We start from the raw sequence: 144,179 nt of genomic DNA, 5'->3' as shown, positions 1-144,179 counted from the left end.
CAGGCCCTCTGGGGTCAGGGGGGGACAACTCATCAGAGTCAGCAGTCCACTCAGATCAGTCTCAATGAAGTCAGGTTCAGTTCAATCGGCCCAGGGCTCAACCTCTCTCAAGCAACAGTCCTCACAGGTTCCCAGGGGCACCACAGTCAGGGCAGGCCAGCCAGCAGCACATCATAAACCCGGCAGCCTCTGAGGGGAGGGGCCCACACAGCAAGGCAAGGACAGCCACAGCAGTCTGGGGGGAGGGCAGGCACAGGCCAGCACAGGGGCCTGGGACAAGGGGCTGAGGGGAGGGGGGGCTGCAACACAACAGGGCCACAGGCCCCTGGCCCAGGGCCAGGGGAGCCAAGGCCAGGGGGCTGGAGGCAGGCAGGGCTGGGAGCAGGGGGCATGGAGCAGGGGCTGGGCAGGGGCAGGGTTCAGGGTTCAGGTCAGGCAGGCCGGTTCAGGCAGCCAGGCACACAGTCCACACCAGGCACACAGGCCTCAGGGGCACAACGGCAGCAACACAGGCAAGCCTATAGGCCCAGGCAGCTGGAGGCAGGGGCAGGGTTAACAGTTTATATACGCCCCAGGCCAGGCCAGGCCCAGGCAGGCCAGCACAACAGGGGCAACGCCAAGGCCCATGGAGCAGGGGCAGGGGGCTGAGCAGCAGCCAGGGTAGGGCTCAGTCAAGGGTCAGGGTCACCACAACAGCAACTCAGCTTGGTCTCAGGTGCCAGTGTCTGCGCCTGGTGGGGGGGGTGGGTGAGGGTGGGGTGGGGGGTGGGGTGGGGTGGTGGTCACACCCACTGGGGTGTCCCACCCTGGGGGCCCCCACTGCGCCAGGGCTGGCCACTGGTCAGTGTGGCCACCACACCCGCTGGTCACTGGGGTCCACACCTCGCACCACCTCAGCTACCACAGGCTACAGACAGGGTCCCCTGCCCCTCACCTCCTCTCACTTCTCTTTCCCCTCCCCGACTAATCAATCCATCGGCAGTCTGGTCTTCAGGACCAGGGACCAGCAGGTAGGGGGGGGCAGGCCTGCAGGTCCTGCCGCTGTCTCCGCAGGCTCCTCGGGCTCCAACGCGGTCTCTCAGGCAGGTGGCGGCGGGGTGCGGTGCGGCGCGCGGGCTCTCGGAGGCGGGGCGGCCGGGTTCCGTCCCCGGGTCCGTCCCCCGGGAGTTCGTTGCGTTCGTCGCCGGCGGGCGCGCAGGCAGGCCGCGCCCGATCGCCGCCTCGCGGGTCCTGGGGTTCTCAGTCCGCCCCCCCGCCGCCACGCTGCGGCGGGCAGTGGCTGGCTGGCTTTCTGAGCTTTCTTTTTCTTTTTTTTCCGCCCCTGTCCTCCCCCGGCGGGGGAGGGGGTGTGGACAGTCAGTGGCTGGGCAGCTGGGCTTCTGGGAGGGAGCGCCCTCTGCTGGGCGGGAGGGGAGCCACACCGACTTGCTACATACCTCATTCCATATTTAATAAAAGGAAATCAGTACAAAACTTCTGGAAGATTTTTAAAAACTCATCTGATCAGAAAGGATCTTTATGCTAAAACCATGGCAATCACTAAAGCAGCTATTAGACATTAACTGATCCATTGCTAATTAGTAAAACACATTTTCTTCAAATCATTGGGTGCCGCTGTTAAGACCCTAATGGACATTTGTTAGTGATTATCTGCCTTTGCATCGTACTATTACTTTCTTTGTTTTGTAATTGTGTGTTTTATGATGAATAATTAAACAGGAACACTATGAAGAAAATATTAGGAGCATTTTTAATAAGCAGAGCTGTGATGTTAATGTTCAGTACAGCTGCACTGTTTGAGTGTTGCGGGTATGTTTCAGGAGACAGGGTATGTTTCATGGGTGACTTACTGTGACCCAAATTGTCCGAGTGTGAGCTGGAGAAAATCAGTAAAAGGAGGCAGTTGTTTTAAAGGAGAACTTCTGGAGTATGTAGCTGGCTGAAGGCTTCTTTCTACAGATAAGTTTCATGAGGTTTTAGTTGGTCATATGGCTAAATCTGTATTAGCATATATCAGTATTGCCCTAAGTGTTCAAAAATCATGAGTCAGGCCTCAGTCATTAATTTGACCTAAAAATAATGAAATTTAAAATAATCATTGATTTTATTTGTCTTGTTTTTTAGTCTTTAGAGAGTGCACTTAGCTCATGTTTTCAAGCACTCCTCTCCAAATAGGAGGACTAGCAGTTTATTTTTTTTAAATGAAAACTGAGATTTTCATGTAATAACATGATTCCAGGAATTAGGTCTTTAAGACAAACACGAGAGTTGGCAATAATGTACTTCAAATATAATTGCCAAAATACTTTGTTATTCTAGGGAATAGGCATACAGCGTATTTGTTAATTTCAATGTTTCACATAAAAGCAGCAAAGAGTCCTGTGGTACCTTATAGACTAACAGACGTATTGGAGCGTGAGCTTTCGTGGGTGAATACCCACTTCGAATGCTTCATTGCAGTTTTGTGAAAATAATAATTTGCTGAGTGATTATATAAATAGATGGCAGAAAATAACAATCCTCTTTGAAAATGTATATATTAATAAATAGAAGAAAGGGGCAAGTTAATACTAATTAATACAAATCAGAAGCTAGGAATTATAGAAATTTGTTAAGGGAAGCCAAGAAGAGCTCCTTGGCTAGCAGAATTAAGGACATAAAAAGGATTTTTAAAAATATATTAGAAACTAAAAGAATCCTGACAATGTCATTGGATCATTACAAGATAGAAATGGTAGAATGATCACAAATAATGCACAAAAGGCAGAAGTGTTCAATAAATATTTCTGTTGGGTTTTTTGGTGGGGGAAGAGATGAAGCAGTCTCGTCATATGTTGATAACACTCTTTCCATTCCACTACTATCTCTGGCGGATATTAAACAAAAACTACTAAAGTTTTTAAATCAGTAGGTCCAGACAACTTACATCCAAGAATTTTAAAAGATCTGGCTGAGGAGCTGGACCATTAATGTTGGTTCTCAATGAGTCTTGGGACACGGGGGAAGTTCAGGAAGACTGGAAGAAAGCTTATGATGTTGTGCCAATTTTTATACAGGATAAATGGGATGACGCAGGCAATTACAGGCCTGTCTGCCTGAAATCACTCCTGGACAAGGTAAAAGAGCAACTTATATGAGTCTCTATTAATAAAGAATTAAAAGAGGGTAAAGGAATTAATGCAGATGAACATGGGCTTATGAAAAATAGATTCTGTCAAACTACCTTGATATCTTTTTTTGCTGAGATTGAGTTTGGTCAATAAAGGTAATAGTATTGATATAATTACTTAGACTACTATAAGGCATTTGACTTGGTACTGCACAACATTTTGATTAAAAAATTAGAAAGATATAAAATTAATATGGCACATGTTAAATGGATTATAAACTGTTGAATAGGTTTTAAAATGTAATTGTAAACAGGGAATCATTACTGAACAAATGTGTTTCTAGTGGGATCCCACAGACATCAGTTCTTGGCCCTACGCTATTTAACATTTTTATCAGTGACCTTGAAGAAAACAGAAAATCATCACTAGTGAAATTGGGGGAGTGGTAAATGAAGAGGGCAGGTCACTGATTCAGAGTAATCTGGGTCACCTGGTAAACTGGGAGCAAGCAATGTTCATTTTAATATGGCATAATATAAAGGTGTACATCTAAGAACAAAGAATATAAGCCATTCAGGATGGAGGAGTCTATCCTGGGAAAGTGTGACTCTGTCCACCATGACCCACAGATCTTTTTCAAGTAGCTGAACATGAGCTTAATGTGACACTGCGGCCAAAACAGCTAATGCGATCCTGGGATGCATAAACAGGGTAATCTTGAGTAGGAGTACAGAGATTGTTATATCTCTTTATTTGACACTGGTGCAACCATTGCGGGAATACTGTGTCCAGTTTGGGTGCCCACAATTCAAGAAGGATGTTGATAAATTGGAGAGGGTTCAAAGAAGTCTTGAGAATGATTCAAGAATTAGAAAATATGCCTTGTAGTGATAGACTCGAAGAGCTCAATCTATTTAGCTTTACAAAGAGAAGATTAATAGGTGACGATTACAGTCTATAAGTACCTATGCAGGAAAAATATTTAATAATGGGATCTACAATCTAGCAGAGAAAATATCACTATCCATTTTCTGATCTCAAAGTGCTGCAACCTGGGTTTGCAATCCCTGTAAGGTCCCCACTAAGTCTGCAACAATGAGCTGAGCTCCCGCTACGGTCATTCCAGGAGGGAATTCCATGTTGCAGTTTGGAGTAATGGTCAGTGTAAACCCAGGAGTCAGGAACCAGGCTGAGTATGAAGCTAGAATCAGGGTCAAGAAGGCAAACCAATGGTCAGATGTGGCATCAGAATCAGGAGCAGAGAGGCAAGGACTCGACTGGAGCAGACAGGAGTGAAGGCTGGAATGAGAACAAGGCAGGATGGAGCAGGGCTGGAACAAGGACTAGAAACAGGAGCAGAGCAAGGCAGCTTAAGGGAGAAGACATCAAAACTATTCAATATATGGAGGCAGTACTTTAGTCAACTACTTGAATGGCAAGCCAGTGGCCAATCCCCCAGATATAGAAGAAAGAGAAGATCTGGACATCGAACTAGGACCTTTCACCAGAGTAAAAGTAGAGAGTGTAGTCAAACTATTAAAAAAAGAGGCCAATGTGTTTTAATTTAATTTTACTCTCTGTATAAAGCAACTTGGCTTGTATTTCACTCAATATATTGCTTAATCTCATGTGTTACCTCTAAATTCTTTACAGCAGACCATCTATCAGACTATATTCATATTCTTTTTGTCATTTTTCTTCTCCACCTCATGTGTCAGATGTTTACTGCCAAAAAACAACAATGAAGTGGAGAATAATGTCTAACATTATTATGAATCATGCTACTGGAGCAAGGAGACAATGCTTTGTCCTGAAATTGTAATCAAATTACACAAGGGTTAATTTGGTGGCACTGTGGATATTTTAAAATTTCCACTCTAATCAGGCTGGCACTAACCTCCCCCCGCCTCCCCCAGACTATATGAACAAGTGATACTGGAATTTGGAAACATCATACCTGCTAAATTGTTCCGCATAAATTCTAATGAATGATGCAATCAAAATATTTATACATCTCTTTCACAGTGAATGTAAACTGTATAGACTTCCTTAATGCAAATAGACTATTATCAGTGTCCTCACCACAGCATTTACTCCATTGCAATTTCTTGGAAATCATTTATTCTTGGTCTCAGTTCCTTCTAGATTGGAGGTCAAATTTTCAGGACTCCCTTGCTTTTATAATAAATTTAAAGGGGGTGGGGGAGTTATCCACAATAACCTTATATAGTTGATTTGTGTCTGTTTCAAGAAGTTGACAGAGAATACCTGACCTTGAAACGTCAAGGGTGTGTAGAGGTTTTGGGAGTGAGATTTCTTTTGTTTCAGGTAGAAATCAACTTTTCAATGCCTCAGGATCCTCTGACTGCCTGTTGTGGCCCTGTGGAGGTCACAGCCTACTCTAGAACATTCATCTGCCTTCATCAGTTCAACACTAGCTCATACTTTCTTAAAGTCAGAACATCCTGAATGAAACTTAACAGAAAAATGAAAGATAATAAAACCTTCCCAGTGATAAATAGTCATTGGACTACAAAACTTTTCTTCATGGGACATCAGCATGTAATGTGAGTCAATGTGGCTTTGTAGAATTTGGACATTTTTAGGAAATTATGTATAAGCATTTTTACTCCTATTTCTGTGATCTTTAAAATAGCAAGTATTACAATCTAGGCAGACTATAGATAGGTCATGTGATAAGTTGATCAGCTGCTGTTGGGGGTGATTTATTATAAGAACAGAAGAACAGCCGTACCGGGTCAGACCAAAGGTCCATCTAGCCCAGTATCTGTCTACCGACAGTGGCCAATGCCAGGTGCCCCAGAGGGAGTGAACCTAACAGGCAATGATCAAGTGATCTCTCTCCTGCCATCCTTCTCCATTCTCTGACAAACAGAGTCTAGGGACACCATTCTTACCCATCCTGGCTAATAGCCATTTATGGACTTAGCCACCATGAATTTATCCAGTTCCCTTTTAAACATTGTTATAGTCCTAGCCTTCACAACCTCCTCAGGCAAGGAGTTCCACAAGTTGACTGTGCGCTGCGTGAAGAAGAACTTCCTTTTATTTGTTTTAAACCTGCTGCCTATTAATTTCATGTGGTGACCCCTAGTTCTTGTATTATGGGAATAAGTAAATAACTTTTCCTTATCCACTTTCTCAACATCACTCATGATTTTATATACCTCTATCATATCCCCCCTTAGTCTTCTCTTTTCCAAGCTGAAGAGTCCTCGCATCTTTAATCTTTCCTCGTATGGGACCCTCTCCAAACCCCTAATTATTTTAGTTGCCCTTTTCTGAACCTTTTCTAGTGCTAGAATATCTTTTTTGAGGTGAGGAGACCACATCTGTACACAGTATTCGAGATGTGGGCATACCATGGATTTATATAAGAGCAATACTATATTCTCAGTCTTATTCTCTATCCCCTTTTTAATGATTCCTAACATTCTGTTTGCTTTTTTGACCGCCTCTGCACACTGCGTGGACATCTTCAGAGAACTATCCATGATGACTCCAAGATCTTTTTCCTGACTCGTTGTAGTTAAATTAGCCCCCATCATGTTGTATGTATAGTTGGGGGTTATTTTTTCCAATATGCATTACTTTACATTTATTCACATTAAATTTCATTTGCCATTTTGTTGTCCAATCATAGTTTTGTGAGATCTTTTTGAAGTTCTTCACAATCTGTTTTGGTCTTAACTATCTTGAGTAGTTTAGTATCATCTGCAAACTTTGCCACCTCACTGTTTACCCCTTTCTCCAGATCATTTATGAATAAATTAAATAGGATTGGTCCTAGGACTGACCCTTGGGGAACACCACTAGTTACCCCTGTCCAAAATAACATGTAAATAGCAACGGCAATAACATTGCAAATCCATCTTTCTCAAAGCATTGACATTGCTTCAGAGCAAAAAAAAAAAAGGTAAAGATTAAGTACAGATTTACTTGCATTCTGAGAGCTACAATAGCAATAATGAACAAAGCACAAGGCATTTCCTAGGGAATTAATCACTTGACTGGGGTTAATGGCCCAAGGCTTTGTTTCAGGCCATCAGTTCTCCTAGCCATTCATTAAGCCCCAGAAAATGCTCTTTGTTCTGATAGCTATTGCTTAACTATTTCCTTGGTCCATTATAAGTGTTGTGGTAGATGCATGATTTTAAAATGTCACTTCATCCCAGATTTGACAGAGAATCATGAATGCATGCTTTGTAAACATGCATTTATTTAGTCTCTGTTGGCTAGACACTGAAGTCAAAGAAGGCAGGGGGCAGCTAATGTTGAATGATTAGCTAATGTTGGATGTTTGTTCAGTTAGCAGAGTTATGGGTTCATCACTACATGTTAACAAACCTCGCACTTTTCCTCAGTACACAGCTGAAAGGAGACAAAACAAAACATGGCAGTATTTCCCACCCCCACCATCGGCATTGAAGAAATTTTAGTTTTTTGGAAAAATTCCAACTAGTTCTAGTCACTAAAGATAAATTTTTTGAAAAGTGCCTAAGTCCCAGATTTTTAAAGGTATTTAGGTGTTGCAGTGTTCAGCATTGCAATGTCTAGCTGATGTAGGTGCCTGAATCTCATTTTCAGAAGTTATTTAGGCACTTTGGAGCCTCAATCCAATGGACAACTATATGCATTTTTAAAATTAACTAATGAGATGACAATTTAGGGACTCTGTATACAATTTTGAATTTGGTGTGAGATTATAAACGTTTCTGTATGTATCTTTATCAAGCTGCAAACTCCATTTTGAATGTGACGTCCTTAGCCTTCTCTCTTGTCCTTCTGCCTCCATGTTGCACTGAAATTCCTGGAGGTAGTGGTACAGGGCTGACAAGAGAGGCTTGTTACATTTGGATAGTCCCCTCTTCAAATACAAGAATCCAAGACAAAAGGCTGGCTCCTACTCAGGGGAAAAGGCACCTGGCAACATAGTCAGCTGGGAAGTCTGTGGTCACCTGAGGAAGCTGCTCATGAAGTCAGATGGGACTGAAAGGTTATAAAAGAAAAGGAGCTGCTCTACTCAGGGTCTTCACCCATTTTCACCAGCTCAAGCTAAAGGGAGCTGCTGCAGGATCCTGATGAAGTGGTGGGAACCCTGCTTATCTAATGGGCAATCAAAGATTCACAAGGGAAGGGCAAGTTAGAGTGAGGGGCATTGTGGTCAGGGTGTCTGTTTCCTAGATGATCAGTATTCTCTTGTGCTTTATCCTGCAAGTAAAGAGCAGAGTGGTGTTTTAGGATCATGTGCAAAGTCTGTTTCTATGTGTCTGTTACATGCTACACCTATCCCACCCACCCAGCTAGAGTTCAGGGAGAGGGAGAGTATAAGCCACCGGGGAATCTAAGGGGTCAACACTAGTCTTAGGGGCTAGGTAGTTAGACTATGAGGTTTTGACTGTCAGGAGAGGAAGGCTAGACAGGATCAGCACCCCAAGAGCGTGCCTAGTGTCCAGGAGGGGCAGCTCAATGAGATCTGTGACAACCTGCCTACTAGAGCTGCTTGGAAAAACAGTAAAATATTTCACTGGGATTTTCATAATTTTATATTGGCATTTAAAAAAATATTGAAATTCTGATTATTTTTTTCCAAAAACGTGACCAACTATACAGATGGCTAAACCATCCTCTCACTCCACCCCATCCCCAGTTTTTTCTATTAAAAATAAAAAAATAACAATTTGTCAAACTCAAAATGCCTGTGTGTTTCACCTTTCTCCCACCTTTCTGGAGGAAGGGCTTTCTGCAGCAGCTGGTTTGCACTCAACAGCTCCAGGAAGCTATCTCCTATGAGCTTGATTCAGGGCATTCCATAGCTTTATTAGTGCAGCTCTCATGGGGTGGTGGGGAGCCAGAAGAGAGTTTCTGAGATAGATAGACATCAGCACATTGATGTCTCAACAGATCAAGAGTAGGGTCTCCAGTAGGATCCTATACTAGAGAGGGGACCAGTGTGGTGAACAGGGAACCAAAGTGCTCTTTCAAGTTTGACAGGTATTCGAATACCTAGATCAGTGGTTCCCAACCTTTTTTGTCTGGCGGGCGCCAGGCCAAGGAGCGTGGCGGCGGTCGAGCATCTGCCGAAATACTGCCAAATTTCGATGAGGCAAGCAGAGTCATTGAGAGGCGGCATTTCGGTGGATGCTCGACCGCCGGCCAGGATGCAGGCACATTTAGATGCCCCCGCGGGCGCCATGGTGGGGACCCATGACCTAGATAATACCATGCAACTTGCTCACTGTAGTGTAACTTCTGATTGTGGTCTCCTTTAAAGAACTTCTGAAAAGCCAGCCATTGTTCACTTCTCCATGCTCACTGAAAAGTATGTCCTCTGCAGAGCTGGCATGATGACCTTCTCTTCACTACACTGTGAGACAGGGGGCCAGCATACAACCTTCTCAAAATCTACTGGTCACTTCCCCATTTGCTCTCAAATCCCATTTATCTAAAGGCCTCAAGGGAAGCAAACCAACATATAGGAGATTTTATATATATTGTATACAATTTTTATATAATATAAAATCTCCTATGTGTTGGTTTGCTTCCCTTGAGGCCTTTAGATAAATATATTTATATAATAAATATTTCAAGTACATCAAAAGTTGTTACAAGGAGGAGAGAGAAAAATTGTTCTCCTTAACCTCTAAGGAGAGGACAAGAAGCAAAGGGCTTAAATTGCAGCAAGGAAGGTTTAGGTTGGACATTAGGAAATAATTCCTGTCAAAGGTAGTTAGGCAATGGAAAAAACTGCCTAGGGTTGGGGTGACCAGACGGCAAGTGTGAAAAATCGAGACGGGGGTGAGGGGTAATAGGTGCCTATATAAGAAAATGCCCCAAAAATTGGGATTGTCCCTATAAAACTGGGACCACTGGTCACCCTACCTAGAGAGGTTGTAGAATCTCCATGACTGGAAATTTTTAAAAGCAGGTTAGACAAACACCTCTCAGGGATGGTCTAGATCAGGGGTAGGCAACCTATGGCATGCGCGCCGAAGGTGGCACGCGAGCTGATTTTCAGTGGCACTCACATACCTGGCCACCAGTCCGGGGGACTCTGCATTTTAATTTAATTTTAAATGAAGTTTCTTAAACATTTTAAAAACCTTATTTACTTTACATACAACAATAGTTTAGTTATATAGTATAGACTTATAGAAAGAGATCGTCTAAAAACATTAAAATGTATTATTGGTACACAAAACCTTAAATTAGAGTGAATAAATGAAGACTCGGCACAGCACTTCTGAAAGGTTGCTGACCCCTGGTCTAGATAATACTCCTGCCATGAGTGTCGGGGACTGGACTAGATGATTCTCAAGGTCCCTTCCAGGTCTATGATTCTATATAACAGCTAATCTAATGGGAATAAGCTAATCACAAATATGGACCATACTGGGCTCAGTATTTAACATTTCATACTAATTAACCTCACAGGCATGTTCTGAGGGTAAATATGTCAACATTTCCAAAATGGTATGAAGATGTGAAATTCTACATATAGTAAGTCATAAGTATTGTTTAGTGTAGCATAACTAATATTCTAAAACACTGCAAGGGGTTTTTAAAGGCCTTCTATCCCATTTAAATTAAGGACCAGATTTTTTTAAATGTGCCCATGACTGTAGCTTTAAAAATCTGGTCTTAAGCATGTGTTTTCTTATACTTTCAGCTTGCATAATGACAGATTTTTCTTTAGAAGAGTCCCTGCAGCAGTCTAAAGTCCACATGATGCCCTTGATAAGCCTGTCAAAGAGCTTTCAGCAGCTAATCAGCAACAACAGCCCCACATCTTATGATGACTGGTTGTGTAAGACATTGTAACACTAGCTATAGAGTGATGGTGAATCATAAAAATGACATCCAAATAATTGTTAATTAAAAGGAGAATATAAACAGGATTTTGCAGCAAACAGAAAAAGTGGATTTTTTTCTTTTCCTCCCCTTTTTCCCCCTAGCAATGAGCACCATCTGCTGGACAATGTGGGCATTTACTAACAGTAACAAAGAGAAATTGATCTCAAAGACTGAAAAGCAGGCTGTGCCCACAAGTACACGCACAATGTTTTGTATAAATATCCACATAAATTCTCATTTTATTCCCAAATATGCAGCTGAAATGCATTTTGCCACCTGCTTCCAAACACATTATATACTATTAAGCACTTGCATGTCACTACATTACGTATTGTAGCTGAAGTGTTAGAATGAAAAGTAATCAAATTAAGGTATAATACTCTTTGTGTGTCAGATTCTTAGCAGCCTCTCTGTAGCATGCAGAGAGGATGGGGGAAGGTAAAAGACTTTTCTCCAATCTCTTCCAACCTTCTGCAGAAGGTGGCCAGACTCTAAAGTGGGAAGGCATAGCTCCTGCTCCTAGTTAGCATCCCCTGAGTGCTAGCTACTGAAAGGGGAATGGGTTGAAAATGGGGTCATTACTTTCCATGTGTACTTGCCAGTGGAGCTGGCTTGGCACAGCATGCTGGACTGTCTGATGTGGTAGAGCTCCAGGTGTGGTAGTGGCTCCCTCAGAGTTCCCAAGAGAAAATCTGGCTGTCCCAATTGTGAAACCAGCAAAGATTTCAAAATTTCCCATGAAACAAAAGAGTTGGGTTCAGGTAGATTGAAACACTCTTCTGCTTTTGACAGATTTTTAAAATTCATATTTCTAATGTAGAATAAATAAATGAAACAAAAAGCCATTTTGAAATGGAAAAATGGAAATTTTCTGAAACAAAATGCTCTGTTCTTTGATTTTTTGAGGGTTTTGTCCAAAATACAATTTGATTGAAATCTACGTGTCTGTGAAATGTGATGGAAAGACAGGCTATCAGAAAATTACCACCAGCTCTAGTAACTACCAATACAGAAACCAAAAACTCCTGTCTCAAAATGTTGTGAGGTATCACTACAAAAGTTTTTTTTTCTCCTGCTGACAACAGTTCATCTTAATTAATTAGCCTTTTAGAGTTGGTTGGGCAACTCCCACCTTTTCATTTTCTCTGTATGTGTATATATATCTCCTCACTATATGTTCCATTCTATGCACCATGAAATGGGCTGTACCCACGAAAGCTTATGCTCAAATAAATTTGTTAGTCTCTAAGGTGCCACAAGTACTCCTGTTCTTTTTGTGGATACAGAGTAACACAGCTGCTACTTTGAAACCATTTTTAATACAATGGGCACCAAATGTACTAAACCTAATTTAATAAGGTTTAGGTCAATTCAGTGAAGTTTATCTTAATTTCACATGATTTGTCCAGGATAGTATCAGTCTGTCACAATGACAGTCCCACCCTAGCCCATCAGTTCACCAAACAGGGGCTGTTTTCAATACACACAGTAAAGACAGTGCTAGGTTTGAGAAAAGATGTGCAAATAGGACACAGGGAGATAGTGCAACTATACTGTATCGCAGTCCCAATTAATGCTTCAGACTGACAGCTCCTATCCCATGCCCAGCAAAAATAGAGGCATCACAGGGAAGAAGGCCAAAAAGGGAAATTGCAGGACAGTAGTCTCACAACACCAGCAACAATGAGCTCAAAGGACAGAGCCCCCCCAACAGCAAGAAGGACTGTGATAAGAATCCTGCAGACTCAACTCAGAGATAAGGAGGCTACTGGAAATGGCAGCTTATTTCAAATTAATAAAGGTCATAGGATTTGGGAACATTAAACTAGAAATTTCCCTGAGGGGGGAAAAAAATCAGTCATGACTATCCACTTCCAGACCTCATCTGACTGTGTCTTCTGCCCTTGTCTTCTCACAGTGTAAAGCCTTCAACTTGCACTTCAGGTCCTACAGATTTAATTCAATCCTCCTTTTAAATTTAATGGATATTCCAGAGGAGAATTTCCTTTCCCTCTGTAAATTATTTATATTTGTTCTTAATCAAGTATTGCCTTTCTGATTAGTTGTACCAAGACAGGATAATCAATCTCATTTTATCATATGGAAGAACTGAAAGACTTCATATGGGACAGGAATAAATTCAGACTTACTCTGAAAAAGTCAAGGTTCCTGCTCTTAGAAAGCTCTCAATCTCCATTTATTCAGTTTTACTTCCTGTCTAAGAGGTCATGGTATGGCAGTCAAGTACTCTATTGATCTTATGGCTACCAGAAGTAAAATATTCAGAATCTATACATCCTAAATTGATTTTGGACTCATTTCTCCTCAAAAATAAAAGATGATAACCTTTGATGGGTTCAATAAGAATTGTTATGACTCAGCCCTCCTCTCTCTAATTTTCTTTTTTGTATCAGTGGTACTGTTGAAGTATTCTAGATATCAAACTGCATTTATTTTAAATAACCATTCAACAACAAAAAATCACCTTCCTCCAAATTTGGAAATGACTACCACTAGAAGAGTGATTTCTGAATACTAAAGTCCAGATCCACAAAGGGTCTTATGTTCCTAAAGCCCAGATTTAGGCACCTAAAGCCCAGATTTAGATGCTCCTGCAATTCACAAAACTCTTGCTTGACTGCCACCTAACTCTATAAGCTGCCTAAACTCATGCAGCACCTAAATTTTCACTCTGAAAGTCTACTAGATGCCTAAGTTTCTGCCTCTGGGCACTTGCACTGCTCCCTCATTCTAGGACTCCTATCTCACTAGTGCAATCCTCAAACAAGGTGAAGATAGGCAGTGCCTCAACTATCATGTTTGCAGGGCCTGATCTGGTTGGTATGCTCGGAGTGTGTCTAATTCCACACACAAGGGCCAGGAGAAGGAAGCAGTGCCATCCTTTTAGTCCAATGGTTAGGGTACTAGCCTAGGATGAGAAACACCTGACTTCAATTGCCTGCTGAGGAGAAGGGATGTGAAGTGGGGTTTCCCATCCCTGATACACTGATAGAAGGTTCTCTCAATCTCTCTTTTTTATTAATGTTGTTCCACTGTGTATTAAATTATTAACTATGCATTTTGCCAAAGCGAGAGCAACTTTGTAGTGCAGGTATTAGAGCAGCCACTTGAGAAGTGGGAAACCCCTACTCCTTATCAGGCAGAGGCAGGAGTAGAACTGGGATCTCCCACATCCCAATAAGTGTTCTAACAACTAGGATAAATGTAATCTTCTGTCTTCATTTTGTGTGGAGTTATGGGTGCTGGGAGAATGTCTACCAGCTTGGGCTCCATAGGTCAGCGAGGTGAAGCAAGGCCTATCTTCATGTGGTTTGAGGATCATACCAGGGTTTAGGTGCAAGATAGCCATCCAGGTACCTGCCTCAAGGCAGAAACTTAAGTGTGTAGGGGACTTTTACTGCAAAAACGTAGGCAGGGGTTCTATGGATCGTAGTAGCACCTAAATCTGAGGGTTAGGCACCTAAGAAAATGGCTACACAACCTGCAGCAGCAAGGCTCCAAGTCTGGGTTGACAGACTTGGGCTTTGGGAAATTGCACTAATAGCATTAAAAATAGCTGTGTAGATGTTAGACTGGAGTTTGGGCTTTGAAGCATGGTGGGGGAAGCACTTCAGAGCCCGTGGTGCAACTTAAAAACACTGTCTCCACCACTATTTTTAAGCACAGTAGCACAAGCCCCATGAGTCCAAGAATATTGACCCAAGTGACTTATATAAGATCACACTGGAAATCCATGTAAGAACGGGGAATTTGTTCCAGGTCTATGCATAGCACCCTAACCTCTATACCATCCTTCCACTCTTATTGTGAACTATATGCAGCCATGTGGAATTCAAATGGCACTGTCTTGGAGCATGAAGTTGCAACCCTCCTATGGTCATATATGCAACTTGCCAGCATTTCCTATTTAATGTTAAGCAGACCCACTTCACTCGATCTGCTGGCAGTGCTCCTACTAATGCAGCCCAATATGCCATTAGCCTTCTTGGCAACACATTGCTGACTCATGTCCAGCTTCTCATCCACTGTAATCCCCAGGTCCTTTTCTGCAGAACTGCTGCATAGCCAGTCGGTCCCCAGCCTGTAGTGGTGCATGGGATTCTTCCATCCTAAGTTCAGGACTCTGCACTTGTCCTTGTTGAACCTCATCAGCTTTCTTTTGGCCCAATCTTCCAATTTGTTTAGGTCACCCTGGACCCTATCCCTATCCTCCAGCATATCTACCTCTCCCCCATCTTAGTGTCATCTGCGAACTTGCTGAGGGTGCAATCCATCCCATCATCCAGATCATTGATAAAGATGTTGAACAAAACCAGCCCCAGGACCGACCCCTGGGGCACTCTGCTAGATACCAGCTGCCAACTAGACATCGAGCCGTTGATCACTACCCGTTGAGCCCAACGATCTAGCCAGCTATCTATCCGCTTCATAGTCCATTCATCCAATCCATACTTTTTTAACCTGCTGGGAAGAATACTGTGGGAGACTGTATCAAAAGCTTTGCTAAAGTCGAGGAACAATCTCCCACTAATCACACCGAACAGTGTCAATCTGCTTCTCTGTGGGGTGTAACTGTCAGGGACAATTAGATAGATAATCTAATTGTCTATCAGCACTTTTTAGTTTGAGTACCTAGATGAAGTTAAATAAGAAACACTGGTGCAGTCCTAATAAAGGCTACACTGGCAACATCACATTCAATGTTGCATAATGATTTACAAAGCAGAATCTGTACTTGCACTTAAACTGCGATAAAATAAAAGTATGCAAGTAGCCTTTTGCACTATGGAAGACCCTGAAAGGAAACCGAAGATGTAAAAACAGATTTTTTGAAAGGTTCACATAATTCAGGAATTTATGTTTAATGGAGGTTGTGGAAAGGCTACAAGGTTTAAGTGCATTGAATTTTTTTTTCTTCTTCCAGCGTGTTGTTGGGAACTTTCATTTAAATTCTGTTCCCCCCAAATACAGAAGACAAATTGCTTTTTGTATGATTCATCATAAATAGCAGCAAAACCTTTATTATCCCAAGTATTTCTCTTGTCCCTTTCAGAAGCTACTGCTGTTTTGACCTTCATTATTCACTTAGCCAGATGCTTCTCTTGCACCTTTAATTTTCTTTGACCTTTTATAAAATGAAAAAAACATAATAATGAGTCTTGAAAGAGCAATTTTGACATTAGAACATTCTCCAAGATTCATAAGTCTCTTTTTTACTCCCACTCAGAACAGCTTCATTTATGGCTAAGTTGTGAATCCCTTACTCATTCTGGTGAGGCATTAGTCACATGAGTAGTGACTTTAATGGAACTACTTGTGGGAGTAACTGCTCATCGGTGTGAGCAAGAGATTCGCAATCTGACTGGAATTTTTCTAGTTGTGTTCTCAGCCAGCAAGGGAAGATATCTTCCCATAGAGACAAATGCTACTCCCGCTGCCATCAGTGGGATCTCATAGCAGAACAGGGCCTTATCTGTAGAAGGAACTTCAGCTAAGAACAACTGCACCAGACTATTCTACATATTTTACAAAATATTTTCAGATGCTCCAGACCAGTCAGATTGCAGTTTTCATAAACTCCATTTTGTTCTGTTTCTCTCCAAGTTATTTGGGGTACCTGAGGAATCTCTGCAGCTATTTAGTTTTAAAAGAAAGCTTGTTTTGGTGTGTTTTTTCTATGTAATTTTATTCCAATGTCCAGTAATTATTCATTTTTATTAAATACAGATTCATTTACCAAAGTAGGCAGAGATCAACTTGATGTGGGGGAGCAGGCATAGCTTGGGAGCCAATAGCCATAAGGGATGTCTAAGGAAGAGAAAATCCTAGGGAGTAGCTCCATGTGGATAGTCCGAGATCTGTAGGATTTCCCTATGGACTTTGGAATGTCTTTGAAATGCTGAAAACTAACACACCTGCCCCATCTATATACCCACAAAACATACCTCAGGCTGATCCCTCTGGATTACAGCAAATATTAACCAAAAATTTCCCTAGTAACCTTCCCTCTTCCATAGGATTTACATTGGAGGGGATCAGTAGCACACACATTTTATTTATGAATGAATTTATGAATAAATTATTTCTGTTTGGAGTTTTATTGTGAGCACACCAAAAAAGTGCATATCTGAATGTAACATAGAATTGTTAGAAAACTGTGTAATGAATTGTGTTAGTCAAATATATACTAAATAGTATTGTTGAAGAAATGAATATTGTATATAGTATTTTAAGAAAATAGAAAGGAATTCTTGCATTTGTATGTGTGTCTGCTGATGCAGCATTTTGGAACTCAGCTGAAAAAGCTTCAGGGTTATGTGAACCTGAAACCTGGGTTGTGTATCTTATTTGTAAAATCTTTGGTCTGTGTATATAGCAGGCAGCAACAGAGTGCTAGCAAGCAATTATTAGGTATGCACTGTCCTTCAACAAGACAAGCTAATAAGCAAAACTCCAAGGCCACAAAAATAGACTAGTACAATTAAAAACAACTGGATGAAACCAACTGGCCTGACAGCAGAGAATAAATGACAGGAATGACCTGAATCAGATAAAAGTAAGTTTTACCATGATAAGCAAAAATGTATTCATTTTGATTAGTTATTGTGATTTATGCATGAGAATGTTTTAATTAGGGGTGATGACTAGAATAGATGGTTTATCAAGTTTCCTCATCTGTGTAGCTAAGTCTGCAAAGTTACAAGGGATAAAAGATAGGTGATTGACAACATGAGAATGGAGAAGACTCAGGGAAGAACATAGCAGAGACCAAAGATTTGAAAAGAGTTGCACTGTCCCCAGGAGAGATAATTTGATCAATTATTTCTCTTAATTTATCTGGTTTTGCATGTAATTCAGAAGTGATAATAACATTGTCTTAAAATGACAAAATAAAGGCGCAAAAAAACCTCCCCACCTGTTTACACTTAAATGGATAGAAATCTCTGGCTAGGAAGGACCTCAGGACATCATCTTGTCCAGCCCCCTGTGCTGAAGCAGGACCAAGTAAACTTAGACAGTCTCTGACAGGTGTTCATCCAACCTGTTCTTAAAATCCTCCAATAAGGTGGATTCCACCACTTCCATTAGAAGCTGATGCTAGAGCTTAACTATCCTTATAGTTAGAAAGACTTTTTTCCTAATGTCTAACCTAAATCTCCCTTGCTACAGATTAAGCTGATTTCTTCTTGTCCTACCTTCACTGGACATGGAAAACAATTGATCACTGTCCTCAACTGGTTTTGGACTATAAGAAATCTTATAGTAGTTTCATATGAACCACATTTCCCTACGTTGCTTATGAGAATGTTTTATGTGGATCTGTATCAAAAGCCTCACTAAAATCAAGATATATCACATCTACAACTTCTCCCATACACTAGACCAGTAATTCTGTGGGAAAAAGGAAGTGATGTTGGTTTGGCATGATTTATTCTTGACAAATAGCCATGTTGGCTATTATTTATAACCCTGTTATCCTTTAGGTGCTTACAAATGGTAGTTTAATAACTTGTGTCAGTATTTTTTCAAGGTATCAAAGTTAGGCTGATTGGTATATAGTTCCCTGGGTCCTCCTTTTTTACAGATGCGTACTGTTTGCCCTTCTCCAGTCCTCTGGGACCTCACCCATCCTCCATGAGTTCTCAAAGAATGGTTCTGAAATTGCTTCAGCTAGTTCCTTAATTACCTAAGTGTGAATTTCATCAGGCCCTGATGACTTGAATACATCTAACTTATATAAATATTCTTTAATCCTTTTCCTTATTTTGGCTTGCATTCCTTTCCCTTTGTTGTTTATATTGTGTTAAGTATCTGGTTACAATTTACCTTTTTAGTGAAAACTGAAGGTATTAAATAATAGGTATACATGCTAAAAAGAAAAAAGGTTGTCAAAGTGCAGGACATACAAATTGTTGAAATAACAGGCATTAAAGACTTCAGCCTTCTTATTTTATGTGGAATGTGTAGCAATACCTATAGCTACAGATGCATAAATGTTTTCATTCTAAAGGGTTCTTTTCAGTTTCTTATAACTTTTACCTATTGGGCTAAAAATTGGAACGCTTTTTTCTCAGATTGGGGGTGATATTTTTCTGAACGCTTGAGTAAAAATATTCAATCATTTTCAAGCACAGAAATGTAGCTTATGCTTGAAGACCAATTGGCCTAGTAAGCAATAATGTATGGATGGCTGGAGTATACAGTACAAGCATCTCTTGTATCACCAGTACCTGAAGCATTAAATTGGTAGCACTGGAGTCATTTACTTTTACTATACACCAGATAGCCGCATGTAATTGCTACTGTGCTCCAGGAGAAATGACTTTGAAAATGTTAAGATACAGAAAAAGATGCAAGAAGCTGATCATCTTCCTGTGCGAGCAACTGGCTTCTGTAATTCCATTGATGGTAATGGGGCAATAGACATGGAACAATACACTACACTTACATATTGAGAGGAAATATAAACCACACCGTGGTGTTGTCTGTGCTGCTACAAGCATGGGTGTGATAATGAAAGGTACACTCTGCTTTTATTATCATCTATGTTATCTATGTAATATAGTTGTGGTTGAAGCAATTATACCTCCAGAGATGAGATGCAAAAATAGTAACTATTTAGTTACTACTTACTACTGTGTAGAGTTTATTTTAAGCTAGTATTATTTATTAATATTATAACAGCTTCAACAGACTACACATGGTAGAGATATCTGTTTTCTACCTCAGAACTCCCACCCCAAAACCTCTCCAGTTGAACAGTAACTGACCAGACATTCAGCAATTAAAATAAGACATTGGAAGCATAATATTTGCATCTCTCTAACATCTTTTATCAAATACTTTACAAGAATTAATGAATGTTTATGGAAACCCATGAAGCAGGTAAGTGGTACACCCATTTTGCAGATCAGGGGAATGGAGGCACAAATAGGCAGTGGTGGGATTTTCAAGACACTCAGCATTGGCCTAACTGTGCTCTCATTGAAATGAATGGGAGTTTCAGCAGTGATTGTATTGGGGCAGAATAAGGCCAAAGCTGAATGCTTTTGAAACCCCCAATTTATGTGTCTTTCCCAAGCTCATGAGGAGCTGAGAACTGATCCCAGATTACCAGTCACTTGTTTTAAACTTTGCTATCATTATTATGAGTGTCCATTACATTTACAAACAGTAGGATAAGTCATTCTCTCGTTCTCATTAGGATAGTTACAGAACAATAAAGAAATACATTTACAAATAGTAGGATAAGTCTGCCCTCGTTCTCATTAGGATAGTTACAGAACAATAAAGAAATAGAAAGGCCATATAGTTCCACATCTCTGAAATAAATGATATGCAAAAGGGTATTTCAACAATTTGTTTGTTATCATATGTGAAGTATTTTGACAACCTGTCCTTCCTTTTTAACATGTATTCCTTACGTTTGATCTATATGGAGAGTTTATTTTCCTTGCATCCTATTTTTATCATGGTAGATTGTTAGATTCAATGGGTAACATAACACACTTCCATGGCATTCTTACAAATAACTTTAAAAAAAATAGTTATAAAAGCTCTTTGATAATTTATATCTTCATTTTATTGAACTGTGGTAAATGAAAGAAAAGGAAATCTCTTAACATATCTATGGTAAGCAGGGAAGCTGCAATTTATTGTTTTCTTGGGCTAAAATTTTCAGGAGCGGCCTTTCAGTTTTGGGCCTCAATTTTTGGATGCCTAAATTGAAATACCAAAAAAATTAGTGACAGGTTTCAGAGTAGCAGCTGTGTTAGTCTGTATCAGCAAAAAGAACAGGAGTCCTTGTGGCACCTTAGAAACTAACAAATTTATTTGAGCATAAGCTTTTGTGGGCTACAGCCCACTTCATCGGATGCATATAAATGTGTTAGTCTCTAAGGTGCCACAAGTACTCCAGTTCTTTTTAAAAAATTAGTGGATGATCTTTAAAATTTTGTCCTTTTGGCCAACAGAAAAGTGAGGAAATATTTATAAAACTAATCATCACCACAAGATGGCACTACTTTACAGCACCTGAGTTACACCAAGTAGTATACCTAAGTCAATAACAATTAACACAATTCTTGTAAAAACAATCTTACATGGATATGAAACATGCAGGTCTATAAAAAGAAAATGAATAGAGATGGTTCAATGGGGATGAGAACAGGATTTAATATATAAAACTAGCTAAACTGGAGAATGAAGTAGACCAAGGGAAACAAGGGAACAGAAGCAGTTCAGCAGTGCAACATCTGGGCCTGTGCTACCAAACAGAAAGTCAGAGGTTAGAAGTAAGGACTGATGAACTGGTTCAGATTAAAGAAGAACTAATTCAAATTATCACTGAAAATTTAAATTGAGGTTGTTGTTTTGCAGCTTCAAAAATGTTAACTTCCCACTCCTGATCCAAAATCTTTGTCATTCTAGCCCTTTTCCGTGTGAAGATGGGCTTGATGTAAACTGATTGCTAGGACTGAATGGATCTTTCTGAAGCAGAAAGGGATCTTTCTGAACATGCACACATACACGTTTTACATCTTTTATGTAAAATGAGTCAATTAAATTTGGGTGTATTCCAAAGAATCATCTCACTAAAACTCCTCAGAACCTCCATGTGATGCTACGAGTAATGATGTGATCCTGGGGAACAGGATATTGCTATGTTGGGGATGGGGAGTATCGGAAGAGTTTTCGGAGGCATACCCAAAAATGCTAAGGTAGTTTCTGCTGTAGAAACTTCCCATCTTTTCTGACACTGACACTTAGACAGCTGCTGCTTACTCCAAGCTAAAATATCCCTGGCCTTTCCAGAAGTGGGAAGGATTTGGGAGTGCAGGAAATCTTCACCTCTGTGCTCCTGAATAAGGAGCTGGGACAATTATAACTTAATAATCCTCACTTAAGGACTGTATAGTACTTCTGTGAATCCCCCAGGAAGCCACCTTCTTCCAAAAATGGTGGGGAGAAAGCCATGTATCATGCATTCCCATTGACTTCAGTAGGAATGCAGGAGCTCAGCACCTCTGGAAAATTCCTGTTTAGGTGTTTAAATGGATGTAGAGGAATAACTTCAGGCTCCCAATTTTGAAAATCTTGGCCTAAATTTATAGTATTTTGTTTGGGAAACATGATGTCACTTTTGCAATTGATTGCCTGGAATATTAGAGATGGGAGTAACTTTCTTATTGGCTGGGAGAATATCTAAGTACAAGGTTTTCTCAGGTGTTTCACTGAAGACTGTCTTTGGTCTGTCTATCGACCTGTCTTGGATTTTATACTCCCACCCATCACACAGTATCTGACCATTTTCATGTAAAATTGATAGCAAAAGAGAAGTTCCCAGATGATTTCAAGGGTTGTCTGGCACTTTTCTCCTTTTTGGTCTTTGCCAAAACATTATTTCTTTTAATAGTTTTTGTGGTTAACTTTTTTTAAGGTGCTGTGCACTTGGGGCTAGACTGGTTATGTCCCTATCTGAGTGCATGCAGGAGCCTATACATTCTCATCTGGGCATATAACAATGCAAAGGGGCTGGGTCATGCCTGTGGAACTGGTTGGGCTTGGAGAAGGGCAGAATACTAAGGCATTCTAAGAGATGGTAATTTGGGGCAGTGTGACTTTCCTCCATCCACAACACAGGCCGGAGGGTTATTCACACAATCTGTCATTTCATGTGTTGGGGCTTTTTTTCTGATTATATGCCATAAGAATGTAAATGCCACTTTGTCCAAATTAGTTATGATGCATTTTGTTATTGAAATACACAGATTAAATGAGGCCAGAACAGAAGCTCTGAAAAATCTTCACAAGAGTGGATCAAACATCCTGAGCCCATTTTAACTAGGCTGACCAGACAGTAAGTGTGAAAAATCGGGACAGAGGGTGAGGGGTAATAGGAGCCTATATAAGAAAAAGACCCCCAAATCAGGACTGTCCCTATAAAATCGGGACATCTGGTCACCCTAATTTTAACACTTCTTTCAACTGTTCTCTCCAGTGTGCAATGCACTTTGAAGAATCCCAAATTGGAGCAGACAACCATGCTTCCAGCAGAGCCCAGCAATTGCTATATGCACAGTTAAGAAAAGCATTTTGATACTTGCAGTCAACATAACTGGAAGTCTCCTTGTCTGCCACTTACATCTTGTCACAAAACCTCTACAAGATCAAGGCCGATCTATCTTTGTGTTGTTTCTGCTGCAGAATTTAGACTGATAGGTTAGGACCTCTGTAATACTGAATGGTTACTTTCATCTCCTATATGTTGAAGGCAGGGCGGAGGGGACATGATGTGTGTTATATAAAACTGTTAAAAATGGTCTAAATTTAGAACGTGTGATAGAAAGCCAAAGTGTTATGAGAGCGCCTATACACAACATATCTCAATAATGAGATAAGGAGCTTGAGAAATAAGTACGTCTCAAAGAACCATCTAAAAAAATCTTTTCACTAATTTAAGATTTTTTTTTCTTCTCCTCTTCCTTACTACTTACTTTTTATTTACACTGTGGTAGTGGCTTGAGGTCCCACTTTTGGGAATCAAGGCCACACTGAGCTGAGAAGTCCATTCTCCAAGAAAGCTGCTGGCCAGTAGCCACCCTCTTAATGGCAGCAGAAAAACGAAATGAGACCCAGGCTTCTATCTTGTTTGGATCAGGAAGTAGATGGTACAATCCAAGGCTTGGTAAATGTTTTCTCAACTCAGCTCTTGGTGGTGTAACCTCCAGACATAACATTCTGGGGATAGGCTCAGGATCCTGGAATACTGTGTGCAGCAAGTCTCCCATTCTGCATATGTTACAGGATGGTCTTATCATAACCCTTTAAACCATGAGTGATCTAACATGCATGCTCACTGGTACATAGTGAACTGTCTCAGAGATTAATAAACTGGAAGCCTGACATAGATCTGGGGCTAGTGATTGTTGCAATATCACAATCAGCAGATGAATACATCTTGTTCCTGATTTACAAACACAACTACAGACTAGCTACAGCCCAATAAACTGTGAGAACAGCACATGGGCATTTAGTTGTACTCCAGACTCTGACTGTTATTTGGAATTACTACTATGGGGAGTATGGTCTTTGCACATAATAAGAATTTATGATCATTTTTCAAAGATCCCAGAAGGAAGTCAGTTAAAATCACTGGATTATGAGATATTCAGTTGTGCTCCCTGTTTTTGTTTTAAGTAGAACATATTGTCAGATATTTCTTGTATGTATAAACATATATAAAGGATGTAAATAAAAAGTGACATGAAATATATATTTATTAGCTTACACTGTGAATAGAAATTATTTGAACTCATACAAAGATTTATGTTTTAGTTTAATTAGAAATAGTCTTTTGTATTGCTCACCAATATGTTACACAAATATTTTCATTAGTATAAAGTGTTGTACAATATAGATTAAAATATTTCCAGTAAACCATGGAATTTATTATAATACTGATACACAACATGAGATAATGTTTTCAAAATGAGGGAGAAAAGCAGTAGTGATTCTAAATAAATGTGAGGGAGTTTAGGGCACTTAAGAATTATTTCTCTGCACTTCTAGCACTTCTCTTTTGAAGTTGGAGAATAACATTCCAAAATGATTCAACAAGATTAGCATAGAATGGTCAAAATTTAAAGAACAGGAACAGCTCCCTATGAAAAATAACAATAAGAAAACAAATAATAAGGGATCAAGGGCCACATCATAAATACACGGATTGGCCCTCTGTGTTGAAGCTGGTGCAGAAATGCTTAATCATGGGAGATGCATTTTTCTTGTTTAAACTTGACAGGCCCAATTAACCACTGCCCTATACTTTTGTACAGGCATTTACACCTAAGTGAGCCCAAAGTACATGTAAAAGACTACTGTTTCTGACCTGGTAGCATTTAAAACCAACTTGCCATTGGTACAAGTGACTACACTAGGTGCAGAGCAACTATGAATTAAACCTGACATAGATAAAACTAGAAAAGGTGTGGTGTAATCACTTTATTTGCTGAAGTCTCTTTCATCATTTATGTTATCTGTTCATTCTGAACTGAATATTCCTGCTCCATAATTCAAAATCTAAGGTTTACCTTAAATTATTATCTGTCTTTTGAATGCTATCATTTATGTGTTATTTTTGCTGGATTGGCAGAATTTAGATGATGCTTCTGCAGCTTAATAATGATTAGAGACCATATATTAGTCACATTTAGATTAGGCTGTTGCAGTATTTTGCTTGTGGGTGGGCATTTTGTTTTCCTTTAGTATATACTGGTCCAGACTGAATCAACTTGCTGAAAGAGACTAAACACATAACTTTAATTAAAGTATTAGCATTTCAATTTGATGGACTGTTGGTTAATGATAATCAGTTAACACTCTGAGTTTATATGAAATGAAAACTAAGAAGACGAAGATACTGAGATGCAGAATAGAAAGGAAGTGAAATGAGAATAAAACAGAGTAAGGGATGTAGAGAAAACACCAGCTAAAGATCTAGTAGCCTGGAAGGAATGGTCCATCGGGACTCTGGTAATTGAGCCCAGGCCCCCTAAGTCCTAAGGCTGCCACCTTAGCCACTATGCCAGAGCAATGCCCTGACCTGGTACCCCCTGACCAACAGCCTTAGTGGTAAAGGCCTACAGGCTCACAGCAGCCACACACCAGGCTCCTCATTGGATGGACAAGCAGCACTCTCATTGGGTACCTGGACTATCTAAAGACTCCAACAGGAAGAGGAAGTTGTCTGAGCAACAGACCATTGCCTGCTGGTTGCTCCTCAGACTGCCTTGCCTTGCCTGACCCTATCTTGCTGCCCTGGTGCCTTGCCTGACCCTACCTTGCCTCCTCATCCAATCTCGCTTCCCCAACCCACTGACCCAGCCCCTTGGATTGGATCTTTCATCTACTGACCCCTGTGAGAATCTTGACCATTTCTCTGTACAGCCTCTGATATGGATTGACCTACTAGCTACCCAACTATCACACTCACTTGACTACTGCTCTGGACTGCCACCTAGCCTGCCTCAGACACCTGGGCATTACATGGTCCTACAATAAATTGTGATTCTACAGGGATATTTAAGGTGTAATGTCTGCTTTTCTTCTATAGTTGTTTTAAGGAAGGTTAATTATTTATTGCCATATACATTCATTGTTCTACTTGTCTACATGTTGTAGTGCGTGTACTTCGATTGTCCTGTATTTTGCATCCTGATATCACCTGATGAATCAAGCATTTGGAAGGTCATGGGATATAAGGAACATCTTTTAAATAAAAATCAGTCAAAGGAAGGATGGCCTACATCAAATAATCATCTTAAAATAAAACAGGAGACCGCAGAGAAATGTTCAGGTACAAATATAGTCAATGTTTGAAATGAATAGCTCCAGCAGACTGACTGCTGCCATAACAGGGGTAACTTCATTACTGAGCCTCCAAAAAAAGAAAGTGTAGTGACAGTTATAAGACGTGCAATGACTCTTAAGGGCTGTGCTCGTTGGCTATGAGACAAACATCTAATGTTCCCAGTTTCACTGCCTACAACCAGCACTTCAGTATGTGCAGTTATTTATATATTTATTTTTAAGTAGCTTCTGTTTCACTAGAGCCTTTGTAAAGGCTTTTGAGCCCTCGTTACATAGCAGCTGCCAAGGTCTAAATTTGCCAGTTCTTTGAACAGCTAAGCCTTCTCTTGAGTGACCCCTCTGGTTTCAGTTGTGGCACCAGCCCGATACTTTGGTACTTTCCTTTTACTGTGTTTATGGCTGTACCTAACTTTGGATAAGTAAAACGATACCAAAAACGGACTTGTTTATTAGGCCTGTAGCGGTGCAATGACTCACCGGCGTGGTGCGTCCTGCTGGTCATCCTGGGAATTAGCTCTTCCAGCCCGGAGCACCCTCTGCAGGCCGGTGTCTCACCTGCCACGGGCCCCCATGGCCCTCCCAGACCCCGGTGTCCCTCTACATCAGAGTTCTTCCCCAAGCAGTGACCCACAATCTGGATCTCCCCTCCCAGGGGAACCCCCAACCCTCTATCCCCACCTTCACCTCAGTCCCCGTTTTTCTCATTAGTTGTCCCCCACATTCATTTGGTCCCTGGATCCAGTGGTCCCTCCCACTAGGCTGGGGGAGGGGCCTTTAGAAGTGGGCGGACGCAAGCACCTCCCAGGTTTTCCAATAAGACTACAAGGCCTCACAAATGACTCACAACAGAGCCTGAGGTTGGGGAGCTCTCCTTTCCACATCAGTTATCTGTTCTCTCTGTGGTATCTGATTGTCTGTAGTGCTGTATATGGCACACTTTACTCTGAGTCGGGAATGGACCAGTGCCCCAACATGATGTGACTATGCTGCTGGAAGTGTCATCTTTTGTAGGAGATGTGAAACAGAGAACTTAGTATAGAAAGGGCCATGAACTCTTTTAATGACGATAAAGGATAAAAATCAACCGATTTGTGCTTTCTCATATAACTGGTTGAGAACCAAAATCCACGAGTTTTTGCATTGCCTACATAACAGTTACCACGGGTCTAGTAAAATTTTAGCCAGGTTTCCAGCAGAATTCAAATGTATTACAGGAAGGAGGCTGAAAATAGTTATAATTGGGCTGCTATTTAACACTATCTTCCAATGTAGTTACAGTACAATCTTTATGTATTCATATCTTTGTCATGTAGCAGTAATATAATTATACTGTTCAATTATTTTTATATTTCAGTATATATTTACAGCAGCTTCCTAATTGTTACCTGTGAAAAAAAGAACCAGAGTTCACAAGTTCAAGTCGTGAAAAAAGTCATAACCTAAGAAAAAGTACTTCTTTAAAAAGCAATGAAGCATCCTGGCTCAGAGGGAGGGGGAGACCATATCAGGGCATTCCTCTCAATCTGACAGGAGGGATTTAGGAATGCAATGAGGAAGGAAGGAAATGGAAACTGGCTGACAAACCTCCGATTCTAAATTGGGATATGACCACTCCTGTGTCCCAAGAAGCCAATTTTGCATATTGGAAGGTACGTTATATAGCATATTTTCAAACACACAAAAGGAACTTGACCATTTATGAACGGGTTTCTGTAGAAAGGGATAAAGAAAGACCCAAAGTTTCACTTCACTGTCAGTGTGTCTCCCTTGTGCTTTTGATTTTAAGATTCAGGGAGACTTACAGATAGAGGACCTCATCCCTATTTTTATTGAAATCAATGCCAAAACGTCTGTTGACTTCAGTGATGCAGGATCAAGCCCCTAATACCTGATTAGGGCTATACTGTGGCATTTAGCAGCTAGCCTGACTAAGGGGCAATGCACATTTCATAGTCCTATGGGAAGCATGGGGGAGGGAGTATTCTCCAGGACGCAATCTGTTATCAAGTGGCCTGGTGGGCACAGGGAATGTCTAAGTCACGTCCCCACCTTCCCTCTTGAACCTTTTGGGCAACAAGAACTAATCCAAAACTCAGTTAAGTCAATGGAAGTCCTCTCATTGATTTTAACAGGTGTTGCATCAGGCTGCAAGAGAGCTGTCTTGATGTTTTTCCAGTTGCAGGGACTGCAGCTGTGACAGGCCTGTGCAAGGGGAAGAGGCTCATCACTGTCACAATATGGGCCTTAAAAACTCTCATCTGGAAACTTGTTCTCTCTAGGATTTATTTCATTCTTTATTTATGATAGCCCTCAATATGTATTAAACCTTAAATGGAGTTGACTTTAGCACTACACCTGGATTCAAATCCCAAATCTTTCAGTATGTAGCCAGCTTTCTTCACCACCACCACAAATCTTTTAGAATTTCCTGAGTACCACGCAGTTTATTGTGGGCAGTGGAAGAATCCTCTGATGTGACCTTAAATGGAAGAAATCCTTTCTGCCCTATTTTGTTTGTCCAGTAAAGATCCTAGGGCCCTTTTCACTGGGCTAGAGGTTTGCCTGATGTTCTTAGCCAAATATATCTCTGGTCCCTCACGTCTTACAGCATGCTGTATGTTAGGCTACATCTGCCTGGCAAGCGAGGGGTGTGATTCCCCTACTCGTGTACACAAACTCATGCTAACTCAAAGAGAGCTAGTACAAGTATAAATAGCAGTGTGGCTATAGTAGCACTGGTAGCAGCAATGGAAGCACCACTGAGGTGGGCTGAGTACAAACCTGCCTGAAACCAATGTGTATGTACTCAGTACGACTCAGCTGTGACTACTATATATACTCACACTACCTCAATGAGAGCTAGCACGAGTATGTGTACACGAGCAAGGGAATCACCCCCTCGCTTACAGTGGAGACTTGGCCTTAGTTAACCACTGCCCTCTATAAGTGGTGATTCCCTGAAAAGATGCTGTGTGTTTGTAGTGGCTAAGTGCTTTGGGATGTATGGGGCTATATAAAGGGAAGCTAATATTATGTTCTAAAACTTTTTGCCAAACCCATGTTTACTTTTGTTCATTCTAGATATCATGAATGTGGCTTTTTTTTTATATTCCTGGACCGTGCAATGCTATTCTCAACTACTCCTGGTCACTGGCATTAATAACGTAATGAGACATAAATAAAGCAACAGAGTCATCACACATCAAACTGTGAATGGAAAAAAGGGACCAAGAATGCCCAAGTGTTCCTTATTATAAGAACAGCCATACTGGGTCAGACTAAAGGTCCATCTAGCCTAGTATCCTGTCTTCCAACAGTGGCCAATGCCAGGTGCTTCAGAGGGACTGAACAGAACAGGCATTCACCAAGTGATCCATTTCCGGTCACTCATTCCCAGCTTCTGGCAAACAGAGGCTAAGGACACCATCCCTGCCCAGGGTGGCTAATAGCAACAGATGGACCTATCTTTCATGAACTTATCTAGTTCTTTTTTTAACCCTGTTATAATCTTAGCTGTCACAACATCTTCTAGCAAAGAGTTCCACAGCCTAACTGTGGCTCCGTAGCTCAGTGGTTGGGTTCCCTAGCCTTATAAACCAGGTGTTGTGAGTTCAATGCTTGCTGTTGCCTGGGTAGCACTTTTAAGTTGAATTTCAGGGCCTTAGTGGCCTAATGGATAAGGCATTGGTTTCCTGAATCAAAGATTGTGGGTTCAAGTCCCATCTGGGGTGGAAAAACTACTTTCAGGGAGGGTAGAGGGATAGCTCTGTGGTTTGAGTATTGGCCTGCTAAACCCAAAGTTGTAAGTTTTACCCCCTTAAGGGGGCCATTTAGGGATGTGGGGCAAAAATCTTGTCTGGGGATTAGTCCTGCTTTAAATAGATGATCTTCTGCGGTCCCTGATATCCTACAATTGTGTGAAAAAATACTTCTGTTTGTTTGTTTTAATCCTGCTGCCTATTAATTTCATTTGGTGACCCCCAGAGCCATCCCATCCATAGGGCAACCACTCTGGGAGGCCCTGCACTTCAGGACATGGGGTCCAGGGCAGCCTGGGGAGTTAACAGGGGCCTGGTGCTGGCAGCAGCAATTGACCCAGCCTCAGCCCACCCTGCTCTGCTCTGTTCCATCCCACTCCACCAGAATAAATAACACTTCCTTATTTACTTTCTCCCCACAGTATTGATTTTTTTTTAGACCTCTGTCTTATCCCCTCTTAATCATCTCTTTTCCAAGCTGAAAAGTCCCAATCTGATTAATCTCTCTTCATACGGAAACTGTTTGCATACCCCTAATAATTTTTGTTGCCCTTTTCTGAACCTTTTCCAATTCCAATATATCTTTTCTGAGATGGGGTGATCACATCTGCACACCGTATTCAAGATGTGGGTGTATCATGGATTTATATAGCAGCAATATGATATTTTCTGTCTTATTATCGAGCCATTTCCTAAAGATTCCCAACATTCTGTTCACTTTTTGACTGCCACTGCACATTGAGTGGATGTTTTCAGCGAGCTATCCACAATGATACCAAGATCTCTTTTTTGAGTGGTAACAGCTAATTTAGACCCCATCATTTTATATGTATAGTTGGGATTATGTTTCCCAGTGTGCATTACTTTGCAGTTATCAGCATTGAATTTCATCTGTCATTTTGTTGCCCAATCACCCAGTTTTGTGAGATCCTCAGTAGCTCTTCACAGTCTGCTTTGGACTTAACTATCTTGAATAGTTTTGTAGCATCTGCAAATTTTGCCACCTCACTGTTTACCCCTTTTTCCAGATCATTTCTGAATATCTTGAGTAGGACATGTCCCAGTACAGACACCTGGGGGACTATTTACCTCTCTCCATTCTGAAAACTGACCACTTATTTCTACCCTTTGTTTCCTATCTTTTAACCAGTTACTGATCTATAAAAGCATCTCCCCATTATAGCTTACTTTTGCGTAAGAGCATTTGGTGAGGGACCTTGTCAAAGGCTTTCTCAAAATGTAAGTACATTACATCCACTAGATCATCCTTGTCCACATGCTTGTTGACCCCTCTCGAAGAATTCTAGTGGATTGGTGAAGCATGATTTCACTTTCCAAAATCATGTTGACTCTTCCCCAACAAATTATGTTCATCTATGTGGTTTATGCAGAGGTAGCCTGTTCAGAGTGAACCTAATCATAACTTTTCCATTAGAAACCTGTTTTTTTTCCTTTCCTCTCTCCTACCCCTGAACTTTTCCAAAACTCAGCTGCCGGGGTGCATAATGCCTATGATATAGAGAACAATTCTTTTGAGAACAGTGACCCTTTATTAATCCCTTAATTATATGTTCTTTCTTTCTTCATACATGAAGCCATTGAGGGCCAGATCCTCAAGTGGAGCTACCCTAATTTACACCAGCTAACAATCTGGCCCTTGATATGTTACACATAACTACTGTATACTCAAATTGTGAATTGGAGCCAAATTATCTTCAGTGGGGTTGTTTTAGGTTCTAATGTAAATGAGAGCAGAATGTAGTCCTTGGCAGGGAAGGCATTATAGAAAGCAGACAAAGCAAATCAATGTAAACAACCCTATTAAAGACAGCTTGAAATAAATTTCACTGTAACTTTTCAGAATTATAAAGCTGTGCATAGCCGCCCAGAAAATTCCTTTTAAACTCCCCACCTGCTAGTTGTGATATTAACCTTTTCTTCAGTACATTTGTGACTACATGATAATGCACATTTGAATGTTAGCACTGGTTGAGTTTGCTTGTCATTTTTTTGTTTTTAATGACAAAAACGTGCACACATGTGTTTCCTGCCTGAGGTGAGATTCACATCTACAGGATATGGAAAGTTAGCATGATAAATGTAATGATTGTGTAAAAGGAAGTGCACTCTGGTTAACAGGCATCCTATTGTATTTTACTGTCACCTGATGCAATGTGCTGCACACCATTTCAGGGAAACACCAAAACAAGTCTGGGTATAAACTTCATGTACAGAAATTGGAAACTCTGAGAGGAAAAAAAAAATCATGGCTGAGTTTACTCCAGAAAAAGGCTATAGGCTAAATCCTTCCCTTAAAAGCAAAGCATTCAGTTCCCATTGACTTCATTAGGAGCTGTGGGCATATGTCAAAGGGCAGAATTTAGCCATAAATATTTGGCAGCAAATATTTTTTGTGCAAATGGACATGTATGTAATAATCCTCAAGAGCTGATATGGAAGAGTACATTTGAACAAAAAATGGTTGTTCAAAATGTCAGTTATACATGGAGCTATACCTCTCTCATAGAGCTGCTAGGGACCCTGAAAAGTCATTGAGTCCAGCCTCCTGCCTTCATTAGCAGGACCAAGTACTGATTTTTGCCTCAGAACAGCCCCCTCAAGGATTGAACTCACAATCCTGGGGTTTAGCAGGCTAATACTCAAACCATTGAGCTATCCCTCCCTGCAGTTAACAGTACTGTTCCTTAAACATATATTAATTTTAGAGTCTTGGTCTCTGCTGCTTTTATGAAATGTTTCACTTAGGGGTAAACTCACTTATTCTAGTAAGGACTCCAGAAAGTCTTCAGTGCAGCAGAACAGCTTAGGTTCCACTGCATAGCTGGAGCAGAGATAAAGACGGGAGGCTATGCATCCCCTTCACAGCTGCGCTCCGCCTCAACTATCTATAGGCTCATTTAGGAGGAAGACTGTAATGGAGGGGCAAGGGTGCAGCCAATGACTCTACAACTATGTGGATCCACAAGCCCCCAGCATAGGGATGCAGAATTCAGGTGCTGGATTAGAACTCATTTTGGAGTTGTAGGGCAAACCTATACCCTGCCTGTGGATTGACAGTTAGATATCCACACAAAGGAGTTTTTCAGAGAAAGGCCATTTACTTATTAAGCATATAATATTTTATTAAGATCCCTATATTTAAAAATTGGGCTGTGATTGTAACAGAAGTTACTGAAAACTATATGAAAAATTGTTAAGCAAATCTGCAAATTTTGCATTTTGGAAGAATACCCACAAAGAGGTGAAAAGATTAATAAGGATTTGCTCAGGGTTATATGTTGTTAATATTTATTAATTTATATTTATACAGTGCCATAGGTATACATAGTTTATACTTTTGTTTTAAATTCAAAATCACCAAAGGATGAGGTTGGATGCTGATTTTAATTAGTGCTGTGGTGAAATGCCATGTGTCCTGGCTGGTGCTATTGCACCTGTAGTGCACTGACTGTTTAAAGTTCGCTACAGTTCTCTACTTACTCCCATGCTGTTATGTCAGTAAGCATTTGCAGGATCCAGCCCTAAGTCAGTTGATGTCAATGACTGAACTGATTCCCCAGTGGGAGTGCTCTGAGTTACTATAGAGAATTCTTTCCCAGGTGTCTGGCTGGTAGGCATTGCCCACATGCTCATGGTCTAACCATGATATCTGAGGTCGGGAAAGAATTTTCCCATGGGTCAGATTGGCACAGGCTCTAGGGTTTGTTTTTGTTTTCTGCCTTCCTCTGCAGCATGGGGTATGGGTCACTTACATGTATAAACTAGTGTAAATGGTGGATTCTCCATAACTTGAAGTCGTTAAATCAGGATTTGAGGATTTCAGTAACTCAGCAAGAGGTTATGGGTCTGTTTCAGGAGTGAGGGAGTAAGGTTCTGTGGCCTGTGGCAGGGAGTAAGGTTCTGTGGCAGGAGGTCAGACTAGATGATCATGGTGGTCCCTTCTGGCCTTAAAGTCTATGGGCAGGTCAACACTACAGCCTGAGTCGATATAAGTTGTGCTGCTCAGGGATGTGAAGCCCCACTCTTGTGTGAGACAAGTGTCACGCTATCCATACCAGCGCTATGTCGGCGGGAGATACTCTCCTACCAACATGCTTCCACTTCTTGCTGAGGTGGAGTAATTATGTGGAAGGGAGAGTGCTCTTCCATCAGCATAGCGCATCCTCACCAGACACACTACAGCAGCTAAGCTGCATAGGTGTAGCTGCGTCGATGAAGCACTGTAGTGTAGACTTACCTATGAGTCTATGAGTCAGGAAATAATGTCTCCTGCCTCTAGTCTGTGATGCATGAATTGAATTCTGTCTGATGATATCACTGACTGAATCTGAAACTGACTTTTCCAGGGTGATAACAAGACTTGCTGCTGACTCAAGCCCCTGAAAACAAAATTTCTTAAAGTGACATTTCAGACTGAGTCAGAGAATCAGGTTAGCAAGCAGTAAAAGGTTATATTTATAAATTGTAAAAGACAATTGAATGTAGGTACACAAATGTTGGAAATCAGTTTAAAAGATGGCAGGTGTTGCAATAAAAAATGCATGAATATGAATTGATTTTTGCCACAGCTGCAGCATATAGATGTTGCTCATCTTACAAATCTATGAGTAGTAAAAAATTATATTCCTGCAAAGAGCAGATGAGATGGGAAAGCTCTCCCTAAGATCTGATAATCTCTCTGAACTATGAAATGTTGAATTAATGAGCTATGTAATGCTGCTGGGTAGAAAGCTGTCAGTAAGGATAGAGTCGTTTCACAGCAGAGTTGCTCTATCAAAAAAACCTCTTCCTTTCCATAGTCCTGATTCAGAAATGGAGGGAGGAGTTATACTGAACTTGACTGTTGACCGGACAGTGAGAATGGAGCTATTGTATACAAAACTGAATATGCCTATCTGTGCTGCTTTTCACAGAGCTGTACACAGCAATTACCCTTGAAGAGAGAGGAACCCTCTAAAAAGCTGCTATGAGCTGACTGTCGGTGACTCAGACTCTGAAGAACAAAAGCCTGAAGTCATAAAGTTCATAGGCCACAAGAGGTAAATATGCAATTTGTAATCCCATCCCTCTGTTTTTTCATTAGCCTCAGGTTAAGCAACAGATTGCAAAAGCCATACAGCAAAGATCATGTCATCATCTATGCACCGTACAGCAATGTGCATATTGGTGATGCTTGATTAATAATATAGACTGCCAGGGTAGCAGAGCTGGAAATGTTTATCTAATACTGTGACCTGAATTTGCTTATTTGAATAAAACACTCATCACTTCATGGATACTTTTGCATTAGGCATCATCTTTCAATTGCATGGTTTCCTGGTGGGCAAAAAATAACATATGGTTCAATCTGAAATGTGATGCATGTTGGGAAAAGTGCAGATTTTCAATGGGAGGAAGAAACCTGGCCAGTGGTGATGAGAGACACCACTGACACCACTGATTTGAAATGACATTTGTCACAGCATAATTTACTCTTTTATGTTGTTTACTGTGGGTTTCTCCACACTTCTGACCCTTTAGTCTTCTAAGATCTCAGAAGAAAGGGCTATCAGGAAACTTTCAGGGTTTGTTATTTCTGATAGCTAAGCAGAAAAATTAAATACACAGAGTAGAACTTCATTCCTTCCTTGTCATCCTCACCCAGATGCTGAGGATGTTCTTATTTAATTTTAGTTGTTCCTGATATGGAAATGCTTTCTGTAATGTATACAATATAAGACCGCTGCACCATTTAAATCATACTTAAGCCCTTGAAACAGGCTAGCTCTACTATAAACTTACATCAGTATAACTACATCACTCTGGGGTGTGAAAAATCCACATCCCTGAGCATCGCAGTTACACTGACCCAGTGCTATGCCAATGGGATGACTTCTCCTGTTGACATAGCTACTGCCTCTCACGGAGGTGAATTAACTAAACTGACAGGAAAGCCCCTCCCATCAGCATAGTAGCATTGTCACTGAAGCGCAATAGCCACACAGCTGCAGCTGCCCCGCTGCTGCATTTTAAAGTGTGTGTAGTCCTGCCCTAAGTGGTGCATAGGCTCCCTGAACAAGATGAATTCCACTCCCTAAGAATAGCTGAATGATACTGTTTCTCCAGCTGATCTGCAGATGAGAAGGGAAATGAGTAGGGTGACCAGATGTCCTGATTTTATAGGGACAGTCCCAATTTTTGGGTCTTTTTCTTATGTAGGCTTCTATTACCCCCACCTCCTGTCCCGATTTTTCACACTTGCTGTCTGGTCACCCTAGAAATGAGGGTCTCCCAGCTCATTTGTTTTCCCCATTGTCACTTTACAAATAGCAAAATTGCCTCACTCAATGAATAAAAACTGTGGTTCTTTTCCTGTCTTGATCCAGATAGAATTTTTGAAGCAATCAGCCACTCCCTGCTAAAGGCTGCCATTAGGCAGCAGTGGCTAATTTCAGAAGTCACAGGTGGAGCTGTAAGCAGTCATCAGGAACCGATGCAGTGTGAGCAATTCTATTAAATAAAAGAACTAAAGCAGAGCTTGGGTTTTACTGCTGAGAAGGTAGGGCAGTCTGAGGAAAGGCTTTAGTACAGCTTCAGGTGCAGAAAACGTAGATTTTGGTGGTGTTCAAGATATTATGACTCTTTATAGACTCATAGATTTTAAGGTCAGAAGGGACGATCATGATCATCTAATCTGACTTCCTCCATATCACAGGCCACAGAATCTCACCCACCCACTCCTGTAACAGACCCCTAACCTCTGGCTGAGTTACTGAAGTTCTCAAATCATGGTTTAAAGACTTCAAATTACAGAAAATCCACCATTTATTCTAGTTTAAACTTGGAAGTGCCCCATGCAGCAGAATAAGATGAAAACTCCCCAGGGTCTCTGCCAATCTGACTCAGGGAAAATATTCCATCCTGCCCTAAATATGGTGATCTGTTAGATTCTTAGCATGTGGGCAAGACCCACCAGCCAGACACATGGGAAAGAATTCTCTGTAGTAACTCAGAGCCCTCCCCATCTAGTGTCCCATCACCAGCCACTGGAGATATTTACTAGTAGTGGTCACAGATTAGCTGCATGCCATTGTAGGCAGTCCCCTCATACCATCCCCTCCAGAAACTTATCAGGCTTCGTCTTCAAGCCACTTAGGTTTTTTGCCCCAGTTCTCCCAATAAAAGGCTGTTCCAGAACTTTGCTCCTCTGATGGTTAGAAACCTTTGTCTAATTTCAAGCCTAAACTTGTTGATGGCCGGTTCTTGTGTCCACATTGATGCTTAACTTAAATAACTCCTCTCCCTCCCTTTGATTTATTATTATTATTATTATTATTATTATTATTTAATTATTATTATTATTATTATTATCCCTTTGATGTAGTTATAGAGAGCAATCATGGCTCCCCTCAACCTTCTTTTGGTTAGGCTAAACAAGCCAAGCTCTTTGAATCTCCTCTCATAAATTAGGCTTTCCATTCCTCATATCATCCTAGTAGCCCTCCTCTGCACCCGTTCCACTTTGAATTTATCTTTCTTCAACAAGGTAAACCAGAATTGCTCACAGTTTCAGATAAGGTCTCACTGATGCCTTGTATAATGGTACTAACACTTCTCTATCTCTACTGGAAATACCTCACCTGATGCATCCTAGGACTGTATTAGCCTTTTTCATAGCCACATCACATTGGTGGCTCATAGTCATCCTGTGATCAACCAATATACCCAGGTCTTTCTCCTCCTCTGTCACTTCCAACTGAGATATCCCCAGCTTATAGCAAAAATTCTTCTTGTTAGTCCCTAAATGCATGACCTTGCACTTTGCACTATTAAATTTTATCCCATTTCTATTACTCCAGTTTACAATGTCATTCTGATAATCTTGTATGGTATTCTGATCCTCCTCCATATTGGCAATACCTCCCAACTTTGTGTCATTTGCAATTATTAGCACGCTCCCACTTTTTGAGCCAAGGTCTGTAATAAAAATGTTAACTAAGATTGGTCCCAAGACCGATCCCTGAGGAACTCTGCTGCTAGCCTCCCTCCAGCCTGACAGTCCCCTTTCATTGTAGTCTCCCCAGTTTCTTATCCACCTTGCAATTCTCATATTAATCCCCATCTTCTCCAATTTAATAATTTTCCATGTGGAACTGTATCAAATGCCTTGCTGAAATCCAGGTACATTAGCTCTACTGGATTTCCTTTGTCTAAAAAAATCAGTTATCTTCTCAAGGAAGGAGATGAGGTTGGTCTGGCATGATCTACCTTTTTTTAAATCATGTTTATTTTATCCCAATTACGGTTAACCTCTATGTTCTTAACTACTTTCTCTTTCAAAATTTGTTGGCCTACAGAACAGGTGTAGGGGCACCTGTATCCTAGGCCATTCAATTTGAATTGTTTCTTTGGGCCCTGGGCTAGAATTTGGTGGAGCACAGAGGGCCTAGGTTCCCCTATCCTTGGTCACTGACTCTTGCCACTGGGCAACTCAGTCACTGAATCCCACCACTGAGTGACACAGGCCAGAGTATAACCACGAGGTGATACTGCTGGCCTTAGACTAAACTCCTCTACTTACCCCCCTTTTACAGCATGGACCCTAATTATTCAGTTGATGACAACTTTACAATGTAACAGAGGAATAGAAGTGTAGAGTAATTTTATCTGTGTATATGGAAGTGTTCTTAACATCCCCATTGGTGTTATACACTAGAGAGATGTCAGCATGTGCTGATGTGACTGCCACCATATTAGCCAACACAAGCCTGGTCAACAGTAGAAATTTACATCAGTATTGCTGCATCTCTGAGGGGTGTGAAAATCCACAACCTGGAGAAATGTAGTTATAGTGATTTAAATCCCAGTGTAGACAGTGGTAGGTCAATGGAAGAATTCTTCCATCGACCTGGCTACAGTCTCTTGGGGAGGTGGATTACCTATACTGATGGGAGAATCCCTCTGGAAGCTCACCTGTAGCATTTTAGGGGTAGACAAGTCCATAATAGGGAATGAACAGGGGATCGCCACAGCTAAAAGCATAAGTGGCTACAGCTTGAGCTAAAGAGTCAAGTGTTTAGAGTTGCTGTGAAGTGGTACAAAAGGGGACCTATAAAACACAAACATGCACACACAGTGATTACACTTAAAATTATTAGGAGGTAGATGATTAAAATAGCTCTAGTTTTGGCACAATCTCAGATGAAGTCTCTAACTATGCTTTTATGTCATACTTTCCCTTTTTTAGTCAAATATGAATAGAAAATTAAATTTCTGGCTTTCCAGACATCTCCAGATAAAAAAGTCATTCATAGAAAGTGTCTTCTCACTTATCATGAGACTTAGGGCTTGGCTATACTGGCACTTTATACCGCAATAAAGCCTCCCAGAGCACTCTACCTAGATCCCCATCCACACTGGCAAGGCATGTAGAGCGCTCTGACTCCCTGGCTAGAGAGCTCCTGGTACTCCACCTCCACGAGAGGGATAACGGCTGTTGTGTATTGGCTGAGATGCCCCAGGGCCAGTGTAAACGGGGAGTTAAGTTACAGCATTCTGACTGACCTCTGGAAACGTCCCATAATCCCCTCAAGTCAAGTGGCCTCTCTTCTCTTTGTTGCTTATCTGCAACGAGGTAAAGCAAACGTTTACTGAGTGAGTGAGTGAGTGAGAGAGGCGCAGGGGGGCCAGGGGGATCTGAACTTACAAGACAGCATGCTGACACACTCTCAGCACACCAAAAACCCACTCTCTCTTCCCCCCACACATACAAACAACACACTCCACCCCACCCCCCTCATTTGAAAAGCACGTTGCAGCCACTTGAATGCTGGGATAGCTGCCCATAATGTACCGCTTCCAATGCCGCTGCAAATGCTGTATTTCTTTGCAGGACTAGGACTTAAAATATTTAATTCAATTAATATTTAATCTCTTGTACTCTAGCAGACCAACCATTTGTCTAGCCATCTTTTTGTCATTCTATTCTTTAGAATGCACTATGTGGGTGTTTGTATTCTATAAATAAAAACTACATGGAAAAACTTTATTTAGATTGCAAAGTCAAGCGCTCCAGTTAGAAAATGCCAGAATGAAGGATGCCAATGCAACCTTAATTTTGTCTAGTTGGGCATCCATCCTGTACACTGAATGGGGTTCTGTGGAAAAAAAGAGTATGCCACTTGATTTAAGCCCTTTTTCATGATGCAGATGCATAAGGATTGTCTTAATTCTAGTATTTCATAATTGTCAAGTGCTTGAGTTTGCAATCTAAATATTAGTTTTCACTTCACACAAACAGACAAAATTATGAAATACTCTTGCTGGAATATTGCAACAAAACTGTTCTTTATTTCTTAGAATTCACAGTAACACATAAAAACGCAAAATCAGAAAGAGACAAAACAGGTGGCTCCCTAAAACAGAGAGGCACAATTTACATCATCTAGCTTGGCTATCTACAGACTAACTCCTGTTAGGCCCAAACTGCACGCTCCCCTACAGAGCCCCCTAGCCTGCAAGAAGGACCAGGAAACTCCCCTGAAATTTTTAACACAATTTTCAATACTAAAAACATTAGTCTAATGTAGTATTTGCATGTAATTCCCTAGAACTTTTATTTTTTAAGGTAAAAACAAATTATTATGCATAAATGTAACAACCTGCACATCACCAGCAGGGTTTGAACTGTAGCACAGACGTCTACCACTTGAGCTACAAGACTAACTGTCAGAATAAAGCTGTTATCCAGAGTGGGGACATCTGGAGGGCCCATTAGAGGGACCCTGGCCCAGCTCTCTTCCCCTCTTTCCCCATTGCTGCTACAGAAGCTCCAAACATTGTGGCTGCTTTGGCATCAGCATGCGTGGGGCTGGCTCTTTAGAATGTTCACATTTAGTTACTATTCTGTCACACAGCTGTAACTTTCAGGCAGAATACAAGCAAGAAAAGGAAATACATTTATAATTCATCCAAACCTGAACAGAGATTATGGGATGAGTGAAAGGTACATCTGTACCCATAGGGCTTTGTCCTTGCTGAATTTCAAAAGCCTGCTGCAAACAATGGAGGTGTTCAAGCATCTTAAAAAAAAATTCTATAATCTTTTATAATGTAAAGTGTTAAATCAACCAAAATATAGGGGTTTCTGACAGCTCCCTCTATAATACATATATAAAATACACACACACAAACAGTTCACAGATTGGCAGAATATTTGTTGATAAAATAACCATGGGTGACATTCATATCTGTGCTATAGGTTAGAAAAGGCCTATGCTTTACTTAAGGTCTGTGATGTAGCTGAGACTGTCTGAGTTAGTGTTTATAACTGGAAAGAGCAGGCTCTGTAGGACAAACACTTTTCCTTGCTAGCAAGTGAGCAGGATAGCAATGCAGAAGGATGGGAAATGGGTAGAGCTTTAATTCTGTCCCTCACCTCCGAAGTGCTGGCCAGCAAAGCTATAACTGTGCATGTGGGGAAATATGCTGCACAATAGTAAGAGCTACAATAAATTATTTCTCTCCTCACAGATCAGATCAAGGGAGTGCACAGGAGAAACTCAGACTTTGGCTAATAGTTCCTTCTCAGGGCACCACCCAGGGTGGCCCACCTATGCAACACACAGGGCTGAGTGTAAATTCTCAATCAAGAATCAAGCCTTCAGTTTTTATTGAGCAGGCATATTGAGGAAAATGTATAATATACCATTCTCCTAGATTCCATCTATAGCTCTTAGCTATAAAAGTCAGCCATCTTTAATTCTCATTATTCTTGCAGTAGCAGATCATTTGCATAAAATGAAAAGACTAAATTGTTAGGAATCTAAAAATATACTGTTGCCAGGATACATCTTGCTAGATGCAAATGTAACTGTGTTTGTGCAGACCAGCTAAAAATAGTTTGGTACTCAAAAAAATTCATATTAACATTAGTGGTAAGTGAAATGATATATACCCACTGAGCTACTAAAATTCTAGCTAGTCAGTCTGAGTTATACGAAAAATAACTTTTGCATTAGTGATGTTATTTCAAGAAAAATGGAACTATTTTACAAGCTAATTATAATTCCATTAATAATCTTTTTCCAGTGCAGGTGCCACTGTTGAAGGATCATATTCCAAGGGTAAATATTCTATTTCAGCTTTTAGATGCACTTCCTTGTACAATAAATTAGTCATTCATTAATGATGGTTGCAAGGCAATGTCCCCTCCCAAAGAAGCAGCAGCAGCAACAAATATTTAACTAGCTCTATATAGTAACACTACTACTATATTGTCAATGTATACATATTTTGTAGAATCACAGCTGAGAATTAGTAAACCAAAGTGCTTTCCTACATTTTGATCCTGCACCTACTAGAGTCTATAATCAATTTTTAATGTGTTATATGTACTTATTCCTGTTTATCAAAGAAAATCAGAAGAAACAGAATTATTTTTATTGCAAATAATATACTTTAGAAATATTAAACGATTACAAATTGAACATACACACAGGGGCTTATTTTAAAACCCTATAGAAGTTAATTAACTATCACTTCCCTTGGGGAAATTGTTTAATTTGTGTAAGACTGAGCGAGAGGAATGAGCTAATGCCAAATCACTGATGAGGGCAATTGGAAATTAATGTATAAAAACATGCACATTGGTAGTGTGTGCTGCCTAAATTGCCAGCATGTGGATATTGAATAAATCTTGCTGAATGAATTAGATTTTGTCATTTTAAAAACTGATGTTTTTAATATTTCAGGAAGGATTAAACTGAACATGAATTTATACAGACAAAAATTGTACCACAATTACAATGTTAAATAAGGAATAAAGAGAGAAGTTTAGATCAAAATAAAGATGGTTAAAAATTGTATTGCCATAACTTCTAAACAGGCAGAAAAACTTAAGCTTAGATACTCAGCTGCATCCAGTTCTATGCCTATCTTGGCCTGAGCAAACATGAAGCTGTTCTATCCTATACTGGCTGACTGAGCTCCCCCATCCAAGAGGCCACTGACAACGTTGGACTGTTAGAACACACTATGGCCATGCCCCCTCCTCACCGTCTACATTGGATGCCTCAAAAGGAAGTGGCCTAGGAGTTTATTATGCTAACTTTGTGCCCACTGGGAACAACCTCATGCTGAAGGAATCCCCAGCAATGGAGATCCAGGAGCTCTCTGCTCCCTTTGGGGAGCCAGAAGACAGCTCAGGATTCACCCTTGTTCTCAAAGAATAGGTTTCTTCCTTGTCTGGAGAGAAACGATTTAACAAAAACACAGGAAAACCTATCCTTGAAACAGAAAAATGCATTACAGTGTTGAAAAAGGATACTAGATGGCAAAAGCCAGTTGCTCCGCATAATTCAGAGACATCAGAAAATGGATTCATCCCTCACATACAGTTAATTGGTTTTGCATCGATATAATTCCATCCATGGCTTCAGTGGAGTTACTCCTGATTTACATCACTGGAGCTGAGAAAAGAATCAAGCCCCTCAACTCCGGAAAACAGCTTTGAGCATGGGTTTTTTTCAGAAAGGCTAAGCTCCCACAATTCCAGCCAAAGTCACATGTGCAAGGGTTGGCAGGCTCAGGCTAGATATTAGTATAATTTATTAGCTTCAATTTTTTTTTACATTTTAACCACAAAATTATGGTTCTCACACACTGAGGGAGTGATTAAGGACTTGATTCAGAGGTCATGACATTGATGAGAGTGTTTATATTGACTTTAATAGTCTTTGGATCAGGATCTAAATCTTTTTGTTAAAGTGATATTACCTCTTTTTGGCCTTCACAGAGAGGCAAAATAAGCATTAACTAGGTTATTTTATTCCACAGATTAGGTCTTGGATGTAATGCTTGTGGAAGCAGGGAAAGAATTAATAAGGATTTAAAGGGGATCTTAATGCATGTCAGTCAGTTAGCAAGAGTTAGCCCAGCTGTAACCCTAATGACGTGAGACTTCTAGAAGCAAGGATAGTGTGAGGCAGAGGGAAAGAACTGTGTAAAAAGTTATTATGACCTTGTAACTGATAACCAAATATGCAGCCTGGTGTCTTCTAGGAGTGAGAAAACAAGATAGCAGAATGGCTTATGTATAAACAAAATGTAGTTGTTGCTCTTTATTGTCTGTATTATTGCTAGTTATTGTCTGTAACAAAAGTATAAAGGCTTGCTGTAATTGTTAACCAGTTGAGAGACCTGTCTGGGACTGGGGCGACCCTGTGTCCTATGGCACTCTCTCCCTCCATTGTAATTACTGGAGAAATAATAAAGTATTTGATTTTGCTGCACCCAAACGAAAAAGCGAGAACTGAGTTTTTCTCCGACATGCTCAAGAAAACTACTAAATAATCTATTAGTTGTGCAACATCAAAAGCAAATAACTCAGTCTCCCATCTGTTCTGGGGCCTTTGTTTGCACCCAGATGGCTGTTGGTGTGGTTTTGCATAAAGAAATATGCAAAGCATCTTACCCTCCAGACAGAAAAGGCTATGCCAGGTGAGTATTCATTTGCCATGTTTTCAAGATGATGTTACAATTGATTCATACTCAAGAATCATTCAAGAGTCTATATTCCAGCAAATCACTAGATTTAAAAAAAACCCATGTTTTAGATTGTTTTATAAATATATCCTTAGTATCTATTTATTGTTAGTCCCTTTCCTACTCTCATCAAAATCAATGGGTCAAAACTCATATTGATATCGGTAGGGGAGGATGGTGCTGTGATGGCCATCTCCTGGCCAGGCATAGAGTAGCAGCTTTCATCCCATATGGTTCCCCCTGCCAATGGTTGTTCCATTGCTGAAGTAGTCTTTCTTAACGTAATTCACAGTGCTCCCTCTTCACAACTCAGCCCTCTAGCCTTGCCGGACCAGGTAGGGAAATGCAGCTTCCCCCTACCCCCTTCTATGCTGGGTTCCAGCCCAGGGACCCCTATATACAGCAACTATGGTCTACTTGCTCCCAGTCCACATTGCTATTTCCCTGGATTCCTTCCTCCTTTCCTTCTCTATCTTATGGCCTTATCCCCCTCTGGGTTTGCTGACCTAAATTCCTTCTTCCCAGGGAGCAACTGTAGACTACTCCCTCCCCCTGCCCCGACTTCTTGCCGAACTCTGTAGTCCCAAATAAACCTCCTTTCTCCCAAGAAGTGACTGCAGACTACTTCCCCTGCAGTCCCCTTCTTTTCTTTTCTTTTTCCAGCCCTTAGCATATGGGGGGTTATGACCACCACCCACTACAGTTTTCACATAAGCAAAAATCTATTTCCTCTCACCCAGTCTTGTGTCCATAAAAAAGCAAAAGTAATGCTTTATTAATGCTATTACACTTTCCTGGTACTCTCACTAATCCTTTCAGACTATATTCTTTCACCTTGAGGCATCTCAGTTCTTCATAAAGAATCTTTCTTTCTGTGTAATTCTTCCTGCATTGCCACAGCAGATGCTCAACTGTTTCTTCGGCTTTGCACGTGTCGCACAACCAGTCTTTGTACTTGTTTAGTAAATATAAATTACCATTCGGGTCACAGTGACCTGTTGGCAATCTAAATATAGTTATTTTGCTTCTTCTATCATAGCTATTAAGTATACCATTATCCTCAAGTTTAGGACATATTTCACAGAACCTTCATCCTTTTTTTCTCTTTGGCCCATTGTTCTAGCCATTGCTCCTTAATTTCACTATTAACCAAACTTTTGAAGTTCTGTGTACTCAGAGGAATCTTTATATCAACCTCCTCATTTTTAGGGCACTTTTAGCTGCTTTATCTGCCTTTTCATTGACCAGTATCCCGATATACACTGGAGTCCACACTATTACTATATGTATACCTAGTTGTACTATCTCTGTATTTAAGAACAGTATTATGTAATTTCTGTTTTCCAGGGCTCCCTTTCTAATTGCCATTATACCCAATAAAGAGTCAGATAGGATATCAGTCATAGAAGATGTGACAAGGTCTGCTTACAACGCACTAGCCCAGACAGGGTTAAGCCCATATTACTGACACCAGAAGTCCCACCTCCCTGGTGGGACAGGGCATGCTCCAAATGTGCTAGCAGTATAAAAGGAGGAAGCCCAGCTCATTCTGGGCTGGAGGCCACAAGGGAAGGATCTGTCTGGGAAGCTCCTGCGGAGGGCCAGCCACAGCCCCTGACTGTGCTGGGAATCAGAGCCTCTCTGGGACCGTCTGTAGCCCGGTGACTGGAGGAGCCACCGGAGGCGACTGGCCCAATTGACCACAGACAACCCGATGTCTCATGGAAGACCCCATTCAGACACTGGTAGGAAGTGACCCAGGGAGGGTGACGGAGTGGTACCTCCTGCCCAGGGAAGCTCAGAGTGTTTCGGTAGGGCCCCCCCTGCTGAGTCAGTGGCAAGTTGCTATGCCACTGTTAGGGCCCCGGATTGGGGCCCGGTGGAGTCAGGTGGGCATGGGCCCCCTTACTGGCGCTGCCACTTTCCTTGGTGGGCACACCACCCTCATAGACTCTGGCTGCTAGGCCACATTGGCCAGCACCCCAGGGCTACTTTATAGACTCTGGCCACTAGGCAACGCTGCCCTGCACTCAAGGACTGCTTTATAGAGTCTGGCCACTAGGCCACACTGCCCTGCACCTAAGGGCTGCCCTATAGACTCTGGCCACTAGGCCACGCTGTCCTGACCCTAGGGGCATAGACCTTCACAGATGGGTATATGTCCCTTATCCAGATCAGTGCCAACAGTATGCTCATCATAATGGCCACAAGATTAGATGGTCCCATAGATCTTTAATTCCAAATTCAGGGATCCAAAAGTCCGTTCCCACTCTACCAGTGTTGTCATCGTTAGAGCTGACAATATGGATTTGGCAATGCTGACCTCATTTGCTATGTATAATCTCATAAACCTTAATCATCATATTTGACAGTCCTGCTCTTCTTTGTTTTATTGTATAATTCCAAATCCAAAACTGGAGAGCCAATCGTCCAGCTATAGTTTGATTTCCTCTAAGTAGAGATTTTAATTTATTTATTTTCATCCAAATTTTTTACACATCCTTTGACCCCGTTAACATGTGGGCGTTTGTGGTGCCCAGTTATTTCTTGTCTATTTAATTCCCAACAGGGGTTCCAGAACAGGGGAGTCAAGGGGCCATTGCCCTCCCACTTTTGAAAGTGAACAGGCCTGGACCATACACTTTTTGCCCCAGGCCCAGCCTCCTGCCACTCTTCTTCCCTTTGAAGCCCCGCCTCCCAGCCAGGCCAGAATCTGGGGCCGGGTCAGGAGTAAGAGCCGCGTGGGCAGCTGTAGTGAGCCATGGACCCTCCACCTGCCCTGGGGCATGGGCCGGGGGCTGCTCTTAGGCCTCCCCACCCCAGGCAGGTGGAGGAGCTCAGGCTCCCTGGCCCAGTTCCAGCTTGGCCAGGAGGGCAGGGCCTCAGGGGAAGAGGAGGGGCAGGGACGGAGCCACAGAGGAGGGTGGGGCCTTATGGGCCCCCAACTTTTAGGAAGGATCCATGGCCCCTGATTCCCAACAATCCTTGTATATCCATTTAGTACTCTTATCTTCACTATTTCCATTAACCTTCTTCCAAAAGTTTAAATCTAACAATTTCATTCCAAAATGTATAGGTATTTCTCTGGTTGCTACCTGCAGCACACACAATGGAGTTATAATACTAGCACTACATCCGATTTGCAGAGCTTGGGCTTTGATTGACTTTAATTTTTTAACTGATGATTTAGAAGTTGAATTAAAGGATTGGTGTCCATGATGTAAAACTGGTCTTATTAATACCCTATACAGCATCAGCAATGTGTGCTTATCTGCACCCCAATTTTTCCCAGCAATACTTTTAAGTATTTATGCTGTCTTTTCATTTAGTCTTTATATGATCCTTCTAAGTTGGTTTGTTATCGAACATAACTCCTAAGAATGCAAAATTTTGAACTACATGTATTTTTTTCTCTCTAGAGATATAGGTTCCATTTTTCCCCAACCTTTCTTTTTGCAAAGATCTTTCCATTTGTTTTACCAAGTGAGAACTTAAATCCCCAAGTATATCCCCATTCTGAAATCCGCCATAGCACTTCACTGGTTCTCTCCGTAGCTATTCTAAGTCTTCTGTGATTGGTCCATATAGCACGGTCATCCACAAATACTTATTCCTGCCTGTATATTCCCTGGGAAATCATTAATCATAATATTAAACAGGGTGGGCTGATAACACTCTCCCGTGAAGTGCCATTAATAAGTTTATAAATATTCAACAAAGCCTTGCATAGTTCTATTACTTCAAAAGTCTCTTACCCACCATAAAAGTCTTCCTTTTATTCCACTTCCTGCTAATTTGTACAGCAAGCCTTTCCTCCTTAGCATGTCAAATGCTTTTTCAATGTCCAGAAAGAAAGTTATGATAAACTCTCTATCAGAGGGGTAGCCATGTTAATCTACATCCACAAAAACAACAAGGAGTCTGGTGGTACCTTAAAGACTAACAGATGTATTTGGGCATAAGCATTTGTGGGTAAAAAAACCCACTTTTTCAGGTGCATGAAGTGAAAATTACAGATACAGGCATAAATATAATGGCACATGAAGAGAAGGGAGTTACCTTACTAGTGGAGAACCTGTGTTGACAAGGCCAATTCAGTCAGGGTGAACGTAGTCCACTCCCAATAATTAACGAAGAGGTGTCAATACCAAGAGAGGGAAAATTGCTTTTGTAGTGAACTCTCTGTTCCTCCTGTTTTTTGTATTTGTTTCTAATCTTACAATATTATCAACTGTGCATATTCCATTCCCGAAACCAGGACACAGTTTATAATTTCATTTTTTCCAAATAGGCTACTAAGCTCTCATTTATCATTCTTTCCATAATTTTGCCCACATATGACATTAGGACAATAGGTCTATATGCAGCAGGTCTTTTATGTAATATGCCAGGTTCTCCTATTGGTATAACCTCCGCTTGCTTCCATTATTCCCTTTCCTCATGTTATTATATAATTTCAATTAAATTCTTAAACTCCCTTTGCTATGGATCCTGGCATCAAGATTAACATGCTAATATTGTTTGTCTTCACTCTGCTTGAGTGAAAGGCCTAGGAATTATAAGATTTCCTACAACTGTCAAGAAGAAATAGTCAGCCATCCTGCATTTGAATCCCTCTTGATAACCCAGACCTGGTCATCTAACCTAGCATCTTCTGTAACCTGTGCTCTGAGAACATTCAAATAATATATATTTCTATCAGTTGACATAAACTTTCCAGCTTCCTTATTTCAAATTCTAAAGTATATATGTTTCTGTAATAAAGTATGTAGAGAACCTGTTTGGTGATAGCCACTTAACTTATACCAGTCTGGGATTTCATTTGGTGACAACAGCATCTGATGCCGTCTATAATTATTGTACTCATAGATTACCCATATTCCACCCAGAACTTGAATTGAAACTATTTGAGGATTGTATCCTTGGAACTGAAGATTTTAGATTTCTGTAGTAAATTCAATTTTCTTCCCCTTGAAACCTTTCTTTTCAAAGAGGACTATGATTGGCTCAGAAGCTTAATGTTTATAACATATAGAGATTTAAGGCTTGTTTGGGGTGGACATCCCATTCAGAAAAATTAGGATAGGTTCCTTCTTCTAACACATACTGACTACCAGAGAAATCTTCTTTATCATATGCAGTCCATCTGCCACCCAAAATCTTTGAAGATATTATAACAAATGAAACATCAGTATAATTGATTTTTTTCTCAAATATTTGGCTGTAACCTTTGAATTCTGGTTATGAAAATAACTGGACGCTGAATTTCCCCATTTGGTTATTAATGGTATCCACAACTATGGACTGAACTGAAGAGATCTTACAATTTGTGGCTTGCCCAAGCCTCAGTGCTGGGACACAGTCCTTTATCAAGTATTGCTGTCCTGTAAAGTCAAGATTCTCATAGACAACCCACTCTCCACTTAACATGTTTATGGATTGCGTCCTGAGCCATTCAAAGTGTCTCTCAAATTGGAAATAATTCCTAAAACATTAATATTGGAACCTTTACTCCCAAAGTATTTTTCACTGAATGTTATCATATGGGGGTTTGTGAAAATCTCCTAGCTCTTCACTGTAACCACCCCAATCTTTCCATTCCTGGTACACACATTTCTCCAGCAAATGATGACCTGCAAACTAATTTCTTGTAAGCAATCCAAATGCCTCCAAACACTTTCATGGACCCAACTGATGTAAATGGCAGTGTCTTCTTTTCTCCCGGTACTTCTTTTTGCTTTCCTTCCTCAGTAAGTGAGTATTTCTGATTCCAGTTTCATATATTTACCTTCAAAGAGAGAGTTCTCATAAATTATTACCTTTGGTTCTCCAATGGATTCAACTTTGTGGCCACCCATTTTCAAGGGATCTATCTCATGGACCTAATCTATACTTACATCTTCTCTCAAAACACTAAATTAGGATATTCACCAGGCTCTAACATTAAAGGGACTCCCTGGAAACCAGATTCTTCATAAATTAACCCTATGCTCCAATTTACTTTTAGAGAACAAGTCTGCTGTCTTGTGCCAAATATATGTATTTTCTCTTTGTCATAAAAAAATGAAGTTACAATTCCTACCGCCTTCTGGTTCCGTATACAAGTTAATTTGGAATGGTCTTTTACTACATGTTTAATTTAACTAGTCACTGCAAGCTTAGCAAACATACATTAATCTTTTTCTTCTGAAGTATTTTCACCTCATATATTAGTGAGTTCCTTGTTCTCCTTCCTCCAGAGGAATAGAGGTCCTTCAAAATTTGGTTTCTCATATAGAATTCAGCTTTAATTATGTACCATTCTTGTGAAAGTTTGTTATATATCAGCATCTGGTCAGGTCTGGGACAGATTTTATTTTAGCTGTTTCCTGAAAATGCCTCCCCATCTAATAAACCAGCAGGGACATTTGGTTCATATCAGCTAGACTGTAATGAGCTTGAGAAATTTGTCAGTGCTTTCATAGTTTGGCATTTGTAAATTTAGTTCTTTTTTCACATTATCTGTTTGCAAATATTTTTCCATGTTACTTGGAACTTTTGAACCTGAAAGGGACCCAGACTTTTGAGGTATGTTGAATGGTCTGGCTGCATCAAGTTGTAAAGCAGGTATCCCTTAGGAATCAGCTGTGAAAGTTGTTCTGATGGTGTTTACTGAGGTTACAAAGGGAGTAAATATCTTTTCTTTAGTTGTAAATATTAGCAAGCTTGCGAAGACAGTACTTTTCCAGACGGAAGCACTTAATTTCACCATCTTTACCATCCTTGTTCTCTTTTCCATTTACTTTCTGAATGAGTGCAGGTTAATCTCTGTTGGATGACTTGAGTAATTTGAAAAGTATTTGTTCTGTAGATGCACGCTTGGGTCTGACTCTGGCTTCAGTTTCTAGGCTTTGTATTTTAAATTACAAGGCTGGTGCTAGATCCTGTGCTTTTCTCTCTTTATTCACAAAATAAACTAAATATACTGGGATTAAATACTTCCTTTAAATTGTCTTCATGAATTGGAGACATTGCAAAGTGATTGTGGGGGACTTTGGAAGCTTTGGCCTTTTCTTCTTACGGGCTATACAAATTGACCTGTCTAGATTTTTGATAGTTTCAGTAAACTTTTTCATGTTAGATGGGGACTCGAAAATGCTCTCATTATTACCATAGAAAACATTACAAGTGTTACTTGGGCTTTTCTGAATACTGACAATATTTTGCTCTAATGTCTGTATGTTTTCTAAATTGTTTTTGTTACACTGCATGTTTGTAGACATTGACTCTCCTGTTTTTTTTGTCTTTTTGCCTTCAGTTTGTATTTGAGAAAGCAAATTCTGCTCTAATTCTGATTCTTTGGAAACTACATCAGATTTTAAGGGATATTTATAATCTTTACAAGGTGACGTGATCTCTGTGTTTGATAACAATATTTTTTTTCACGTTAGTGTGATTTTGAGGTTGTATTAATTGCTCTATTAGCATTATCTTGGAAGATTTCATTTTGTTGGGGGGTTGTAAAGATGTTATTTTAGGTAACTGTCCTTATTAATAGTGGTGGGTTCTACATCTGCTTGTCTTAAAGAGCAAGCACTAGCATCTGCTTTGCTGGTGTGGTTAAAGAGAGATCCCATAACTTTGGTTGTAACTGTAGATCTGGAAACATCTAAACATAAGTTTCTCAGCTCTGAGCTGTCTAAATCAGAACCTGTTTGTTTTTCAGTTGATTTGTCTACTTTTCCATATTTAATCCCTTCAGTACACAAGAGAGCTCCTCCATCAGAGCTCCATTTTTACATGTTTTGCTGTCTTGGATTCAGTTTTACTTTCAGAATGTGAGCAAGTGGTGCTTCTCTGTGTTATCAGTAGAGGAAACTTTGGAAGTCTCCACATTGCTTTCACTAGAAGGTGTGGTGAAATATTTTTGGTTTTATTGTTTATTGCTACCACAGGTTGGATAAACTGTCTTCTTGGTAAAGAATCTTTTACCTGACTCTTCAAACTAGTGGGAGAAACAGGGACTGCATAAAATTGACTCTTTTTAAAGGATCTTCTTCTGAATAGGGATGAAGTTCGTAGTTGTTTACTTTTGTCAGATTCAATTTTAGGATTCTCTTGTGATTTGATCAAACCTTTATGTCCTGGTTTCTCAAGGTGGAAGAATTCTATACAGGAGTCTGAGATTTAATTTTTCTTTCTGACTTGGTTATCTTTTCTGAAACCACATCCGAAGAAACAATGTCATCCAAAACAGAGTCCTTTTTGCAGTATTCTCAGTCTGATTTCTCTCTCCATTTAAAGCGTCATCAAATGACCGAGATTTCCTCCTCTTTCCAGATTGCATAGTAATAGTTTTTTATCCAGTGCGCCTGTATCATCACAAACTTCTCCTGATAGGTATCTAATGTTAGAACTCTAGCAGGATACATGCATTCAGTTGATTTGGATTTCACACAGTGGCAATTCCTTTGATTTGCATATTTGGGATGTATGGACACTTACACATTCACTAGTTGCTTGTTAATATGTTCTTTTCTAAGTCTTCACTGGATTCATTATTCAAACTTCTGATGAAATCTAGCATTGTGGAATTAGAGTATATAGAACAGGCTCTTTTTCTAGTTCCTTTATCTAGTCTCTGCTCTAAAAAACATTCTCTGAAGGTGACCTAACATATTTCAGTGCTGCCGTTCCAATCAGTTGACCACTCACTGTCAGAAGTGACTCCCTTGCTGCTCCATTCTGAAATATCATGACTCAAAGGTGTTATTTCCGTACTGAAATTATAGTGTCTCTGCAACAGCATCCAACTTCTTGCCTTCTGCACATAGGGAGTTTTACATTTTTTCTTTAGGTCTTCATTATCTATTGATTTCAGTGAGGTTGTATGCTTAGGAAAATTTGGTATTTGGACTTGAAGAGGATTCTAGTGAATTTTTAGCATTTTTTCTCCTACCTGCACTAAGCACATTTCCAAGCTTTCCCAAAACTGGTTTATTTTTGTTCTCTTCTTAGAAGGAGTCTGGAGACTGTGCTTTGGAATTAACAATTTCAAGATTGGGGCCCAAGTCATTAGAGCATGGCATGACCCTCTATATGCAAAGGTGAAAACTTTGCTCTTAAACTTACTTGATTTGAACACCCAAACAAAATATTCTGTAACAGTAAAGATTGCTCAAGTACAACCACCACCCAGACACGAAAAATGAGGAAGTCCACATTTATGTCAAATACATGTACACAGCAACCAATCACAATTTATAGAAAGCCCTGGTTTTAATAGATCATCCATCAAACTCCTAAGCAAATACCCCACCAAAGAAACCTTAAGTCTGTCCCTGTAGTCCAGCGCCCTTCTATTCGCAGCTTAATCCCTTTATACAGGCCCAATCTGCTCCTTCCCAGCTGAACTTTGTCTTCCATTAGGTTTACTTTTCCCTGCCTCTCCTCCAGGTGCAGAATATAAACTTAATTGACCTAATTTAACCTATTCTGCCTTGTGTGGGGGTGGACACCCCATCACAGATGCCTATGATTTCCATAAAGTTTTAAGTGCAAGTTCAAATTGGTTAGATGTTTCTAATTCACGGGACAACATTAAGCCAGCAGTACCAGCCAAGGCCTACCTAAAAAGGTAACCTTTGTACTATGCTCTGAAAGTCAGTGGACTGAGCTGTATGAGCAGCTATTGAAATAGTTGGGGTCCAAACTTGGTTATTCCACTGTGAGCAGGGTTGAGCTCTCTTTGGATGAAATGAGAAGTAAAAGGGAAAATTTGGTTAAATATCAATAATCAAGCCTCTAGACTAGATCCTCAACTGATGTAAATTAGCATAACTCAATTTTCTTCAAGGGAACTGTATAACTTTACACAAGCTGAGGACCAAGCCCAAGAGCCTGATATTCAACAGGTATAAATTAATGGAATTACAGCAAATTACATTATCTGAGAATATGGCCCAGTAGATATTACACAAATTCTATTTTGTGTGTTTCCATTCAAACACATTTGCATGTATAACATATTGGTAAATCATTGTCAATCATTAAAATAACAAGAGGAAAACATATTTCTCCTTCTCTTTTAACAGGTTTATAACAGGAACTGTGCAATAAACAAAATCTAAACTTTACTGTCAATACTAACAACATTTACTTGTGGTTCTTCAGTTGTCTTCTTTACTGTTATCTCTATTTTAATTCAATTTCCAATTTAAAACAATATATATTTGTCTTCTATTATAACAGACTCATATTACTGAGCATACATGGATATTTTATTCATTCATCTCAATAAAAGTGCATTCAATTTTAAAATATTTTCTTTATTCTTATAATGGCTCTAAAATATTATGTTGTAAATCAAAATTGGTTTCACCAAGTCTGGAACCACTTCTGAAGCATAAAGACTTAAATGGAAAAAAAGTTTTCCAGCACTCTATCAGATTTAAAATAGCCGGCATTAGGTGAGACAGGTTTATTCTTCTCTAATACTGACATCATTTTGTATCTGTTGCTTGGCTAGGTAGTTAGAGTGTAGTGTAGTGCTCTTAATGTCAAGGTCTTAAACTTAATACAGAAGAAGAATGGTCGCCTGGGAATTGAGATACCAGAGTTCAATTTTTGGCTTTTTGTCTGACCTTGGCCTCCCTGTGCCCCTTCCCTGTCTGTAAAATATGGATAATAGTACTTTCTTGCCTCAGAAGGGTGTTGTGAGGACAAACACATTAAAGATTATAAGGAGCTTAGACACTACAGTGTTGGGGACCACTAAGTATGCCGTTCATGGATATCCTCTTAGTATCTAATACTATCCCATCAATTCATTTCATGTATTCTAGTTAGATACTGAAGAAATCTGGGGTTTTAAAAGAAAAGTTCACCCATGGCCATGATGTGGCAAAGCAAGTAGAGCTATAGTAGCTTCAGCAAACCTAGCATACTGCTTTTATGTGGATGAAAGGCTAGAGCAGGGGTTCTCAAACTTTTTTTTGATGGGCTTCCCTTTGAAAATATTTCAGGCTGTGATGACCTCCCCCCCCCCAAAAAAAAATGATAGCAAATTATTTGAAAATGTTTGTTGTTGTCTTGTGACTTCTACAGATCCAGTTTTTTAGCAAAGGCATTAATTTTGTCATTGAGTTTGAGAATGTTAGTTTCTTTTCCTTGTAGTGACTCATTCAATGAATTTAAACAATCAAAAATGTCTGCTAGATATGCGAGTGCTGCCAACCATTTGATGTCACTTAAATGCTTCATCAGGGAGGAATCCACTTCAGTCAGAAACAAACGCACTGCATCTCTCAATTCAAACAGATGAGTTAGAACCCTTTCCTGTGTCAGCTAGCGAACCTCTGTGTGCAGTAATAAGTGCTGATGCTTCAATCCCATTTCTCCGAAGAGACTTTTAAAAAGTCATGAATTCAGTAGCTTTGCTTTAATAAAAATAACAATTGCTACAGCTTGATTCAAAATTGATTTAAGATAGGGATCCATGTTCCTGCAGCAAGAGACTCTCTGTGAGTCATTCAGTGTCTACTAGGCTTCTAGGGCCACTTCTGTAAGTCTGTCAAGAAGTCCACTCTTGGTACCAGGCATAGCTTTTGCAGCATCAGTGCAGATTCCTACATAGCTGTTCCACTTAATGTGTTCCCCCATTATAAAGGCATCAAGGAGGTTAAATATTTCCTCTCCCATAATATATGCCGGCAGTGCCTTGCAGAAGAGAAAGTCTTCTTTACCTGTGTTTTCTCAAATGTACTGAACATAGACCAGTAACTGTGCTGCTCCTGAAACATCAGTGGATTCATCAATCTGTAAGGAAAAAAACTTGCTCTTTTTAATCCTTTCCATCACTTGCTCTTGTATGTCATTGGACATATTGTCAGTATGACAGCTCATTGTATCATTTGATAGCTCAGCTGAGTGGCAGAATCTTTGCCAGTCAGAATCTCACATATTTGTTTAGCTGCAGGAAGAATGAGAGGCTTTTTTGCCCTGGTGATTAAAATTGAAACAGCGTAAGACGCCTCCAGAGTTTTGGGTGTCACAGTTGCTGATTTACATATAACAGCTTTTTGTTGCTCAAGTTCATGAAGATTTCTTTTAAAAAATTCCACAGACTTCTCAACGTATATAAGTCACTAAATTTTATTTGGTTTTAGGCTGTTATTGACCAAAACTTCTTTGCACAAAACACACTGGGACTTGGAATGTCTTCTGAGCCAGTGTAAGTAAATCCAAATGCCAAATAAAAACCAGTATTTTCTGGTTTTGGGGCTTTTTTACCACACTTATGATTCCTAACTCTTGTTCTCCACCATCTATGTCAACTTCAGCTCTCCTCTTCAGGCCATGTACAACAAAATGATCCATTTTAACAAAATAAATTTATTTAAGAAATTACAGTACTGTATTTTTTTTATTTTTGCTGCCTATTTTTTCCTGCTTTTAGAGTGGGGGCTGGCTGTCTTCAACAATATGTAACTCTTCTGCCAGGTAGAGCAAGCAGCAACCAAGGCAGAATTCAATATCTAGGGGTTCCTTTTCAACAATGCAACACAGAACCAGCCTGAACCCCCAGTCTAACCAGCCTGAACCAAATCTAGTAACCTGGGAAAACTACACACCTCCCCTGGGTGCCTCTGAGAGGCAATATTTCCCCACTTGCAAGCACAGAGTCTGAGTGTAGAAAAGAAACTTTAAATAAAAGGAGAGAAATCACCCAATATTAATTAGGGAAAATGCCACAAGCAGGATTCATAATCATAAAACTGTGACCAGGACACCAACCCAGACTGTGTGGGGCAGTGCCTTCCATCTCAGTGCCTTCCATTCATCTTGAGTTCTACAGCCAAAAGGTCCTTTTCTGTGCCTGTCTCTGTTTCCTTGGTCAATGAGGACCCCGGGGTTCAGAGGTGCATATGTGTGTCAGTTCAGCTCTCACCCAGGGAAGAGGGCACATTACTTGCTCTGCCATCTGAGCGCCTGCCCTGGCTCGCTGCCTGGCTGCCTCACCAGCCCACTGTCAGTCACCTTTTGCTGCCAGTGCCACCTGCTTCTCTGCTGTGACCTCTGAAGGTCAGTCTCTTAGGGTACGTCTACACTACCCGCTGGATTGGTGGATAGCGATCGATCTATCAGGAATCGATTTATCATGTGTAGTGTAGACACGACAAATTGATCCTCCATCCCTCTCCCGTTGATTGCTGAACTCCAGCTCAGCAAGAGGCAGAAGCAAAGTCGATGGGGGAGTGGTAGCTGTTGATCCCGCACCACAAGGACGTGAAGTAAGTGATTCTAAGTTGATCTAAGATATGTTGACTTCAGCTACACTATTCTCATAGCTGAAGATGCATATTTTAGATCATTCCCACCCACCCGCAAGCATAGACAAGGCTTTAGTGATTTTCAGCTCTTTGCAGGCTAGGCAGAAACACTGCCACATCAGAAGCAATTTCACCTATCATTTGAGCACTTTAACATAATAAAAAGGCTCCTCTTAAAGTCTATTTAGCTCTATCTTTGAACAGCAGGAAGGAATAGATTAAGTTAGGCTAGGGACCCTTAGAGAATGCCTACATTTCCTAAGTAGGACACCTGTCCCCACCTCTCTTACTTTCATAGGGCTCTGGCATTCGAGCCCCTGACTTAACAAGGTTCTTTCAGCTGAGGGTGACCCCCTCATTTGGGACAGGTAAAGCACAGTTCTGTTCCCCTTTATTTATACAATAACGACAACAACAACAACACTGATAATAGCATTTCACTACCCCTGCAAGCGATTTGTAACCCAAAACCAGCCAAAGTTGATTACTTTGAGCAACACTGCTCTATCTGATGGATATCTAAGCAGAGTAGGGTGTTTATGTAAATACAGCCTACTTCTGAAGTCTCTCCCCCGCCCAGCTAGCTGTCAGGGGAGAATTCATTCAGACCCTGCTTACAAATATGCTACAAAAGGGTCACATTCCATGACAACAAGGACGTTGCTTAGGGAAGTGACACAATCACAACAGCCTTGTTGTCATGGAACACCCAGTTCTGAAGGCAGAGCCACTGCCAGCAGCAGCACAAAAGTTTGGGTGGCTTGATATGCTACTGCTACCTTTACTTCTGCACTGCTGCTGGTGGCAGCACTGCCTTCAGAGCTGGCCAGCAGCTGCCAGTCTCCCCCTTTTGTGGCTGGGACCCCCCACTTGACTTCTCTTATCCATTAGAACTACTCCAGTTCCAGTCATAGGTATTGTATTCTAACCTGATAAAATCTGTAGTGAAGACAACTCTGAGGTTTGTAAAGTCTGTGCAACAATTTAAACATCTTGGTTCAGTCTTGAGCTACGATAGCAATCTGATTGAGGATGTTAGAAGTCAGAGGAAGAGCAGTTGATGCAAATGGAGGGAGATGATGGGAATTCTCTGTGACAAAGAATATGCAAAGAAAACTAAAAAAACACCATTAGTTCAGCCATGACCTATGGGTCGCAATGATGGCCAATGAGGCAGAGAGAAGAACAACTGCTTCACGCTGCCAAAATGGGAATGCTTTGTGGATGCTGGGTAGAGATGAGCGCTAGTAAGCTATGCAATGAAATGGTACCTGCCATGATGCTGGAAAATAGGGTGACCAGATGTCCCGATTTTAGAGTCTTTTTCTTATATAGGCTCCTATTACCCTCCCATCACCCCCGTCCTTATTTTTCACACTCGCTGTCTGGTCACCCTACTGGAAAAGCTGAGGAAATACTGACTGAGAAGGCTGGGTCGGTGCGTGGTTTACTCCTCCACTTACACTGGGGCTGAGGGGTCTCAGTGCCTGTTTTCCCACCTTACCCTGGGATTGGGGAGTCCCAGTGCCTGGTCCCCCTTTACACTGGGGCTTGGAGTTTCCAGTGCCAGTTTCCGCCCCCTACACTGCAGTTGGGAGGGGGGGGGTCCCAGAGCCTGTTCCGCCCCCTTACCCTGGCTTTGGGGAAGGGCCCGGGGCCTATTTCCCGCCCCCCCCCCTTTACCCTGGGTTTGGTTGCTCCCAATGCCCGGGGTCTGCCCGTTAGCTCGGTGAGGGGGAAGGTGGGAATGCGCTGCCCTGTCTGTCAGGCCGAGGAGGCGGGGCTGGGGGCGAAGTGCCCGCCCACAGCGAGCTGGGCGGCTGTGATAGGTCACCAGGCGGAGGGGGTGGGCGCCGCGCCCCCTGGGCTGGGCGGGCATTGGGCCGCTGTCGCGCGCGGAGGCGGCGTTGGTGCGGGTGGCTGCTGCCGGCGGAGCACAGCGGCTCAGGTAAAGGAGTGAGCGGGTGGCGGCCAGGCGAGGCCCCTTCGCCCTGCGCGGGGAGAGGTGGCGCTGGGCCCGCGTCGCCGCTTGCGTTGCCCCGGGAGACCGTGCGGGTGGGCGCGGGGGCATGTGGGCGCAGACCAGGGTACAGCCGCGCTCTTCCCTGCGAGCTGCCCCCGCCTCGGGGGGTCCTGCTGGCTCCGGGCTTCCCCCCACCTCCTTCGATGTGAAGGCGGGTGGCAACCAGCGTCCGGGGCCGCTGCTGCTCCCCCCGCCACTTCCCTGGGGTTTGGGTGGGGAACGTGGGGCTAACCCGTGTTATTAGGGATGGGGCGGAGGGCCCCAGTCTGCTCCCCCTCCCCGCGTACCCCGGAGCCGCAGGGCCTGGTCTGCTCTCCTGGAGCACCTGCGGGGCCCCAGTGAGGGGCTAGCACCGCACAGACACTTCAGCAAATAGGTGGGCAGTCACATGCTCAAAGCGCTGACACATTTATTTCAAACCGTAGCAGGTGGATGAGGCAAACGGAAGTAGGGTGTGTGGGGGAATAATGCACACCTATTTAGGTGGTTGAAGGAGAGGGTCCTTCATGTCCACTGGGCTCTATGGTTGTGTAATTCCCCCCCCCCTTTATTATAGTTTGTGCATCCAGCACACTGCAAAATGTGTTTTACGCTTTGAACTCACCATTTGCCTATAGATAGGGTGAGGCAGTACCAAAGTGAGACTCCATTTGCCCTCTTTTCTTTTAAAAACAACATTTACTTTGTTGTCCCCCTGTGAATCATTGAGACTGCTCAGGCCTTACCAACGCAGAAAAGTTTTACCTGTTATACTGGTATAGTTATATCTGTATAATCCCTGTGAGGACATTCCTATTCTGGTATTAGGTTGGTTTTCTTTTTTAGCTTAAACCTCTTTCAAAGTAACATAAACTAAACCAAAAACTGCCTCTGTTATGAGGATGGGTGGAAAAGACTTCTTTAACATTGACTCCACCCTCCTGGTTGAATCCCTAAACTCCTTTCTGTATTGTGATGTTTCTGACATTGAACTGATGCCACGCTTGATTTTACTCATTTTTTAATTTAGCTTCAAGGCAGTCTTCCTTTTATTTTATTGATCTGGCTTTCAGTATGCTAAGCTCTCAGCATTCCTGTTTTATGTGCTGACATCGTATGTTCCATAAAGTGCTAGAAAGACTTTCACTTTTCTCCCTTTTTAATTTTCATGTTCTGCTGTCTCTCTTTTTTTTTTTAATTTTGATTCTTCCCTTCCCTTCTCCCAGCATCTCTGCATCTGCTTAGTTAGAAATGTATAATAATCTAAATCTCATTTTCACTTTGAGCTCCTACTTGGAGAAATGAAATCTTATGACATAAGATTGCCTTTTGAGTACCCAGCACTTGACTACAAAAAACAGAGAAACCTCATGCCAGGTGGAGAAAAATAAAGCTAATTCCTTGCCTGTTTTGTAAGGTGTGATGTTATTAAATTTTCCTTTTTAGTAAAGTGTAGAGAATATTTGTACATCAGCAATTTTGTCATTTTTCTCTTAGACATGATTTCTGTGTGAATACAAAGTTTCTTTCCTAACTCCCTATGTATTTAGTTTAAATAAATAAAACTATGAAGCCCTATAGAGATCAGAAATTTCTTAACCCTCCTAAGGCTATACTGTAATTTGTTCGTGGGCATAAAAGAAAATGACAGATTACATGAGAGTAACATTAAGAGCTTGACTTAAACCCACAAAAGTGGAAACTAACAGTTAAGGCTAAAAGTCTTCCAAATGTTACATTTTCGCCTAACTACTGCAGCACATCTGGTTTATAAGATTGTACCTAAATGCAGCTAACTATATCTAAGAGTTTCAGGATTGCTTATTAATTCCTTTGTGTTCTGAGTACCTCATATTTTAGTGCACTCCCTTTTTAATTTCCTTTTATGCTACCCTCTTATATCCTTTATGTAGTAACTCTTGAATTCCTGTTTCCTTCCACCCTCAATTTAAAAAAAAAATCCATATGTTAGACATTAAAAAGTCAGTACTTGTTAGTCAAAAGAAAAAATAAAGGTAACGGGGAAACTGTAGTAATGTTGGATACTATTGCGTAGTAACCATTGGCAAACATTGACACTCTAATGGTCATCAGAGTAGCTGTAATTGTCATAGTGCTGGAGAGATTCTTTATTGTCAGTGTGCTGAGGTTTAGAATGTCTTCATAACGCTGCTTTATATGCTCTGCTTTTCTCAGGCCAAAAAAAATGTTATTTAAAATTAGTGTTTAAAAATACATCTCCGAAGTATCTGGGCTACACAGTGCAAATCATTTCGACTAGAATGAAAATTTCCACCTTAAAATAGAAGTTCTTTTTTGCTGATGTACAAATAACCTCAAACTGGTTAGTCCTCTCTTATCAGTCACATTTATATGCATATCTGAATATCCTGTAATAATAGTGTTTAATGTAATTTGTTTTTGTTGGGCATGATGCAAAATGCCAGTGGCCTTCTTTAAAACCATTTTAACAACTACATTCAGAAACTCCCTTTCTGCTGTATACATAAAGTTTGATCATTCATTTGCTAATTCATGTAATAATCAAAATCACAACACTTTCACTTTTCACAACTTAATCAAATTATTCAGCTGTAATTCTGATGATATTAAAATCCTGAAAATAAATTGATGATGCTAATTTTAACCCTTAACTTCTATGTCCCAAGTGGACAATAAAACATATGTAGTAAATATATGGGGATTCGGGAGAAGGGGGGGCAGAACCTGCTAGTGCTATCCATGTATGGAGTTTTACTGACTACACTGCGTGTCATGGTTTTGGCTCATTATTAACACTCTACTAGTAGTACATTTCATGCATCTCATTCAGTTTTACTACATTGTTCCTAGGTATGGTGAATAGAGAAAATAATTTGAAATGAGTGAGTTAAAATATTCTAGACTGAACTAGCCCAAAAGCTCAAGGAAAAATGGGGTAAAATGGAATTTCTCTGAAATTATACATATTGTGTAGGCTATTGGGTTTTTATTTGTAGTTATAAAATGCAAACTATGATAGATAATAGTTTCCATAACAAAGGGTGTAGGACATAATACTGTGAGCCAGAGTGTCCTCCATTTTCACTGAAATGGAGAGCATGCTTTTATTTTTCTATATGTTTGTACAGTGCCTAATCCTAACTGGAGTTTTTTTGATGGTACCACAATACAAATGATTTATGGACATAGAACAGTTTTTTGGGGGCCATATCTGATTATGATTATGGGGGCACTCATTCTCAATTCAAATATTTTTAAATGTTTGTAAAGTTTTGTTAATTTTGAGTTCTAGAAATGGCCAAAACTGGAGTAATTTTTACTTTATCCTAAATAAATATCAGTCAGTTCCAGTGAGAGTCATATTAAAGTAGTTTGGGAAATAAAACTGATTATTAATAATATACAAATCAGTAAAGCACTTTAAAAACTGCTGAGGTATGATTATCTAATTTAGCCCCTGAGTTATGATTAGTCACTTCTCTGGGATTTCACTGTTCTCTCTCTCCTAGTTTATAGTGCTGTGTGTTTCATAGACTCATAGACTTTAAGGTCAGAAGGGACCATTATGATCATCTAGTGTGACCTCCTGCACAATGCAGGCTGCACAATGCAGGCCACACAATCTCAGCCATCCACTTCTATAACAAACCCCTAACCTATGTCTGAGTTATTGAAGTCCTCAAATTGTGGTTTGAATCGCCATGCAAATCAGCTTTCAGGATTGGGGTCCTTAGTCAAAAGGAATAGTCACTGTGCTTGAAGTGAAGCGCACAATAAATCTTTGAAGGATTGAGCCCTAGATGTTTGAGAGATTCCGTTTTGTGTGCGTGTGCAACTTTCTGTGGCAGAGGTTCTCAAATTGTGGTCCATGGACCACCAGTGATCTGTGAACTCCGTTCAGGCAGCCCACACATGAGAATGAAGGGCCACCCACCTAATTAGTGGAGCTGTGCAGGTGTGGCTCTGCTAATTAGGGGCCTGGACACTGGAGAAGATTCACATGTAAGGTGAGGTGTGGTCTTAGGGGGAATAAGGGGTAGGTGGGAGAGGGTAGTGGGATGAGACGAGGGCGTGGGGGGAATTTGGGATGCGCAGAGCTGTGGCGACAAGAGAAAAAGGTGACTGACTTTCCTCAGCTCCAGGGCTGCAGCTGCTGGAGGACAGATGGCCCTCCTTCCCAGCCTCAGCTCTGTGGCCGCTGTGGCGGTGAGAGACACCCTCCTTCCCAGCCCCAGCTTGGAGGCTGGGGCAGGAGAGGGAGACCCCTTCCTTCCCAGGCCCAGCTTGGGGGCTGTCTCGGTGGGGGAGAGAGTTAAGAATACTGATATTAAAATATGAGTTGTGCGCTTGTATTTGTAGACCAAAACCAGTTTGTTTATTAAGAGCTTTTTTTAATAGAGCATTTATACAAAGCGCTTTACAATAGTTAACTAATGGTACAAACAACATTTGGAAAGATCATTGTCGTCCGCTGACCCTCAGCAATTTTTAAGTAGTCTGCGGCGGGGGGGTGGGAGAGGAGTTAGAGAACAACTCTTCTAAGATACAGTTCTGCTTGTATAGTAGTTCTGGGTAGAATGGTCTATCGGCAGTCCTGTTTGTTCTGGCAATAAATATTGGCCCAGTTTGTAAATGTATTCCTACTTTGATCTGGAGGACAACACTGATGTGGTATGAGAATGATTATATAGGTTGTGGAGTGTGTTTATCAGATTCCTGGGTTTAGTTCTCTAGTGCTCTGTGGTGACTTGTCAATTAATGACTCATAATTGGACCTTATATTTTGCATTCATAAACCTTCCTATTCCATTTACTCCTGGGGAAATTCTGCGTCAAAAAATTAAAATTCTGTGCACTATATTTTAAAATTCTGCATATTTTATTTGTCAAAATAACACTTTTTTGGTAATTTATTGTAAAATATCTCTCAGTGAGTATGTCTGTAGCAATACAGACCAAGTAAAGATTCTGATAATTTTTTTTTTTGACAAATAGATTCCTTACTAGGCACATTAATACAGAACTCTGAGTAATTAATTTAAATTACAATACATAACTGTATTTCCTTCACCTGTCAGAAGCAGTGCAAAGGCTTGGGGGAGTCAGGGGTAATGGAGGAGCTGAGAGAGAGGGAAGGAGCCTGGAGTGAACCTGGAGGGTTGTTGGGTGTGGGTGGGAGAAGTATGGAACAAGTTTTTTTGGGGGGAGGGAGAGGTGGGATTGTGAGGGAGTTGGGAAGCCTCCCTCATGCAGACCCTGGCTGACCCCAAGCCTCTTCCGCACATCCTCATGGGTCTCTGTAGACTCCTTTCCTATTACCATGTGTCCCTGCAACCTCCCTCCCCACTCAGCCCCTGGCTCAATGCTGTCACTCCACAGGCTCCTGAGCCCACACCCCAATGTGTCCCCTCACTAGCCATTCTGAACCCCAGTCTGTGACCTCCCCCAGCAGCCTTGTGTGCCCCACTCTGTCTGTCCTTATGTGGCTCCGTGGGGAGGGTGCTGTGATGAACTTCTAGTTTTGGGAGAATTCTGCGCCACTGTGCATGCACAGAAGGTTTGTTTTTTTTTCCCCCACAGAAAATACCTTCTGCCCCAGAAGTATTGCCGTTCTTCCTTTTGCCAACTAGAGGCCCACTGTGGTACCAGAACAGCTGGCTGGGTTCATGTTGCTGGCTGTTCCAATGCCACAGCAACTTCTGGTGGGCAAAATGTGGAAAGGAACTGCAGCACGTTTTGGGCGGAATGTATTTTCTTCAGGAAAAATAAAAATTCTGCGGGACACATGAATTCTGCAAATGCGCAGTGGTGCAAAATTTCCCCAGGAGAATCCATTATCCTGTTGTGGTGTTTCAGTGTTCTTAAGGGGGGATTGTAGGCATAGAAGGTCCATGGTGTATGTAGTTCCTTGATGCTTTCATTTTGAAGCAAATTTATGAGTAATGCATGATTTTGAAGGGTTTTTTTTAGTTGGAGTTTTTCCTGGAAAACATGGCATTTTTTTCCTTTCTCTAGATTACCGTGTAGGGGCCTTGTGCTTCAGTAAGTCTAAGGCAAGACTTGACCAGATTATGACAAGATCATTTGTATACCAACTGACTTTTTTTTTTCTTGAAGTTTTTTAGTAAGAGCTCTGGGTAAGAGCACAGTTTGAGCAGTGTAATTTGATCATTGATGTGTAGGTTGAACATGTCTGGATTGATACCATGGTCGTTTCTGCTATCTTGTCACTTGATGGCATCTGTTTGCACATGTAGTTCTTTTTGTTTCACAGAGAATGGATTGGTACATATGCTAATTAATCCACCATCATTTCCATTTTGCAGAAACCCAAAGTTCCATCCAGGATGTCACATTGAAGAAGAACTCTGTGTAAGCTCAAAAGATTATCTCTCTCACCAACTGGCACTGGTCCAATAAAATATATTACCTCACCCACCTTGTATCTCTGATATCCTTGGACCAACACAGCTACAACAACACTGCATAGATTGAATCAAAGTTTTTTTTGGGGGGAAAGAGAAGCTTGAAATGGACTTCCTAATTTCTTTTTTTTTTAATATGTTGATTACCATTCTGTAGTGCAAAGATGGGGAACATTGGTTTTGGGTAGTCCGATGATATTGGCTAGTCTTTTGATGATAATCAAGTAACTTGAATGTCTTACTGATGTTCCTTCTAATACAGAAGAATCTGTTTTTTGAGGGCTGAAGCAGTCCCAGCATGGTGGTTAGCCCATATGATCCTGTCTCCGGTAAATGGACTCGAGAACTATGTTGAAACAGCTCCTATAAGTCTTATTACGGTGCACACCTAGAAGTTTGAATTTCTCCTTTGATATATTATTTGGGACTTGTTGGATCTAATTTTCTGTGGATTTTATTTGAATTAATAGATTGCAATAGAAATGTCTGAGGACAGGTTTCATAGGCTGCAAGGCCAGAAGGGACCATTATGATTATCTAATTTGACCTCCTGTATACCATAGGCCACAGATCATTTCTCAAATAACTCCTAGAACATATATTTTAGAAAAACATCTAGTCTTGATTGAAAAATTGACAGTGATGGAGAATTGAACATGAACCTAGGTAATTTTGTTCCAGTGGCTAATTATCCTCACTGTCAAATTTACACCTTATTTCCAGTCTGAATTTCTATAGCTTGCAACTACCAGCCATTGGATTGCATTATATCTTTCTCTGCTAGGCTGAAGAGCCCATTATTATATATTTATTCCTCATGTAGATAATTATAGTCTGTAGTCAAGTTACCTGCTGTCCTTCTCTTTGTTAAGCTAACTAGATAGGCTCAAGGAGCTCAATCACTATAAGGCAGAGTTTTTAATCCTTTAATCATTCTCATGGCTTGTCTCTGAACTCTCTCCAATTTATCAACATCCTTCTTGAATTGTGGGCATGAGAACTGGACACAGTATTCCAGCTGTGGTTGTACTAGTGCCCACAGAGGTAAAGTAACCTTTGTACTCCTACTCCAGATTCCCCTGTTCATGCTTCCTAGGATGACATTAGTTTTTTTGGCTACAGCATCATATTGGGAGCTCATGTTCAGCATATTATCTACCATGACCCCTGAATCTTTCTCAGAGTCACTACTTCCCAGGATAGATTCCCTTATTCTGTAAATATGGCCTACATTCTTTGATCCTATATGCATACACTTACATTTAGTCGTATTAAAATGCTTGTTTGTCTGTGCCCCGTTTACTAAGTGATCTATATCACTCTGAATCAGTGACCTGTCCTCCTCATTATTTACCACTCCAACATTTGTGTCATCTTCAAACTTTATCAGTGATGATTTTGTGGTGTTTTTTTTTTTTCCTTCCAGGTCATTGATAAAATGTTAAATATTGTAGGGCCAAAAACTGACCCCTGTGGGATGCCACTGAAAACTGACCCCTGTGGGATGCCACTGAAAACTCAGTGATGATTCCCTGTTTAGAATTACTTCTTGAGACCTATCAGTTATGCAGTTTTTAATCCATTTAACATGTGCTATGTTAATTGTATATCATTCTGGTTTTTAAATCAAAATACGGTGCAGTACCAAGTCAAATACCTTACAAAAGTTTGAGTATATTATGTCAGCACTCTTACCTTTATCAACCAAATTTATAATCTCATCAAAAAAAGTTATCGTTAGTTTGACAAGATCTATTTTTTCATAAATTCATGATGATTTACATTAATTCCACTACTCTCCTTAAATTCTTATTGAGTTCTATTATCTTGCTGGGATTGATGTCAGGCTCACGGGCCTATAGTTACCGAGGTCATCCCATTTACCCTTTATAAAAATTGACACAATATATAGCTTTCTTCCAGTCTTCTGGAACTTCCCCAGTGCTCCAAGTCTGATTGAAAATCACCATTAATCTTCCAATGACTTCCTCAGCTAGCTCTTTTAAAATTCTTGGATGCAAGTTTTCTGGACTTTCTGATTTTAAAAATGTCTGTCTTTATTAGCTTTTGTTTAATATTCTCCAGAGGTACCAGTAGGATGATGTAGTTTCATCATGAAATAAAAATACTCTTCATCTTTTCCTTCAAATACATAACAGAAATATTTACTGAGCACTTCTGCCTTTTTTTGCATTATTATTGATAATGTAGTGTTATGGACCCATATTATTGTTAGGTTTCTCTTGTTCCTAATATTTTTAAAAATCCTCCTTATTGTCCTTAACTTTGCTGGCCATAGGTTTCTTCTTGTGTCCCTTGGCTTCTTTAATCAGTTTACTGTAATGTCTGTCTTCTGGTTTATATTCCTTACAATGAGCTTTACCTTTCTTTCATTTGTTATATATTTTAAATTTTTTTGTAGGTGTCTTCACTTCCCCTCTAAGCCAGATTGTGGCTTTTTTTGTTTTTGGTTTTGTTAACCAGCACAGTCTTCCGTAATTGTTGGATTGTGGCTTTTTGGGAATCTGGTAAGGTGTTCTTAAATGATTCCCAATTATCATTCACATTTTTCTGAGTAGTTCTTCCTTCTAGCTAATTGGCTCATGATTGTTTTCAGCTTTGTGAAATTAGCCCCATTAAAACAACAAATATATATATTACTGGGTCAGACTCATTCTGCTTGCACGTTATAAGTATGACCAAGTCATGATCACTTGTACTTAGAACTAAAAATTAATGTTAGTTTATGATCAGCTCCTTGTTAGGACAAGTTCTACACTAATAATTTTTTTTCCCATGTTGACAGTATAATTTTGTAGTTGGGAAATTGTAATCTGTAATGTTTAGAAATTCCAAAGAAATTTTAGTACTGGCAGCATGAGACCTCCAACATGTATCATTTAAATCGAAGCCCCCCATGATCACAAAACTTTTCTCCTATGCATTATGGATAGATGCATAAGGAGGTGGTTATCCTTTTCCCTGTTGTGATTTGGTGGTCTGTAGCATACACTAATGAATACTGTATCTTGTACTTTATCTGTTAGAACATTGATTCATAAGCATTCCGGATCATTTTCTTCTGAGTTATCAGTAACTCAAACAGGGAGGAAGGATTTTCTCATAGTATTTAATATTTGTTTAAATGGCTTGTTTCTAGATTGGATCTGGAAGTTGAAATTGCTAGGATTCTTTCTCTTCTGAGTTGTCATTATTTCTAGAAACTATTAGTGTCTAATGGTGCTTCAGCCTGATAATACCCTCCCTTAGTATAATTTGTTTTCCTCTCTTAGCGCATGATTATGTAATTTTGTAGTTCTGCAGTTCTCAAACTGTGGTGTAGCCTGCTGGTGGTTTCCATAGAGGAGGTTCTATGCTGCTTGTGCCTTGTTTTCAGATCTGAAGGGCTTGGACATCTGTAGAAGCAGCAACAAGGCAGAGCCACCATAATTGCCTCCAGTAGAAGTGGCTCCTGCATAGAAGAGGAAATGGGAGCTGTTCTATATTCATCTACATTACATCTTTAATATCAGTGATGTAAGCTCTAGCATAGACCATGCTTAGGCATTTTCAGCACTGTCTCAGAGTAGGGTTTCACAATATGGTAATGAAAATGTCAGACCCTATCTACTCTAGTGCTGGCACTGCTGCTATCACCAATGCAACTGTATCAGTGCTGGATAGTGAGTATGAAATTCTGTAGTGTAGACAAGGCCTCAGAGACGGGAACTGTCATCTACCAATGAGAATGGAGCTACCAATTGTCTCAGGAGCTGTCAGCTAGACAGGAGCAACCTCTACCACTACATAGCTCTCTTATGGTAGTTCCCTTCTTCCTACACATAGGTCTCGATGTGACAGGCCAGAATTTCAAGGGAGTGGGGGAAGAATCAATGAGTTGTTAAAGAAATAGTTGCAGATAGCAAGGGGGGAATTGTGACTTCCCTCCAATAGAAGGACAAAATAAATATAACAAACACAATAAACAATATCTAAATACTTTCCTAATGTTACATTTCCATATGAACAATTGTAATTACTACAAGGACAGTTAGTGATTACAAATGAGATTAGGACTGGGATATTGGAAAATGGGGTCCATGAGACTCTCTCAAAGGTAGTCCATGCTGGGAACATTTGAGAACCCCTGTTAGCGTTATCAGTATTGAACAGATTAGTGTCTATATGGTGTATGTCCTGAAGTTCTTTATAGTTTTTCTTTGTTTTTGCATCAAATGTTACCTCTTCTTTTTAAAAAAAAAAAATTGTGTGCTTTTAATCATTTTATGTTGGTTGATTTCAGATCTTGAAGTGAGTGATTAAATTTTTTACGAGTAGAGAGGCTCATGGTTTGAATGTTTCCCTTGTAATTGTATAGGTTTTATGGACAGATCATAAAGGTTTTAAGTGTGTGGCTAGTTACTTATCCATTAATATAATTGACGTAAAACTAGTTAGTTACATTTTTGACAAGCATGGTTGGGATTTGACTATTTGTTCATTGTCATAGATAGTTGCACATTGTCTTTTACTGAACTAAAAGTAAATCTACCTTTTAAAAAAAAAATCCCCTTTTGTTCTGCTATTGAAGAACACTGGGCTGCTAAGTCCTTGCAGTCTGAGTAACCCAATTGTAGTAAATGTTAATAGTTTTGTGAACACAGTTACATTCTGTATGATCTGTTTTATTTATAAATCAAAGGGTTACTGTCAGGTTAAAAATCACATTTAAGAAGTATATTCCTTGCTTATGTTTGAAATAATATTTGATTATTAAAACAAAATTTAAAAACATTTTTCACTATTTATGCTGCTAAATGCAAAGAGCAAATCCTATGGCTATAAAAATTTGACTAGTAAGTTTCTAACAAATTTCACTTTCAGGTTGTCATGTACTAGCAGTGATAGGCTTGCAAAAAAAAAACAACCCAAGGTTGTTTTTTGTTTTGTTTTTTTAAAACTGGTCACCAACCCTACATTTTGAATCATATTTGACCTGACAGTGTCCCTTGTTAAAAGTTTGCATCTCTTTCAGTTAGTTTTAAGGACCAAAGCTCTGCTATTTCAAATGCTTACACATGTTCTTAACTTTAAGACTTGGCCTATGATCCTACGAACACTTACGCTTGGTTAACTTTGCTGCATCAGTGCCCAAGAAAGCAGGGACAGCTTGGTTACAATATTAAGTGCAAATAGCAGAGTAACAACAGGTGGATTTTGGATCTGAGTCTGCAGCCCACATCCTATGGGGCTGGTGACTAAGTTGGACCTATAAGTAATCTGTATAAGCAGTTGTAGTTAGGCAAATGTGTGCATGTCAGGAGCATCATCATATGAGTTGGGCCAAGCTTCCTAATTGTTGTCTGAGTTAATGAGGCCCCAAACTGAACTTTGTTTTGTTAATAATACAGAACAACAAAACCCATTGAAGGCATATGGAATGGCATTTACCTTTCTACAGTTTGGAGCCTTAAAAGGTTGACAATGTCTTCTGGAAGGCCAAAGTTTTGTAAATTACATTATTAGTCTTTTTTTTTTTTTTATGGTCCTGTTTTGTTGAGCTGCATTTGTTGAACAAAAGGATGTGGAGGCAATCACCAAAATGTAGAACACACATAAGAACGTAGAATAGTAAATACTGTGTTAGCCGTTTTGCATTTTACTTACAGTTCTGAGTCAGTATATCTAATTCCAAAAGGTAAATTCATATACTACTGATATGGCATTAATACAAGAATGGAATGTTATGTATTTAATTTGTATTTGCTTACCTGTGCTGCATCTTTTAGTTCTTAATAGTCTTTAAAGTGTAGCCAGGAAATCATGAAATATTTTGTGACAAGTAACTATGTATGTATTAGAAAAAATATTGATTGATTTAATGTTCTACATTTGTGCTTTCAGTGTATGCACTCTTTTTTTTTTTTCCACTGAGATAGGGATGAGTGAGTAGTAGAGCAGCTCACAACATCCTAATTCATATGCTGGTGCTGAAGGGAGCAGTTCGTGTAGTGGTGCTGACTTCCTTCTATTCTTTTGCCCATAAAAGGAGAAAAACGCTACCATATGACTTTCACTGGAGAGAATCTCAAGGCAAAAAATGCATGTTTTAAAAATTGCTTTAGGAAGTTTATTCTGTTACATTACTTGCTGTATTCTATTTCATGTAAAAATGTCTAAAGTAACTCAGATCTCTTTTTGGTCCTCTCCCTCCCCCCTCAGTTTTGTACATCTCAGTTCATAACAATTTTTTAAAAGGGAGACCATATTACTGGTGAAGAATAGATTTAATTCTTCCTGAATACTTGATAGTTACACCTTCAATGAAGATCTGCAGAATTGAAATATATTTTGTTCTGATGATTTTTTTTGGTTAAACAACTTTGAACTAAAGAGAGGATTCTTAGGGGAGGGGCTGGGTGTAAAGAGGATGGAAAGTAAATACTGTATCACCTCTTTCACAAAGCCATTTCTAAACCTTGCAGAAACATTTCTCCTGGGGCTGAGAGAAACAGCTTTCCAGAGCATTCTTCCATCCTGTGTCAGTGACTATCTACACACCCAATCACTTAAGAATCACTTGGATTTTACAGAGTATGATGCAGTTTTGTCAATAGCATTGTTGTTTTGGCTACTTTAAGCTAAAATATGAAATTTTAAAATATGTAGCGAAAAGCTGTGATTGTAGATTGGCAGCTGTAGAAAATCATTCAATTGTGTGAATATTTGTATAATGTCAAAAAATTACACATGTATTGCACATTGGGGACCAGATTCTTTACTGTCTTGCAACCCTGTGTAATCACTTACACTTATGCAAAGTGGGTTACAGCTTTTTTTTTTTTTTTTTTTTTTTGACTATGCCAATGATACTCAGACCTCAGTGGTTCAGGAGCCAAATTAATGATCAACATTACCCAAAAGAGCCACAGTAGTGTGAATTCATTGTTTCATTTACTTTAGTATACATTCATGTTTAAACAATATGACGGGGAAATGTTTAGTGTGTGTATAATATATAAAAATTCTCACAGCAAAATAAGTGACCAAGTATTTTATCACCTACAATTGGTTAATAACATAATAAAAGCATCCTGATTGGTTGTTAATTAAATCACATGGCGTTTTAATATCATGTGCTGCAAATAGCTGCAGGAGATGCATTAAAGAGCCACTTATTTAGTCTGAGTATGACTGAACTAGGCAGTATTTCATACCCACTTTGTACCTTGTGTAGCCATTTATGTAAACCACTGGAAAATCTCACCACTGGCAATTAGTCATTGCTTTGTTTCTTTTAATCAGAATCGAGGGGAAACTATTGTTTTAACTATGAAATTAAAATCTTAAAAATCTAGAGCTTGGTGCCTTTTCTTTAGGATTAAAAAGTTCTTTAACAAATTGGTGTTAACAAACAAAGAGGATTATCTGGTCTGAAGTAACTGCTATAGTCTACATCTACTAATCTGTTTTGGAAACAAGTGAAAACATAAGGTGTCATCCCCTTCCCCCCCCATTATTCATAAACAGTAGCAAGCAAACAACCTCCAAAAAATTAGTGATATTATTTTACTTTCTCATTAGCTTCTCAAAGAGATTAAGTGCCCTCTCCAGATGCCCACATAACAACCAGCCAACTTAATGAGTGGCAATGGAAGGCTGTACTGTCAGCTGCTCTATATTGGCATACCTTCGTTGAAGCTAGTGGACCTATGCCAATTTACAGCAACTGACAATTTGGCCCAGAGTCTCTTCTGGTATTGGAAACAATCCAGGGTGATTAGAATAAGGAGTCAGATGCTCAGATACAATAGAGATGGGCACACTAGTTATTTTTATTATTAAGCAGAGATTAAGAATTTCCAGGCTTCTAGATAGAAGATGCGCTTAAAATTCCATTTATTCCTCACAGTACCAAAAGTGTAGAGAGACTGTTGCCTGTGATCGCTGCAGTATGCGGATTGATATACACTAGCTGAGGATCAGGACCTTTAACATTTGTCATCTAACAAAATATAGGAAACCTCTAATCACATTTTTAACTAAATGTAAAAAGGAGCTGCTGAGTACCTCTGTGGTATACCTGGAAACTCAAAGATACTGTCTGCTGTGTCCCTGGTTAATTTTCAGAATTGTTGCTTCTGAAAAGCAATGTCTCCAGAAATGGAATTGCAGCAGCCCTCACTCAAGAGTATTATGAGAAGTATCACTTTTCAGGAGATTGTGATTCACAAACTTTCCATTGATGCTGTGGGGTAACCTATGACCGGTTTATCTTTAGACTTTCAGATGATTGGCTATAGGCATCCAGTGCAACGACCATGGCTATCGGACAAGGCCTTCCAGATAATTAAATTGAAGGCCTCAGCCCACCAGCATGGTGATAAGCACGCTTGCAATCAGCTGAAGTGAAAATTTAACACCCTGAATCTCCGCAATTGTGAGGCATATTATAACCAAGTGGTGGATGATGTCAAATTTCACTTGTAGCCAGCATTCCACGCCATTCGCAACCTCAGCAGTCAAGAGGTAGTCACTACAAACTGCATCCTGAATGACAGCCAAGGCCATCCATGTAAATCGGATGATGCCCTTCTCTCACAGGTATTTTATTTCACATTTGGGGACAATGTATACCTTCAAGTCAGCAGCACTGCTGTGGGTACCTGCATGGCCCCACAGTATGCCAACATTTTTATGGCTGACTTAGAACAATGCTTCCTCAGCTCTCATCCCCTAATGCCCCTACTCGCGCTACATTGATGACATCTTCATCATCTGGATCCATGGAAAAGAAGCCCTTGAGGAATTTCACCATGACATCAACAATTTCCATCCTACCATCACCCTCATCCTGGACCAGTCCACACAAGAGGTCCACTTCCTGGACACTACACTGCTAATAAGCAATGGTCACATGCACCACCACCCTATACCGGAAACCTACTGACCGCTATGCTTACCTACATGCCTCCAGCTTTCATCCAGACCACATCACACGATCCATTGTCTACAGCCAAGCTCTAAGATACAACCACATTTGCTCCAGTCCCTCAGACAGAGACAAACACCTACACATCTCTATCAAGCATTCTTAAAACTACAATGCCCACCTGCTGAAGTGAAGAGACAGATTGACAGAGCCAGAAGAATACCCAGAAGTCACCTACTACAGGACAGGCCCAACAAAGAAAGTAACCTGCAGCCCCCAACTAAAACCTCTCCAGCGCATCATCAAGGATCTACAACCTGTCCTGAAAGACAGTCCTTCACTCTCAGAGATCTTGGGAGACCAGTCCTCACTTACAGGTTTCAGAGTAGCAGCCGTGTTAGTCTGTATCCGCAAAAAGAACAGGAATACTTGTGGCACCTTAGAGACTAACAAATTTATTTCAGCATAAGCTTTCGTGGGCTACAGCGCACTTCTTCGGCTGCATAGAATGGAACACACAGAAGATATTTATACATAGAACATGAAAAGGTGGAAGTATGCATACCAACTGGAAGAGTCCAATCAATTGAGATGAGCTGTCATCAGCAGGAGGAAAAAAAACCTTTGAAGTGATAATTGAGATGACCCATAGAAGGTGTGAGGAGAACTTAACATAGGGAAATAGGTTCAGTTAGTGTAATGACCCAACCATTCCCAGTCTCTGTTTAAACCCAAGTTAATTGTATCTAATTTGCATATTAATTTGAGTTCAGCAGTCTCTCTTTGGAGTCTGTTTTTTTTGTTGCAAAATTGCCACCTTCAAGTCTGTCACTTAGTGGTTAGAGAGGTTGAAGTGTTCTCCCACTGGTTTTTGAATGTTATGATTCCTGATGTCAGATTTGTGTCCAGACACAAACTGGACAGTCTCTATGCAAAAGAATAAATGGACACAAATCTGACATCAGGATCATAACTGTGCAGCTGTTCTTGAGTTTGACTATGGAATGAATGGTGGATTTTTAGCCATAAAAAAAGATATTGTTACTCTAGAAATAACCCTTGTGTTTGGTTACTTTGTTTTTTCCCTGATATTTACATATGATTTTTAAAGCTTTGGTAATCTTTTGAAAGTATGAGAGCCCAATCTCAAATCTTCCAGTATGCAAAGGATTTTGGCAAAAGCCGTTCCAGTTTATGTAAATATTTTGTTTTAAATGAATATAGGTGGTATGACAAGCAGCTAAATTTTACAAGGCATGCGTCTCACGCATTCCCATAATTTAGTTGAATTCTTAACATAATGCACATGCCTCAGTTGCATGAAAACCACTTGCACCAATCTTGGCAGCAATTCATCAACTTAATCCCAAATAATTTGTTGAGGCAGTTCAACAATAATTGAATGTTTGCATGAATAAAAATTAAATATTTTAAAAATTCAGCTCTGCCACACCTCTAAAATTGTTTTTCTAAGTCTGTTTTAACAATGTTCCAAATTTCACTTTTTAAAGAATGAGTATGGGCTTTCTTTGATATAACCCAATTTGTTTTCTTTTTAAGCTAGGGAAGTGTCATCTGCAAAGTTGAAGGAAAGGAAAAGCGTAGTGATTCTGGGTGTGATCCTGAGTGTTTTATGTGACAGACGGATGCTGAGTTTCTAACTCCATCATTCTAGATTGTTGAACCTGAACTGGAACTACTACCTTACTAGGTAAGAGATTGTCAAGTGTGTGTGATTTTTATATGCCTTCCCCTTTGCAGTGTTTAAATGAAAGTAAATTTATATTCTGAAATGTAGCATATTGTAGACTTGTAGAGTGTGTATTTTTGTTAAATGTGCTTGGCTTTATTAGGGGTGCCTGCACTGCTGAAATGATTGGTACAGTGTTCCCATGAGAGAGACAGCAGCAGCAACTCTGCATGGAACAACTTTGAAACAGCTGGCCATCAAAGTGTACGGTGGAACTTTTAGTGCCCGGCAGGCTAGAGCACTGTACATTTACACCCCAGCTTGAGATGCACTAAATTGCCTTATAAATGGTCTCTTGGTCTCCCTCCAAGAAAAGACTTTTGAGACATCATGAATTAGAAGGGAGCCTGGTCTAAAAGACCCTACATACACAATGGTACTCTGTCCTTGACAATGACGTCTCCCATCACACTTCTCTGTGGGGGAAAGCCTTGCTCTTTGGCTACTGCTGTCCACCCCCTGAGGGGAACAGAAACTGAAGAGGAAAATATAATGTTCCTTTTAGCACTATTAACGATGGACAAGTTCTTGATAAGAAATGTTCGGGATCTCTAGGGCAGCATGCCACAGAATTGCTCTCATCAGCTCTGACTCAGATAAGCTGCTTTTCACCAGCTCTTCTTCTTAGCTTGTTTGAAAACTTTTGGCAGATGTTGGTGTTTTGAAGCGGACTGTCCCTTGTCAAATCCTTACGGGAGGGACAGTTTTGTTTTGTTTGCATAGTGTTTGTTTATGAGACAAGGCTCATTAGAGGAAGTCAGTTTGGGCTAGTGGTTCCTAGCAGAAAGAAAAAGAGCCCTCAGATATGTGGAAATGAGTCTTTAGGATAGCTGTTCCCTACTCTGGCAACAGGACAGCTGTTGTGCATTATCTAGCATGGTATGCTATGAGCAAGTGACCCCCAAAAGAAACATCAAAGAAAAATCAGAGTTATGAGCAGAAACAAATCAGTTCATCACATCAGAAGTCTGTGTCATTGGGGATGTCAACAAAACAGATTTGATTCAGCCACACTCCGATAAACCCAGGGAACTCAATACTAATATTATAGATATGATGTAAAAGGAATAGAATAGAACCACTAGCAGATTTATGGATTCACTTTAAGGCCAGAAGGGACTAAAATGATTAAATAGTCTGACCTTCTTTATAACATAGGCAATAGAATTTCACTCAGTAAGTCCTGCTGTGGAGGGAAGTATTCTTCTCTACCATGTAAAGTTACGCCATCAAGTCCATAAGTAAACACACACTGAGGTGCAGTTAGTAATCAACATAGATGCTTTGGCATTTGAGTCTCACTTTTTCTTTCTTGGTCTGCGTTACGGGGGTCTCTCATGAATGAATCCTATAGGATTTAACAGAAAATTATTACTGACAGATTTCTACAGGATTTTTTTTAAGTATAAAAAAGACATACAAGTATAGAAAGGATAGTGCTCTCAATTAAATTCTAGGGCTCATGCTCCTTTGAGAGGGAATGTGTTGCTGCCACTTTCACAGGGAGGAGCCGAGGGGCTCCACAGCCAAAAGCCATTGCTCTCCACTGAACGGGGGAGAGCAAGTTGAGTGAGCAAATGAGTGAATGGCTGTAGGTGTAGAGGGGTGTGTGTGGAATGGAGAAGAAGAGAAGAGGGGATTAATTAAGGCACAGGACAAGAGATCTGGGGCGGGGGGCGGAGTGAGGCAGGGCGGAGAAGGAAGAGGACTAGGGTGAAAGTACTGTTTGAAAGAGGAAAGGATATAGGTGGGTGAGAGAAGAACAAAAGAGAAGAGGATCTATCACAGAAGAGTCTGATCCATAATAAAAAGCGAAGTAAAGGTAGGAAGGAATAACAAAAGCATAAGATATAGTTAATGACAAGTTTTTTTTAAAGTTTATTAAAAAAAAGTTAAACAGCATTACAGTCAAATACAAAACACTACTATCTTTATTCTGTTAAGTGTCAGGGTTGTGGCTTATAAAGGCTCTTGTGGTACAACTATAATTTTGCATGAAATACTGATGGTGTGAAAATTTTGCAAGCCCTGATTATTTGTTCTTTTGTTTCCAATACATTATATATCTAACATTCAGTAGCTTATTACCAGATGACACATAAGTTTGTGTATATGTTGTGTACATTTGCAGGAACTTGTTTTAAGCTCTAAATGAGTTGCTGATTGTTTAGCTAAACTTTCATAGCTTATTCCAGCAAAAGATTGTGACAAAATAATGACTTTGGCCACTCTTGTCTATCTTAGTCACAACAGTTACTGAAAATTGAATCAAAATGTCAGGGTGGGGTATTAATGATTATCCTTAAAATGCTGGGTACGTTTCTTACTCAGAGCTGTGCTTATGAAACTTTGGAGACATTTGCCACTTCTGTCATCAGTGAAAAGAGGAGAATTAAACTCTCAATTTGCTACCAAAAGTGGGTTCCAGTAGAGCTATTTGAAAAATGAAAAAGAAAAAATTGCAAAAAGTAATTTAAAAGGCTATTTTTACTTGGCAGAGTTTGAAAAGAACCTTTTTTTTTTTAAATTGGCAAATGCAAACTTCCAGAACTATTGTTACCAACGACACTTTGACATAGTTTTTTTGCAATTTTTCTTAATGAAGTCTTCCATTTGAAAGTTTCAACCAGCTGTAAATCTTACCTTTTAATACTTATTTCTGGAAAACTAAGATTCTTAAAGAACTTGTGAGAGAGCTATGAACTCATTTTTTTTTACCATCTGAGCCATCCAAGCCTTCTGATAGCCAACTTCAGCATGTTATCCAAATATTACAACAGTATCTTGGGGGGGGGGGAGGGGGGAAAGACTAGCCTGGACAGTATTTTAGCAAGATTTAGTATGAGTTCATAATGTGGAGATCAAGGGCTGGCCCACAATATTTTGGCACCTGAGGAAGGAAGCTCAAATGACACCCCCATGTCCCCTCGCCTGGCCCAAAACTTTGAAAGGCCTCAATTTTGCTGCCTTCCTGTTCTACTCCTCTCATGGTACTGCTCTGCTACCTACACCAATAAAGGAGAACTAACAACTTAAAATGCCTTGTTCAAAAATTTAAGTAACACTTAACTTTCAAATGCCTGAACGGCAAATATAGCTTTTCTTGTCTGCATAGTAAACACTGGCATTTTTATCTGTTTGAATAATCAAAGTGGTGCTTTCCGTGCCTTCTTGGTTGCAAAGATTTGAACTGCTTCCTGCTGAAGGTCCACAGTCTGGGCCAGCTCATGCTCTTTTGAGATGGCTGCAAGGCCAACTACAATGACACAGGAGAGGCTGGAGCGTAGATGTGTTTTTATTAACTTCAGCTTGGAGAAGCTGCATTCTCCACTGGCAACTGTTACAGGAAGTGTTAGAAGTATGCACAGAGCAACAAAAGCATTTGGAAAGAGGGTGGTCATCTTATTTGTTATATTCCAGAACAGCCTTTGGAGTTGATCCTGCTGAAATGTATCTTGAAAGGGCTTTCAGTTCATCACCTAAATCACTCACATCAATATCACGCATGTCATCATGTGTCAACGCTGTCTCTAGTGCCCTTCATTGCTGGTGTAGGTGGTCTTCAGGTATAGTGAGGAGTTTTGGAATATCATACAACATCCCAAATATACTGCTCTGTTCCTTGAGCTGCATGAAATGTTCTTCAACTGATTGTATTGCACAATCTAGCACCTGGTTAAAGAATTCAACTTTGAATTGTTGTTTGGGGTCTTTTATGGGATTATCCCATGCCTCGTAATCAAAATGTCGTCGTCTTCGGTGACTCTTGTATTCTTGGATGGATGGGAAAATAGCTTCAGTGTGAAGTTCCTCTGCCAACTTCTGTGTACTCTTCAGAATGTTTTGAAATCCCTCATCTGACCGGTAAGACTTTAGGTATGACTTTTGTTCAGTTGTTCCATTGCTCCAGATATATCAAGGTCAACACCTTGGAGTCGCTTGCTTACAACACTTATTTCAAACAGTATGTCATGCCACAACACTAAGGCGCACAGAAATTTGAAGTTATGTATGTTTCTGGTGATTCCATTTCCCTCTGCCACTGTTCTCCCATGAACAGTTCCTGTCATAGCATTATCCTCCATAATGGCAATTATGGCATCTATCTATCTTCCTAATTTGGTGTCCGATAGGCTTTATTCCCTCCACTTGACTGTCCTATCATGTGGCCCTCAGTGGTTTCCGTGTCAGAGAGGATGTTCCCAGATGTTGCTTCAAAATTCTCCATCGATGAGTTGATGCAGAGAAAAATACATAGATGCTTTGAATTACGTTTTAAAAATTCAGCAGCGTCATTAGAAGCTGATACTGTGTCACTGACCACCAAGCTCAATGAATGAGAACTGTATGGGACAAAAAAAACTCAAGGGTTTAGCTCTTGATCCGTGTCTTCACTCCTCTGTTCTTTCCTCTTATTTTGGCACCATTATCATAGCCCTGGCCTCCCATGTCAGCTATTGCAATTCCCGTATCTTCCAGCTTTTTAAGAAGCACATTTGTCATACCAGCTCCTGTAGTATCATCAATGTCAATAAATTCTAGAAAATGCTCTCTGACAGTCACCATTGCTGGGACACTTTCACTGGGTTCTGTTGTTGTTACAAAAAGCACCATTAAAGTCATTTGTTTCATATGGCTGATGTCAGGTGTGCAGTCCAGAATAACAGAGTAATATCTTGCTGACTTCAGATCTGCCACAATCTTCTGTTTGGCTTTTGTTGCCAGTAACTGTGTGATCTCATTTTGAATTGTTTTTCCAAGGTAGTAGTGTGTGTACATTTCTTGGGTGGTGACTCTCTTCTTGGAGGCTCCTGGAGCACAGCATCAAACTCAGCCATCAGCTCCACAGTTGTAAGGAAGTTTCCATTGTTTGGCACATACAGCTGATCTGAAGTGCCACGCAGTGCTAGGTTTTGGGTAGCAAGCATTCTCACAATGGCAATGAGACTTTTCAGAACATTTTGCCAGTAAAGATACTCTGATGCAATCTTCTCTTGATGCTGATCAGCTATGGTGGCCTTTAACCTTAGTCTCATCTCAAGCACTTTCCACCTATGGAATGCTCTCTGGTGATTTGCTGCCTTCTCATGGCATGCCAGATTTTTAGCCACTTTTTTCCAGTCCTTTGTTCCCATAGATCCCAATGTGGCTGGAACATTAGATTGGAAGAGTTTGCAACAAAAACAGTATGCAGTATTCTGGGTTTTTGAGTACATAAGCCATGGCCTCTCCACTTTGTCACCATTGGGGATTTCACACCAGTAATATGTTGGATGGAAACTCCTATTTTCATAGTCTTTGGGGAACATGACGTTTTTCACTTACTGAGGTCCATTCAGTACAATGAAGTCCCTCAGGCTACTGCTCAAGTGGGTCCGCAGTCCTAGATCATCTAGACTTAAGGAACGAAACTTGGCAGCAGCTGTTTCTTGTGCCTCCACCACACTCTTCTCAGATCTGCACTTTTCTTCTGTGCATGGTTACATCCCTTTTGAGATAGAGATATGGATGCTGCAGTAGCTGTCAGGTCACCTGCACTCTGACTAACTGGAAGATCAGGCATCTCTTCACCACTCACTTCCTCACTGGGGCCAGAAGGCTCACCGTGAATGTTTGTGTCTGTTTATCTCAGGAGAGCTCCTTTCTGCTTAGATAGGAAAAACTTCCTTTGCTTGCTTTCTTTTTCTGAATTCTGCCCCAGAGGGGCGTTCTCTCCTTTCGCTCATGACTGCTGTTCTGTGCCAGCTATAGTGGCTCTCAACACTCAGTTGAAGGGGACAAATAAGCAGGCTGGTAGCAAGGCCTGAGCAAGGGAAGATATCCGCATCTTAAGGGCCTAACTGGCTCCTACTACTTCAGTTGACTGCCTGTTCTCATCAAGTGGGTTCAGGGAAGCAGCAGGAAACAGGAAGCTCCCTGAGAAGCTGGTGTTAATCAATCCAGGCTCCTGGGGGTGCTAGAGAGGTACATAAGAGGCTCCTCCTCTCTCTCTCTCTCTCCCCCTGCAGCTCCTGCTGCTTTCTGTTATTCCCTCTCACCTTTTCTCCTGCCTGTCTGTTATGTCTCTTGTGCCCTCCTTCCTCCAGCACAACACTCTATCTCTCTGCATCTAGAGCAGAGAGAATACATATGCACCAGCAGCAGACACAGTTTTCTTCATTCTGGATCCTAGTAGCATGTCTCCCTCTTCCCCACAGTATGGCACCTGAAGTGGCCGCCTCAGTTCACCTCATGATAAGGCCAGCCCTGTGGAGATCAATATGTTAACCAGTGAACTGTGGTACTCTTGTTACACACAAATATTATGGTGTTAGGCACATTCATAATGCATGAATGTCTCTTGACCAATGGTTGAAATAGACCCCAAACTTTCACTAATCCTTTTCAAGTGGAAGGACCAAAATATGTAACTGCTTATAACTATTTTTCTTTAAAAAAAAAAAAAAAAAAGGTTGGTTAAGAAATAAACCCAGAAACATCTTGTAGAGCAATCTAGGTATTCAGATTCAATGACAAAATGATTCTACTGCACATGCTTACTTGGGCACTCTCTTGTTTTATCTATCATAAGCATTTATGTTGTTTCTGCTCTCATGCACAGAAACAAGATTGGCATAGAAATGGTCATATAGGATTCAGCAATCTTTTGAAAGCCTTCCCCCACTTATGCCAGTTTTTGCTTACTGTGGATTTTGTTGATGCTGTTGTATTTAATATTTGTATTGTCGTAGCACCTAGAGGCCCCAATCTTGTGTAACCCTTCTTCCAGGTGGAGCAACAAGCGGGTTCAATATGTCCCACTTAACAATACAGCACAGAACCGGCTCAAGCCCCATCCAGTAATCTGGGAAAATTAAACATCACCCTTGGGCGCCTCTAAGAGGTAATGTTTCCCCAATCTCAAGCACAGAGTCTGTGTATAGCACAGAGAACTTTAAATAAAGAAGGAGAAAGGAACCCAGCATTAATTTGGGAAAACACCACAGCCATGATTTGAACACATCTGACCATGAGCAAAACACCCGCCCTAGAGTACATTGGGCAGCGTCCTTTGCCTCATTTTCTCATTCTGCAGTGTGAAAGTCTGACAAACAAATGTTCCTTTAACATGCCGCACCCGACTCATAGCTGCGGTCCTTGGTCAGCGAAGACCCGTTTAGTGTTGTGCTCACATGAGTTTATCTCCCACCCTGGGAGGGGATGTTTCTGTTGCTGCTGTTGTAACTGGCTTACCATTGCTGTCATTCACTCTGTGTCGCTGCCTGCTGCCGCCGCACCACCATTCGCTCCACTGCAGTCATTTGTTGTGCCAGTGTTTGCTCCTCCTTACCATCTGCTCTACTGCCGATGAAGTTGCACCATCGCTTTCTCCTGCCATCTGCCTCTCTACTGCAACCTATGCCAGTCAATCTCTTGAGGTGTCACCTAGCTCTCAGTGATTTCAGCAGCAAGTGAGGGAACCTCACTGCTAGTGCAGGCTGTGCAGTCTCTTCCACAGAAATGCTGTCTCACAGCAGGTCAAAGTCTTAGCACTTGGACCTGATAATCACTTGACAAAAGAAAAGACTCAACTGAGTCTAATCAGCTGTCTTTAAACAGTGAAGAGGGGCAGGTCAAATGGTGCCTACAGCTCTTAAGCAGAGTCCATACCGCCACATAGAAACACCCGTCCCTACCCTCGCTCCCCTCCACTGGGGTCTGGCATATGACCCCTGCTTCACAAGTTCATTTGAGGGTGACCCCCTTAATCAGGACAGGCTAAGTACAGTCCTACTGCCCTTTACCCAATACAGTAAGAGTAACAACACTTCATTATCTCTGCATTCAGTAGCAAAGAGATTTGTAACCCAGTGCCAGGAAACATTGATCACTTGGACAACACAGCTCTGTCTGCTGGATGCCTAGGCAGAGCAGGTGTGTTCATGTATACACAGTCTAGCCCACAGTCTAGTCTTTCCCCCTGAGCACTAGATGTCAGGGGAGAGCTCATTCAAAACCTTCTTATACATGGATGGGAGCCCCATTCTGCTAGACACTGAGCCCAGATAAAGTGAAAAAATAGTCCCTTTATCAAATTTTACAGTTTTTAACATATTTTACAGTTAAAATATCAGACAAAAAAGAATATTTAGATACCTTGTGCACTGTTTACAATGGTGAGATCAAGATTAGTGTAATCATTACATTGTAAGATTTCTGGGGCATGGACTGTTTTTATTGTTCTGTCTGTACAGTGCCTAGTACATTGGTCCCTGGTACATGACTGGAACTCTTGGGTTCTATTTCAATAAAAATACATAATAAATAAGCAGTTTTCTGATCACACTGCTGTCTAGTCATTGTCAATTGTTCTATCAACATTGTGATATAAGTGAGTCTTAAGGAGAGTAATGTAATTGTAATTCTTTGTCATGTGTAACTTGCAGGAAGGATTTTGCAAAAAGATATAATTTTTTTTTAAATGGGGAGGCTTAGACTTATGCTCAATTTTATCTTCTGTGCGAGGTTGTTCCACAGTCAAATGCCCAGATTGGAGAATATCTTTGAGTCCTTTGAGAGTAACATCCTGGCTGCACTCTCAAGACTGGAGTTGTCTCAGTGGGCATGAATGGAGAGGTGTTCTCTGATGCAGCTTGTGCCCAGCCTATTGATGACCTAAAATGTTATGGGTAGGGTTTTCAAAGTCACCTTCATGACTTAGGGGCACAAGTTCCATTGACTTTTCATGCCCTAAGACCAAGGCTTTGAACTGTCACCAGAAGCAAACTGAGAGGCTGTAGGGAGTAAGCACAGTGTGAATTTTTTTTTAAGCACTTCAGTTTATTTTTAAAACACACGCCTTTTGTGTGGTGTCCATCTCCATTAACAAAACTTGCTGACTTCTTCCTCAAATACTTTCCAACTGGAGCAAAGGAACAATTTTTAAACAGCTCTTGAATTAATTGATGTGAAGAATTTGGTTATAGGTTCACTCATGTGCACTAAATGTTTGTGGTAGGTGGATGTGTAAAATAGGCTGTTGGCCTGGTGTGAACTCTGCTGTGCCTACACAAATCAGGAACAATCCATTTTTACAAACAGAATGGCCTCACTCTTTCAAGTGTTTAAGCATGCAAGTTTAGCTATGCACATGCTTATGTATTTGCAAAATTGGGGCCTAAAAGAAGAAGTCATTATCTAGTCCACAAGTCAGATCCAAAACTGCACTGTGCTCTTGTATGTACTGATGCAAATTCTCTACTGCCTTCTGTTTGTGCCTAGTGTAGTCATTTATAGTTGTGCCACCAAAACCAAATAGTAGTGTTTCGTACCTACTTGAAACACTACTATTTTGCAGGTGTAAATGACTACATGAGGCAAATCAGGCCCATTCAGAAGCTAAGCTAATTCTAATGAACTAGCTCTTTGCCTGTAAACAGTGAGTGCATCTTAATCAATCTGAAAATACTTTACTCTATGTGTAGTATAATAACTTCTGGAAACTAGGGCCAAAATCTTCAAATATTGCTGCCTAAAATTAGACACCTAAATAGCTGGCATGATTTTTAGAAGTGTTGAGCACCCACAACTTGAATTAGCTAGAGCTGTGAGTTTTCAGCACTTACAGATGCCTTGGTATGCATCTAGGTTTCTAAATTTGAGGTATCCATGTGTGAAAATATTATACAGTCCTCAGTTGAACACTCTGCTTCCATTGTACTAATGTTACTCTGATTCAGACTTGACTGTTTTCATGATTGGATTTTTAGCCGTATGCTCATGTAAGTAATCCTAGCAAGCACTCCCTTTCCAGCCCCTCACTAGGGCTGCTGTGAGGGAATCCAAGCCTTTGCTGCTCTGGATTCCTGGGTGTTTTCAAGCCCGTAAACCTGAACTAGATCTAGCCACTGCCCCAGTCCCCGGGTTCCTAGGCAGGCTCTCAGAATACAGATCTTCTATATGATACCACCTTGGGAGAGCTGGAGCCTGCGTTCCAGCTGCCTACTTCCTCGGGGTGCAGCAGGGAGTAGATTCCTCCCTGCTTAAACACATTCCACCCAAATGGTGTGAAGCTTCTCGTTTACGGTTTAATGCTCTCAGGGGCACACAGTGGTAGAGAAGTAGTTCTGTTACAGAAAGACTCTGTCTGTATCTCTCTCTAACACATTTATGCTCTTACTTAATCATTTAATGCACAGGAGAGTGCAGATGATAGAAAACAAACACTGCACTTGTGTCCTGGCGTTCCTCACCACTTCAGGACATTTTTTTGGCCTGTGGCAGGCTGTCCGGAGCTCTTCTGCTTCTGTGCCAGTGCACAGATCGTGGCTGCTATTTGCTGGATTGCTTTTCCATTGTGGACTGGAGAAAAATGGCCCCTGTGCAAACCAGTTTCTGCTCTTTTTTTTTTTTTTAAAACCTTTTCCCCCTCTCCCTCCCTGATTCAGCTGACACCCTTGACCAACTTTCCCACATGACACACACTGTCAAATGACTTTGTTGCCAAGATGACCTCCTCCTGGCTATGCCTGTCTGCCTGAGCAGGCATCAGTCTATCTAGAGTGAATAGATTTCCAGAAATTAGGTACTTAGTCAACTACCCTCTATTGGTCAACCCTGTATCTCTGTGTATTGGATGGAGCTTCAGTCCACTGTGGAGGCAAACAGGCAGTAGAGAAAGTGAAAAGCTGCACATTAAAATTAAGTTTGCAGCCTCAGGCAGATATATAGCTCATAATTTGTAAATCCTACAGACAGATTCCCAAATTACAATGTGATATGACATTTCTGTTTTGCATCTTTCTCGTGATTGCTTTGTGACTGGACATTTCTTTTATGTATTCACAATTGTGTTTGACTGAATGAATAACCTGGTAGTGCCAGGTTACTAATAAGCTTGAAACCTGTTAATTAAATTGGAATAATGCTTAAATCTTCGACCTTCATAAATGAAATTGATTATCCAAAATACAGTTCTTCAGTCTATTCATTTTTAGGTAAATATATGCACTGTGTTCAGATTTTTTTTTTGCTGTATTGCTATAGTTGAGTAAATAATGCCACTTAGTGGATAACTGCTATCACTACAGCCTCTTTATGAAGAATTAAATATTGCTCTTTATACTGTCATTTTCTTTTACTTCTAAATAGAATATACTAAAAGTGGCACTTTTTCAAATGATGTTACACAGGTCCAACATTCTGGTAAAAGGAGAAGATGGTATGAGCGGAGAAGAGGTTTGGAAAAAAGTAAAATTTTAAAAGTGCAGGATGGGGATGGAAATAGTTCTTTTAAATTCTAATGGAATCCTCCTTTAGTTTAAGAAATCTAGAGAGGAGTCTAATATTTTTTTCTAAACACAGAATTGTGTGTTAAGATGCAGATGTCTATTAGATCACTTCAGTGCAGCATGATTGCTTCCTGAAGTGTGTTCCCTAGTACTTTCCACTGCCCAACTGTACCAGTGTATCTGAGCAAGCTATGGTACAAGATTTTGGATGTGTCAAAAATCATGATGACAGTTAATTATTAATAGATTAAGGCGCCAGTTTTTGAGGAGCAGTGTGGCTTTAGACCAGGCCATATGGATCAGATATTTATGCTCTGAAAGTTACTGGAGGAGAGAGAAGGGACTTAAGGCTGTTCGTTGTTCTCATCTACTTTTATGAAGGCATTTGATTCAGTTTGGAGGGAAGCATTATCGAAAGTAGCAAAATCATATGGCATTCCAGATACGATAATTGTAGTTTAAAAAGCTGTATATGAAGACTCCTTCAGTGTTACAAGAATTGGCGGAAAGTGAAGCAACTGGTTCAAGTCAAATTTCAGTGTAAGACATTGGGGCAGGGAATCATCATTGTTTTTCATTGTGGTTTTTAAACTGGATGAAAATGGAAAAATGTTAGAGGAGCTCGAGGGTGTGACAACTCTAAACTTGAGCTGAGCTCTTTAGTTTATGCATTGTACAGCTGGTAGGCATGCTTGTTTGAATTAATGATACTTTTCACTACTCTGGAAAATTTGTGTACTTGACTTGTACTTACAATAAATGCCAGGAAGATTTAAGTGGTTGCATCTTGGAAAAGGGGCAGTAGACAATGTTGAAATGCAACAACGGTGAAGTCATAAACAAGTAAAATCTTATGTACCTAGAAAGCTTGGTTAGTGCCAATGGCTCCATAAAGGTTATAAGGAGATGGGCCGCAGCTACAAGTGCTGCATAGACATTGACAAAATAGTGGCTGCTATAAACATTCATTTTGGTTCCAAAGCATGCTAACAGTATTACGCTATAGTTTAGAAGCAGCTGCTTTAAATGAAACAGACATCATAAATCTAGAAGTAGTAAAGATGAAATTATTTTGAAAGATGACTGGTATAAAATTGAATGATTTAAGATAAATTGTTAGGAGCAGAGTAGGATGTGAAATCAGGATATGGGATTGGCAACAATCAAAAAGATTAGGATGGTGAGGAGAACACAAACATGATAGGACGCCAAAGAAAATAGTGCAAACGCAACCGGTGTGATGGCAGGACACTGTACGCAGGGACGCAACCAGGGTGGACTTATCGGAGGAACAAGCCAGGACAGGAATGAATAGTGACTCTGTACAGCTTCCCTTGTCTGCAAAGATGCTTTGGGATGAAGGAGAAGCTTTTGACCTTGTGCATCAAAGCCACTCGAAGTGCATCCTATTGATACATACCCTGATATGACTTGTGCTATTAGAGCATAGCTTCTGAATTTTCTAAAGTCTTAAAAAAACATGGATGGCGTGGTTAGACTCAGAAATCCTTTTTTAGGTGCTGAAATAAGTGGCTTGATCTTTCTCTAGTGCTGAGCACCCAAAAACTCCCATTGCCTAGCTTTAGGCACCCACTTTTAAAAAATTGCAAGCTAATGTTTAAAAAAACAAACAGATGTTTGGGTGGCTTCAATGGAATATATATCCCTTATACTGTGGGGGGAAAATGCTTCCTAGTGTGGGGGGGGCAAATAATAAGGGGAAGTTACACTCCTTTTCTCTACTGTCTTGAATACATTCATGTGTGCTGGTAGTGTTGTCTGGACCACTTTTCCCTAAATACATTTCCACTACTTCGCATGAGCCTGGCTGTTTTTTGGTTTTTTTTCTAATTGCATTAGAGGGCTTTGGAACAGGCCATGGGTTTCAACTGCAGAATTTTTTATGCATCAACAGGAAATAATTTAATTTGATTTTCAAAACTCAGGATGAGTTATTGATTAAAGATTCCCGCTCTCCCCCCCCCCCCACTGATCAAGATTGCTGTGGAAGTTATTTAGGCAAAAAAAACATACAATGTTTAGTCTCTGAAGAGTATGAGTTTTCATTTTCAAGCCTTTTTGTATGTCGTTCCTGTTTGATAGTGGCAATACTTTAATAGTATGGAATTTTTGGGATAAAAAATACTTGAAATATGTCTCTTCCATGTTAGTTGCCTTTGCAAGCAGCAGAGGGCACTATTTAATTAACAAATGTCTTATTCCGAAGCTTGTTTTATCCCTTTTTCACATGAAGCCATATTGAATGAGCAAATGTCTATAGACTGGTCTGTGAGTTTTAAATGTCTCCTTCACAGGAAATCCACTGAGTAGCATTGCAGGGTTGTCAAAACAACTGCACAATGTCTACTTTTGTGCATGTGTTTAACTTTTCTCACATCACTGAACAATACTGTTTTCTTTGTATAATGGAGCTTTCTGGTCATGGGCATCTTGTAATATGAAGGGAGTAAACTGAGAATCATAAATGGGTTTATATGATTAGTTCCTATGCAAATTTGACTTAATAGTAGTGAATTGATCTAAAATAGTGTATAACAAAGCTGAACTTGAACATAAGTTCTAATGTATATCAATTTTATTGTCTTAATAAAAAATTACTGTGCAATTTTCATAGCTAAATTAACAGTAGTGTCTGATAGTAATTTGCCACAGTTAAGTCTGTCAACATATTTTAAATTTCCTTTACCATTTTAACAAATTTAACTTTGAATTGCTAATTCTTATTGTGTGCTGTGACAAGGTGCTTTGTATTTGATCAGTTGCTGGATTTTTTTTTTTTTATTTCCAGACCATCTGTGGGCTTGTTTAGCTGCCTTCTCCACATTGCAGATTTTCTTTTATGACGACTTTGGAAAAATAAAAGATTGGTAGTTAGAGACTGTAACTGCTCATGCTGGGGGTGGGGAAGCTATCCTGTGAAGCTGATATTTTACATTCTACTTAGTTAAAGAAGATTGATATCTTGTCTTTCCTATCTAGGAGTTTCTAGGATTTCTGCTATTATAGCAGTTGTTTTATTTTGCCCTTTAAGGAAGCTAATGTGGCAATTAGCAAAAGGTGATATGCAAGGAGGGGAAAATGGCCCTGAGTGTAGTTTTTGTTCTTTGACTTCTCTTGTCTTCAAAGTGTGTACATGGGAAGTCTGCTTAGGCTGATATTAGGCAGGACCTGAGCTTCCAGTGGAGAAGACTGAGAGTTACTAAAGTAACAGCAAAAGCATCAAGAAAATTAATTTTGAACAATTTGAGGGTGCGGGGGGGGGAGAGTTAAACTGGCTAAAACTTTATATCTTGTAGGTAGGACGGAGGGTGCTGTTCTTAACACCTGTTTAACTTGAATGCCTGGCTAACATTTTGGAGGAAGGAAGTCCTAAAGATTTAATATGTTGGTCCCTAGATCAAAGTGTGATAGTTAACAATATGCTCCTTTTGAGACATCCAGTAGGTATACGTAGAACATAGGATTGGAAGGCACCTCGAGAGGTCATCTAGTCCAGTTCCCTGCACTCATGGCAGGACTCCATCCCTGACAGGTGTCTGTGTAAACTGTTCTTTAAAATCTCCAATGATGGATATTCCACAACCTCCCTAGGCAATTTATTCCAGTGCTTAACCACCCTGACAGGAAGTTTTTCCTAATGTCCAACCTAAACCGCCCTTGCTGCAATTTAAACCCATTGCTTCTTGTCCTATCCCCAGAGGTTAAGGAGAACAATTTTTTTCTCTCTCCTACTTATAACAACCTTTTATGTACTTGAAAACTGTTATCATGTTGTCTCTTCTCCAGACTAAGCAAACCCAGTTTTTTCAGTCTTCTCTCATAGGTCATGTTTTCTAGACCGTTAATCATTTTTGTTGCTTTTCTCTGGACTTTCTCCAATTTGTCCACATCTTTTCTGAAATGTGGTGCCCAGAACTGGCCTCCAGTTGAAGCCTAATCAATGCGGAGTTGAGCTGAAGGATTACTGCTCTTGTCTTGTAAAACTGTAGAATGCTGCTTCTGATATTTCTGAAGTAAAAAGCAGAGGGCAAAACAAAACTATCATGCCCCCTTTATAAATTGCCAATCAATAATGTCAGTGCCAGCCATCAACCTAGGCTCCATATATTTGTTGTTCATATCTTATTTTTTTAAAATCTAGCTAGCCTTTGGTAATGCATGTTCTTATTGCTGCATCCTTCATCTCTCCCCCACCTTCCCAGTCCTCCTTAGTGCTAGTTATACTTGATTTAAATTAGGCTGTAAACTCTTCAGAGTAGGTCTGTCCTTTTTTACTTTGTTGGTACAGCACAATGGAGCCCCAATCACTCTTGTGGCTTCCTTGCATTTTTGTAACGTACATAATAAATAATAGGAATGTATGTTCTGTCTCTCTCATCTTTCTACTACTGTCACTCAGAAATGGTACCAGATCTTAAACTAACTAATTTGAAACTGCCAGGTGAATTAGAATCTTAATAGTAGTAGTCAAAATATGTATGATCTAAGTACCTCACTAACCTATTCGCAATGTTGTAGAATAATGTATTTTGTTCACTGGAAGTGTCAATGGAATATGAAAGGGTAATATTACACAGAAGTCAATGACCATTTGTTACTTTGTGTAACAGAACTATCAAATATAGTCACCCCCATGCATACTAAAATACTTAAACGGACAATGTATAGTCTTTATAAAGACTTAATATTTCATCCGTAATCACGGTGTCTCGCAATATTACTGCATACAGTGTGTCAATAACCACTATTTCAGAATTTTGGTGATGTCACAGAATTTCTTCTCCAAATAAATTGCTTGCTTAGCATTATAAGATAGCAATTGTTTTCTTTTGTCACAGTGGAATACTTGCAAGGATTAGTTCAGATTTGTGCTCCATAGTTTACCTTATTCATAAATGCTACAAATAGAAAAATAAAATAATATACATGTTCAGACTGGGGATAATACAAGCATTAGCTGCTTGTTGCTGACATTTGAAGTGCACATCACCAATTACCTCAGGATTGATATGGCAGGTTTGATATTAGATTTGATATTTTGACACACACACAACAATGGTGATTTAAAATATTTATTCATTTCTGTAGAACTAGGGTAAGATTTCTCTCAAAGCTCTAGGGTATGAAAAGGTTCATCTTGTTTTTAAAGCATTTGTATTGAATTTGCTCTGAGTACAGTTCAGTATACTCCACAAAGCACCAACAAGAGCTTGAATAACAGATGAGACAACCAATGATGGACAAAAAGGAACAGCTACATTATTAAAGTATTGTGCAAGTCCTTCTGTTCCTAATTTTCTTCTGCATTTGTACACAGCATCTGACCAGCAGTGATGTTTTCCTTTTCAACCTGTGCATGTTCTATAGGATATTTTCCAAATAAATCACTTCAGACAGTTAAACTTGCAAATATATGGGAGGTATTTATTGAGTTGGCTTCTCTCCTCTTTCACTGTGATCTTGTTGTGGGTTAAGTGGAGGAACGTCCTGTGATATCTTCTGTAAGACTTTTCTCTCTGGCTGAAGAACAGCTGACTTAGACTCGACCCAGGTCTACGCAATGTTGTTACATAAGAACGGCCCTATTGGGTCCATCTAGCCCAGTATCCTGTCTTCCGACAGTGGCCAATCCCAGGTGCTTTAGAGGGAATGAACAGAACTGGTAATCCTTAAGTGATCCATCCCCTGTTGCCCATTCCCAGTTTCTGGTAAACAGAGACTAGGGACACCATCCCTGATTTGAAGTGGGGGACTTTGAATTAGGCAAAACATTGTATTTCTTTTTCTGTCAAAGGCATCTGCCTCATTCCTCAAAGCAAGCCAAAGCCTTGACATTCAACTTTGTTTTCCTCTTAGCTTGGGTGATCAAATAACATTAATGATAGGATTAGGGGAAATAACCTCTTTCACTTCCTTCCTGCTTGCAAACTTTACCCCTTCTTCAGGATGAGCATCTACGAACTTGGTCTGTATATCCATCAGATTGAAACTGGGTACACTGTACACAAAGCTGATTGTGGAAGCAATAAAGAACTTGTGCAAAATGTGTCCCATCCTGCCATCTCAGCCACAAGCATATTAGTCGTCTGCTCCAGTCCTTCCACTGGCTTCCATTCCACTTCTATTAACTGTGTAAAGTCCTGATCTTGACCTGCAAATCCATAGTGGATCAAGATATGACACAACCTCATCTCCATGCTGTCAGGATAGCTCCTTCTGGGACACTGCAGCCTCCATAGCTCAGGACGAAGTATGTAGGAACTCAAGATAAAATATACATGTAGGGGGTTGGATGTGGAACAAAAAACATTTTTGAGGTTGTAATGCTAGATAAAAGGCTTTCAGTTCAGAGAAATTAAGGTGGTATAATCTGAGGTCATCCCTTTTTATTTCATGATTTTGGTGAGGTATCTTTGGAGTGTGTATTTCTGTCATTGGGGTTGCAGGCTCTGACAATGCTGGCCAGCTCTCCGGTGTGATGGAATCAGGGGAATTATTTATCATAGTGGGCCATTTGTTAAGCAGTGATATGTCAATCCCTTCAGATCTGTAGAATGCTTCCTATAGTTCTCTTTCCTAATTGTGTGCTGACAGTCTGCGTGTGGATTCCAGACTTGGAGCATTATCTGTCTAGCTCTGTATTATGGCAATTCTCTCCTCTTTGAACTTATACTCTTTATACTGGGGATTGTTTGCAACTTGCTTTTTATCAGTGATGTATGTCTTACTCTCCATCTTGTGGCCTACTCTGTACAGATCACATAGTCCTGCTTTTCTTTTTTCATTTTTTATTTTGTTGTAATTCAGGTATGTTACACCCTGCTACCAGTTGATGTGTGGGTAAATCTTTCCCAGTTATTGATTTTAGTTTTTGTTGTGAAATTATTTATGCAGTTTTTTTAAAAGGATACTATGGATCATACTGGGGCTGAAATGACTGTCTTCTTTGGAGATGAGTAATAGTGTTGTCTTTGGTGTGTAATCAGAATGATCTGTGTTTTGCTGAGTAGAGATGTAGATAATGCAGTATGAACGTTCTCTAGGAATGGCCTCTAGCAACCTTAGCTGTTAAGTGTCTGCTCTAATAAAGTGATTAGAGTAAAGTTAGCATGCGCCTTTCAGTCTTGACCACTACTATTGTAGCCCACAACTACAGCTAAACTTTCAGATATCTTAGCAGTTTGAGATGGGTCAGATTGGAAGGTGGGGGGGAGGGAAGCTCTACCTACATAAGCTCTTCCAAGCTCTACCTACATAAGTCTAGGAAGAAAGAATGTAGACCATTCCTATAGAATGGGGAGGGGTATATACTGGAAAGCAGTGACTCTGGGCAGTAGGGGAGGCGATTTTTACCTGTGTTTATAGCATTGGTGAGACAAATACTGGAAAGCTCAGTCCGCTTCTGCTGTCAACATTTTTAAAAGGGGTTTGAAAAATTGAAGATGGTGCAGGAAAGACCCACGGAAATGATTCAAAGATGTGAGAAAATGTCTTGCAGTGAGAGACTTAAATTTCTCTGTTTAGCTTGTCAAAAAGATAGAGGTGTCTTGATTACAACGTATAAGTGCTTTTTAATGAGGACAAAATACCAGGTACTAAAGGGATATTTAATCTATCAGAGGAAAGGTATACCAAGAACCAATGGCTGAAAGTTAAAGCTGAAAAATTCAAATTGGAAATCTATGCAGAAAATTTAATAGAGAGTGTTTTAACCATTGGAACAAACTATAAACATAAAGTAATGGATTCTCCATCTCTTGATATCTTCAAGACTGAATGTTTTCCGGAAGATATGCTTTAGCCAAATATGAGTTATTGGACCTAATGCAGGGATAACTCGATGAAATTATATGAACTGTGTTATATAGGAGGTCAGACTAGATGATCTAATAGTTCCTTCTGGCCTTAAACTCTGTGAATGTATGAATAATTGCTGCTGATCAACATATGATTTTGTGTGGTCTCTGAGCTCCTTGAGTTTGGCTTCACTTGAATGTGCTCATTGTCTTGTTTACTGGGCTCCTTCTTGACTGACTGGTGTGCAGGTGATGAAGCTCAGGCAAACACTATCTGCTTGTGCACCAGAATAGACATAACTTCCAGTAAATTGTGGAAAATCTGATTTCTCCCCCCCCCCAATTCTTTCTTACATGAGGCATGAAATAGTTATTGTTGACATCTCACTGAGATGAATGAGGCAGTTCACAAGTCTTGTTGCTATTGTTCCTGACCCAGATAAAGAATAGCTGGTCCTAGGTCAGTAATAGGTTTTAAAATCTAATAGCTCACAGTTGATTAGGATTGGAAGCCTTATACTCCTGAAAAAGGAGATATCTTTCCAGTTTTTTAATAGAACACAGGTATCTAGGGCCACTATTTTAACATTGTTGTCTTTATTATTAGTTGCTTTAGGATAACTTTTTAGTAGTAGTGTGTTTGGTTTTTTTTATAGATAGATAGATAGATATCCCTACGAGGTCCATACAACAGGATTTATGGTCTATAGGGGAGCCCAGAGGGATACAAAAGAATCTCAATTGCATTTTAAAACGCTAACATTTCTAAAATAGCTTTTATGTAAAATAAGTGATACATACAGAATAGATGTTGATGAGTTATGCAGAGATGTTGATAGGAGTTTGAGAACATCCTTCCACAATCTATAAAAATAAATTAATGGTGATATCCCATCACCTAGAACTGGAAGGGACCTTGAAAGGTCATAAAGTCCAGCCCCCTACCTTCACTAACAGGACCAAATACTGATTTTGCCCCAGATCCCTAAGTGGCCTTCTCAAGGATTGAACTCACAACCCTGGATTTAGTAGGCCAATGCTCAAACCACTGAGCTATTCCTTCCCCCTCTAGTATTAAGGCAGAGATTTTAGAAGGTGTCAAGGTTCCTCCCCCACTCTGAACTTTAGGGTACAGATGTGGGGACCTGCATGGACACTTCTAAGCTTAATTACTAGCTTAGATCTGGTAACACTGCCACCATCCAGAAATTTCAGTGTCTGGATTACTTTCTGTCCCCCCAAAACCTTCCCCTCCCTGGGCAGCCTTGAGAGGCTTTTTCACCAAGTTCCTGGTGAACACCGATCCAACCCCTTGGATCTTAACACAAGGAGAATTTAACCATCCCCTCTCCCTTCCCCCACCAATTCCTGGTGAGTCCAGATCCAATCCCCTTGGATCTTAACACAAGGAAAAAATCAATCAGCTTTTTAAAAAGAAAGCTTTTAATTAAAGAAAGGTAAAAATTATCTCTGTAAAATCAGGATGGAAAATACTTTACAGGGTAATCAGATTCATATAGCCCAGAGGAACCCCCTCTAGCCTTAGGTTCAAAGTTACAGCAAACAGAGGTAAAATCCTCTCAGCAAAAAGGAACATTTACAAGTTGAGAAAACAAAAGAAAGACTAACATGTCTTGCCTGGCTATTACTTACAAGTTTGAAACATGAGAGACTGACTGATTCAGAAAGATTTGGAGAGCCTGGATTGATGTCTGGTTCCTCTTAGTCCCAAGAGCGAACAACCCCCAAACAAAGAGCACAAACAAAAGACTTCTCTCCCACCAAGATTTGAAAGTATCTTGTCCCCTTATTGGTCCTCTGGTCAGGTGTCAGCCAGGTTTACTGAGCTTCTTAACCCTTTACAGGTAAAAGAGACATTAACCCTTAACTATCTGTTTATGACAGAAGGATTAAAAAAAATCGACAATGTTCTCCTCTGTCCCTCCTCCCTCCCTTCCCCCCCCCACCCCAGCAATGGTTAAATTTTCAGCTGAACTGAAACTAGAGATGGGAGGGAACATTTCCTCTCCTCCCCCCCCCCCCCGAAAATTTCCAAGATTTCAAAAAATCTGTCACACCAGGATGAAACTGAGATCTTTCAAAAAAATGTTGAGAAAACCAGGGAGATTGGCCAGTTATCCTGTGGCTAGGGCACTCACCTGGGGTGTGGGAGACCTAGGTTCAAGTCCCTCCAAATCAGACACAACAGGGACTTGAACCCAGGCAAGTGTCTTAACCACTTGGGCTGTTGGCTATTCTGCGATCTCTTTCTTGATGGAACTTTTGTTGAGAAATTGAAGCATTCCCACAAAATAATTGTTTTTGAGGAATCATCATTGTTCAGTGAAAAAAACATTTTGTTGCAACATTTCAACCTGCTCTCACTGTACCTGAATGAGAAGTGGGTGAAATTATCTATCCTTCTGTGTGTTTTGGATTCTCAGAGTTCTAACAAGTGTGCTTTTTCAGGTAATTTATGGACGTAGATCTAAAAAAAACATCTGAGTCATTACCTAATTTTTAGGGCGCCTGATGTAGTGATCGCTTTTTTTCTTCATTATTACTTGTAGCACATTGGTATATTTTGCTACTGATACATTGTTATAAAATTAGAAACCAATTTTATTTTAAAACAATGAAAACAAAGTAAATTTTACATCGTGCCCTAAAGGCAGACGTATATTTGAGAACAAATTCTGAAGACTGGACGCTCTCACTAAGACCAACAAAGAATCCTGTGGCACCTGATAGACTAACAGAGGTTTTGGAGCATGAGCATCCGACGAAGTGGGTATTCACCCACAAAAGCTCATGCTCCAAAATGTCTGTTAGTCTATAAGGTGCCACAGGATTCTTAGTCTGGATCTGTAAAAGCAGCAAACACAGCTACCCCTCTGATACCTCACTAAGACCCCCCAGTCCTGCAAAGATTTAACTATTCCTGTATAATTTAGAAGTAACTATTCCTATATAATTTAGCTATTCTGGTCAGTTTTCCCCCATGCATGCAAAGCCTGAGGCCTGGTCTACACTACGCGTTTAAACCGGTTTTAGGCGCGTAAAACCAATTTAACGCCACAACTGTCCACACTAAGAGGCCCTTTATATCGGTATAAAGGGCTCTTTAAACCGGTTTCTGTACTCCTCCCTAACGAGAGGAGTAGGGCTAATATCGGTATTAACATATTGGATTGGGGTTAGTGTGGCCGCAGATCGACGGTATTGGCCTCCGGGCGGTATCCCACAGTGCACCACTGACCACTCTGGACAGCAATCTGAACTCGGATGCAGTGGCCAGGTAGACAGGAAAAGCCCTGCGAACTTTTGAATATTTCCTGTTTGCCCAGCGTGGAGCTCCGATCAGCACGGGTGGTGATGCAGTTAAAAATCAAAATAAAGAAAGAGCTCCCGCATGGACCATGCAGATGTGATCGCTGTAAGGGCAGGCAAATCTGTTCTATCAGCGCTCCGTTACAGAAGACGAAATTCAAAATCATTTTTTAAATATCTCCAGACAGATGCCATAGCAGGGACTCAGCGCACTGCTGCATGGCAAGCGTAACGGAAAGCCAAAGAATCAAATGGACGCTCGTGGACTGGAGGACTCAAGCTATCCCACAGTTCCTGCAGTCTCTGAAAAGCATTTGCATTCTTGGCTGAGCTCCAAATGCTTCTAGGGTCAAAAACAGTGTCTGCGGTGGGTCAGGGCATAGCTAGGCAATTTACGCCCCCCCCCCCCCCACCCCCAGAAGTGAAAGGGAAAACAATCCTCTCTCTTGACTCTCTTACATGTCACCCTATCTTTACTGAATGCTGCAGATAGACGCGATGGTGCAGCACTCAACACCAACATCCTTGCTCCCCCCACGCTATGGATGGCTGATGGTACAAAAAGATGGAAATCCGTCCCCATCATCAGCCTATTGGCACATGGGGCAGTGCAAAAGGACTGGTAACCATGATGACCAGCATCTGTTAGGTCAATCAAGGGCGCCTGGTCCTAATTTTTCCTGGTAGATGGTACAATATGGCTGATAACCATCATCATCATAGCAACAGGGGGCTGAGCTTCATCAGCCCCCACCCTTCATGTGTAAAGAAAAGATTCAATTGCCCCTGGACTAGCAGCAGGATGCTGGGCTCCTCTCCTCCACACTCCTTAATGTCCTATGTGGACTATCATAGCAACTGGAGGCTGCCTTCCACTCATTTCTCACTAACAAGTATTCCTGCATTCTTTATTACTTCATCACACAAGTGGGGGGACAATGCTATGGTAGCCTAGGAAGGCTGGGGAAGAATGGAATAAACAGGTGGGGTTGTTGCAGGAGCACCCCCTGTGAATAGCATACAGCTCATAATCTATGCAGGATCTGACACAGAGCAGCTGTGTTCTCTGATACAGTGGTTCTCTAGTACACTTGCCCATATTCTAGGCAGGACTGATTCTATTTTTAGATACCAGAAAGGAGGGATTGATTCAGGGAGTCATTCCCAATTTTGGCTTTTGGGCCCCTGGCTAAGAGCAGCCAGGGGCACTTATGACAGCAGCAAATGGAACAGTGCAAAAGGACTGGTAGCCATGCCCATCTTATTACCAATTTATGGTATGGTAGATGGTACAATATGGCTGATAACCATCTCTGCTGTCATGCAAAAGCAAAAGCATGCAGCTGTGTAGCACTGCTGAATCGCCTCTGTGAGCGGCATCTAGTACACATACGGTGACAGTCACAAAAGGCGAAACAGGCTCCATGATTGCCATGCTATGGCATCTTCCAGGGCAATCCAGGGGGAAAAAGGCATGAAATGCTTGTCTGCCGTTGCTTTCCCAGCGGAAGGAGTGACTGACGACATTTACCCAGAACCACCCGCGACAATGATTTTTGCCGCATCAGGCACTGGGATCTCAACCCGGAAATGCCAAGGGGCGGGGAAGCTGCGGGAACTATGGGATAGCTACGGAATAGCTACCCACAGTGCAATGCTCCAGTAATCGACGCTAGCCTCGGACCGTGGACGCACACCACCGATTTAATGTGTTTAGTGTGGCCGCGCACACTCGATTTTATACAATCTGTTTTGTTAAACCGGTTTATGTAAATTCGGAATAATCCCGTAGTGTAGACGTACCCTGAGGTAGTACGTGTCTTCCCCCCCCCCCCATTGATTTCAATGAATGTAGAGAGTCAAGGTGAGTGAGGTAATATCTTTTATTGGATCAACTTCTGTTCATGAAAGAGACAAGCTTTCAAGCTACACAGAGATTTTCTTCAGGTCTGATCCCAGATGCCCATCTATAAGTATATATAGTGACATAACATCCTCAATTCTCACTGCTTTTTATTATGACCTCTCTGGTTTTGTTTTGTTTTTATTTTAGTTTGGTTTTTTGTCTAGAGCTTCAAATTCAGAGCACCTAAGGAATACATTGGGATTTGATGCTAACTGTCCTGAAAATTTATGTAAATTAAATAGAAAAGATGTTTTTCTTACATGCTTATGTAAATTCATAACTAAATTTGAACTGTTTGGAGAGCAGAAGAAAGCATAAATATATAGCTGAGATTCTGATGTCAGCACTTCATTGATTTAAAGCATACCACTGAAAGGTAAGTTTTATTTCTACAATTTTGAGTGGTTTGGACACTAAACAGAATTTGGCACCCCATTTAGGAGTATTACAGTACACACATTTTAATCGTGTATGTTGAGCTGAAGCTCACCTTTTAAACTGAGTCCACAGTACTAGAGAGCAAATACTTTCCAGGTTAGTGAAACGGAACATTGTGCTCTTCTAAAACTAAACTAATGATTATACATGATTTGCTAGTCTATCAGCTTTTCACTTGAGTATCCACTCTGTGTGATTTGAGGAGACAAATTATATTCACACCCCCGATCTGAAATAATTAGCTACTAATTTGTAGAGTTCACCATTACCACAAAAGATTCTTTATCAGGTTAAAGTTCACAAGCAAACTGGTTTGCACTTCTACATCTTCCTTCACGATAAAGCTTAAAATACTGCATTTGAGATTTTCTGGTGGAAGTTATTTTGTAGAAATTCTGCATTTTATACCCTGAAATATGGTAGAGCAGTCAGCTCTCCAAACAAATGTATTTGTCTGAGGTTTGAGCTAGAACAATTGTGAAATACGAGATAAATACGTTGCATTTATTAACTGTTAACACTGCTGTTGACCCTATGCTAGCTACACTCATGTAGTCATAGTTTGGTCCACACCCCACCCCCACCCCCTGCCGTAAGGATCCTGTATAGGCCTTTCCTATACAGTATTAGAATGTTTCGACTGGTGGAAACAATGTTGAAAATTGTAGTTTAATGTAGCTCAGAGAGTTACACGCATTTTTAGCATACTGTAGTCAAATATTATATGCACATAAATATTTGAGTGACATTGAGTCAAAAACTAAAGGCAGGCACACTGAGGGGGAGCTGGTGTTCAAGGTGAGGGGAATCCTGCATTTTTTTTCTTTTCTGAAACACCCTTCCCCCCCCACCTCGTTCAAAATCTTTCTATTCATATCCCTGAAAACTGGTAGAACCTTGCTTATAGTTAGCTGTCCCTAGGGGTGGGCAAACTTTATGGCCTGAGGGCCACATCTGGGTATGGAAATTGTATGGCAGACCATGAATGCTCACAAAATTGGGGGTTGGGGGGGGGGGTGCGGGCTCTGAGGTGGGAGTGCAGGAAGGTGCTCTGGGCTGGGACTGAGGGGTTTGGAGTGTGGGAGCGGGATCAGGGTTGGGGCATGGAAGGGGGTCAGGGGCACAGGCTCCTGGCAGCGCTTACCTCAAGCAGCTCCTGGAAGCAGCGGCATGTCCCCACTCTGCCTCATATGTGGAGGCACAGCCAGGTGGCTCTCCGTGCTGCCCCATCTGCAGGCGTCTCCCCTGCAGCTCCCATTGGTCTCAGTTCCTAGCCAATGGGAGCTGTGGGGGCGACACTTGGGGCAGAGGCAGCATGCAGATCCCCCTGGCTGCCCCTATGTGTAGGAGCCGGAGTTGGAACATGCCACTGCTTCTGGGAGCTTTTGGGCGCCATGGCATGCGCAGAGCAGGGCAAGTCCCGGACCCTGCTACCCAGCGGGAGCTCGAGGGCCAGATTAAAATATTTTAAGGGCTGGATGTGGCCCCTGGGCCGTAGTTTGCCCACCCCTGCCCTAGCGTGATTTCATCCCTTCTGGTGTGATAGTCTCTCACTGTGCCTGGTCACATGCCACGTGAGGCACATTGCACATATGCTAGAGAAGACTGTGCCTAAAATCCAAATGGAATTTCAATAACTTATTGGCCGGACTGGCTTTTCGAGTGTTTCCAACAGATACACAATGTTTCTTATTCTTGAGATTTATGGGCTTTCTAATTAGGAGGAGCTATATTTATGTTTTAGGTTGGGATACCAGGATGGATAAATGGACAGATGCTAGTTTCTCTAGAGGATTGAAGGTGACTTTACGTTAGAGGTCTCTCCCAACATCTCCAGAATTAAACCAGTTTGCCTGAAATTTCATGTATCTGATCTTAGCTCAACATACAGGTTTTTTTTTCCTGCCATATCTAAAGCAAATCTTATATAGAGTTTTGGGGAATTATTAGTGTACAAAGATAAGGTAATCTCACTTTTTCAACATTATCCTAAAGCGTGTTTGGTTTCTCATAACCCCAAACTAACTTGGTATATAGAGACTCCCAACTTGTTTTTAATCTTTTTTGCTTTTCATGAGAACTTGTGATCATGTTTAGTTTGTGAGGATGATTGTGGGTGGAATTTACTACTTTAAAAGTTTCCGTTGATGTTGAGCTACTGTGTCGTGTATGCACATAAAGTATTTATGTCTGAGTCTAAAGACTGCTGCTAAACAAATCTACTAACTCCATTTGGTTTACTATTCTCATAATGGAAGAAGTGGCGAGCTATGTATAAGGAAAGAATGGGCCCAATGTGAAGACTGGGAAATTAAGATGTTTAATATTTTTTTTAATACTTGAAGTTGGATTTTTCCATTTAATCCATGAACAGAAACCCTTAAGAGGATGTTGAACATTGTATTCTAGCCTGAAAGCTCAGTAACTTGAGACAAGATTTTGTTTCAACCCCATATCTCTTTTGTTTTTATTGTCCTTTTGATTTTAGTACTACAAAACAAGAAGCAACGTTTAGTAATCAGCTTGACCAAATCTTTTTGATACAGAAGTTTTCATGGTGTTTTTTTTTATGTAGCTTTAGACACCAGTAGTAGAGGATGTTGAAGTATCAACTTCTAGAACATCAGAAGTGCAACATGACGATCAGCAATGATCACTATGAAATCACTATTTGTTAAATGATCCTTGTTTATGACAGGGAACAAATGAAACTTGAGGTGAAAATAATTTAATTACATGACTATTCCAAATGAGGGAAGAAAATAAATTAAAATGGAAGTTCAGGTATATGTAACTTAAGTCCAGGAAATGTACTTAGATTTTTTTCCTTAGCCCTGGAGTGCTGCACTACAGTGTATTCATAAAATACCTAGGGTCAGAAATAAGAGTTTTAGTCTCAGACTAGCATGTTTGTTTTCTGGCAAAGGGGACTGCTTTCTTGCTGTTTCTAGCATGCTGTCGACCAAGCCAGTCTTTGGATGTAGTGCTGACTTTGGAACTAGAAGAAATTGCTTTATCAGATGCTGTCTGAACAGTGAGGTAAGACACAATTTAAAATGAGTCGGAAGTGAGGAATCCAAAGTGGACTAACTGGGTAATGTTAACTGTTTTCTTAAATCAAAGGTTCAATAACAGTGCATTGTTTCTTCCACGATTATGAAAAGGAAACTGAGATCTGCATATTGTTTGTTCTGCATGATGCCGGTAGCAACGTATTACTGTTGTTGGGATGAAATGTTAAATTACTGAAGAAATACATGATTTAGTACTGTATAAACTAATTTTGGTTCCATTTGCATTTTGTTCACTTTTGTAATCTAATTGGAAAGTTAAACTCAGTAGTTATAATACAGACCTCGCTTTGAAAGTTTAAAAAAAAATTCTAATCTTTGTTTCTGCATATGAGCTGGTATAACTCTGAAAAAACTGATGTTCACTTTTTAATATTTTGAATGCAAAATGTTGCTAATTGTAAAGGGCTTGACAGTCTGCTCATTAGAGGTGTTCTGGAAAGGAAACTTCTGGATAGTTGAATTCCATGAAAAATGTACAACCATTTAAAGCCTAATATGGCTTCCTAGATGAAGTGAGATCATATATCATTGACTGTTAATTTCACTTGTAACACTTTATGAAATAAACAGGGCTGCTTTAAAATCATAGAAACATTCCACTACAAGGCTATTCCTGTTCTTTCTTGTCATGGAAACACATCCTTTAAATGTGTAACAGGCAGGTGCCATGTCACCTTTCATTCACAAGGTTTATAGGACCATTGGACAAAACCTCACTCCCCAAATTGGGTATATGAACACTGTATGTGTGCTTAATAAGTCAGAGTTTCGTGTGTGGTCTAATACTCGTTTAAATGAAGAGAGGAGGAGGGGGAGAGAGAGAGATTAAACTAAAAAATAGATAACTATCAGATGCCAGTCTGAAGATCTATGGATGATAGGGTTTGACAAACATATTTGCCATGCTTAAATTGTCATTAATGTAGTGCCTCACTTATCTTATAATATAGTACTTCTGAAAGAGGTACTTGTGTAGATGAAGGTAAAGGGGAAATATTGCAGTCCTAGATTGCTGTGGGCACTGTCTAAACATGGAAGTTTTTCAGTGTAACTTAGTTTAATGCTTTCTCGCTCTCCTATTATAAGTGTGCCTTTTTCAGTTTAGCTTGTCTCTCCGTCTCTTGGGAAGTGGGGTTAAGCTAACCTGAAAAAAGTATTTTTATACTCTGCCAGAATAAGAGTCTCCATGTAGAAAAATTATACTGGTATAACTGATAAAACTTTCCAACAAAGACAAGGCCATACAGAGGTCCTCTTCCATGTCTGTCAATGAGACACTCCACTTTTTCAGGAATTTCTGATTTTTTTTTTCTCTGACAGTGAGGCTTTTTCATTAAGATGGGGCCTTGGTGTTTCTTAAATCACTAACAAGTATCTGACGTTTACGTTTTTAATAATTGTACTACAATGAAGGGGTAAAGTTCAACCGTTTTCGTAGTACACCTCTTCCCCGATATAACACGAATTCTGATCTAACACGGTAAAGCAGTGCTCCGGGGGGCGGGGCTGCGCACTCCAGTGGATAAAAGCAAGTTCAATATAACATGGTAAGATTTTTTTGGCTCCCGAGGACAGTGTTATATCGAGGTAGAGGTGTAGTGCTTATGATGATGATTCTATTTAAATCTTGTTAACTTTAGAAACACAGAGAACAGTAACTTTTTGGTTCTATTCCTTAGATTAGTGGATGGTGGGGATTTTTTTTTTGTTTTTTTCCCAATAAATGACTACTTGGGTTTCTATTTTTAAATATAAATCCAGGACTGAGACCTTGTTTTTCTTTGGAATATTCCTGATTCAGCAATTGGGAAGATTCACAACCATTCAGGGTTTGTAAGTTTTGCAAAGCGAAGTAATTCGACATATCTTCGCCTACATTTAAGGGTCAGTACAAATGCATTTACCCTGACTGCTGACCGTCTATTTCTCCATAAGAGGTATTTCCAAGTATAGACAAGGCCTCACTCTCTCCGCATTGGTATGTAAATAAATACCACACAATTAATAATAAACCTTTTTCTGTAAGGTCCAGAACTTACCATGAAATTTAATAGATGTTGCAGACTGTGTCAAGCCCTTAATTTTAACGTTCTAATTTTGCATATACAGTATAATTATTTTATGATTTTGTTGCATTCACTAGGTTTGCTGGGATGGGTAATCTTCTTAAGGTCCTTACCAGGGAAATTGAAAACTATCCACATTTTTTCCTGGATTTTGAAAGTAAGTTCAAAAAATTACAAGACAATGAGAATCTTTTTTCATGACTTAAAAGCTGGTTAAGAGAACTTTTTAATGATCAAATATAGTGGCAAGTTTCCAGCAGAATCAGAATATCCAAATCGATATCTCCAAGATGATTCATTCACTCAGGATGCCTGTTCACTTTCTTTTCTGTTTTTCAGTAACCAAATGTGAAAGCTTTTGAAAAGTACTCACTTGCACAGAACTTGATCGGGGGCAAATTTTTTCCTTGACTTTGAAAGTGAGCAAAACTTTTTGCCTGGCTTGCCGCCTTTATTCCTAATAATTTTTCCTAATACTATATGGATTTATGCATCATACAATATTTAAAAAGAGATTTGTAAACAAATTGATATATGCTTCTGTTTAATATTGAATTCCGATAAATATTTTTAAAATATTTTACTGTAAAATTGCTAAAATCTTGTTGGGCAAAGAGGATAAATGTAAGAGTAAAGTCTTGTCTTGACTTGGTTTCAATACACGTAGTATCAATCCTGAAAGTAGACACACAAATACTAATGTTTTTGATGAAAGGCCTTGATTGCCTTAAACTTTTTTTAAGAATCATTTTTTTAGATAAACAACATTTTATTTTGTCACTTCATCATATAAGAGTTTTTTTAAAATAAATACCAAATATATCAATAACTGCAACATAAATTGTTTAAATGGCACTTTTCTTTGCATTGTTCAATACTGAATAAACTGGGCAATTTTTATAACTTATGGAAATGTGGTCTGTATATATGCTTTATTGCATCTCTTTGTCACATGTTTGTCAGCTTACAAAATGTAATGTGTTGCATGCTAATTTTCTAACCACATCTGTACCTTGATGCAAGATAATTCATTTTTTACTGGTTAGTTCTGCATGTATTCTAGACGTTCTCTTGAAAACTGGCCATCAAATTTTTAAACATAGATTGAATCTCAATTCTGCTACTTACATGAAATGCCTTTTTAAATGATACCAGTGCATGTTGGCATGGCTTTTTTCTTAGAGTATTTAAATAGCTTAATTAAACAATGGTTCTGGCAGTAATAATTAGTTACAGACTTCTGTCAAATTCTTTTGGAAGAATGACAAGGAGAATTTCAGTCTGAGTCCAAATTTGTACTTGTCTTAAAATACTCGAAGAATTTGATACCCAACTGTTTTCTAAAGTCATATTATTAAAAGATTGGATCCACTTTAAAAAAAAATCTAGTCATTTTTAATTCTTAACAGAAAAACAATGGCATTATTTACACACTCAGGTCAGCATGTTCTTAAATCAATGACTGTTCAAGAAACCACTAGAGCATGCTTTCCTGAATTGAGATTACAGCTTGGAAATAGTGTTATGTGGATATATAACAATTTCCCCTCCCAGATCTTAATTTACTAGGTTATGAAGAATCATGCTGATACCATCCTCCTCTCTCTTGTCCAGATAATATGAATGTGTTTTATTGTAAAACTGGGGTGTCAAACCTTTGTCCCAAACATTGTAATCTGGTCTATCAAACTTTAGAGTATTCTAATTGAGCTCTACACCTGCCTCTGTGCTTTTACAAAGGCCTCTTGCTGCCTTGAGGATGCACTGTTTAATCAGTACCATCATATCATGGATTGAAAAAAGGTACTTCTGCCAGAACTGCAGACTTGGCAGGAGACAGGTGGTCTGGCTGTAGGAGGCCTTGAAGGAAGAAATATCTGTTTTTAAAATCTTGGCTCTGGAACTGGATTTTCCTGAAGTATGCTGCCAACAAGAAATGGAGTGGGGTAATGCAGAGAACACCCGCTCCCCAAGGACAGTGACAAGTAATTATTATAGGCACATACATACACTTGTCTGGCACTCCCAACTGTGGAGGAACAAAAGTGCCTACAAATTAGTTGATACTGCTGAATGAAAGGTTAAAAATGTTGTGATTTTATTACTTTTAAAGGTACTACATGATTGAATTGGGCCAAGTCTAAAACCTATAAAATAAATACACCAGAAGATTCCCTTAGCTGCATTTGCTTGAATGAACTTTACATTTACCCCATTACAGCATAAAAAAGAGGCTCTTAAACTAATGTGCTTGCATAAGAATGTACTTGGATTCTTGCTGGACTTGTTTTCTAACTTCTTGTATACTTAAGGTTTCTAGTTTTAGGTTTAAGTCAATTAAAATGCCACCAAAGCTGACACTTCAGAAGGCTTTTCTAAAATACACACTAACCAATGCCCTCTCCCAACTTACTTTTTCGCATTGTTGAATTTTCTTTGAGGGGGCTAGGCATACTGTACAGTTACTGGGAACTCATCCACCATACTTCTGGATTTGGGAGTTGGCCAGTTTATTTTAATATACAGTGAAACAAGATACTATCCTTAATGGGAACCTCCTCACTTTAGAGACTACCCTAAGGAATTCCCAAATGTATGCCCTGATCCTGCAAGCACTTTGCTCATATTTAAGTCTGAGTAATCCAGTCAGTTCTATGGGACTTCTCACATAGTGGTAAACACATGCATAAGTGGTGGAGGATTGGGGCTATATTGAACATAGTTCTGTTCCATGTTCGTTAAAAGACCACCTCTGTTCTGCAGCCAATTGTTGGTGGTCCCTTACATGATTAAAACTGTCTTCACTGTGTTTCAATAATAAGATAATTTTCACTCAAAAAACTAATTTGCCGAAACAGGAAAAAAATAGAACTATCAAACTAAAACACGCACACCTTTTATAGCTTCTGTGCCCCATTACTACTCATTTATATAGGGATATCTTTTCAATTGTATCTTTACATTTTATTAGGATATATAATATATATTATAGCTATTCTTCAACAATATATTTTTACATCTGAAAACAGTTGAGTTCAATCATCTTTCAGCTTCTTATGAAGTTGACATGTTTATTTTAGGACTGTCTCTCAGAACTCTCCACACTCCATTGTGTGACACACACAGGCTTTGTGTCACAGACCTCCCTGTTTATCACAGGTGCACAATAGCCAAGCGATGTGTCCGAATGGTTTGGAGATAGGGGATGCATACAGTGTATGTTCTTGGTTTTAGATTTATAGTTCTTAAAGTGAGATTGTTTTGTAGCAATTAAACAATAAAAACAATTTGCACCTCGAGTGCTGTCCTACATATCTGGTATGTATCTTTAAAAGTGCTGAGACTTTAATGAATCTGCTTTAGAGCTTATGATGAGAACTAGTAGGGAAGGGCTAATAAACATTAGATCTTTGTTACTCTCATGTTACTCTAAATGTATCAACTGAAATCATAAACCCAAACCAGCTCTGTGTTCCTCAAGCTTAGGTAACCATCTAAGTCCAGAGAAGTCTAGTAGTATACTGTAATGACATGTCTGATTTACTGCACTCTTAGTCAATATTAGTTTCATTTGGGACAACTGCCTTTGGTAAAGTTATTTTATTTGGTGATTGTATTGTCCCCAGATTGGAATTTCTGGCATGACAGTGTTTTCCCTGACTCCAAGCCTTTGTATTGTCTTGATAGTCTATGGTTTGATGACCTTCAATAATTGATAATATTGGCAGATTCCTCAATGCATTTATCCCTTCCTGACATTATTTCTTACCTGGCTTGAGCCAGTTGCTCTTCATCCATGTCCTGATCTTTCTAGGCACTGGGACATGTAGGTGATGTCAGGGCCTGCCTCCTCAGAGAGGAAATAGACAGCTGAGTGTCACCAGCATCAGAGGTTCTGGTGTTCTTTCCTCTTCAATATCTACATAACAGAGCTTGGAGAAATTGAGTGCATATTGAGCCTTGCAGTACTCCCTATGCTAGTGCATTGGTGACCGGGAGTAAAGGCCAATCGTGATCCCCTGGGCCCTGTTTGATAGGAATGAATGAAACCAGTAGCATGTTGTCCCATTTTGCTTCTGCAAGATTTTGTATATGTGTCATCGACACAATGTGATAAGCAGTACCAAAGTCTTCAAAAAATTGAAGTACTATTACCATATGACCTTCCCCTGCCCCCCAAACTTCTCAGTGGGTTTGGGTAAACAATGAGTACCAGCAGAACTATTTTGATGCCATATCTTGATATCTGACAGCTGATTATGATGACTTCAGGGATGCTGGCAGAGAATAGATACTAATGGAGCTTGGGTGTTACCACTGTCTCAATTATCTTGCCAAGAAAAGGAGGCTGAGGGTAATGCAGACAAGGGTACAAGAAATGTATGACAAATCAGGATACTTTCAAATTGGTAAGATACGTTCATGCTAAAAGCCAAATCCTACTCCATACATTCTATAATGGAGTGCAAATGGCAGTCTCTAATACATTTGGAACCTTCATATATTAATGCTCTCAAATATTATGGAGGAGTCCATCTTTCAGGTAGCATTGAGCTTTTCACTTAAAGCAGGACTAAATTTGCTGTGTTTCACATATTAATGATTGAATTCAGTCTCAAAATTTACTTCTCCCCTGAACAATAGTGTTAAATTTTACAGAATATTTTCTGGATAAAATACTTGCCAACTTCTCTAGAGATTTTTTTTTTAAACAGCCATCTATGAAATTTTAGCCCTAAGTACGTCTGATATTTCTTGTTAACTATAGCTACACAATCACAGTCAGTACAAACTGCAGAGTTCACATACGTTCTACACCAGTGTCTTTTCTCAGGCACAGGCCACCACTACAATTTAAAATACAAACAAATTACAGAAGGTTATTCATCAAAATAATCTTTATTTCCACCAAAAGAAGCAGGTGGAACTATCCCACTGTAGGATTACTTCTGTTTTCAGACATTTTCTTCTTAGCCCAGCTGCTTGGCCTGTCTCCCTGCTCCCTATCTCCACTCCTCAGAATTCCCTAGCCTGATCATGCTGATGTAGACTGAGCTGTGGAATGCTGAAAGTAGAATGGCATATATGTAATATTACTTGATAGGGCTGCTCCCCAGCTGTGCTGCTTAATTTGTCCCCTATCTCTGCTTTAAGATGATGTGGCATCTTTTGGCATGGCTGAGTAGTCCTGCCTGTAAACAGACTCAAGCCAACCACTACCTTAGCCTTTCTCTAGCTCCCTGGCCCACTCATTCCAGGCCCCTGACAGATGTCATTGCTTCCATCAATGGATGTCCGCATGTGACACATCTGCTTGGTTCCAAAAGACTGAAGCCCCTCTCTTGCAAACTACAAGTGGATCCCAAGAAAAAAATTGTCTGAGTTTAGGTGATGACCTGCAGTGAACACTGTTTTTGTAAGAATCTCTTCCCTCTCTGCTCACTGTTGGATGGTGTAAAAGATCAAGTTGAGAGGGAGACTTGCAAATTAATGCACCTGAAGAGCAGAGCTTAATAGTTCAACTCCTGAGGATGCTCTTCCCTCTGTTGGACTTCCTGTGGCTTGCTGAAGAGGGAGTCCCAATTTGACAAACCTGAGCATGTTAGCTGCACCCTGCAAAGGTGGGGAGGCATTAGTTGTATGGGTGAAGACCACCACTAGAACATGGCTGGAGGTTAAACGATCTTGGACTAAACACATAGCCACTCCCAATTATGCTATTAGAAAATGGGCTGAAGTCCAGGGGTGAGGGTGAATCAAGACATGGGTTGAGGACAGATGGGTGAGCTGAGATTGTGTAAGGATGTAGGTGAGCAGCGAAGCATGCGGACAGGGAAGAGGGTATATGGAGGCAAGAGGTTCTCCTGTGCTGAGGCATCAATGAATGAAGGGCTCCGTAGAGTGTCTAGAAAGCAGCACATGGAGAGCTCTTGATATGCCAGTGCCTCAGTGCAGGCATACTTTATGGACATAACATGTTGTTACAGGTATTTCTACTAACAATATCTTAATCTGGTCCAGGTCTGAGTTCATGTTTTGTATGAGTGCTCTCAAATCATTGGATGTGTGCATTACGAGTGGCTATTATAATTGAAAGAGTTTGTTGTATAGCTGTGGAGTTTGTTGTGCAGTGAATTGTGTGTGTAGGAAGACCTGGGAATTAAGGATGGTTAGATGTGACTATTTGCTTAATTGATGATTTCCTTTATTACTTTTAAGCTGTTGTGTTAATGTTCAAAAGCACATCAACTCTGTTGGTTAAAATTTTTGTTGACACCAGAAGTACACACAGGTTTCAGAAAATATGCACATATATCTAGGTAAATAAGGACAAGTTGGTTACTTATGTTAATTTTCTCAGGGCTGCAAAGATTCTTTTCTTGTTCAGCCAAACACTTATGACATGAAACATTTTTTTCAATTATGTGACTATATTTAAATCAAGTCAGTATTGATTATCTCAGTTCATTCAGTATCAAATACAATGTATAAAATAGGTCAAATTAGCTATCAGTTTTCTTAAACGTTTTATATTCTTCTTACCAGATTCATTGATGAATCTTGGATAAATTTAGAGGAAGGATAATCTGCATGTATGTATTTACAGGGATTTATTCCAGGCACATATCACCTGTGTGTCAGGGCAGCTAGATCTCTACAAAGGGATGCTTCTGGTTAAAAGGGGCAGGGTTTTTAGCTCAGTGCATTCCTTCTTCGGGTTATGTTTTCCTTACAATGATCAAAATGAAGTCCAACTGAGGCAAAAAATGTTATTTCAACCCTTGCATAATGGAGGAATAACTTCTGTTCAGTAGCTTCCTTGGGTGTGAAGTTAATGTGCAGACAAATATACAGCACTCTGATTTGGGAAAGCACTCTGGAGAATGTTACTTTTTAAAAAAAAAAATGGTGTTTGAGGACAGCAAATTCTGTTTACTGCATTTTGTGATTTAGCAGGACACCGTACACTTTTTCTTCATAACTACATGCTGAAATTTCAAAGTGTAATTTCTGCATTAACTCAGAAATATATATCTTGCAATTCTTTACTAGCCCTTGGGATATGTCAGCTGAAGAGGGGATGGATATGAGAGATGACATATCACTTCCAGTCATGGATACAAAATGTCACTCACACTGGATTGCAATCCCTAATGATTTCTTTGGCAAACCAATCTTTTTTAAAGTAAATATAACTATGACCCACATGATTGCCCCACCCTCTCCACTTCTAAACAAAGGTTACATGTGCAAATATTGGTCACAAGTGGTGAGGAGACAGGGTAAGGGATCTGAGTGGGAAGAGAAGCCAAAGATCAGCATGGTTCTTTACTCTCCACCCTTCATGTGAACTGGCCATAGGTTGAGGTAGCTGGCTGTTGGGATGAGCTGCACTATCTTCTCCCAGCAACGTAGCATGTTACATGTTTATTAAATGCTGATTCTCCATAGCTGTTATTACTGGGTTGACCAGTAATTCTATAATTTGATACAGATTAATAGCAGGACATCTTCACTTTAGGGTTTGAAAAATCCTACTATTTAATTTTCAATTAACAATACATAAGACTCCAGTCTACTTCCAACTGCTCTCTCTTTTCATCAGCTGAAGGCTCTCACTTTTGTCTCAAACATCTATCACTAGCATGTTCTTTTCATCTTTTTGTCCTTAGTGTTTCAAACACTTTTGACATAAAATTCTTGACTTGCTTACTAGGACTATTTGAAAAATGAGCTGGGGACTCTTGAATATTTGTGTGAAAATTCACAGACACTTTTTTTTTATTCAAAATCTGTGAGATTTTGATTAGCTCTACTATTGGCTGAAAAATAGGTGAGAAGGATGAAAATCCTCTCAACTTTTTCTTTATCCAAATTTTGAAATTTCATCCATTTCAAAAATGTTGACCAGCTCCATTTTTCTTACATTTCATCTATGGTGCTTAGGGATTTCGGGTACAGAGAAATCCTTTGCTTCTCTAATAATTTTTTTCATGTAACCAGCTGTTACCAGTGTAGTTTTTCTTCTGGTGTTTTCCTGGATTATCTTGACAAGAAAGTATACTTCTGAGCTGGAGATGGAAGTAAGAGCTAAGGAGATAATACTTTAAAATTGCCATCATACTTTTCTGTAATATTGTCTTGCAAGAAAAGGGAGTTCTGCGTACACAGGAGTAGTTTTCCTGAGTTGGGCAGGTACTGTGGTGATCAGTGCCATAAGAACCTAGACAAATTAAAAAAACAAACAAAAAAAAAGACCAGCAAAAATTAAAGCTGTTAATCACAGCACCTATCTCAATATAACAGCTAAGTAGATTCAGTAACTTCCATCATCTTCTTTCACTCCAGACTTGAAACCAAATAGCAGTGCTCAAGACAGTCTCTCAAGCAAATGATATCCCACTTCAGGAAGCAAGTCTTATCTGCTAGGGCGGGGGGGGGGGAGTGGGGGAGAAAGAGAGGTAATTTCAAAAGCCCTTCTGTAAGAGTAGGATGCAGACCAAATAAATGTAATCACTTTGATGAAGGACTACCAGTATAATCTTACTTTACTTCCAACAATAAAACAAATGAGCATTCTTCTTGAAGCACGAAGCATTGGTGATGCAGGCATTTTCATTCAAACAGATTTGGAGTTGGATTGATTAGACACCTCCTATACTTCTTCCCCTTACCCCATCAAATTTTGCGTTAATAGAGTAAAGGATACAGAGACAGAATCTTAACTCCCAATTGGTCATGTGACTCTTAAGTATCACAACTAATGAAAACTTTCATTAGTACTTATGGTGAATTCCATGATGTGCATTTTGTTAATTCAAGGGGCATTGTACTGTTTGGATCTGACCATGTTTAATTTAATGGCTAGTAGACTGAATCCTGAATACCTGAGGCTATTCTCAGCAGGCTCTGAATTTTCTCTTTCTCATAAAGGATTTACTGCCACAGTTTATTGCTGCCTATGAAGGCCCTTCTTCAGGGGTATAAAGAAAGCTGAAAAAAATATCTTGCTGGGAATTCTTTGGCATTTTCTTAAAGCAACAAAAACAGTCCATTTTGAACTTTGAAGGAGTTCTGTTTTATAGCAGCCTCACAAGTTATTTTGGAAGTTTTTTCTTGAGCAGTTCTTCTCTTCCATGTACTACTACTCTTCTCTTCCCCCACCCCTTCTCCCCCAAAAATACCTTCCCCTTTCTAAAAGCAGGGGCACTTCCAAACCACTTGAAGCTGTATGTAAGCTAAATAGTGCCCTACAGAACTTGACATTCCGTTTTTGAACTATTGGCCAATATTTGTTCTCATTTCTGTTCAGGTGGCTTAAAAAAATTATGATGAACTTTGGAATGACAGACCAGAGAATTTGGGGCTGTTAGTACAAATAACCATTTTATTCCCAAGAGATGCTAAACCTAAGACAAACGCTTTCAAACTAGATTGTCTCAGGTCTGTTTTTTTCCTTCCAGGCCAATTATAGTTGTGGGTGTTTAGCATTTTTGAAAATCAAGCTGGCTGACTAGCTGCCTAAATGGGAATTTGTGCCTAATTTGAGACACTATAGAGTCTGAAAATGTTATCCAAGATGCTTTTTATTCATATCCCAGTGATTTCAGAGCAAGAAAACAGTGGCGCTTCAATTCAATTCAATTAGAAAAGTTATTGGGTCTCAGATAGATAGACTGTTAGCTAACTACAATTTGCAGAAATAGTCATAAAGCTTCCAAGGATCCCCTCTTCAGGCTGGCTAGGAACTTAACTGTGAAATCAGATATTGTCAGCTCCATTGCTCAAAGCATTTGCAAGTTCCGGATGGAGAATCAAGTTTTCTGTTAATACGTGAATAGAGGCATCAACCATTGGAAGAAGTAGTAGATATCTATATTACATCATGTTTCAACTGTCTAAGTTCTTAGAACTTATGCTTCTCCTATTCCCCTCAGATCTGCACATTGAAGGCCTGAGAGCATGTGGATGATGAACATGTTTGACCAGGCCCTTTGCCTAGGCATCCACTTTTGCAGCTTCACACTGAGGAATGCAGTTCTCCCATGAATCCCAGGTTCTGTTGCTTTGCAAGTGCAGTACAACCAGGAAGTAATGTGGGTTATGAAGTTGACACTCCCATAATGGTCTATTGGGTACTTCTCAATGGAAGTACCAGGGCTACTTTAAGTTCAAGAAGTTGGCATGCGGGTGTTGTGAACTTCCTAGACTCTGGGAAAAAAACAGGCATGCAAGTTCCTTAAAAGCACTTTTATGTATGTTAAAGTAGCTATAATTTCTCCCTTAAGTGTTCCTTCACCCTTCCAAAAAAAAAAAAAAAAATTTAAAATAATTCCTCACCAAAGGTGCATTGGTCCTTGCCAAGGCCAACATGTTTAGAAATGAAAGCTGCATTTGGAGTTGGAGCCAGCAAAAGTGAAACCACTGCCTCTTACTTTTTTGTAAACACATCCATGAAATGCCTTTGCTGAAAACATCCCAAAAAAAATTGTCCTTACACATGATCATACTCATGAAATTTCAGGTGGCTTGGTTTCATTTTGACTAATTTTGAAGGTTGGAATCTCAAAATCTAGTTCATAAGGAAAGTTGGTTTAAATCTTAACCATGGAGAGGTTAGCATCTCTACCTAAAATTTTTTGGGAAAAAAAATTCATTGCATTTAATGGTGTTTGGAGTCCTCTTAAGTATAGTATTTGCTGTAACAGGTAATGCTGGGGGAGAGGGGTATTCAAGCTCATAAAATACCTTTTGTCTAATTGCTTTTCATAAATGAGGATGGAGAATCAATGTTGCTGTGATGTTAAAACTTTTAAGACACAACTACAGCATACATACAATATCTTTCATTCTATGCTGTTCTCTGTGTTATCAGTGCTGGGTGATGAGCCATGTATTAGAGCTATGCAGTAACGGGCAGTGCTGACAAGATAGGCTCAAAACAATGTCTTCAAGGCATCATGCTCCCTTAATGTTCGGGTCAGTCAAAGCCAGACAGGTGTGATGCTTTTGGCAGATATGATGCCTCACTTAGTGACATGCCAAGATTGGCCTGCTTCAAGAGAAGACATTTTAACTTCCATTTGGCTTCATTTTCAACTCCCTGAAGAGGCCACCCAATACTTCACTTTACCCTAGTCTCATTAACTTCAGTGCCTTTGGTCCACATCACAAATTCTTAGGGACAGCGGGATATATTGATTGGCTTTATATCGTCCTCATGGCCTATAATTTTAGTGATATCCCAAGTAATTGCACCAGCTTCACCACAGAGACAATCCTTTGTATATTTGATGGATAAGCAAGGCACTGCCTGACAGTGGCTTTTGCATAGCTAATGTTGATGCATACTTGGCAGTTGCTACATTTCCAGCAACTGCATGGTTTGAAACAGATCATTTGAATCAGAGATGTTAGACCCTGAGGAAACTGAGGGCAAGTTGGGTTTCTTTCCCCTCTGTGAAGGTGGAGGAGACACAATGATTTCTTCCCAGGAATATCTGACTCCACTGTTAGTAGGAAAATGGCCTGGATTGTCCCTTCTGCTTCAGAGACCACTAGGACCCCATGGCAGGCATTTTGAGGAGTACATCAAAGAGGCTGCTCTTACAGATAGGGTAAATGATTACCACTGTCTTTGTTCATGACTAGTTGGTTGAATAAAAACATCCTTGCAGCTCCCTCTCTATCTCTAATGGGGCTGACGAAGTATTTTCTCTCAAGGGGTTACACCAGTTATGTTTTCCACGTTTCCCATGACAGTTTGCTGGTGGAGGTTGTAAAAGGCAAAGCCAGCCACTTCGGAGGCTTTGATACAGAATTTACCAGTTGGTAGTGCTGGCAATTCATATTAGGCAAGCATCACTTGAAACTGGTGAAGTCTCACTTCCCTGTGTATTTTATTTCCTCCAAGAGAGATGCAGTGAACTTTCAATGATAACCAGTGAGCGTATAAGCAACCAGACTTCAGATGCAGGTGTTTCAAGTGATGGTGATGTGTCACTGATGGCAGTTGTATCTAGCATGGGTGCTTGTTGGCTCTTTTGGCTGTGTTCAGACTTTTACAGTAGAACCTCAGAGTTACGAACACCTTGGGAATGGAGGTTGTTCGTAACTGAAATGCTTGTAACTTTGAACAAAATATTATGTTTCTTTCAAAAGTTTACAACTGAACATTGACTTAATACAGTTTTAATTAGTCTTGTATTAAGTTAGGAAAGTAGAAGTGAATTATCTGGGTTGTCACGGTTGTCCTAACTAGAGGGAATTTCATGGATGGGGCTGTCTCCTGTTGCCCGGGACAGACAGATCTGGTTTTACCCTCAAGCTGCAAGGAGGCTGAAGTAGCCATTGTAATGGATTTGTGGACTTTATTACTCAAAGAAAAGAAGAGAAACTTTCAGTTAAGCACAGTTAGGTTGTCCTAGTTTCTTATTTATTTACTTCTGAAAAATACCTAACTTTTTTCTATGCAATGTTGTTGTAGCTGTGTCAGTCCCAGTATGGTAGAGAGACAAGTTGGATAAGGGTATATCACTTATTGGACCAGCTTCTGTTGGTGAGAGACAAGTTCTCGAGCTTACACATGAAGAGCTGTTGTTCAGGTGTAAGCTTGAAAGCTTGTCTCTCTCTCCAACAGAAGTTGGTCCAATAAGAGAGTACCTCACCCACCTTGTCTCTCTAAATATTTTGAACATTTGATTGTACTGACTTGAGGAGTGGGGGGAGAATTGAACAAAGACACTGGTTATGATCTAAAGCCCACCAAAATCAATGGGAATTGACTTGAATCAGCTTTGGATCTGAGCCTGATTCTGATCTTTCTTTCTTTGATATAAAGGAATAATTTCTTTGAAGTTAGTGGAGTCGTACCAGAATAAAATCAGAATCAATTGACTGATCCAGTTGGAGTTAACTCCATAAATGGAACTGAATTATGTTGACATTCATATTTCATTTGTAATGTGACATTGTGTTTTCGCTTTTTATGTTTCTTAGATGCACAGCCTACAGATGGAGAAAGGGAGGTATGGAATCAGATCAATGCAGTTTTACAGGATTCTGAAAGCTTGCTTGCAGACCTTCAGGCTTACAAAGGAGCTGGACAAGAAATAAGAGATGTATGATAATATAGCAATGACATTTCTCTTGAAGAAACATCAAGTAATAGCCTGCAGTATTTATTTCTACTTTGCATGCCAGACAGTTCACAAAAATTATTTGTATTAAAATTACTCAGTAAAACTGTACTTATGAAATACAGTAGCTATTTAGAATTAAATTACATTCACTCTTTTAATGATAGGTACAGTACTATTGTTTCATTTAAACATCTTAATATTAATACAATTGAATACTGTTCTTTGGTTCTCGGAAAACACATTTTATGTACCTTTATGGGGAATAAAATCAACATCCATATTTAGAAAAATATTTCAATATCATTAAGGCACTGTAAACGTAGGAAAAATGCAAAATAGTTTCTGTTCTATATAAGACTGTCACATGACACCATAAAAATACACTGTAATTACAATTCTACATGTGATACTCTAAGGGAAGACTTCTGAATTGCTACAATTATCTGCTAGCATTCAGAATTGTATCTGTCTGCTTTAGCTCTCACTTAACCTAGGGCGTTTGCCAAGATAGGTGTCTCGGTCTCTCTGATACAAGATCTTCATGATTATCATTAGTAAGAGCAATTGGTTACTTAACAGCTGAAACCTACTACTAAAGTAGTGACAGAACTCCCATTCACTGTGACGGGACCAAGCTTTGACCCTGTAAACCCTTTTCAGTGTGAGTGTAGTACAAATGGCCTTCATTAATGTTTCTGCTATGGATACTTTGACCTAAAAGATGATTCTGTATGTGGGTGCTGCACTTTGAATGAATAGTTTTAAAATAGTTCCCAGGGGCTGCATTAAATGATATTGTTTCTATCACACCTGAAACAGATGCCTGGATATTTTTGTTTTGCTCTTTTTTTTTTTTTTAAGTCCTTGACCTTTTATTTTTGACGCTTTTTTTTTCATTCAACAGCTTTTTTTCTTACAATTGTTCTAGATTTTTTTTCAATAAATATTTTTAAAACTACCATACTGGCAATCTTCCTATATCTATACATCCACAAAACCCTGGTTCTTTACTCTAGTATCCTATATGTATTTACAGTAATATTATCATTGTAGGCAATACAAAACCCAAATGATATCCAACTTCAAGAAAAAGCTTGGAATTCAGTGTGTCCTCTGGTTCTGAGGCTGAAGCAGTTTTATGAGTTTTCACTCAGACTAGGTGAGTGCCTCATATATTTGTTTTAACCAATTTTTTTTTTCATATTCAGATATGCAAAGTTTCTCTCTTTCTGAAAGCTTAGAGTTGCACAGTAAAACATTGTACTATTAATTTGACTACAGTGCCTAGATTTCTCTCTTCTGGGAAGCCTGTAGGTTCTATTTGCACAGATCTGAACATAAATTTATCCTGATGTAATTTTGGAAATTTATTAAAAGCAGCATGAAGCCATATGCTTTAACATTTAGAGTTCTGGCCAGCCCTTGAGTATGTTTTCACTGTCAGTACTGGTCAATTTCCTAAGCTAAGGGAGAGCATCTAGAAACAGCTGGGAAAGACGGTCTGGGTTAGGGCTCCTGAGTGGAATGGGAAACAAGTATAGACAACCTTCAGGTCCACCTGGCTGATCTTTCCCCTCACAAAGCCTTTGCAGGCGATTATCCCTGCATCATGTATTGCCAGGTCCCTCACTCTGCGTTTGTAATCCTCATGTTGGACCACAGTGGCATCGGTGACGAAGGGTGGATTCTTTTTGGCAGAGGTCCCAGAAGCATCTTCATATTGAAGTGGAGTGGGGTGACCATTAGGGGAAGTAAGGTGGATGAAGAGTCTGAGGGACTGGATGCAATAGATCTTTCTTTAGCATTTGTGTATGGGAAGGACTGTCAAAGAATTAGGGGTGTGGAAGGTCTGGGAGTGATGGCAGAGAGTGAGGCGCCAGGTTTTTTTGTTTTTGTTTTTTGATGGCCCTCCCCATCCCTCATTTTTAGAATCCTATGGACAATTACTAATTATGTCTTTAAGGCTCCTCAAGTTACAGAGGGCCTTTCTTCTTGGCAAATTCTTATTTAGAAATCAAGTTTGTTACAAAAATAGTTATACATATGGCATAAAGCATCAAGATACAAATTGACATTGTGTCAAAAATGCAGACGCCATGACTTACTGCACAATATTTTGTGTGATTTTTATCTTCCTTAGAGAAAGCACTACAGAGCTTATTGGAATCATTGACTTGTCCACCCTATACTCCAACTCAGCACCTGGAACGAGAACAGGCTCTAGCCAAGGAGTTTGCAGAAATCTTACATTTTACTCTCCGCTTTGATGAACTTAAGGTTAGAAATATTTTTTAAATATACACTGAAACATTTCCTTGCATTTTGAAGTGTGTTGAATACTGATTCTTTTTATCCATTAAGATGAGAAATCCAGCCATTCAAAATGACTTCAGTTACTACAGACGGACAATAAATCGCAACAGAATAAACAATTTGCATGTAAGTAAATGGAACTTGGACATTTTGTTTCCACTCTGGAGTTTATGGCTGTGCGTTCCCACCCCTGGTGGTAATGTTTTTTGCATTGGTTTACAAGCTGCCTACGTTAAAGACCGTATTGTCAACTCCTTACATTGGTGAGCAGTTAATCAGACAAGTTGTACCACTGATTGCAATGGGACTACTCATGTAAATAACGGCTCACCAGTGTGTGAGTATGCAGTTGATCTGTTTCTCCCTGCTGGTAACATTTTGAAAGGAGTGTCATTTATTAACTACTTTTTCTTCATATTTTCATCAGATAGACATTGAGAATGAAGTAAATAATGAAATGGCCAACAGAATGTCTCTATTTTATGCAGAAGCCACACCAATGCTGAAAACACTCAGCAATGCCACAACACACTTTGTATCAGAAGTAAGTGATAGAAAATAGTGCAAACAATCTTAATGTTTAGTTGTACAAGTTGTTTTAATGATCATAGTTGTGTTTAACTTTTCTAGAACAAAACCCTACCGATTGAGAATACAACAGACTGTTTAAGTACTATGGCCAGCGTATGTAAAGTCATGTTGGAAACACCGTAAGTTATGTATCAGTTCAATCTTTTTCTTTTTCTTTTTTTTTTTTTTTTTGGTCTGTTTAAGTAGCCATCTAGCATGTGAGCATTTTTTGCAAACTAAAGTCTAGTATGTATGCCTTTAAAATAAAATATCTTTCTAATATCGTAGATTTTTATAGAGCAACCAGCCCGGTAGTTGCTCTATAAAAATCTAAGATAGATATGTTAATTTAAGGCATACATACTAGACTTGTGAGTTGGCAAAGAACTAACATAAGAAGTCATGCCTCCTATCTTGACTAGTATGAATATTTTTCATTAGTAAATTAACAGTTTTGCTCAGGGAGGTTCACAGCATAAGGCTCTGACTCAGAAGAGTGTTAGAATTGGTACATAGACTTCAGTGGGACTACTTGCATCCGTAAAGTTATGCAGATACTCTGTGCTTTGCTGGATTGGGGGTCTAATTTCTTAGAAGATCCCCAAACAATTGTATGTGGGGTAATCTTCCTGTAGTTGATATCACAAAACCAGATACTTCAGTCTGAGCTATGCCATTTTTATAGACAAACTGGTGGGAACAAAGATAGTCTTTTTGGGTGGTGTTTAGGGGTTGTGTTTTGTTTTGTTTCTGAAAATACTGGAGGTTCTGGGGGAGTATATATTGATCAGGGAACTTGTGTAAATTTAATCTCTATTTGGCTGTAAACCAGCCAATGGAGAGGGTTTTCACTCAGTTGTGATGTTTGGCCAAATCTACCTTCACTGCAACAGGTTTTATGTAAAGTTTATCTAAACAGATAGAACTGCAACAACAAAAAAAGGAACGTCAGAATTCTCCTGTGCTTTGATGCCTACAAAAACTGCTGTGTTATGACCCTGGCTTACCAAGTTGATCATAGTCATTTGTTACTCTGTGCTCCCTTCCCAATTTGTTTGTATCCATTTTCTGTTCAGATTAAGGGAACTCTTGGAGGTAGAGACCATCTTCTCATTATATGCTTGTACAGTTCCTAGTACGATGGGTTTGGTCCTCTAGGCATTACCACAATATAAACATCAAATACTATCAGTGCCCCTGTTGTAGAAGAGAGGGATGTAAGTAACAGAATAACTGATTTCTTCCCAAGAACAGGACCCCATTGTACGTTAACAAGGAGTACATGTGTCCAATGTTCTGCAAACATTAATTCAATCCTCATAATACATCTGTGAACTCCTAGATTAATATTTTCACATTGGGAAAGTGTGGCTGCAAAAGAAAATGCCTAAAGTCATATAGGGAGTTGGTATCCGAGCTGAGAATCCCTCTGCGCAGTTTCTGCACTCAGCTGACAAGAATAGAGGGAGAGTATACTAAAATGACAAAAGGAACGTAGACTATATTGTCTTTACCTTTTAACTCAAATGCCCTTACTCCTTTAGAAAGGGACTATTACATAATTTTACTGGGTCAAAGGGATTTATTTAAGTAAAATAAGCTAAACATTGTGTAATGAGGAAGCCACTGTTCGTTTTTTGGCTTTTTTTTAATTGTAGTCTAGTTGGAGTTATTTTGTACAATCCATCATTATGAAAGGAATCCCTTAATTTTACTAACTGTTTGGCTTCTGCTGCAGTTTATCTATCAGTTCTAAAATGTCCTGGCATGATGCTTCTAGACTGATGGTGGGAGGAGGGGAGGAGATATTGAAGGTCAAAGAAGGTAGTAGTAGTACATCTCCAGTGAACTCTCATTTACCTTAACATTCCAGGAGCTATGACATACTAAAAATTATCATCGTCCTAGGAATTGAATTAACAAAGCCTTAAATATGATAAAATGTAAGATACCATATTTTATTCTTACTGATGGTGAAAAAAATCTGGTGACCTTTTTTAATTCATCCTCCCTCTGCTCCATATTTCATATCTTAGTGACCCTTAATCTTAGCTAAGGGTTATTACCAAGGGTTGTGGTGGATTCTCCATCACTGACAATTTTTAAACCAAGATTGGACGTTTTTTCTAAAAAAGATGCTCTAGGAATTACAGTTAAACTTCCTCATTCAGAAGAGAGTAATGAAACGTGACTTATTTTGGGTGATTCAATTTTTGGTTGCCCATCTTGACATCTGATTAGAAGCTGATTTACATGAGTGTTAAGTATCCGCTTCTTTATTTTGAGTGCATCAAATTTTTCATACCCATCTTGACCCCTTAATCAGTCGCTTTTCAAAATTTAGGCCCATGCGCTTACAGAAAGGTTGCATAATTGAGGAAAATTTAAGGAATTAAAATCATTCAGATAGAGTGGCTAATAGGTGTAATGGAATTCCAGTTGATAAGCTTAAAGGGGTGTGTGTTTTGTGTGTGTTGGCCACTCAGGGTCAGGAGCAGATGTTTTCACTGATAATATGCCTATCCCTAGATTGGCTACAGTTATTGTTTGCAAGAGACTGTATTGCCATCCTGGTACAACTGTTTTTTTTTAAGATAATAAAATAAGAAATGGGACACTTTCAAAATTGCACAGCTTTGTCCTGTCTGCTTCAAATGAAGTCAGTGGCAAAACTTATATGAAGCAGAGTTAGGCAAATGCTGATTGCTTTTGAAAATACCACCTAAACTTTTTTAAAAGCATAATTTTAACATTGCTTTTTTAAATCATAAAGGAGACAGCTGAATAGTTATCAGACATTTCCAGATATAAGTGCTCATAGCCTGTTTCTGATTATATGCTATTATTGTTACTACATTATTTAAACAAGAGAAAATAGAAGCTGTACTTTACATTTCCTTTACTTTGAATTCCTGAACTCTGTTTTGGAAATTAACAAGGTTCACCATTCTCCTATTGCTGACTTTCATTTAAGAAATCAGCAGAAAAGTCATTAATTAAAACAATAAAGGAGTTAATCTGAACCTCTGATGTAGGAAGGTAGTTGAGAAATACAACACAGACTAGTCTCAGGCCTCTTTTCTGCTCAATTCATTTTTCACCTTCCTGATGATAATTTCAAGGAGTAACTGTTGTTGTGACTGTTTAACTTGGCAATCCACATACTTAGGGTACCATTTAAAAGGCAAATAAAATCTTGATAGGAATGTTACCTGTTCACTACTCATATTTAAACAACAGAAGTAGCTTTACTTTGAGTTCCTATTGTTTTGGCGTTCTAATAGTGAATAATGAGCATTGTCTACCTTTATAACCTTCCATATCTGTGGAGACCTCCAGTAAATGTCTAAAATTCATATTTTCATAGAGGCGATTAATATGATCTTTGAAGAGGTAGTAGTACAGTAAAATTGTCCATCAGTTGTTTTCTCTCTCTCTCTCTCTAAACTGCCAAGTTGATTGATTCAAGGATCATTACTGGTTTTGGTTTCCTTAAAAGCTTATTGATTTACACTTTTAATGCTATTATATCAGTTTGGGGATTTCCATGCACTAATACTCTAGTTTGAGAATAAAGTTCTCATGTGAAACACATGAAAGAATAAAATTGTGCTATGCAGAATCAGTCAAGAATTATTTTTTTTTATTTTCCAGAGAATACAGAAGTCGGTTCACCAGTGAAAAGACTCTTATGTTCTGCATGAGAGTAATGGTGGGCGTTATTATTCTCTATGATCACGTTCATCCTGTGGGAGCTTTTTCTAAGACATCAAAGATTGACGTAAGCATAATTTACAACAAAGATTTTTTTTAATGCTCTGTACGTTTGCAAAATTGTTTGTCTATAGATTTCTTCCATAGAAGTTTAGGCTTTTATACAAATCATTTTCAGTTGTTGAATCTTGTATCAGACACTGTTGCTCATTTGTCTTGTAGGAAGCCAGTTCTGTTCCTTTACTAGCTGTTCTATTACAGTAAAATTGCAGTGTTGACATTCTGGGATAAACTAACCTTGTAATTTGTCAGTTCTAAAATTCTCTCTTTTTTTTGGAAGTGTTTCTAATCTAAATAACTAGCTATTGTGTGTGGTTACTATTTTGGCTGAGACCCAAACTAAGCCTAAAGTTTGATCTGTTTAATGCTGACTGAGAGGTTTTAGTTTAAGTTTTGGTGAACATAGTCATGAAGTGAAGTCAACCTTTAATGTCTTACATACAGGAAAAAGTACCTACCTATTTATCCAAGGTGCTTTTGAAAAACTTAAATCTACAATCAGTTAAACGGCTAACCTTCAACAAAACTAAACTGCAAGTGACAAAAGAATAAAAGTTCTTCGAGTGATTGCTCATGTATATTCCACAATAGGTGTGCGTGCTCGCCACATGCACCAGTACTGGAAGTTTTTTCCCCTATCAGTACCCCCAGGGAAGCACCCCGGTGACCCCTGGAGTGGTGCTTCCATGGTGCAGTATAAGGGGCGCTCGTCCCCAAAACTGCTTGTTCGTTCAGTGTATGGTACCCATAGTGGTACCCGTGCTGTGCTGAGCTTAGCTTAGCCGAGCATGCGGACTGTTTACGCTGTTTACCCTCCAACCACCTCCTTCCCCCGTCCCTCCTGGGGGAACCCTCGCATGAGGCTCTGCTCGAGCAAGAGGTGGGCAGCTCCTGGGAAGCAGTACTGGGGCAGTTCAAAGGCAAGGAGTACTACTCCCACTATTTCCTTATCCCAAAAGCCAAAGGGGGGCTCAGGCCCATCTTGGACCTGCGAGGCCTGAACCCAGTACATGGTGAAGCTCAAGTTCTGCATGGTCTCCCTAGTCTCCATCATCCCCTCCCTGGATCCCGGGGACTGGTACGCCACCCTCGATCTGCAGGACGTGTACTTCGACATTCATATATTCAAGGGGCACAGATGCTTCCTCCATTTCATGGTGGGGCGGGAACACTACCAATTTATGGTCCTCCCCTTTGGCTTGTCCACTGCCTCCAGGATATTCACAAAATGTATGTTGGTGGTGGTGGCCTACCTCAGGCACCAGGGGGTCCAGATCTTCCCCTATCTGGATGACTGGTTGGTCAAGGGCAGCTTCTGGTCGCAGATGCGGGATCACATGGCGCTTCTTCTGTCCATGTGCACCACTTTGGGCCTATTGGTAAACAACACTAAGTCCACATTATGCGTTGTACCAGGACTAGTGTTTATCGGGGCGGTCGTGGACGCCTCATCGGTCAGAGCCTCCCTCCCACCGGATAGATTTGAGACCCTGAAGGGGCTCATCGGCATGGTCACAAGGTTTCCGGCGACAACAGCCAGAGCATGCCTCCAGCTCTTGGGTCACATGTTGGCATGCACATATGGGATCCATCACACCAGACTCAGGATGAGGTCTCTCCAGCTCTGGTTGGCCTTGGAGTTCTCCCAGGCCAGAGACAGGATGGACAAAGTCCTCACAGTGCCCAAGCCAGTGATCACCTCCGTACGGTGGTGGTCCTCCCTGAGAAATATGCTCCAACGGGTCCGGTTCAGGGGCAGTTCCCTGTTGCTGGAACTGGTGTCTGACACATCGGACCTGGAATGGGGGGCCCATGTGGGGAACATTCAAACCCAAGGTCTGTGGTTGGCCCAGGATCTGACCTTCCACATAAACGTCAAGGAGCTCAGGGCAGTACGGCTGGCATGCATGGCCTTCCACTCGCACCAGGAGGGCTGGGTGGTCAGGGTCCTCACGGACAACACAGCCTCGATGTTCTACATCAACAGGCAAGGCGGGCGGGGCCCAATCCTCTGCCGCGAAGCCCTCAGGCTGTGGGACTTTTTTGTATAGCCCATGACATCTGCCTACAGGCCTTCCATCTGCCGGGCATGCGGAATGTGTGGGCGAATCACTTGAACAGGGACTTCTCTCAGCACAAGTGGTCTCTCCACCCAGAGGTGATGCACAGACTTTTTTTCCAAGTGTGAGGAACTCCCCAGGTGGACCTGTTCGCAACTCCTCAGCGCCGTCGCTGTCCCCCATTCTGCTCTGGGGAGGGCTGGAACGAGGCACTATCTCCAATGCCTTCCTCCTGTCCTGATCAAGCCAGTTTCTCTAATGCCTTTCCCGCATTCCCACTGATTGGCAAGGTCCTGGAAAAGATAAAGATGAACAAGGACCGGGTCCTTCTGATTGCCCCGACGTGGCCCAGGCAGCATTGGTACTGGACCCTCACAGGGCTGGAGGTCGCCCCCTCCCACCCACCTCCGTGGCCGTTGCCGTCCTGCCTGGACCTGCTCTCCCAGGACCAGGGCCGCCGCCTCCACCCCAACCTAGCGGCACTCCACCTCACAGCTTGGCTGCTTGATGGTTAGGAAGGGACGTGCTCAGAAGGGGTTCCTTGAAAGCAGGCGGCCCGCGCCGAACCTACTTAGCAAAGTGGTCTCAGTTTTCCATATGGGCAGACGAGTGGGGTGTTTCTCCGGTGGCCGCCCCAATCCAGTTTATTCTGGACTACCTCCTTCGCCTTAGAGCCCAGGGCCTGGCGCCCTCGTCAATCAAGGTGCACCTGGCTGCCATATCGGCCTTCCATCTGCCAGTGCAGGGCCACACGGTATTCTCCCATGCTATGACTGGCCTATTCTTTAAGGGGTTGGATCATCTCTTCCCATATGTTAGGCCCCCAGGCCCGCAGTGGGACCTAAACCTGGTGTTGACCCACCTCATGGGGCCCCCATTTGAGCCGCTAGCCACGTGCTCCTGGTCACACCTCTCGTGGAAGGTGGCCTTCCTGGTTGCGATCACGTTGGCTAGGCGGGTCTCGGAACTCAGGGCCCTGACCTCCAAGCCCCCATACACGGTGTTTCCTAAAGATAAGGTCCAGCTCCGCCCACACCCTTCTTTCCCCCCGAAGGTGGTCTCTGCCTATCACACAGGTCAGGACATTTTTCTGAGAGTCCTCTGCCCCAAGCCCCATGCATCAAGTGAGGAGCGCCACCTTCACGAGTTGAACGTGAGACGGGCTCTGGCTTTTTACCTGGAGTGGACTAAGATGTTCAGTAAGTCCTCGCAACTGTTCATCGCCTCGGCTGAGCACGTGAAAGGTCAGCTGATCTCCACTCAGCGGCTCTCCAACTGGATCACCTCTTGCATCCGTACCTGTTATGATCTGGTGGGAATTCCTCCACCACCAATTGTGAAGGCACAGTCGACTAGGGCGCAGGCCTCGACGGCTGCCTTTTTGGCCCATGTTCCCATTCAGGACATTTATAGGGCTGCCACGTGGTCTTCAGTTCACACGTTCACCTCACATTATACAATTGTCTCTCAGACCAGGAAGGAAGCCGGGTTCAGCAGGGCCGTTCTCCATCCCGAGAGTTTGTGAACTCCTTCCCACCTCCAACAGATATAGCTTAGAATCACCTATTGTGGAATATACATGAGCAATCGCTTGAAGAAGAAAAGACACTTGCCTTTTCCGTAACTGGTGTTCTTCGAGATGTTGCTCATGTCTATTCCACAACCCGGCCCCCCTTCCCCTCTGTCGGAGTTGTCTGGCAAGAAGGAACTGAGGGTGGGCTGAGTGCACAGCGCCCTTTATACCACACCATGGAGGCGCCACTCCAGGGGTCGCTGGGGCACTCCCCTACGGGTACTGCTAGGGGGAAAAACTTCCGACACCGGTGCACGTGGCGAGCACGCACATCTATTTTGGAATAGACAGGAGCAACACATCTCGAAGAACACCAGTTAAGGAAAAAAAGACAGTTACCTTTTCCATAACAGCTTTCCCTCCCACATATGAAAAACTGACCATTTTCAAAAAAAATTGTGCATCTGTTTTTATAGTAATATTAGCTTTCATAATAGTTTCATCTGTAGATCTCAAAGCACATTACAAAGACTCTTTCACTGACTCCATATTACAGTGGGGAAATTGAGGCACATATAGGCAAATTGACTTTCTCAAGGTCAGTGGTAGAAGTGGGACCATGTTTACTGATTCCAGTGTCTTACCCAATGGACCATGCTGCCACAGAAATAAGACTTGAAATGTTGCCAAAAGCTCAGTTGTATATGATATGATGATTGTTTCACAATGCTTTTATCAAATGAATGGGGATCATTTGCCTGGCACTTTACTATGTATTGTAATCCAAGTTTAACTGTGTAGGTAGCTAGATACAAAGTAAAAAGGAATTGGCAGGCAGGAGATACTCAAGTCAGATTTTAGTGTGTGCAAAGGGGACCTAAATCTTAATTTCAAGAGTAAAGTGCATGAATACTTTCAGTATTTCAGATGGGTCTATTGAAATGAAGGGTCAGTTTTCTGCAGAAGGCAATTCTCCTTTCCAAGCCAGCAATCTCTTGGAAAAAGTTTTGGCGCATCCTAGAGACAATGGAGCAAATGAACCCTTTCTTACCTTCCGAGTGTCCTAGGTTCTGATTGTCTCTGTTTTTGGAGAAAAGCCACTTTCCTGCCGAGTAACTTGGTGACTGTTTTGGGCATAGCTTCTCCCTTAGGCTGCCCCCATCTATCCGTGGATTGCTGCGAGCTCAACTGGATTTTCCATACAGGGAGAATGAGCAATTGGCTAATGTCCATTTGATTACTCAGTGAGTAAAGGCTTAGACATTTTCCAGATCATCTTGTGCAGCTAATCCATAGACTTAGCGCTAGTTAAAAGAGTCTGGGAAGTGCTTAACTGAACTTCCATTTATCCACCTACAGATTTAGACACACATTATTATCTCAAATTGAGAGGAAAGACTGACTTGTGGTTAAAACTCTGCAATGGGTCTCGGCAGTAGAGCTGTCCTAAGGACGACAATTCTGTTTCCCAACAGATTTTGAGGTTTTGAAATTTGTTTTCATTCTGCTTTGGAACAAAAACAAAACATTTTTCATGTTTTTGCAAAAACCAAAATTGTCAGGGAAAAAGGTACGGGGTTTTGTATGGCCATCGCCTGGTGGTTAGGATAGTGGCTGGGGATTTGGGATACCCAGATTCAAGTCTCTGCTCTGCCTGATTTTGAAGTGACCTGGGATGAAAAATTCTGTTTGGAATCAGGTGGGGCAGGAATTTAACCTGGGTTTCCCACATTCCAGCCAGTGCCCAAACCATTAAATTATAGTCTCGTTTCTTTTCCCCTTCCCCTTCCCACCCCCCCCCCCAAAAAAAAACCCCGTTCCCAATTAGAGTTTGAGAAATAGACACATCTCCATAATGTGGTATTCAGTTTAGTTGTAGTTGTGTCGGTCCCAGGATATTAGAGACATGGTGGGTGTGGTAATACATTTTATTGGACCAACCAACATCCATTGGTGAGAGAAACAAGCTTTTGAGCCACACAGAGCTGCTCTTCTTCTCTGGCATGGGTTGTAGGGCTAAAAATTGCTGTGTAGACATTCTGGCTTGGGCTGGAGCCTGAACTCTGGGGTCCATCACCCTTGCACATTTTTTAATATAATGACATTTTACTGTTCATGCTCACTGGCTGTATGAGACATATTTGGAAATAAAGCTGACCTGTATTGGTTAGGTTTTTATCTGTTTTCATATACTGCAAATTCTGTATTGTTCAATAGTCATATGCTTCTGTTTCTAGATGAAGGGGTACATAAAAGTTTTAAAGGAGCAGCCTCCTGATACCGTGGAAGGCCTTCTGAATGCTCTCAGGTATGTATGGAAGTAGAGTATGGTATGAGGTGCTCAGGCCATATGATAAGGGGGCAAGGAGGCATGCACATATCTAAGGTAAGTAGATGTACTAAACCAGGGGTCGGCTACCTTTCAGAAGTGGTGTGCCGAGTCTTCATTTATTCACTCAAAATGTATTACTGGCACATGAAACCTTAAATTAAACGTTTTTAGGTCTCTTTCTATAAGTCTATAATATATAACTAAACTATTGTTGTATGTAAAGTAAACAAGGTTTTTAAAATGTTTAAGAAGCTTCATTTAAAATTAAATTAAAATGCAGAGCCCCCCGAACCAGTGGCAGGACCCAGGCAGTGTGAGTGCCACTGAAAATCAGCTCGCGTGCTGCCTTTGGCACACGTGTACTAAACGAAGATTCCAAAAGAGCTAAATATATTTAGATTATTTCTTAACAAAATTAATGAGATTGTTTTGAGATTTGTAATGGGGATGAAATGAATGAATGGTAATGGAACCACTGACTGGCTTCTATGAAATTGTTAATATCAAACCATACAATTACATCTTCCATTTTAGAGTTATGTTCCCAGCAATCGCTTTGTTTTCTGTAGGGAAAGTGAGGAAACCATGTTTAATATACGTAAGCCTCCTACATTTAGTAAAACTTCATATTAATTTGCAGAACAGATAACAAAGCTTTGATGATGTCCTAATTCATGTTCATTATTTGTGTATTACGCTTTCACTTTGTATTTATAATTTCTAGGTTCACTACAAAACACCTGAATGATGAATCTACTTCCAAGCAAATTCGAGCGATGCTTCAGTAGTCCCTTCTGAGACAAGTGGATCTATGTATTGATCACAGAAGATGTGTATGTTTACATAATTTAATACAGATTGCTGTTAATACTTGTGTGTATGTTCTTCACATCACTGAAATCTATGAATCTTTAGTCATAACATGACTGACTTTATATAGCACAATCTCTATTTACATGTCGGCCTTATCTTTTTACATTATACTTCAACTACATCTATCTGTTGTTGTCTGTGTTTGTTTAATCCAAAAAAACTGCCTCTTTCACAGAAGTAAGCAGTAGTAAGGACAAAATGGAGGTCAAATAGACTAAACCCTAGGGGTGAAATCTTGCAGGAGAAATTGAATGTGAATTAAAATTAAAAGTGAAATTGTCTCATTTATTTTTTTATTGTGCTGTTGGAAATTTAGTTTTACATAAAGTTCTCCATTGAGTTTTTATGGACTGAAGGTCATTTGAATGTTCCGCACCATTGCATGAGACACAACATGTTTTGTATTAGGCAGAAGGAAAAGTGGCCACCTACTGCGCATTCTTGCTTGGCTGAAAACAGCCAACAAATTCTCTTGCCAAAGAAGACATTGTGTCTCTTTGGTTTATTCTGTAACCCTTGCCGTTCCACAGTTGAGAAATTAATATCCTGTTTCAGGTTTAATGTATTTACTTATAAAATGCAGTTCAAGACTATCCTCAGATTCAGACAAGCTTGTATTACTGAATAAGAAAAATACTCTTAGGCCTAATGCCTGAAGCTTGGAGAATAATGAGGAAGTACTAAAGCCTTGTGTACGTTAGAAAGCTTATGCCAGTTCCCCAAATGAAATCTAAGGGTCTGTCTACACTGAAATAAAACACCTGCAGCTGGCCCAGGTCAGCTGACACTGTCTCAAAGGGCATGGGCTGCAGGCTATAAAATAGCAGTATAGATGTTGGGTCTTGGGCTGGAGCCGAGGACCCTTCCCCCTTGCAGGGTCCCAGACTATGGGTTCTAATCAGTGGTGTAGCCAGGTGGAGGGAACGGGGAGCGATTTAAAAAAAAAAAAAAAAAAGTGCCACCCACTGCAGCACTTTTTCTCACCCAGCGGCGCTCCGGGTCTTCAGCGGGCCTTTCACTTGCTCTGGGGGGTCTTCGGCGGCACTGAAGGACCTGCTGCCAAAATGCCACCGAAGACCCACGGAGCGAGTGAAGGTCCCACCGCCGAAGACCCGGAGTGCCGCTGACTGAGTAAAATAAAAGCGTCACAGTGGGTGGTGCCTTTTTTGTTGTTGTTGTTTGTTGTTCTCTCTCCCCCGGGTGAGTACAAAGGTGCCAGGAAATTGACATCCCCCCCTAGCTATGCTACTGGTTCTAACCCAAGCCTGAATGTCTACACTGCAATTTTATAGCCCCAATCCCCACACCATGGGCCAGTTGCAGGTCTCTTATTGTAGTGTAGACATACCTTAAATGGGCAAAAAGCCTTTTTGCTGGTATAACTGTCTGTACTAGAGCCTTCTGCTGATATAAAAATATTGTAAAGACCCTCACCCCTAACTGACATTATTATGTCAGCAAAAGTTTCTAGTGTAAACCTGGCCTCATTAGAGCAGGAGTGATATAAAGAGGGTTTGACTGTGTTTGGGAGTTGGGCTATTTGTAAACTCCCTTAAAATCAAACTCCTTTTATAGTACTTTTTATCAGCCAATACCATGTGAAAACTGAGAAGTTTCAGTTGCTTACTTAACCGTTGTTTTCAAAAGTGACTTAAACTTTCAAGAAGTTGAGTTCCTCACTGGGTTGCATTTGTTCTTGGTTTCTCCAGTCAAAGGAATAGAGGTCTTTTGCTAAAACCAGCAAAGTGCTCTTTTGAGTGTCTGAGTGACCTGCAGCAGCAGTGAATTTTCTAGCAGAGAGGATCACGTTTTCAAAAACCTGCACTAAATTTTGCGTTTGGCTTACACGTTTGCATGTAAACTCTAAGGCATATGTATAAACTCTGATTTGTGTATCTGTATACATATTGGAATTTGTGTGCAGTCACTGGAGTTTTCATGAATGTACTTCAGAAAATGTGGCCCTTTGATATTTTGGAGGTATAACGCTGCACACTAGAAACTGTACTGCACTCCTACAAAGCTACTTATCAATGTCAGTTCCTAGGCAGTATTTAGTTTGTAAGCTCTTCGGGGTAGGGATTGCCTTCTGTTGTATATTTACACAGCACTTATTACTTTGAGGCCTCAATTCTGATTGGGGCCTCTAGAAGCTAATGTAATACAGATAATAATGCTTCTGACTCTGCTATGCAGCTGCTGCTGAGTACTCAGATGTCATTAGAAACAGTTTAATATAGGGATATTTACCAAATGTAAAAAAAGTACTTTCACCATTGTCAGCTAAATGGACTACAGATTCATAGTGGATCTGATAGGTTCTTTATTTGCTAAAGTTAATACTTGCCAAAAGAGGAGAGCTGTGTAATGAAGAAAAATGTAAACCTGAAAGCATTCTTAAAGTTGTCATGTGCTGTTTGCAAATGTCAGTGCATTTCTTTGCCTGGTGTGACGGGGCTATTTTGTACAGAAGTTTGTTTGAAATAATAAAAAGTTTGGTACATTCATACCATTTGTATTGTCTGTATTTATACAGTGGGTAATAAGAAAGGAGGGTATGGATTGACATTTGAAAGTTCCATTCAATATCCCCAAATATACCCAATTTATAAATGTTATACTTTTTTATACCAGTAATATTACAGATACTACAGTTGTTAGACACTTGAACAGCTCTGCTGGTTGAATGTATCCTATATAATTACTCTTGAGGAAATTCTGCTCCATTGCGGAAAGTAGAATTAGCACAGAAATTAGTATTATGCTCAGAATTTCCTTCTCCCTCTACCTGAGAAATGAGCTTGGGCTGCCAGCAGCCACTAAGGAGCGCTAGACCCAGCAGAGCCCAGCTCACAAATAGAAGATGCTGCTGTGGAGAAGGGGAGGGAGCTGTAGGATTCCTGGTAGCTACAGTTCCCAGCATGCCTTGAAGGAAAGAGGTGGCATGCAGGAAACTCCATTCCAGCCTAGGACCCAGCATCAGGATGTTTCTGCCTATGGATCACTGGGCTCTAGTGGGGTAGGAGGTGTCTGGGTGGGTGAGGGGGGAGGCACAGCTGAGCTTTGGGGGCAATGGCTCCAGGAGTCCTGGGTTGGGGGAGGCCTTGCAGCTGGCCTCTGGGAAGAATGGCTGTGAATGTCTGGCCCCCCGGGTGGGCTCTGGGGGGAAGAGGGTAGAGAAATAGGAATTGAGTTGTTGTAGAGGTTTCCTTAACTCTCTACTCCTTGGGGAATTTTTTTGTGTCTGTATTGTTGAACATAGTTGCTGATATTTATTTTGAAATAAATTACCAAAATAATTGCCATGATTATATAGTGTTGTTCTGACAAATAAAATATGCAGAATTTTTAATTTTTTAGCACAGAATTTTTAACTTTTTGGCACAGAATTGCCCCAGGAGAGTATAATGTACCTTTCTATGTGGTGGACTTTATACAAGAAAAAGCCTCCAACTTTTACCTTACATTTTTAATTGTTTTTAAGCTGCTTGACATTTGATTACTACTACGTCATCCTATATTATAACAAAATAAAAACTGGCTACCATAAGCTCTGAGGCAATGCAGAGTCTTAAATAGCTTGCTATTCTTGGAGAAAGTTCAAATGTTTAATTGAATCATTTTTAATATGGTGCCCAAATGTAGAGTCAAGGTCCATTGTGCTAGGCAATGTACACATGTGGCTATAACTTTCTGCCACTGCCTATGGCAGGGTGTGGTGCATTCAGGCTGCATGTTGAATCGATGTGAGTGGCTAATTTCTTTTGAGGAGGAAAATTGATGATAGAAGCAGTAATGTGTCCATTTTCCCATCTCCATCTCTCCTTTTGCCCTAAAACTACTACCCTTGGAACAAAGAGGCTGGAAAGGCAAAATGAAACTATTCAAACTTTTTTTTTTTTTCAAAACCACGTATTGTATATACCAATTAAATTGACCAAGATATATTTAAAAGATTTGGGGTGGCATTTTCAAAGAAACTTCAGTGAGTTGGAGACTCAACTCCCACTGACTTTGTTTGCAGCTGGGCATCTTAAATCTGAGGTGGTTTTGGAAGTATGCCTACAGGACAAGAAAGGTGTATCCATAGACACACCTGGATGTTAAAGTCCACGGTGTGTCTATGGACACACCTTTCTTGTCCTGTGACCGGAATCACAGGGGAGTCAGCTGAAGTCACTCAGTTAGGCTGAACTGCAAAGAATGGAGCAGGCAATCCCCAAAGCTGGTGGCTATTCCAATATTGAGATTTACCAAGCCAGCACAAAACAGCTTCTGTTATACCTCACTGGTTACTCAGGAGTCAACAGCGCAGTTCCCTTAAAGCAACCCAGCTTCAGGCCTCCACCTACTCACCCAAGTCAGATATGATGAGGATTAATGAAAATCTTATTCATCATACAAAAAGGTTCTACCAATCCCATAAGATGGGACACATTACCTCCCAGGTTAATGACTATTCCAGATCTTACCCAAATACACGCTTACAAGCAATGCTTATTAACCAAACTAAAATTTATTAGAAAAGAAAAGAGAGAATGGTTAAAAGATCAATATACATACAGATGTGAGTTCAATTCTTGAGGTTCAGATTCATAGCAGAGAGCGTGAGCTTTGTAGTTGCAAAGAGTTATTTTAGAATTTAGTCCATAGATTATAGTCCAATGTCCAATATCCTATTCAGGGTGTTTCAGATTAAATGAGATCTCAATTGTGCAACTCAAACTTCCCCCTGATGAAACTTAAGCAGATCTGAGATGACAGGATCAGGACCCCAAGTGTCTTTTATACAATGTTCTAGCATCCACTTGACCTTACTGTCCTGGATAAACAATAGGCAGCCAGAGAGACATTGAAGTAGATTTACTTCCTAAGGATCACCTGGTAATTTGCATAGATTAACATAAGGCAATTGCCTGTTTTCCCATCATTCACAGATTATTTGCTATACATTTCAAAGAGAAATGAATACATCCTATGTTTACAGTTCATTTAAATGTTAAGATGTTCTTTTGATCTCTGAATTAACAGAATACAGCATAGACAGGGACTGTTGATTACACTGTTGACCACTACCTATACACCTCTACCTCGATATAACGCTTTCCTCGGGAGCCAAAAAATCTTACTGCGTTATAGGTGAAACCACGTTATATCGAACTTGCCCTGATCAGCTGGAGTGCACAGCCCCACCCCCCTCAGAGCGCTGTTTTACCGTGTTCTATCCAAATTAGTGTTATATCGAGGTAGAGGTGTATATGTAAATACACAAAAACACAAATGTTATCTCCACATATGTCTAAGGGCTGAATTCGAGTCATTCATCCTGCAGGATGCTTAGCCCTTTCTAATCATGTGTCACACCACCATTTATCATAGAACAAGTGCAAGTACTTACATATTAATTAGAGCAGGAACTGAACCTTTATCTTCCAGGTGAGTGCTCCTAACCACTGGGCTATAGTCATTATCTCACTCATTCTCTCACACAATGACTATTTAAGTATTTCATACAAAGTAGAACAGCTTCAACAGGAGAGACCCATCCCAGAATATCCTACAATGCAGTAGTTAAAGCACTCAGCTGGGAGACATGGATTCATATCCCAGCTCTGAATTTGTCCCTTGGGGTCTCATATCATGGACTAGTGTTGTAACCACTAACCTAAAAAGAGGTATCCTGCACTCCTCCGCAGCTGTTTTCTGTGGGCCTGATCCAATAGGCAGCCATGCTGGGACTTCTCTTTCTCTCTCTCCCCCTCTCCCTCCTGTTGATCCCAGACATTCTTCTCATGTAGATAATGCTCCAACTCTCAGGTGCAGTGAGTCTCAGAATCAGATTCCTGGGCTCTCTTCCCAGCCTTGCCACTGACAAACGGGGGGTAATCCACTCACCCAGTTTCTGCCCCACTTAAATAAATGAGATTAAAAGACAACTTGCTGCTGAATCTTTCCAAAGAGGGTTTATTTGACCAAATTAGAATCCAGGTTCTAGTTCACATTTCAGTGTTCAGGAGACTAAACAGTTGTGTGCCAGAGTCAGTTGTGTACCAGGAAATATTATGGATCAAGCAATGCTTGCGGCCCCTATGACAGCAGAGAATTGATTAGATGACATGCTCAGATAACCCTTGCAGATTATCAGTGCTCTATGCTGCAGAGGAACGCTAAAAAATTCCAAGGTTCCTGCCAATCTGACCTGGGTGAAAATTCTTTCCTGATACCATAGTGGGTAATCAGTGTGAGCCTGAGCATGGGAGCATCTGCTAACCATCTGGGAGAGAGGATTCTTTGTACCTCCTTGGAGCATTGGTTCATCTCATCCTGTGGCCTGATTCCAGCTGTGGCCAATATCTGATGCTTCGTATCAGATGAAGGTTGGAAAAAAAAATTCCCAGAATGTAGCTGGCCAAATGTGAATTGGGAAAATTCCTTCCTGACCCTTGCAGGTGACCTTCTGAAGCCTGAGGTTAAATTGTAGTGATTGACTAAACACCGAGCTGCAAGTGTATGTACATGATGAGGGCAATTCCTGTTCTCTCTGGCACCTATGAAGAGAGGGAGTGAACAGGGGAAAGGAAAGAGGTTAAGGCCTTTATTTAGCAATGACAGTGGGAGTCAGGAGAGGGTAGGGACAGTCCCTCCAATGAACTCTGTCCTTACACACAACATTCAAACAGGAACATTCCATGTGACCTTCCTTCTGTTGTGTGAGAGCAAAGCACGCTCACTGTACTGTCCCTTTGTGGAAGGATGGCCTTGCTAATGGGCTCCAATTGCTCATCCCTGTCCCTCTCAGTGTATACACTGAGGATGCTTGTGCTGAGGACATGTGGAAACAAATTACATTATTACAACAAGAATGCTAAACTTCTATGTGGCATTGACTGGTTTGAAGCTTTGGGGTCCAACCCAGGCTAGTAAGGGGTTTTATTACTGCCTGCCCTGTATATCAGAGCCCTGACACCAATAGCGTGCTCACAGCACAATAGCCTCATCCTGGTTTCCACCAGCCTGGTTATTCCTTGCAGAGTGACACCAACACTCCCCCAGTTCTGAGTTCTCCCCAAGAATGTCTGTTGCTGCAGTGCCCAGCCCTTCCTATTGTAGCACCCACAAAACCTCCTCAACTTTGCTGTTTCTTTCAAGAGACCATGCAGAGCAGCATACAGGGGGGTTGAGAAATCCTCCACTTCAGTCAAAGCACTGAGTTGGTTTAAGATCAAACTAAAACAATTTTATTAAGAAAAGGCATAGGTTTAAGTGATACCAAGTATAAGGAATGGGGAAAGAAAGCATTGCAAAGAAACAAAAGGAAAAATACATTTCTGAGACTAAAACGCAATAACCTAGAGTCATTTGTTCAAAGAAGTTTTTCTCACCAGTCATTCTTCCAGCATGGCTGTCCTGTTCCTTAGCCAGGACCCAGCACACAGCGGTCAAAGCACTTGGTTTCTTGGAATCAGCGGGTGAAGGCTAACTATGGGGTTTGTTCCCCTTCTTTTTATAGTAAACTTTTGAAACGTATTCTTTGAAAAATAAGCTCAAAGGTTTTCACTCCTGCTGGAATGTAGATGGCATGCTGTCTTCTTCCCTGCTTTATAGCTTTGTTTACTTTATGGTTACTTATTACTAATAAAATTTAGGCTTCTGTTAGTGCAGCTCAATATATAACATGAGAATCTTGTTGAAATCTTCTACTCATAATCTGTCTGTAAACTGAATCTAAAAATTAACAATCAAAAAAGTTTCAGAAAAATTAATAGATGTCTACAAAATCCGTTATTTTCTGAACTAGACTGAATGAAGGTGAGTTTAATTAAGATAATAAAGATAATATCCTAGACTTTGTTCCAGTTGATCTAAATTTAGGGGCCAGCTGATGTAAATTTGGGAAATGCTTTATTTACCCCACTTTGTAAAAATTGTTAAGCAAGACACAAGGTTAAAAAATGTCCTGTTTTATAATGTTGCCTTTTTTTTTTGCCTCCTTAATACATTTCAAATCCTGGGGTTTTTTTTAAGTATCTATGTTATTTATGATTGGCCAACAGTAAGATTATCATTTCAACGCACGCTTTTATGTGGTTGGGTGCTAACTGCAGTAAGCGTTAATCTCCTTTCAACCAGAATGATTTTCTAATGGAATTGTTTGTTTGGGGACACCACATTCTCAATTGGGCATAGAATGATCATTTTTCATTTCCGTAAGCTAGGTCACATGCAAAGAGTACAGCAGCTCAGTTCAGCACATTGGAAGCATTGTACCATATCTTAGGTTTGAGGACCATGGGTGGGATCCACAAAGGGAGTTAGGCATTGCAAAGCTGAGCATGACAGCGCCTAACTTTTAGGCACACAGAAAAATCACAGGAACAACACTGTAATCCACAAATTAGGCACCTAGGCTCCCAATACTGTGAATGGAGGGAATCATGCCTAAAAATGCAATCTGCAAAAGCCAGCACACTAGGTAGGAAGCCACCTAAGCTTATCAATGGTGGATGCCGACCAATGGAGTGTGGGCAAAACTAAATTCAGGCTTCAAGGCAGTGCCTAGCTACCTGGAGTCAGTGCCTAAGGTGCTTCTTGAAGAATGAGTTAGGAGCCTGTCTTGCTCTACTTGAAATGGCCAGAGTACTTTATAACATTTAGCTCAGTGGTTAGTGCACTTGCCTGGGATGTAGGTGACCCAGATTCAAATTGCTCCTCTTACCACAAGGGAAGAAAGGATTTGAATTGTGATCTTCCACCTCTCAGCAGAGGGCTTTACGCACTGGACTACAAAATCATACTCATTCTTCCCCCAGCCTTCAACAGGACAGACTGGAGGAGGCCCACATCAGAATATCTCAGATCCCTCTCCTGAGAGATGGGAGACTCCTGTTCAAATCCTTTCTCTCCCTTAGGTGGGGTGTGGGGGTGAATTGCACTTGTCTCCCCCATATCCCAGGTGACTGCTCTAACCATTGGGCTAAAGGTTATAAAACGGGCACCTCCTCCGGCTGAGTTTTGAATAAACCCTGATCTGGTAGGTGGCCTCTGAGCACACCTACCAAATCAGACCCGACCTGAGACTTAGGCGACTGAATCCCTGTCTTTCCCTGGGCAGTGAATTGCTCTGGGACTTAGGCAAGAGAGAGGCATCTGGACATCTAAGAGAGGTAGGACCGTGCATACCCAAAGGCTGAAACATAGGCATCAAGGGAACTTTTACTTTGAGAACTTGGGCACTAAGTAAGTATAGGCACCTACATGATTTGGCAGGAGTGTTGTGGATTGCGGTAGTGCCAAAACTGTGACTTAGGACCATCTAAGACTTAGACTTAGGCATCTAAGTGTGGGGCTATGCATGTCTAAGTGCCTTTGTGGATCTTTGTGTGTGTGTGTGTGTGTTGAATCCCTGCTGCTTGCTTGCCAAAGGACTGAGCCGGCATCTGTCGATGTAATCGGCAATGTTCCCTTGACTTCACTGGGTAGAGGTCTGAGCCCTAGGATTGGTCAAAAAGTTTCCATTTAAACTTTATTTCTGTTGGAAAATTTGGTTTTTGACTCAATGAAAAGTTTGCAGAAGGCTTTTGGTGAAAATTTTGGGGTTTTGGTTGCTGAAAACATTTTGGCAACTTTTCAACAAAAAGTTGAGATTTTCTAGTAAAACGTTTGACAAAAACATTTTTGATTTTGTCAAAGCTTTCAGTGTGCTGGAGGGAAGGAGGAATACATTTTTTGACCAGTTGTATCCAGTAGACTACCTGCTCTCCACCTTCCAGCCACCTCTATTCACCACCTCTGCTGCTATGTCCTGTTCACTAACTCTTCTCCTCTCTATTGTAGTTCATATTTTACTCCTGTTTAGTTCTGTTACAACTTTTTCCACATCTGAATATTCCTCAACTATACGAGCAGCACCTAGATCGGCCTATTACACTATTCACCCATCCTTAGGTCAGACATTGGTTAAAACATGTATGTGTTAACATGTTTGTCCCCAACCAACACAAGCTGGAGCGAATTGTGTTACAACCCAGTTTGTCCATACCTGAATTAAACTCGCTGTTTTATAGTGCACACAGAGATAGTAGTAGTTCCAGTTAAATCAAGCATAAGTACCCTTGCAGAATCAGGGCCTTAGAAATCATCCTCCCCAACTATGGTGACCAGATAGCCCGATTTTATAGGGACAGACCCGATTTTCAGGGCTTTGTCTTATATAGGCATCTATTATCCCCTACTCCGTCTCTCTTTTTCACACTTGCTATCTGGTCACCCTATCCCCAATCGAAGGATTTCTAACATAGGATTCCTTAGAGTGGACGTGAACCAGGGTCTTAGATGAGTTTTACAGAAATTAGTATATTTGGTCTCAGTTACTGATATTTGGCTATCTCAGTTTATGCTTTCTAAGGGGATGCCATGGTGAGGTCAGCCATTTAAACGCTTGTAAAATTAATAACTAATTGTGGAACGAGATCTTTATGACTCCTGACCAACCTTATTAAGGATTTACATGAAATTCTTATTATGTGTATTACATTAAAAGTATGTATTCATTATGTTGATTTTTTCATTGCGCACATTTTGATTGAAATATATGTTCAT

General features: G+C 40.4%; 1 protein-coding gene and 1 pseudogene across 10 annotated transcripts; one reads left to right on the top strand and one right to left on the bottom strand.

Annotated features, from left to right (window-relative positions):
- Positions 1-49,140: 49,140 nt before the first annotated feature.
- LOC120401185 lies at positions 49,141-50,813 on the bottom strand (annotated as a pseudogene).
- An 8,072-nt stretch (positions 50,814-58,885) lies between these two features.
- On the top strand, positions 58,886-136,087 carry CYRIA (CYFIP related Rac1 interactor A). 10 transcript variants are annotated; one of them, XM_039530717.1, is made up of 14 exons: positions 59,924-59,938; positions 66,322-66,367; positions 76,913-77,063; positions 104,790-104,902; positions 107,081-107,160; positions 120,003-120,124; positions 121,199-121,304; positions 122,286-122,422; positions 122,507-122,584; positions 122,886-123,002; positions 123,089-123,168; positions 126,683-126,809; positions 132,613-132,683; positions 133,432-136,087. In XM_039530717.1, the coding sequence occupies exons 5-14, from the start codon at positions 107,091-107,093 to the stop codon at positions 133,493-133,495; spliced, it is 972 nt and encodes a 323-aa protein (XP_039386651.1). In that variant the 5' UTR covers positions 59,924-59,938; positions 66,322-66,367; positions 76,913-77,063; positions 104,790-104,902; positions 107,081-107,090; the 3' UTR covers positions 133,496-136,087. The 10 variants fall into 10 exon arrangements, with proteins under 10 accessions (XP_039386652.1, XP_039386649.1, XP_039386650.1 ...); XM_039530718.1 differs by lacking the exons at positions 59,924-59,938; positions 66,322-66,367 and adding an exon at positions 58,886-58,904; XM_039530715.1 differs by lacking the exon at positions 66,322-66,367 and having other exon boundaries at positions 59,828-59,938.
- Positions 136,088-144,179: the final 8,092 nt, after the last annotated feature.

The sequence above is a fragment of the Mauremys reevesii genome, linkage group 3, assembly GCF_016161935.1.
Source record: "Mauremys reevesii isolate NIE-2019 linkage group 3, ASM1616193v1, whole genome shotgun sequence".
In the NCBI taxonomy this organism is placed as follows: domain Eukaryota; kingdom Metazoa; phylum Chordata; order Testudines; family Geoemydidae; genus Mauremys; species Mauremys reevesii.
Note: the sequence above shows the minus strand (reverse complement) of the source record. Positions and strands in the feature narration are given on the sequence as shown.

Coding starts and splice junctions, on each gene's coding strand:
- CYRIA (XM_039530718.1), top strand. CDS start 107,091: ATGGGTAATCTTCTTAAGGTCCTTACCAGGGAAATTGAAAACTATCCA. Junction 120,125..121,198: donor CTGGACAAGAAATAAGAGAT/GTATGATAATAT, acceptor TTATCATTGTAG/GCAATACAAAACCCAAATGA. Junction 122,585..122,885: donor ACAGAATAAACAATTTGCAT/GTAAGTAAATGG, acceptor TATTTTCATCAG/ATAGACATTGAGAATGAAGT.